Raw genomic sequence first — 144,179 nt, 5'->3', positions numbered from 1 at the left:
CATTTTCTTCCACCGTAGTTGCGAAGCGATTTGAAGCCTACAAATATTTTCAGAAAGTTAGTAGACATTGCTTAAATAAATTAAATATGAAACACATTAACTATGAGGAACAACTGTATACCATGAATGAGGACCACAATCTGTCTAACACCTCCTTTGGGTACTCTTTCCATTGAGCAACTGGTCCTGGTAGATGTTGAAGAAGTGAATTCCTAATCTCCTGTACTACTTCTTGTGGCTCAAACCTCGTGCTGCACATGAATTGTTACATAGTAAATATCAATATAAAATATTTAAAAGATATGCAATAATTGAAAACAAAATACTTACGGTCGATTATCGATATACACTATTCGAATGAGTCTTCTTGTGCCAGCCTGAGAAGACCCTGTTTCTTGTGTTGGCTGTTGACTTGTGTGATCAACTGGTGTAGGTGGGTCGTGTACAGGCGCAACATCATCTGTAAAAAAGTACATTAGAAATTCTCAGAATGCGCATTTGAACTAATCAAGCATCCAATTAGTTATATGATATACCTATCACAGGAGCCCGTGAAGATGAAGGCTGAGCCTGGCTACTACTGGATGAGCGACCACTATAACCTCCATGAACCATATTCTAACAAATAACATATGTCATACAATACATTCAAATAATTCACATCAAATATGACAATACATTCAAGTCATTCACATCAAGCATTGCAATGCATTCAAATCATTCGCATCAAGTATTACAATGCATTCAAATAATTCAAATCATTCACATCAAGTATTGCACTAATTCAAATCATTCGTTGCATAAATTATAATACATTCAAATAATTGAAATCATTCACATCAAGTATTACAATGCATTTGAATCATTCGTATCAAGTATTACAATACATTTAAATAAATTTTTTAATCATTCACACCAAGTATTGCAATACAACTCACATCAAGTACTTCAATGCATTTAAATAGAGGTTTGTAGTATAAGATTTTGCTCACTAGCTTGAGAATTCTTCCTCATCACTAGTTTGACTTTCTTCTTCTTCTTCTTCTTCATTGTTTGCCCATCCACTTGGTACATCATTTGGATCACATTCCTCTATGAATGTTTCATCGGCCAATGGAGATATGACATGCATATCATGCGCAACATCGTGACCATAAGCGAAATCATAGACATCATCTGATTGATAGTAATCGCTGTCTTCAACTAACTCATCTTCCTGTAACTGATCATACTCGGGGTATAGTTTGGATTTCACCTTGCAAACTGCCCACCATTCATTTTTATCTGACTTTTTTATACTCGGATATGAAGTATAATAAACTTGTTGAGCTTGCGAGGCTAATATGAATGGTTCATATGTTCCAAACCTGGATTTATGATTCACCTCCACAATGCCTAAAGCTTTGTCGAGTCTTGTTGCAGTTGGATCAAACCAATGACACTTGAATATCGTAACCCTTTATTCATGCCTAAGTAAGTCAACTCCATTATTTCCTCTATAACACCGTAGTAATCATGTTCATTTTCACCGTAGCTGCTACCCTTGACACACACGCCACTATTTATCGTTGATTTGTTTATACCATAGTCTTTTGTATGGAGTCGATAACCATTTACGATATACCCATTGTAGCATTGCACAACTTTGGTCGGACCATTTTCTAAATCACATATTCCTTGATCTTTAACATCACCATGGAGAACCTACGCACAGACATAAACAATGATTATGATCACGATCAATTAAGTAACTTAGTGTTGTTTATAAGTACAAAATTTATGTTAGCTTCTTTACCAACTGTTTCAACCACTCCACAAGCTTAGTTTCACATTCTTTTTGTACTTCTGCATCAGTGAGATGTGAAACTTCGCTTTGAAACTCCAGATCAAATCGTCTGCAAACCACAAATACTTATATTACCGAGCCATGTATCCACATATAGAACATAAAAGGATTTATAATTGAGTTGCATATACATATACTTACTCGATGTATGGGTCGATCGCTGAGCAATTAAAAAGAATATAGATGTGTGCTGCATCTTGCTCTCGATCTGTCAATAGCCTTGATCGGCAACTACCAAATGCATGCCCAAGTGGTTGAAATATCGACAGCTTGTCAGCTACAGTTACTTGTTCTCCATCATCGTTACGGGGCGGGCATGTGTAACGTGTTGGAATATGAGGTTCGAAGTACATAGATGAGAAATTTGAAATCTCTTCTAAAGTGTACGCCTCACAAATAGAGCCTTCTACTCTGGCTTTATTACGAACCTTTTTTTTTAGGTCGAACATGCATCTGACAATAATATACATTTCAAATTTTAAATATCTGTCATTAAAGAGACAAATATAAAAAAGCATATACCTTTCAAATGGGTACATCCATCGATATTGCACAGGGCCACCAACCCTTAGTTCATATGGCAGATGTATGATCAAATGTTCCATAACATCGAAAAATGTTGGCGGAAATATATTTTCTAGCAGACAAACAGTGGTGATGACAGAGTCCTCGAGATTCTTTACATCTTATACAATGACCTCCGATGCGCACAATGTTCTAAAAAATCCGCTCAACTCAGACAATACCCCCCATATAGGTTTGTCTAACATATCATGGAATGCTAGGGGTATCAATCGTTGCATAAAGATATGACAATCATGGCTCTTCAACCCATATAACTGTCCATCGTCAATCTTCATAGCCCGAGCAATGTTAGAGACATATCCATCTGGAAATCTCAGTTGTCTCAACCATTGACATACATGTTTTATTTGATCAGGTTCGAGCACGTACTTCGCCTTTGGTTTCAGTACTTTGCTATTATACTCTTTGAGTTCCAATTCTGGTCTTTTACATATTAATTTTAAATCCATACGGGCCTTCGGATTATCCTTCGTTTTTCCTTTAATATTCATTACTGTATTGAACACATTATCAAACACATTTTTCTCTACATGCATCACATCCAAATTATGTCGTATCAATAGGGTCGGCCAATACGGTAGTTCCCAAAAAATAGTTTTTTTTCGTCCAATTATGATACTTCCCAAATCCACGGAAGGGTGTAGGACTGCGGGCATCTGTTAATACATCTGGAAAGTATCGCAATCTTCTTAGAATCTCTATGCCGGACAATCTTGAGGATGGACCTTCCGTTTCAGTTGTGCCTGCTTTAAATGCATTCTTTTGACGTCGGAACGGATGATCGCTGGGTAGAAATCGACGATGGCACTCAAACCAGCAAGGCTTCCTTCCATGCCTCAATCTAAAAGCTTTGAAATCCTCCATGCAGTACAGACAAGCCAACCTCCCATGTGTGCTCTAACCAGATAACATACCATATGCAGGGAAGTCACTGATTGTCCATAGAACAACGACCTTCATGTTGAAATTTTGTTTTTTGTGGGCATCATACGTGGTAACACCGTCATCCCACAGTACTTTTAGTTCATCAATCAATGGCCTTAGATATACATCAAGATTTTGGCCAGGTGAGGTCGGACCGGGGATCAACAGAGACAAGAAAAGATTTGGACGTTTTATACACAAGCTTGGTGGAAGGTTATATGGAGTTACAAATACTGGCCAACATGAGTATGGAGTTGATCTACCCCCAAATGGATTGAATCCATCTGTACATAGACCGAGTCTAACATTTCACACTTCCATTGCGAAGTTATGATGAGTACGATCAAAGTGCATCCAAGCTTCAGCGTCAACAGGATGCGTGATCTTGTTTTCATCGTGTCGAACTTTATTTGCATGCCATCTCATGTGTTTAGCTGTCCTTGAAGACATATACAATCGCTGCAATCTAGGAGTGATAGGAAAGTAGCAGAGCGACTTGTATGAAACTTCCTTTGATCTTGTGCTACCATTGCCTCTTGTCTTTGGCTTGAACCGAGGATGCCCACATGACGGACATGATATGTTGTTTTTCTGATCCTTGAAATACAACATGCAGTGATTTGAACAAGCATCAATCTTTTTGTAACCCATACCTAGAGCGTTGACCATAACTTTCGCACGATAGAAATTTTGTGGCAATTTCTCATCTTTGGGCAACATACTCTTCACAATCATGCACAAACGGTCAAAACATGATTGACTCAAATTATACTCGGACTTCAAATTCATTAGTTGAAGAACTGCAGACAAGATAGTGTGACTCTCACAACCGTTCCAAAGTGGCTCATCAGCATCTCTAAGTAAATCATAAAATCTACTAGCTGTATCGTTTGGTGATTCTTCATCTACGACAGTTCTTACATCACTAGAACTCATAGCAGAACCCAGTTCTGTTCCTGCGACATCAAATATCAAATCCGTATATGGATTATCGTGCACCACATTCACCCGTGCATCAAAATTGTTTCTAAATTCTTCTCCATGAAACATCCAGTTCTGATAATCACTCACAAAACCCTTCCTGTTTAGGTGATGTCTAACGCTATGAGGTTCTACAAATCGATTATTCTTATAAATCTTGCAGGGACACCTAATCTGACCTGTAGGATCCACTGTACTGACACTTGTCGTTGCAAATTTAATAAAACTATCAACACCATCCATATATTCATGCGATAACTCATTGTCCACTATCCTACGATACATCCATTCACGGTTTGCAGTCATTCTGTCGTATGGTGTTACGAATAGTATCCTAACGAATTAAAAGAAAACAATCAGAATGCTACGATGAAGAAAATATCAAATTTATCAAGCAATATACTATGTCAAACAATAACAAAAATTTTGATGCATGCATTGATAACTTAATATTTTCATGTGCAAACTATTAATGACACGATACAATCATTTGAAGCATGCTTTTATTATAAAATTTCACATGGAAGTCAAAATCAAATTGAAAGTAACTACATGCAAGCATGGATACAATTACATCAAACATTGCAATACATCGTAATCATTCATATCAAACAAATGGCAAACATGTACCTGCAACAAACACACTTCAATATCTCACTAACTACTACCATGCTTAGCATGGACTCCATACTCCAAAAATAAGAACACTTCCATATTCATACATTAAAATCATGCTCAGCATGATCTCCAAACTCCAACAAAGCAACCCTAAATATCAACAACTAAGTGAGTGTGTGAACAATAAAGTGTTACATCTAATAAATTAAATAACATGTGATACACTTGCATCACTTACTCACCATGGGTATTTACCCGATTTGCATTGTTTTTGTCACTTACTTACCACAGGTGGCTGAGAACGAGCTGGTTCCGTTGAAAAATCTGCACAAAAAAATGCAGTTTTAAAAAAATGTCGCCACAAAAAAAGGAAGCTGTTCCGGCAAGGGGTCGACTCCCCTGCTGTTCCGGTAGAGGGTCGACCCCCTTACGGAACATAGGGGGTTAATTGACCCCCAGCCTTTCCGCCAGTGAGTCGACCCCCTGCCAAAAACGCAAGGGGTTAACCCCCTGCCTGTTCCGACATGGGGTTAACCCCCTGCCGGAAAGACAGGGGGGGTCGACCCCCTGCCGGAAATGCAAGGGGTTAACCCTCTGCCTGTTCCGGCATGGGGTTAACCCCCTGCCTGTTCCGGCATGGGGTTAACCCCCTGTCGGAAAGGCAGGGGGTCGACCCCCCATGCCGAAAACGCAGGGGTTAAACCCCTGCGTTTCTGGCACGGCAGGGGGTTAAACCCCATGCCTTTTCGGCAGAGGGTCGACCCCCCATGCCCGAAAGGCAGGGGGTTTAACCCCTGCTTGAAACGCGTAGCGAGGGCGGGCGAACCTGTCTCCGGCGGGGCGACGGCTCGGGCGGAACGCGGGGCGACAGGCGGCGGGGCTGCGTAGGGAGGGCGGGAGAGAGGAAACAGAAAAAGAGGGAAAAGGGTTCTGATCAGATTTACGCGAAAATTAGCGACGGCTTGGCGACAAATATATTCCGTCGCTAAGCTGGCGTAAATATATACAACTCCTTAGCGACGGAATATGTCCGTCGCTAACAGCGTCGCTAAGTAGCGATGGAAAAATGCCGTCGCCCAATCCGTCGTTAACCGCAGCATGTTGTTGCGACAAAAATGGTCCGTCGCTAAGCCGTCGCTACGTTGCGACGACTTAGCGACAGACCATTTTCCATCGCTACATCTGTGAATATCATGAAACTTAGCGACGGTTTAGTGACGCTCGCTAAGCCGTCGCTAATTGGCGACAGAAAAATGTCATCGCTACTATCCGTCGCTAATTGACATTTTTCTTGTAGTGCCCGCACCATATGCTCACCGGCTGCAGCCACAAGGAAAAGGCCTAGGTCTGGACCGACTGGTCCAGACCCACAAATGGACTGATCTATCTTGAGCAGGGTCTAGGCCAAATGTCCAGACCCAAACCGTGGCACAACTGCCACTAACGAAAGGGCGCAGGCCCACGACCTGCACCCATCTGCGGTCTGAAATGCTGCAACCAGGCTGCAACACTAAGTTGGTACAAAAACGTGAAGCCCTTAACCGAAACTTGGTTCAATTAGGGGCCTCTAACAGATCTGGACCATGTCTGGTCCAGATCATGTTAGGCTATCCGAACATCCCAGCCACCCGAAATGGGTGTTGGGTCAAGTGCACCAAAACTGGAATGGAGATAGAGAGAGACGTCCCATCAAACCAACGTGGGACAGACCTTTGACAGGTCTGGACCACATGCTGTCCAGACAATGTCAGGCCAGGAGCAAACCGACCCACACCCACCCGATTTAGTGGGTTCGGCCATGGTTCACGCTGCACCACAAGGAAGAAGAAGAAGAAGACGCCCCGGGCTGGAAGCGGTCTGGTCAACTGCTGCTGGACACGTCCAGCAGCCTGGACAAGTTCCCATGAACAGAAAAATAAAAGAATAAGAACCGAGCAGAAAATGGAAAAATAAAAGGCCATGGCCTTCATGGCCGACCAACTAAAAAATGCAAGGCCAAAACAAAAAGGGGGAGCCGGGCCTCTCAAACATGGCTCGGTCTGCTTAACCTAAGCTAGCAGCACCCAACATGGGTGAACCTGACTAGGTGGGTTTGCTGAGCTTAGGCCAAAGCAGTGCCTCCTTGCCAACCGAAACCTTGTAGCCAATACCCAAACTTGTTGCATAGCTGGGCCGAACCATGGCTGCCCCGACCTCAGCAACAAAAAGGAAAGTGTAGCAAAGCAAAGAAAATGCAGAAAATAATGAATGGCCTCAACCGTTGTAGCTACTTGGTTAATCAAAGAAAAAACCAATTTGTGATAGTATGCTTAACCTAAAACCTTATTTACAATGCATGCAAGCTTGCTCAAAACAATCGACAATGTGGAACCAAGACGAAAACCAATTTACAATGCATGTAAGCATACTTGTTAGATCCACAAATCTGAAAATAGAACATGTAATAGTAGCTCATGAAAACCACAAGAATCGTGTAGGGACTTAATCAATCGAAACCACACATGGTAGGTGAAAAGATGTCTCACCTTCGAGGCTTTACAATGGAGGAAGATGTGCTGCTCACGGTTTTGGACTTTCATCTAGGCACCCCCCTACACACACTCTCGCATTTTAGAGATAGAAGATAGAGAAAGAGCATCCTAGAAAAATCATCCAAGAGAGAAATGCTCCCCTTTCTCTCTCTTAATTCCTTAAGTATGTAGGGTTTTAGAAAAGGGACGGTTGGGATTAAAGCTAATGAGATGGAGGGCTGGGGTGCTCCACGCCCCCCCATAGCATGCCCACGCCCAATGCATGTTCCCCTTTTGAAATTTCTAACTTTTCTTTAAAAAACACCATTGAAATATGCCTTTAAAGTTTCTAAAATTTACAAAGAGGTGCCCTTAGGTGCCGCCCCCTATGCCCAACTGACTTTAGGCATTTGAAAAGGTTAAAAAATATTACTAAAAAGCCATGGGGAGCCAGCCCCATGCTCCCTTTTATGAAAAGTTGTCCCTCATGATGAGCTTCAAGCCTCATCATGAGGCCTTGAGACTAGAGAATGGCCAATCATGGCTCTCTTTTCTCAAGCCATGCAATTTTTTGCAAAAACGCCATCCATCTGGTCAACTACTGACCAGATGGTCCACCATAGACAAAAACGTCCACTAGAGGGGTCGCCCAATGGGTTTGGGTCTCCTCTAGCCGATTCGGATCCAAATCCAAGACTGCCAAATGCAATACTTTTAAAATAATGCTTATGTAAATATTTTAAACCAAAATTTGACTTCAACAAATCAATTAGTTATTTTCAACACCTTAATTAACATGAAATGCTCGATGCTTCTTTAGAAAATTTCTCTTCGTTTGCAAGAATTAAGCATATTATGACTCGCGTACAATCATTGAGCAAATCTCGTAATTTACATGCACTGACAAGGTTTTTACGTCGTATAAATCCCAAATTCGAGGACAAACTACATGAATATATTATAGATTAACCCTCAAAATTTCAAAGGTTAATTCGTCCAGAATTAGGCTCTTCTTACTCATATATTGAACTTACGCGATTTTCGGGTCGCGCGCACAAAGCTAAAACACAAGGCATGATCAAGTTATATTAACATATATGCTAAAGCCTCATAAACCCATGAAAGCATACAATTCAATATCAAGGCAAACAGTAAATTCCTCATAAAATTCGCGGGTCTTACATCCTACCCTCCTCAAAAGGGATTTCGTCCGCGAAATCACAAAACAACAACAACAAAATAGTCAGATCTCATCTGACGAAGCCTAATCGGCCACAACTAAGTCTCTCGCAGACTTCCTCGGACAAAACTTGGCAATATGCCTGGGTTGTCCACACTTGAAACACTTTCCATCGTAACGAGGACAAACTCCAAAAGCATGATCTTCGTCGCATCATCGACACTTCCGCTGGACATTCGATCGCTGGGATCGCCTTCACTGGAAGTTTTGAGATACTTTCTGACGCTTCCGCTTTCTAGTAGGTGGCGAGGACTCCACCCTACTAGGATTCTTCTTGGTCATAATCGCAAAAACTTGAGTCTGCTGCTCGGCTTGGTCTTCATCCAATAGAGTAGCTACCTTAATAGCTTCTTTGAGCGACTTTGGCTTGTAAGTGAACACTTTGGTTCTCAAAGTAGGCCTCAAACCTCGAGTGAAATTCATTGCTCGATCATTCTCCGCAACGTAAACATTCGGACAGTATCGTTCCAAACAACGAAACTTCGTGATATAGTCTGACAAGGTCATCGTTCCTTGTTGCAAGTCCAGAAATTCTTGCATTCTCTTACTGCGCTCATGCTTCGGAAAATACGCAGAGTTAAAAACTTCGACAAATTCATCCCACGTAACATTCATGTCTTTGAATCTGACCGAAGAGACAGTGTCCCACCACTTCTCAGCATGGTCTTTCAAACGATAAGTACCAAAATTCACCTTCTGTTCCTCTAGGACATCCAAAACACGAAAAATACGTTCTATCTCACATATCCATGACTCAACAGCTTTAGGGTCTGTCTTACCCATAAAAGTAGGAGGATCTAACTCCATGAATTGCTTATACGTAATCATACTCATTTTATGCCCACCTTGGGCTACGTGCTAAGGATTCACACCCATCTGTTGGATCACAACCACCTGCTGTTGCACAACCTCTGCAAGGTTGTTCACAGTGCCCAAAATATCGTTGCATCTTGTCTTCCAAGTCATCTATCATGAAAAAAGACACGACAATCAATTGATAGATCTGACAACCATGCTCACGAAATGATAATCACAGCAATCAAACAAAAATCATAAGCAGACAACACATAATTCAGACAAAAGCCACATAACAACTCAATCGTGCAGCAACAACACGACAAATAAGCACGTCCCACGAACAGACTCAAGCGACACAATACAAGGGCGCTATCGCTAGAAAATCACCATTCCAGCCGACAAACGTTAGAGAATCACCACTCTAATACAACAAAACACTAGAGTCATCATTACATGACATCGTCAATCATAACATCGTCACATGATATCATCAATCGTAACATCGTTAGGGAATCACCACCCTAGCGGCATCATTAGAGAATCACCACTCTAACGGCATCATCAGAGAATCACCACTCCAGTAGCATCATTAGAAAATCACCATCCTAATGGCATCGTTAGCGAATCACCATGCTAACGGCATTGCCAGCGAATCACCACGCCGACGACATTGCTGGAGAATCACCACTCCAACAACATCATTAGGAAATCACTATCCTAATGGCATCGTTAGCGAATCACCACGCTAATGGCATCGCTGAAGCGTCGCCACTCCAACGGTATCACTGGAGAATCACCACTCCAATGACCTTCATTAGAGAATCATCACTCTAATGGCATCGCTAGAGAATCACCACCCTAGCGGCATTGCTGAAGCGTCACCACTCCAACGATATCACTGAAGAATCACCACTCAAATGACCTTCATTAGAGAATCACCACTCTAATGGCATCGCTAGAGAATCACCACCCTAGCGACATTACTAAAGAATCACCACTCCAGTAGCGTCATTAGGAAATCATCATCCTAATGGCATCATCAGAGAATCACCAACCTGATGGCATCGTTGGCGAATCACTATGCTAACGGCATTGCTGAAGAATCACCACTTCAACAACATCATTAGGAAATCACCATCCTTATGGCATTGTCAGAGAATCACCACCCTCACGACATCGTTAGCGAATCACCACGCTAACGGTCATTGCTGGAGAGCTACTCCATCCAACGGCATAGTTGGCGCTACCAGGAATCACCTCCTGAGCCAACACACCATAATCCTCCAGACTGTGGGGGGGGAAACAAAAATTCCTGCAACGCTCTCTCGCGAGCAACAACACCCATAAGATTGGTGTTAAACTATCCCCAGATCACGACCCTCTCAGGAGTCAGATGCCATCACCGGCAACACAAACGCAGCATGCCAAGCCCGTAACAATAGATACGTTCTCATCACCAAGAACGATTGGGGAAAACAATAGTATCTGCCAATGGGATACGCAAAGACTCAACTGGCACAGACAAGGCTTCAACCTTCTGTCCAAAAGAAATCACCTCAAGCAAGACACCCTTCGCCAAAGACAGGGTTATGAACAATTCCAACAAAGTTGGAAAAGAGGGAAACATCCACTCCGAGCCTCACACGCCGATTCTTATCGAAGCCATCTCGTCTTCAACACGATAAGGCTAAAACTTCGATAATCGCTATGATATGTCAATCGTCTCCACCACACAACATGGAACAAGAAGGGCGAACTACACAAGTAGTCCCCTAAGTCTCAGTTGAAAATCTCCAACTCTCACAGGAGTCGACTCGGATCAGCTTGGGAAACTAGATCCACAAGCGCGAACGAACCCTTAGGTTCTGACAATCGATGTCTTAAGCCCAATATACGAGGTTTAAACACTAAACTGTGTCTTGCATCGGAAGATACCCAAAAAACACAAATATTATCTAAACATGCAGAACAAGCAATTAAACACCAGAAATACAATTCTACAAGACTAGGCATACTTACAGTGCGATGGTCGATGCGTGCAGAGACTTGGACCACACTTCTGTAACTCTTTTTAAAACACTGGTCTGATACCAATTGCGACGCCTCCAGAAATTCTTGACTTGAAAATCCTTTAAAATCCTTTGGATTTTTGGGTAAACTTTTTTTTTTTGAAAACAATTGCGCAAGTGCGGAAGAAACCAAAAAGGAAACAAGAGGTGAACTCTGAGCGGGTCGTAGGGGTGAAACAATAGTGAAAGAAACAACTTTTATTATTTACAAATTACAAATCATACAACCAATCCATTTACAAAAACACTGCCAAGATCCTTGAAGGTACAAAAGTGTGGGTTCACGTCCGCTGCCGCACATCGAACTCCATCACATGCCTAAGCAAACACCTGTATCCCCATAAAATGGGGCCAATACTCTTTGGAGCTGGTGAGACAAACCAAACACGATAACCCATGTGTGGAAAACGAAGCAGAGCTATATATAACCTACATAGCATGCTTAATTACAACAACTGTGCAGTTAAAACATGAGCAGATATAATAAGCAGTAATAAAACTACACATGGAGCAATAAATGATAACTACTATCATTAACATGGTATGCATCAAGGAACATAATCAAACACACTTCGTATCATTTGTAACAGGGTATGCATTACAGAACATAACTAATTAATGTAATAACACCAAAGAGCATGTGATGCAGAACAGATAAGTATCGTGATCTGTGCATAGTTACAAGTGGACAAGTATGTGCATCGTGCCGTAAGTACGAGAACTAGCCAAGTGACGATACAAATCATTGCACGTCATGGTGAGACAGTGAGCAACATTTTGCCACGGATGGCAGCTCTAGAAACCCAATCAAGAGGCGAGCAAAAGCATATAAAACATGTATCTTTAACATGAGCGAGCTCATCCTGCGAAGTGGGGCCATCACTTGCACCCGAACTCGCCAAGGAGTTCCAAAGATCACTTAAGTCTCGTAAGACCATATTCCCAAACATGTATCTTGCTAATCCCTTCATACTTAGGGAAAAATACATTCAACTGCCAATGTGATTTGTACATCTAAATCACACAAATACGAGTATGTGTTTGCATTCATTATGCGTGCTAGCTTCGTGCTAAAGTGTGCACAACTACGTTACATAACACCATCATGATACATTTAAATAATTAAGTTATAAAGTGCCAAGGTGTCAAATACATATGACAAGAGTGGTGCCATCATTGAAATATTTCGTTCGACAGGCGCCATACATTCTCAATTCCACACAAACCTTATTTTATAAAAAGGCATTAAACAAGGCATCATTTGCAAACATTTTACGCTCTATAAAAAGACGGCCATACCCACAATGCGGGTTAATCAGTACTACACCATTTGACGATTTTTACCATTTCATTTCACACACATAAGTACGTATGCATATCTATAATTGCTTTGAACAATTTTGTGGTTTTTGTCTATGCCATGGTAAGTCCACAATTGAGAAATTGACGGATCATTTGAAACCCACATCATAGGCACTTATGCAGCCCCATGGGCTGCAGTCTAGAGTTGCTAACGAAGCAAGGAGCGTGGCGAAATGGAAAGAACGGCTGGGCTGGAGCTGTCAAAACAGACCCACACCCGATCGGTGCCATGGAGCACCACATGCACACAACAGTCCCGACTTGGGCAATGCTGCCGAACCGAAGCGCGGGCAACAGACTTTGGTGTCACACAACGTCTAAGTATCCCTGTTGTAAGGGACGAAACAAAGAACCCACACCATATGCTCACCGGCTGCAGCCACAAGGAAAAGGCCCAGGTCTTGACCGACTGGTCCAGACCCACAAACAGACTGCTCTATCTTGAGCAGGGTCTGGACCAAATGTCCAGACCCAAACCGTGGCACAACTGCCACTAACGAAAGGGTGCAGGCCCACGGCCTGCACCCATCTGCGGTCTGAAATGCTGCAGCCAGGCTGCAGCATCCCCAAACAGCACCAGCACTAAGCTGGCACAAAAACGTGAAGCCCTTAACCAAAACTTGGTTCGGTTAGGGGCCTCTAACCGATCTGGACCATGTCTGGTCCAGATCATGTTAGGCTATCCGAACATCCAAGCCACCCGAAATGGGTGCTGGGTCAAGTGCGCCAAAACTGGAATGAAGATAGAGAGAGACGTCCCATCAAACTAACATGGGACAAACCTTTGATAGGTCTGGACCATATGCGGTCAAGACCATGTCAGGCCAGGGGCAAACCGACCCACACCCACCCGGTTTAGTGGGTTCGGCCACGGTTCACGCCGCACCACAAGGAAGAAGAAGAAAAAGACGCCCCGGGCTGGAAGCGGCCTGGTCACCTGCTGCTGGACACGTCCAGCAGCCTGGACAAGTTCCCACGAACAGAAAAATAAAATAATAAGAACCGAGCAGAAAATGGAAAAATAAAAGGCCATGGCCTTCATGGTCGGCCAACTCAGAAACGCAAGGCCAAAACAAAAAGGGGGAGCTGGGCCTCTCAAACATGGATCGACCTGCTTAACCTAAGCCAGCAACACCCAACAAGGGTGAACCCGAATAGGTGGGTTTGCTGGGCTTAGGCCAAAGCACTGCCTCCTTGCCAACCGAAACCTTGTAGCCAATACCCAAACTCGTTGCATAGCTGGGCCGAACCATGGCTGCCCCGACCTCAGCAACAAAGAGGAAAGTGTAGCAAAGCAAAGAAAATGCAGAAAATATTGAATGGCCTCAACCGTTGCAGCTACTTGGTTAATCAAATGAAAAAAACAATTTGTGATAGTATGCTCAACCTAAAACCTTATTTACAATGCATGCAAGCTTGCTTAAAACAATTGACAATGTGGAACCAAGATGAAAACCAGTTTACAATGCATGCAAGCATACTTGTTAGATCCACAAATCTGAAAATAGAACATGTAATAGTAGCTCATGAAAACCGCAAGAATCATGTAGGGACTTAATCAATCGAAACCACACATGGTAGGTGAAAAAATGTCTCACCTTTACAATGGAGGAAGAGGTGCTACTCACGGTTTTGGAGTTTCAGCTAGGCACCCACACACACACACTCTCATGTTTTAGAGATAGAGGAGAGAAAGAGAGCTTCCTAGAAAAATCATCCAAGAGAGAAATGCTCCCCTTTCTCTGTCTTATTTCCTTAAGTATGTTGGGTTTTAGAAAAGTGACGGTTGGGATTGAAGCTAATGAGATGGAGGGCTGGGGTGCTCCACGCCCCCCCATAGCATGCCCACGCCCAATGCATGTTCCCCTTTTGATATTTATAACTTTTCTTTCAAAAATGCCATTGAAACATGCCTTTAAAGTTTCTAAAATTTACAAAGAGGTGCCCTTAGGTGCCGCCCCCTATGCCCAACCGACTTTTGGCATTTGAAAAGGTTTAAAAATATTACTAAAAAGCCTTGGGGAGCCAGCCCCATGCTCCCTTTTATAAAAAGTCGCCCCTCATGATGAGCTTCAAGCCTCATTATGAGGCCTTGAGACTAGAGAATGGCCAATCATGGCCCTCTTTTCTCAAGCCATGTAGATTTTTGCAAAAACACCACCGAGTTGGTCAACTACTGACCAACTGGTCCACCATAGACAAAAACATCCACTAGAGGGGTCGCCCAATGGCTTTGGTGCGACGCCCCCAGATTTTCGGACTTGAAAATCCTTTGAAATCCTTTGGATTTCTGGTAAACTTTTTTTTTTAAAAAAAAAGCGCAAGTGAGGAAGAAACCACAACAAGGAGAAACAAGCGGTGAACTCTGGGGCGGGGCCGCAGGGGTGAAACAACAGTTAATTGAAACAACTTTTATTAAATACTTTTTACAAAATGTATAATTCTTTTCCCTTATATAAAACCAACAACTGCCAGGATCCAGCAAGTGCCATAAGTGTGGGTTCAGATTCCGCTTCAACACATCGACCCGCAGCTTGTTTCCCTTTACATTGCCGCGCGTCGTGGGCTGTTTGGCATGCTCCGGACTGCAGCCCATGGGGTTGTATGTGTGTTCGCAGCATGGGGTCCAATACCCCCAATAACGTTATGGATTGTTTAGTGAGCTCCGGACTGCATCCCATGGGGCTGCACATGTGTTTGCGAAACGGGTCCAATTGACCCGATAATTCCAAGGATCGAACATGTCACACATGAGCACACATTCCAAAAGAAGTTATACAATATGGATTTTTGTACGCATTATAAAATGGTAAAATTTACCGATGAGATGTTGTATTGGACTTAGCCCTTCTTGCACGCGCGTTCGCCTTCGTAAAAGAACACAATGTTTTGGCTTTGGTTGACCAGCTGGTCCAGGTTTGACCAGCTGGGTGGCACTTTTGAAAAGATTTGCATGGTTTTTGAAAAGGAGGCCACTATTGGCCATTGCTTTTATCAAAAACCTCATGATGAAGCATTATGAGGGGTGACTTTTTATAAAAAAGAGCATGGGGCTGGCGCCCCATGGTATTTTTGTAATGTTTTTAAAACAATTCAAATACTAAAAGTCGTGTGGCTGGCTTGGGCGGCAGCCAAGGGGCAGCCCATGTAAATTTTGTAAGTTATAAAGGCTTTTTGAAACTCCTTTTAATGGCATCATTGAAAAACCTTTTCAAAAGTTTTAAAAGATAGACATGCATTGGGTGAGGGCTGACTATGGGGGGGGGGGCACCCCAGCCGTCCATCACTCCTCTTTAAACCTTAGCCATCCATATCTTTAAGCCCTAGCTACTTAAGCCTTGAAGAGAGAGAAAGAAGGGACCCTTGGGCGATTTTTTTGGGTGGAGCTTCTCTCTCCCCCTTCCTTCTCTAAAACCGTGAGTGAGGTGAGAGAGATTGTGTGTTGGTGAACCTAGTTTCAGCCCCAACCGTGGACACCACCTCCTCCATTTCCTCCATTGTAAAGCCGCGAAGGTGAGATTCTCCAACACTTCCAATGTGTGTAAAACCGTGAGTTTTCCTTTTTCCATTTGTGGGTGTCATTTTGAATAAGTTTTACATGTTCTTGTATTTTCTTAAGTCCCCCATTTTCGCATATCATGATGTGTGTTTTTGCTTAAGAGCATGTCAATTTTAGCATCACATATGTCGTTTGGTTTGAACAAGTTTGCATCCATTACAAGTTGGGTTTCGGTTGAGCTTGCCATAATATGTTGGTTTTTTCTTCCTCATGCAACTTAGTAGTTGTTTGCTTGGAATATTTCAGTTTTTGCATGGTTTCTGCAATTTTATAAGTTGATAGATTTCGTGAGCAATGGTGATGGGTGGATTGTAAGAAAATGTTTCATGCCTTTGCGTTCCTCCCTTGGATGTTTTCAGTTTCGTTCTTGTAGGGTTTGATTCGATATAGCCAAGGGGTTTTCTTTACAAGGCAATGCTCGGTTGGCTAGGAAGTCTTAGACCGACCCTCTTTGACCAGCCGCCATGCTCAGCTTGGGTCGACCCTATTGGGTTCGGGCGATGCCAGCCCAAGGTAGGTCGGGCTGAGCCCTATCCTTGTTTAGCCCTTTGCATTTTTTTTCTGTTGGGCGTCCAGAAATGTCTGGACGCTATGTTGCATCTCGGGTGACCCCCAGGCCGACAACGACGGGTCAGCCTGGGCGCCCTTCATTTTCTTCATTCTCGGTTGGCGTGGCCCTTAGCCGAGCCCACCAGCTTGAGCTTATGTGGGTCATGCAGCCTCTGGCCTGACATGATCTGCACCGAATGTGGTCCAGACCTGTCAAAGGCCGGCCCCAGGTTCATTCAGTTTGGGCGGCAGCCCCTCACGCGCCTCCAGTTTGGGCATTCGGCCCTTGCTGCAACTGCAGCTGGATGCAGGCAGCAGGCCTGCACCCCATCTCTTTTGCGATGCTAGCTGAATCCAGCTGGGTCTGGACTCATGGTCTAGACCGTGCTCAAGTTTGAGCACACCAGGGATAGCATAGATGTTGTCCTTCTTCGGTTCGGTCCCTGCACCATGGGACAACATGTCATGTTGTCTTCACCTTTTTGCCGACTCCGCAGTGCTGCCCCAAACCGGGCCTGCACGTGTTCGCTTGGTGCCCCATGGCACTGTTGTGGCTGGTAAGAGTGCCAGCCTATTCTGGACAGCTGCAACCCAGCCGTGGTTTCTTTCAGTTTTGCCACGCTCCTTGTCTCGTTAGCAACACCGGACTGCAGCCCATGGGGCTGCATAAGTGCCTATGACACGGGTTCCAAATGACCCGGCAATTTCATGATTTTGGATGTATTATGACATAGAAAAAACAACGCAATGGTCCAAAGCAAATAAAATATCGCGCACGTAATTATGTTTTCGCAATGTAATAGTAAGAACCAATGGCGCTTTGTCCTATGCAAATTTACGTTAAATGGTTATGTATGCGCACTAAATGACAAACCCACCAATAGGAGTAATGTGCTGCCTCGCCGTGTGTGTGTGTTTGCTTGAATAGAACTTAAAATGTTGCAAGTAACGCCTTTTTGAATGCCTTCAAAATAAGGTTTTGGCATAATTGAGGAACCTATGGCGTATGACAAAAGAGACAAATGAATATGGATCTTCCCTTGTCTTACAAGGTACGATGCAGATTATATACTTATTTAAGAGTGTTAACTCTTGTTTGCGGCATGGTTCTTGATGGTTTTTGGAGTGGCATGTACACGGCCACACACGCTTAGGCACAAAAGCGTTTGTACAATGAATGTAATTACATGTTGTTGCTCGTGAAACTTGAATGTACATATTACATTGGCATTTAAATGTAGTTCCCTAAGTCCATAGAGATTCTTGAGATACATGTTTGAGATCGCAGTCTTTTGAGACTTGTGCGACATTTAGAACTCCTTGGCGAGTTCGGGTGCGGGTAATGGCCCCACTTCGTGAGATGAGCTTGCTTTTGGTTGAATTACATGGTTTGTGAACTTTGACACAACTTGAGTCAAGCTTTACCGTGACAAATGCTTCTAACTGTCTCATCATAATGTGCAATGTTTTGTATCATCACTTAGCTAGTTCTTGCACTTATGGCACGTTGCACATACTTGTCCACTTGTATTTGTGCACGATTCACAATGACACCTCTATTGCACATCACAGTCTTTTATATTTATACCTTAGAAATTTTATGTTCCTTGATGCTTACCTTACTAATTGTTATAAATTGCTCATGCCTTATCTGATTGCATTGATTCACGCTAGTTACATTCTCTTGTAGATCCATGTGTAGATTTGTACACCTTCTTATGATGTAACTGTTCAATTAGTTGAGCATGCTATGTGTTCTCGTTAAACTGTGCTTTCGATTTCCACATATGGTATATCGTGTTGGCTTGTCTCACCAGCTCGAAAGAGTACTGACCCCGTTTTATGGGGATACAGGTGTTGCTTAGCTGTGCGATGGAGCTCGATGTACTGTAGCGGACTCTGAACCCACACTTCTGGCATTTGTTGGATCCTGGCAGATGTTGTTTTGTATAAGGGATTAGTTGTACAATTTTGTAAAATGATTAATAAAAGTTGTTTCAATTAACTGTTGTTTCACTCCTGCGACCCGCCCCGGAGTTTGCCGCTTGTTTTCCTTTTTGGTTTCTTCCGCACTTGCGCACTTGTTTTAAAAAAAAAAAGTTAAACCAAAAATCCAAAGGATTTTCAAGGATTTTACCAGTCGAGAAATTTGAGAGCGCCGCATTTGGTATCAAAGCAGCGTTTTAAAAGAGATAAATAAGTGTGGTTCAAGTCTCTGCACGCATCAGCCCACAGCTTGTTTCCCTTTGCTTTGCCGCGTGTCGTGGGCTGTTTGGCAAGCTCTGGACTGCAGCCCATGGGGCTGCATGTGTGTTCGCTGTACGGGGTCCAATACTCCCAATAACGTTATGGATTGTTTAGTGAGCTCCAAACTGCATCCCATGGGGCTGCACGTGTGTTTGCGGAACAGGTCCAATTGACCCGATAATTCCAAGGATCGAACATGTCACACATGAGCACATGTTCCAAAAGAAGTTATAAAATATGGATTTTTGTACGCATTATAAAATGTTAAAAATTACCGAGGAGATGTTGTATTGGACTTAGCCCTTCTTGCACGCGCGCCTGCCATCGTAAAAGAACACAATGTTTTGGCTTTGGTTGACCAACTGGTCCAGGTTTGACATGCTGGGTGGCACTTTTGAAAAGATTTGCATGGTTTTTAAAAAGGAGGACACTATTGGCCATTGCTTTTATCAAAAACCTCATGATGAAGCATTATGAGGGGTGACTTTTTATAAAAAGGAGCATGGGGATGGCGCCCCATGGTATTTTTGTAATGTTTTTAAAACAATTCAAATACTAAAAGTCGTGTGGCTGGCTTGGGCGGCAGCCAAGGGGTAGCCCATGTAAATTTTGTAAGTTATAAAGGCTTTTTGAAACTCCTTTTAATGGCATCATTGAAAAACCTTTTCAAAAGTTTTAAAAGATGGACATGCATTGAGTGAGGGCTGACTATGGGGGGGGGGGGGGGGGTGGAGCACCCCAGCCGTCCATCACTCCTCTTTAAACCTTAGCCATCCATAACTTTAAGCCCTAGCTACTTAAGCCTTGAAGAGAGAGAAAGAAGGGACCCTTGGGCGATTTTTTTGGGTGGAGCTTCTCTCTCCCCCTTCCATCTCTAAAACCGTGAGTGAGGTGAGAGAGATTATGTGTTGGTGAACCTAGTTTCAGCCCCAACCGTGGACACCACCTCCTCCATTTCCTCCATTGTAAAGCCGCTAAGGTGAGATTCTCCAGCACCTCCAACGTGTGCAAAATCGTGAGTTTTCCTTTTTCCATTTGTGGGTGTCGTTTTGAATAAGTTTTACATGTTCTTGTATTTTCTTAAGTCCCCCATTTTCGCATATCATGATGTGGGTTTTTGCTTAAGAAAATGTCCGTTTTAGCATCATGTATGTCGTTTGGTTTGAGCAAGTTGGCATCCATTACAAGTTAGGTTTCGGTTGAACTTGCCATAATGTGTTGGTTTTTCCTTCCTCATGCAACTTAGTAGTTGTTTGCTTGGAATATTTCAGTTTTTGCATGGTTTCCGCATTTTGATAAGTTGATAGATTTCGTGAGCAATGGTGATGGGTGGATTGTAAGAAAATGTTTCATGCCTTTGTGTTCCTCCCTTGGATGTTTTCAGTTTCGTTTTTGTAGGGTATGATTCAATATAGCCAAGGGGTTTTCTTTACAAGTCAATGCTCGGTTGGCTAGGAAGCCTTAGACCAACCCTCTTTGACCAGCCGCGATGCCCATCTTGGGTCGACCCTCTTGGGTTTGGGCGATGCCGGCCTGGGGTAGGTTGGGCTGAGCCCTATCCTTGTTTAGCCCTTTGCATTTTTTTTCTGTTGGGCGTCCAGAAATGTCTGGACGCTATGTTGCATCTCGGGTGACCCCCAAGCCGACCGCGACGGGTCAGCCTGAGTGCCCTTCATTTTCTTCATTCTCGGTTGGCGTGGCCCTTAGCCGAGCCCACCAGCTTGAGCTGGTGTGGGTCAGGCAGCCTCTGGCCTGACATGGTCTGGACCAAATGTGGTCCAGACCTGTCAAAGGCCGGCCCCAGGTTCATTCAGTTTGGGCGGCAGCCCCTCATGCGCCTCTAGTTTGAGCATCCGGCCGTTGCTGCAACTGCAGCGATTCGGCTGCAGCTGGGTGCAGGTAGTAGGCCTGCACCCCTTCTCTTTTGCAATGCTGGCTGAAACCAGCTGAGTCTGGACTCACGGTCCAGACCGTGCTCAAGTTCGAGCACACCCGAGACAACATAGATATTGTCCTTCTTCGGTTCGGCCTCTGCACCATGGGACAGCATGTCATGCTGTCTTCACCTATTTGCCGACTCTGCAGTGCTGCCCCAAACCGGGTCTGCACGTGTTCGCTTGGTGCCCCACGTCACTGTTGTGGCTGGTAAGAGTGCCAGCCTATTCTGGACAGCTGCAGCCCAGCCGTGGTTTCTTTCAGTTTCGCCATGCTCCTTGTCTCGTTAGCAACGCCGTACTGCAGCCCATGAGGCTGCATAAGTGCCTATGACACGGGTTCCAAATGACCCTGCAATTCCATGATTTTGGACGTATTATGACATAGCAAAACCACGCAATGGTCCATAGCAAATAAAATATCGCGCACGTAATTATGTTTTCGCAATGTAATAGTAAGAACCAATGGCGCTTTGTCCTATGCAAAATTACGTTAAATGGTTATTTATGCGCACTAAATGACAAACCCACCAATAGGAGTAATGTGCTGCTGTTTTCATCGCAAAATTTTTATCTTTTGCAAATCAAATTGACCTTTGAAAAAGATTTTTGAAAATAACTCGCCTCCGTTTTAAAATGCGGGAAAATTCCGTAGAATGGGACTCGCCTGTCGGTACGAGGTTCAACCGTTCCTGCCACCTTTAACAGGGGTAATTGAACCAAGGATCAATCTACTGCTCTGCTCTATTCAACTTGTCTAAATCATATTCTAATTTCTAAATGCACATAGAATCAGGCATGTGCTATGAATTTTCAGAAAATGCACATTTGAAAACATGATGTTTGCTTTGAATGATTGAAATATTCAGAAAATGTAAATCTTGAAAATGATATCACATGGAAAATCGTGAATTAGGACTTGAAAGATATTTCTGAGGAAAGCAAAAATCGATTTTTGGGGAAATCTTGAGATTTTATGAAAATCAATTCTGAGAAAACTTGGTTTTTTTGAATTCCAACTTTGAACTTGAAAATATAACTTGTAATTTCAAAATTTGAACTTGAGAAACACTTGAAATATACTTTGAAATTCAATGTCTTTGGGAAAATCGATTTTGCTATAAGACTTGGGATATTTTGAGAAAATGAATTTCTTTGAATTGGAATTTGAATTGGAATTGGCAAATGCATGAAATGAATGAATATGATTTTGAGGAATTGAGAAATACTTTTTGTATTTTTGAGAAATGCAGTGCATTTTGAAGTTAGCCTAAGAGTGTAGGCTGAATGTGGCTAATGTGAAGATTATAAATCTGAGTATCATTCATATTCTGACTATGGCCATAAATACAAATTCCACCAAGTTTATAAACTTCATAGAAGCTAGTGCATGTGCCATTCGTGTAGACCATGGTGAATTTGTAAAAATATGCATGAATCATCATCCATCACACATTAACATTATAAAAAAACTATATGCAATGCTGCCTAAGCTAAGCAGGAAATGTAAATTCTTATTCCAAAGTTTAATTACAAGTTACATCACTATTGAAATTTAAATACATGAAAAATAAAGTCTTCAATGTACCTGCAAAACTAGAAAACTTGGTTAATGAAAATATGTTGGCTTTTCTAGATTTATCTAGCAATATCAGGAAATTGTTAGATTTTGCTAGATATAAGCCTTTTCCATGATTCCCTTAAATCAAAACTAATAAAATATGAAATAACATTGAATAAATATGAAAGAGAAAATATGAAATTTCGAAATTGGGGTCCAAATGACCAAAATACCCTTAATAACAAGACTATGGCCTTGAAATTAGGGTTTTTAGAAAGATATTTTGATAAAATGCAAATTTTGAAATTTGAATGGAATAAACTCAAACCAAATAGGCTATGACATGATTAAAAATATGAAATTAGGGTTAAGGATTTCGAAATTTAGGTCAAATGACCAAATTGCCCCCGATAGCAAGACTATGGCCTTGAAATCAGGGTTTTCTGAAATAGATTTTGGTAAAAACTTAGGTTTTATGCACTAAATGAAATAAAATGAGCATCAAATTAAACCTAAAGCATCCTAATATGATTATGAACATGATTAAACCCTAAAAATATATGCTTATGCAAGAAAATCCAATAATATCACAAAAACTGTGATTTTAGCAGTGTTTTTGGATCTTTCAGGAACCCGGTTTTGCAATTTGCTTAATTCAGCCATCAAATGGATTCCAAAATCCATAAAAATTGGTACCTGCACTTTTTATAACCCTAATGTCGAATTGGAATCATAAAAATAAATTTTTTGACATTAAATTAATCCGAAAATTGCATTAAACCCTAAAAATATGCTATTTTTGACCTAATTCACCAACCAGTTTCAATCCAAGACCTGAACCAGGGGTCAAATCTCCATGGAAATTTATGAAATTTTATATATACTAACTAGGAAGAAAAACAGAGATTTCCCAATTTACAGATCGGAAAAACCATCTTTGGTTAGGGAGAAACCCTTCCGGCAATCTGAGCTAAAATATATCACTTTTAACAGGGATTAAAACGGCTACTTCAGATTGAAAATACAGACATAAATAACAAAACTAAACAAAAATCTCTGAAATTTTAGTGGTGAACAGTAGAGAGAAAAATAACAATACTCACTTTTTACAGATCTAAAATCGGATCTGTGGTTTGGGATTTATGAATAACACAAGTCTGATTAGGGTTTTGGTAAACCCTAACGAGCTTTAACTTTAAAAACAGATTCTCTGAAAGGGTAAAAATACTAAACAGTAATAAAACATTCTGAAAATTTTACAGTAGACATATCTATTCAATGTGAATCCATAGCACTTTACAGATCTAAAATCAGATATAAGATGAGAGAAATATCATCACAGCAAGTTACCTTCTTGATTTTAACCACGATTTTAAAGCTTTAAAAACCCGATTTGATGTCTGATTTTTTTGACAGGGTTCCCGAGATTTAAAACCTCTGATTTTTCTACAGTAACTCAATAACTCATGCATGCATCACATATAAAAAAATCAGAAATAAACAATGAGAACTTCAATCCGAAATAACATTATCTTACTGTTCTAAACCTAGAACACACAGAAATTTAAGAAACTTGACAAACCATGCATTAACTAATGTAAATAAATAAAATAAACCATAAAACCGTAAATAAAACTTATTTCTATGCTATAGAACGTAAAACAAACATAAATAAACCATGAAAATAAAATAAAAACAGGGAATCAATGGCTGAAATTTGATATCACCTTTAAAACATAGATTTAACCCATTAAAAAGGGTAAATCATATATTTTATTGGTTAATAATGTAAAGAATCATATTAAAATCAATTCTATTGGATTAAAATCTCTGTAAATCATCCAAAACAGGGTTAGATCACCTTCTTGGGTCGTTCTTGCTGATTCTTGATGGTTCTTGAGGTTGAATCCATGGTTTAATCCATGAAGAGGATGGTACCAATGGCTAAATCATGTTTAAAACAATGAAAAACATTAAATAAAAACTAAAAATTAGAGAAAATAGTTACCTTGAGGTTGCTGCAATGGAGGAAGAGCTGGAGAGGAGAGAGAAGCTCCAAGAAGTTCTAAGAGGAGAGATGGAAAAATCGTCCCCCCTATGGGGGCCTTTTATAACAATTTTTTAGGTTTTAAAAATTAGCAATTTTGAAATTTTTGGACTTCTAAAGGGGGGGGGGGGGCGATTTTTGGGTGGAGTTACCTATATGCCCTTGGCCTAAATTATCCTAATTAATCCCTAATTAACCCCTAGATTTTCCTAAAAAATCCCCAAATGTAATGCCACTTGGCATTTTCTCACATTGGGTTTTTAAAACACCTTTAAAAACCTTTAAAAACACTAGTTTTAAAAACTAACCTTCAAAAATGAGTTTTTCAAAATGGTTTTGACTCTTCTAAACCTCTAACACTAACCAAGACATCAACTAACCCTAGTCTAGCCCTGACTGACTCGAATATGGCGCCACCCCGAGTGGGCCCTACTTGAGTTTTTCAAAAAAAACAATTTTTAAAGTTGAAATTGAAGGAGTTTTCAAAAGGATTTTCAAAAGTAATTTTAAAATTAGGTTTTTTGAAATGACATAGGGTCCTAACTAGGTTAGAACTCCTCTAGATATGATGCCAACTGAGTGGGCCCACATCGAGTTTTGGAAATTTTGAAATAAACACTGAAAATGGCTTTAAAAAAAGGGTTAAAATCGACATTTAAAATTCAAGATCTTTGAAAATAGGGTCTCAAGCGAACTGAAACTCCGAGTTAGAGTCCTGAACTCTTAGGACTTTGAGATTTTAGATTTTAAAAGAATTTTCAAAAGATTTTATCAAGAAATGATGAAATACGTCAGAAAACACAGTCAGGGTTAGACTCCTAACTCAACCGAACTCTAAAATAGAATCCTGAACTAACTGGACTATGTAAAATGACCTAAATTTTGAAAATAATCGAAAAAGACTGAAAATGGAAGTAAAACAGACTTAAAAACAGACTCCTGACTGGATTAGGACTCTGAGACAGAGTCCTGATCGGACTGAAACTTTCAAAAATTTGAGAAATTTGATGAATAGAGGAATTCAGAAGCGACACCACCTCAATGGGTCTCATCTGTGAATTGAAATCGATTAAAATGTGAATTTGAAATGAATCCAGATTGTTTCCTTGAGAAAATATTTCGAAATATAAAGTCCTGGGGTTGGAAAATGACAGAGTATTGAATAAAAACCCAGGTTTTGAAATTGATTTTGAAATAAAAGCTTTAAAATTCAAATCTGGATTGAATGTTTCTAAAGCTGGAGTGTTGGATCTCGAAAATGAGATGTAATGACATGTAATGACATGCAATGATCTGTAATGACTTATGAAATGGACAAACACTGGATGAAGGTAAAAATTTGGAGTGTTTACAGATGCCCCTCTTTGCTGCTAAGCCGGTTGAAAGCCGAGCTTAGTGGCAAAGAAAACACACCAAATTTGGACTATAAAAATGCCCTAGTTAGATGAATCTGACTGGGTATGAAAGAGTTAGTTCAAAGGATGATGATAGATATGAAATGAAGAATAAGGAGAAAATTTTATTTCGAAAAAAAAAGGTGAGATTTAGGTTTTGCCCTTAACCTGGATGGGACAGAAAATACCTCGTATGGAACGAAGCTCAGGCTTAACCCTTAACCTGAAAGGGGACGATACCTCGTGGAAAAACGAGGCTCATGCTTAACCCTTAACCTGAAAGGGGACAATACCTCGTGGAAAAACGAGGCTCAGGCTTAACCCTTAACCTAAAAGGGGACGATACCTCATGGAAAAATGAGGCTCAGGCTTAACCCTTAACCTGAAAGGGGACGATACCTCGTGGAAAAACGAGGCTCAGGCTTAACCCTTAACCTGAAAGGGGACGATACCTTGTGGAAAAACGATGCTCAGGCTTAACCCTTAACCTGAAAGGGGACGATACCTCATGGAAAAACGAGGCTCAGGCTTAACCCTTGACCTGAAAGGGGACGATACCTCGTGGAAAAACGAGGCTCAAGCTTAACCCTTAACCTGAAAGGGGACGATACCTCGTGGAAAAACGAGGCTCAGGCTTAACCCTTGACCTGAAAGGGGACGATATCTCGTGGAAAAACGAGGCTCAGGCTTAACCCTTAACCTGAAAGGGGACGATATACGGAGTCCTCGAATGAAGAAACCATGATGGGACCTTCGAATTTTGCACAATAAATCCGAGAGGGGTTTGCAAAAGGAGGAAAGGGGGTTCCCTAAAGCTTGAAAAGGGATTGATCTTGGACGTCTCATTGCTAAGACTGAATGGCTTTTAAGACAGATGCCTTTTGCGGAAAATTCAGGTTTAACCCTTAACCTGAACGAGAACTGTCTATGGTGGGACAGTGGGGAGCACAGGGAAGTGTGCGAATCTGAGAGCCCAGGCACTCAGATCAAAACAAGAAGGGAAGGATCTTGGACAACTCCCATCATCCGATCCTAAAAGGGATAACAACAATGCCTGGATACATCAAAATAAACATCAAGTTCTCACTTCATGTCAGGATAACTTAAAAAGATTGCCAATAAGATAAAAAAATTGTAGTTGATTCGAGAATGATAAACACATATATATATGAATAATATTCCCTCTTGTCTATCTAAAATATTACCTCTGACTGGACTTAACTCCGTAGAATCAAGATTCGAATTCGACTATCATTGCCATTGACTTTCTCTCAAGGAAGCTATCAATTTCCTTGATATGGGAGGAAAAGAATATATTCTTGATATTACGATAGCTATTGGTGAAAGAATATTGATAAAAGAATTTCACAAAATTAAAGAAGATTCTTGATAGATTCGGCAGTCTGATATCCTGGGATTCTCTTCTCATGATGATCTTTCTGCACTCTCTTTTTGACAGAATTGAAGCTTTCTTAGATTTTTCGGGAATTACATCATCCTTCATTTTGGAGATGTCCTGACTTTTCTCTCTTTTATTTTTTTTTTTGGAAGGGTACGTCACAAACTCCTTCATCTCAGAGATGTTCCGATCCTTCTTCTCTATCAGGGATTATATTGACGGTTATTAGCTCTTTGGTTGGAAGTCTCTTGATGATAGCGGAAATTAAATATCTTTTAGGGTTTGTCGGTAGGCTCATCACACTCGCCTTCATCTCGACGGTGATCTGAACTTTCCCTGGAAGGATCCGTCACAAACTCCGCCATCTTGGAGATGATCTAAATCTTCTTTGGCCCAGGGGGTCGACTCGCTTAATTCGCCTTCATCTTGACGACAATTGAGAGATCCCTTTTGCAGATATTTAATTGCAGCTTAGGTGATTGAGGAGATATGGAGATTGAGTGGATTTTTTTGTATCACCCAGGATATTTCGACTGCTTTATTTTTCAAGAAAGGTCTTTAAAAATGTGTCATTGACTGCGATCAATATCAATCACTTATGGCTTTGCAACAACATTGAATTCTCTTTGCTGGCCATATCGAGGATTTATTCTTCATCCTTTTGGTTGGCCAATAGAAAGATTTTGAATTTTGAATCCTTTTTCGCAAAAGCTTTGTCACTTTGGAAGTAATACTGAAGGTATTCTTAGGTACAATTTTATGCGATAAAGATTTTGAAATCAACAACTATTTTCTATGGCAAATTGGCAAAATATTCTTGGAATCCTTGGTGAAGGAAATCATTTGAGATCTATATGACACATCCGTGGCTAGATTCTCCTCTCCTTTCCCCAAAGGAGAGGCTCAGGCTTGACCCTTACCTGAACGGGTAACAAAAGATACTCCTCTCTTCCCTGAAGAGGAGGTGTTTGCAAAACGAACTTTCGAAGAGAAATAGAGTTTTCGTCAAAACTCCCTATTTCTAGGCTTCTCTTATGGAAAGGGGGCCGCTAACAAAGATTGAAAGGATATCATAGAGGAACGAGTCCATCACACTCTCCCTGGAAAAAGGGTCCTCGACGACGGGGTGGCCTAACAAAAGACATTTAGGGTTACAAGGAGGACGAGCTTCCGTCAAAACTCTCCCTAGAAAAAGGATTCCTTGTGTGACAATAAAGATTATTTTGCAAACTGTTCGTGAATCATGAGTCCCTTCAAACTCTCCCTAGAAAAAGGGGTTCAACGAACGAACAATAAAGACATGCGAAAAGAAACGAGCTCCCTCGAACTCTCTCTGGAAAAAGGATCCCTCGCAAGAGAAAAACTTGGCGATTGATTTTGATAGCTTTTGATAACTCAAAGAACTGCTTGATAATACGAATGACTAGAGGTCTTGACAAAATCGGCAACCCGAATGTCAGATTAACAGAATGGCACGACCCAAGGGTCTGATACAGATTGTTTGGTTCGCAGGTCTAAGGATTGAGCCTGAATCTCAATGTGAGAGTTATGTTGCGACCAGTATGAAGACCGAACTTTGACAAAGTACCAATACGAGCACTGTATTTTAAAAGATTACCAGTACGAGCACTGGATTTTTAAAGGATACCAGTACGAGCACTGAACTTTAAAAGGCTACCAGTACGAGCACTGGATTTTAAAAGGTTATCAGTACGAGCACTGAATTTTAAAAGATTACTGGTACGAGCACTGGGTTTTTAAAAGATTACCAGTATGAGCACTGTTTTTTTTTAAAAGATTACCAGTACGAGCACTGGGTTTTTAAAAGATTACCAGTACGAGCACTGGGTTTTAAAGATTACCAGTACGAGCACTGGGTTTTAAAGATTACCAGTACGAGCACTGGGTTTTTAAAAGATTACCAGTACGAGCACTGGGTTTTTAAAAGATTACCAGTACGAGCACTGGGTTTTGAAGGGTCATCAATTGGCGATGACTTGGACGACTTGTCGGGGTCTCAGGATTTATCCCTTATCCTGAATGGGAATATCAATGCAAATTGATGCAGATGAATGCGTGCAAATGCAAATAGATGCAACTGAGTGCACATGCGTGCAAAATGAGAGATTTATTAGATCCTGCCTGCACACAAATTGTTTTGGATAAAAGGCAACTTTAACAAGAATGCCCCAGTATATTCTGGGGAAGAGAGACATTTTGACCAAAGAATAATTGATCATTTATTGAGGGGAATTTTTGAAGAATACAAAAGATAGAATGGAGATTTTCTAGGTATAGAATTTCTTCAGATGTCGAGCATTAATGGGGTCGGATAGTTCTACCCCGTCTGCATTAATCAGACGATATGAATTACGGGGCAACGCTTCTTTCACCACGTAGAGGCCTTCCCAGTTTGGTGACCATTTGCCACGTGGGTGATGCTTGAGATAAGCCGTTGATCTAAGGACCAAGTCATTAACTTGGAATCTCCTTTCGACGACTGACTTGGCATATTGCCTTGCTATCCTCTGACGATAAGACTGAGCGTGTTCTGCTGCTTTGAGTCTTTTTTCATTGAGTAAATCTAACTGTACCAATCTCTGTTGCTGATACTGATCGAGTGGTAGCTCTAAAAGAGATGCGAACTTAAGGGCGGGTTTTTGAACATGAAGAGGTAACACCACCTCAGTCCCATAAATAAGTTCTGAAGGAGTCGCATTGGTTGGGGTTCGAATGGTAGTTCGATATGCCCAAAGTGCATCATGAATTTTCTCGTGCCAATCACGACCCGTCTCAACGGTTCTTTCTGAGATGCGAATCAAACTTTTATTGGTTGCTTCTGCCTGACCATTTCCTTGTGGATAATAAGGAGCTGAAAAATGATGATGAATTTTGAATTTTGAACAAAAGATCTTCATTCTCTCATTCTTGAAATGAGTACCATTATCTGACACGATGTCGTGCGATATACCGAAACGACAAAGAATGTTCTTATGAATGAACGAGACTACATGTCGACCTTCCACTGTACGCAGAGTGACGGCTTCAACCCATTTGGTGAAATATTCTATTGCGGCAAGGAAATATTTATGACCACTAGAAGCTGAAGGAGAGATGGGTCCTACGACGTCGAAGGCCCACATAGAAAATGGCCATGGAGACACGACTGATTGCAAGTACGTGGCTGACGCATGAATGGAAGGTGCATGTATCTGACACTGAACGCACTTCTTCACAAAACGATAGCAGTCTTGCTGCATGGTTCTCCAATAGTATCCTGCCCGAATGATTTGTTTAACAAGAGTTTGGTAGCCGACATCACCACCGTAAATACCTTCATGCGCTTCTCGTATGATTTCTTTGGCTTCTTCTTCGTCTAAGCACCTGGAATACTCAGAACTGAACCCACGACGATAAAGAACATTGGCAAGGATAAAATAGTGGGCGGACATATGCTGAATTGCTTTTTGCTCCTTCTTTGATAGTTCTGGTGGAAGCTCACCAGTTTCAATAAAATTTTTAATATCTTGGTACCAAGGCTTCTTTTTCTGTTCCGCCTGGTTGACTTGCATTACCGGAACGAAGGTAGGTTGGTCAAGTCTACCGATTTCAAAGGAGCGACAAGATTCTCCATTTCTGAAAGACATAATGGAGCCCAGGCTGGCCAAACCATCAGCTATTTGATTAAACTCTCTTTTGATGTGGAAAAGCTGAAATTCATCGAAATTGTTGATAAGGGATAAAACGATCTTTTGGTAAGGGAACAACTTCTGATCTTTTACCTGCCATTCAGCTTTGACTTGGCTGACGATGAGCAATGAATCGCCGAAAGCGTGTACCCTCTGAACATTGAAGTCTTGCAAAATTCTCATACCTTGTATTAAAGCTTCATATTCAGCCATATTATGGGTACATTGAAAATCCAGTTTCAGAGAAAAGGGGATCATCTCTTTCTTTGGTGTGATCAGCAAGATTCCGACTCCTATGCCGGCCATGTTTTTGGATCCGTCGAAAAACAGATTCCAAACTGGGGATTGTTGAACATTACAGATCCGCTCATCGGGAAAGCTATCCTCGATTCTAACATCTTCTGCTAAAGGAAAATCTGCCAATTGGTCTGCAATTGCTTGACCTTTGATAGTCTGCTGAGAAACATACCCCAGATCATACTGCATTAACAGGACTTGCCACTTAGCAATCCGTCTACTAAGAAATGGTTGTTCGAGAATATACTTGAGAGGATTAAGTTTTGAGAGAATCTTGACTTCTGATGCTAACAAGTAATGTCTCAGCTTCTGACACATCCATACCAGTGCTAGGCATGTCTTCTCTATTTGAGAATATTTCTTCTCGTAGTCAATAAAAGTCTTGCTTACATAGTAAATGGCATGTTCAACCAAACTGCCTTCTTCATATTGTGCCAAGAATCCGCCACAAGCGGCTTGGTTAACTGAAACATATAGCAAGAGAGGCTTTCCCAATTCTGGTGGCTTCAGAACTGACAAATTAAGAAGATATTTCTTGATACGCTCAAACGATTGCTGACACTCTGGTCCCCACTCAAATTTCACTCATTTTCTGAGTAGATGATTGAAAGGTTCACATCTCATGGCAAGGTTGGATATGAATCTCCGAATTGATTGCATACGTCCCTGAAGACTACGCAATTCCTTAAGAGTAGTTGGAGGTGGCATGTCAATGATGGCCTTTGCTTTAGCGGGATCCATTTCTATCCCCTTTTTCCTGACCAAGAAGCCTAGCAATTTGCCTGATTCAACCCCGAAGACACATTTCTGAGGATTGAGTCTCAGCTTATAAAGAATAAGCCGCTTGAAGACTTGACTTAAGGCATCGATATGATCTTCTTCTTCTTTGGATTTGACCAGGATGTCATCAACATATGCATCCATAGTCTTATGCATTTGATCATGGAAAATGGCAGCCATTGCACGCTGATAGGTTGCCCCAGCATTTTTGAGCCCAAACGGCATGACTGTATAACAGAAAGTGCCCCATGGCGTGGTGAAGGATGTTTTGGATTGGTCACGAGCGGCTAACTTGATCTGATTATATCTGGAGTATCCGTCCATGAAGGAAAACATGGCATGCCCGACCATGCTATCGAGTAGGAGGTCAATATTTGGGAGGGGATAGTCATCTTTCGGAGTAGCTTTATTGAGATCGCGAAAGTCGATACAAATTTGCACTTTGCCATTTTTCTTGGGAACTGCAACGATATTCGCCAACCAGTCCGGATAATCTATTGCTCGAATGAATCCTGCTTTAAGCAAGTCCTCAAGTCCTTCCTTGACCTGTTGCTCGATTCGAGGATCCATTTTCCTTAACTTCTGTTTAACAGGTTTCGCATCAGGCTTCAGAACGAGTCGATGTTCCACCAATTTAGGATCTAAACCGGGCATATCTTCATAAGTCCATGCGAATACTTCTTGGTGCTGCTTGAGAAAGTCAATGAGCCTTTCCTTCTCATCTATACTTAGGCTGTTCCCGATCTTGAGAATTTTCGGACTATCTTCTGAACCAATATTGATGTCCTCAGTCGGATCCTGGACTAGGGTCGATGGTTCATCTTGTTTCTGAATCGCTGCAAATTCTGGCAACTCTGGAAGCGACGAATCGAATTCTGCCATTTCTTCTGACTGCTTTGTGACCTTACTGTCTCCTGCTCTTGCTCGAACCCGATATATCTTTGCCGGTTTCGATAGGATTGAAGGATTAATGACTAACCTTTTTATCGGTTGAGAAGACATTCTGAAATTTTGAAAAGGAATAGCTTTTAGAGAAAGCTCCTTTACTATGACATAAATTGCATGGGAATAAAAAAGATAAGAACAAATGAATTTTGAAGACAAATTGCAGAGGAATAAGAGAAAGATGACATCCAGATAGACGAGAAAATTGATAACTTTATTAAAGACTTGAAATGAAATAAGGACATTTAAAAATGAACTGAAATGGGACATTGTCCCTACAAACTGCAAAAATCAAATGAATGGAATAGAAAAGACAGATGGTAGAAGATTTTTAATGGATCCCTTTAATGAAGACAATATTTTTGTGAGATCTTTTGCCCATGAATCCTAGTCCTGCCCTGCGCGGATGATGATCAGGGATCACTGGCTCTAGCCGGCCATCTCCGTTCTTGCCCAATCCTTTGAAAGGCTGATAACCATGTTTCAGTAACAGGTCAAATCCTTTCTTGGTCCTAACAAACTGCGGGAAAAGAGGATGGTCCTTGAAAGTACTGTAATCGAGACGACCTCCAATCTTAAAGAAATGTGGTCCTTGCCATTGGACCATTGCTGCGGTGTGATTTGTCTCTGATGTTGCTCCTAACTTTAGCATTTCAAGGCTTTCACTGAGAACAATTTCTTCACTTTCTCTAATGCTAGGGATATCAGCATTATAAGTTGGCCTAGGGATCATAGGCTGAGGTAGCCTCTCTTCAGGATCTTCCCCCAAAACAGTAGTTATCATGCCACCTTTAGACCACTTGATGCACTGATGCAGAGTGGATGGCACGGCGTTGGCATTATGAATCCATGTTCTTCCCAGTAGAAGATTATACGTTGGCGGCACGTTAACGACATGGAAAAGCACTGTATGAACAGAGTAGTTGATAAATATTTCCAAAAAGATCTTTCCCTTTGCTGTCTGTCCATGATTATCAAACCCATAAATGGTGATCGGATCCGGTGTATACTCTTCTTCTTTTATACCCAGAGCCTTGGCAGTCATCTCAGGACAAATGTTGAGGCTACTGCCTCCATCTACAAGCACGTGGGGCACAGTCATTCCCCGGGTTCGCACCACAATGTACAAGGCATTGTTATGAAATGCGTGAGGTTTTGGCAAATCCTTATCTGAGAAGGTTATGGGAGCATTGGTCATGGCTTGATTAACGATCTGAGCCATGTCTTCAGGTGTGGTGTCTGGCTTGACCTTGATCTTTCGCAGTAAATCGTCCAGGACTTGCTGATGCTTAGGAGAGGCACGTGCCAACTCAAGGATAGGGATATTAGAGAGGGCAGTGATTGTTCTTTGTACCGTGTCGACCTTTTCTTCTGGTTTTCTTCCTTTTTCCGAAGTAGATTTGACAAGGCTCTTGGGTAACCAGGGCATTCTTTTGGCTACCTCTGGAGATACTCCAGCGGGTTCTCTCGAAACTTTCAGCTTACTGAATGCTGAAACGAGGTCCATCTTTTGAGAACCGGACTGGGCCTTATACAACACTAATACCTGATGCTGCACCTTGATATCACTGCTAGGGCATGGTCGGATATGATCTTGTGGCTGAAAGGGATGATCAGATATCATTGCTGTTGAGTGCTGCAAGAAAGGCTGTTTTAGAATCTCCATTTTCTCATCTTTAGCCCCTTCTACTAACAGATTTTTGTCAATATAATCTTGTATGATGTTTTTGAGAACGAAACAGTTCTCGGTATCATGTCCCACAGTTTGGTGGAATTTGCAGAATCTGTCCTTCATTTTTCCCATAACCACTGGCGGGTCAGCTACCCTTGGAAGCTTAATCATATCACTGCCGAGCATATATTCTAATACTGTCTCGAGGGACTGGTCTAGAGGAGTAAACTTGCGGTTATAACTCCATCCTTCCCGCTTCGGCTTTTCTTGTGGTCTTGATCTTTGTTCGAGGGTCTGCTGTGGCTGCTTATCATATTGAATAATCGACTTGCCTTTCTGATCACTTTTGTTGGGATTTGACCCTCCTGAAGCATAACTATGATTTTTTCCATTTCCTTTGTTCTGATTCTTGTTGTTACTGGCAGAGTAGGTAAAATGGGATTTCTTCTTTGATTCTTGTTGACTGTTATTCTTTGTAAACATAAAACCTTCATAAGACCCGTTCTCCATACTCAACTCGAGCCATTCGGCTCGTTCTGTTAGTTCTATGAAGCTCTTCGATGGAGATGTAGAAATTAGTCCCCTCAGGGGTTGCGAGAAGTTGCTCAGGATCAAAGATAGTGCGTGTCTTTCTGCTATTGGCCCGCACATCTTATTGCAAGCGGATCTCCATCTATGAATGAAATCCCTGGCCTTCTCGTTTTCCTTCTGCCTCAGACTGCAGAGATGACTGAGAGTCGGGAGTGCTTCAGCATTGAATAGAAAGCGCTCAATAAATAAATTGACCACTTTGTCGAATTCTTTCAGTTCTATCGGATTAATGTGCTCCGAGTACCACTTTGCTGCGACACCTTCCAAATTGCGAGGGAAGCAGAGAAATAAGGCATGATTGTTCCTCTTGAACCTGGAACATTCTGCGAAGAATAGGGCGAGATGCGCTTTTGGATCGCCCGAACCATCAAACTTGATAAATTTCTTGGGGAGATTATTAAGATCATCATCCCCATCCAGTCCATCATAGAAGTCTTCGCTGGTGAAGACTTTCTTGCCCTTGTCGCGGGCTTGCAGATCCTTAACCATCTTCATCACATCTTTCAGTTGTGACTGCGTAGGGTCGTCAACAGACTGATTCTTGGATTTGTAGGCCGACCCCTGCCCCTGAGTCGACCTTCTGAATTCATACTTATTTTCACATTCCTTGTCAGCATCGTCAGCTGATTCTGACTCATCAGATATTTCCTCGTGCCGACTCTGCTTTTTGCTGATCTTCACATTCTTGACGACCTTACCCTTATCTTTCTGTTTGGTCTGAATTTGCTCAGTACTGGCCTCAGCTTGCTCTGCCAGCATCTTGGTCATCATTTTTTTGAACATGACGTACATTTGGGAATCGATGCCATCATCCTCCTGCTGACCCTGACTCTGAATTGATCGAGGTGAGTCCATCTCTTCTTCTGAAGCTACTGAATACGCGACGCCTTCAACTGATCGGCTTTCTTTCTGGATCTTGTATCAACGATCGGGTATCGCAAATGTTCTCTTGGATATTGCTGATGCTCTCTGCAGGGCAGAACTGATGGTTAGGCTTCTGAAGGAAATTTGGTTTGGAGGAAAATATTCATTGAGAATTTTGGTAGACAATTGAAATAATATCCCATTACTAGGGATTGAGTCATCGCTGGGATTACGACAATTGTGTTGCTATTCTTTGCAGGATAAACAACTGAAAATATGCCTTGTTACCTAGGCGAGGTCGTCAAACCAATGTAAAATAAAGGAATTTTTATTGAGAGGAAAAACATGATTTTATCAATAATACACTTGACAGAGGGGAGGGGGACAGACAATTTTCCACCACTCCAGATAATCAGAAGATACACGAGGACCAGGAAAAATAGTAAGACTGACAAAGGAATCTCAGCCATGTCTGGCAGAATGGTATGCTCCGGACCACTGATCTGATGCGAGATCGAATTCTGGCAGAACCCCGGCTAGTGGACGAATCTCTATGCGCTTCTGCCTCTGAGAGAACTGCTTGACACACCGCTCTGGATGATAGTATGCGCAGAAGAATAGGCCAAGTAGCCTGAATCGCTTGCCATAAGCATAAGTGTATCTGGGAGGTGATTCCTGACGATCAAAGTAGTCCCATACTACTTCTTCCTCCTAAAGGTTGTTGATCAAGAACCGGTATCGCGCAACTGGAAGAAGCTCCTCTCCATTGTATCTGAATGAACTGGCTCGGGCGGGCACATGCCGGAGGAACCAAGACTGCAAGGTATAGGTGCACCCTTCGACTAGAATGGATTCTCCGAGTGTGAAATGGGTCAACCCTCGATATAGGAAAGCGAGTGCGGCCATGGCTATTGAGAGGTGGCTGGTCTGTCGACTTCCCCATCTCCTTAGAAGCTGGACTATTCTGATATCCATGTAATTCCGTCCATCGGGAAAGAAAGCTAATCCCACCGTGCACAGAACCATCGCGTGCTGAATTCTCTCTCGAGCTGCTCTGGACAACGAGCTGACTTCTGCAAATGTTCCATACTGTTTGTAGATTTCGAGCAGGTCCACATATTCGTTTCCATCCTCCTCTATCAATGACCAAGACTTGCGTCCTGTCATGCGAGCTAAAGCATCCTTAGGGTCCAGACCCTTAACATTAATCAGAAACTGTTTCTCCAATGGATCTCCAGGCTGACCGGCTGGCTCGGGCAATCCCATAATCTCTGAAAATTCATCCATCAGTACTGTCATCTCGCCCCACGGGAACCAGAAGGTAGAAGTGCTCGGATTCCACCGCTCTGCTAGTGCATGGATCAAGTTGTCGTTGACTGTCTGCTTTCCCACTGCGGACGCCAGTTCTAACCCACAATCGTCCAAATGGTCCGAAAACATACGATAGAAGTTTTTGAGCCATGAATAGTACCACCGGGGAAAGAAGGATCCGGTGCTGAGGACTCGATGTTCGGGAAGACTTTGTCGCACCTCATAGGAGATGTGACCCTCGGGGAAGACTGAATCAAGCTGACTAGATGCCATCGGACTATAAAACATGGAAATTGGAATAAGACTTGGAAAATACATGAATTTTGAGGAAAATGCAGGCAGGATAAAAATAAAGCAGGAAATTCGAGATCCAGAAGACAGGAAAGATGGGAAATCACCTGGAGTTTTGAAGAAAATAGAGGAATTTCATAAAAATCGTCCAGGGTTTTAATATTTCATAAAATGGAGTATTTGAAAATCGTCCAAGGTTTAAAACATGGACAGTACATGGACATAGATTGGGGACTTTTGAAAAATCGTCCAGTATTTTAGAAAATTGGGAAAATATGGAAAATAAAAGGAAATGACTATAACATATTCAATCACATTCTGCATAAACAAGTATGCACATACAACATTCCCTAAAAGCTGACTCTAGATGCACACATTTTGAAATGGCTGTAGGACCTTAATCCTAACTCTAAGGTTCAGATCAACTGTATCCAATTCAGTTATGCCTATATACTCAAGCCAAGGCTCGATGTACGTGGCATAAAATCAATTCCTCCGGTTTTAGGTTCAAGTTTTCCAACATCCTTGAGCACCTGCCAATATACGTTGGACTATGGCCCTTGGTACGTGGCAGGGGGGTTTTCACCCAAATAGGTGGCCCAGTTGTGAGGCTCTGTCCCGAACTATGGTTCTGGAAGAGAGCCCAGCAACGTGAAGACCGGGACAATATAGGTAGGGTGATTTTTGAAATATGAGCACATGCAAGAAAACAGAGGGCTCTAAGTCCTAAAGAGATAGAATTTTGAAATATTTGAAGAAGCAAACATTGTTTTCATACAATTCCTAAATTGAGGAGTGTTGTATTAGACCTAAGTCTATGTGAGCATGAATAATTCTCCTCAATATGGTCCTACCAAACCATACCTAGTCTATATGCATTCCATGTCAGCTGGGTTCAAGTCTAGGCTCCTAGGTTCACATGATATCATAAAGCAAAGCTGACATTCCATGGAAATCGATTTTGACAATTTGAACTAAGTAGAGCATTAGATTGATCAGGCGAAGACAGGTCCCATCACGGTCGCCAAACCTGTTTTCATCGCAAAATTTTTATCTTTTGCAAATCAAATTGACCTTTGAAAAAGATTTTTGAAAATAACTCGCCTCCGTTTTAAAATGCGGGAAAATTCCGTAGAATGGGACTCGCCTGTCGGTACGAGGTTCAACCGTTCCTGCCACCTTTAACAGGGGTAATTGAACCAAGGATCAATCTACTGCTCTGCTCTATTCAACTTGTCTAAATCATATTCTAATTTCTAAATGCACATAGAATCAGGCATGTGCTATGAATTTTCAGAAAATGCACATTTGAAAACATGATGTTTGCTTTGAATGATTGAAATATTCAGAAAATGTAAATCTTGGAAATGATATCACATGGAAAATCGTGAATTAGGACTTGAAAGATATTTCTAAGGAAAGCAAAAATCGATTTTTGGGGAAATCTTGAGATTTTATGAAAATCAATTCTGAGAAAACTTGGTTTTTTTGAATTCCAACTTTGAACTTGAAAATATAACTTGTAATTTCAAAATTTGAACTTGAGAAACACTTGAAATATACTTTGAAATTCAATGTCTTTGGGAAAATCGATTTTGCTATAAGACTTGGGATATTTTGAGAAAATGAATTTCTTTGAATTGGAATTTGAATTGGAATTGGCAAATGCATGAAATGAATGAATATGATTTTGAGGAATTGAGAAATACTTTTTGTATTTTTGAGAAATGCAGTGCATTTTGAAGTTAGCCTAAGAGTGTAGGCTGAATGTGGCTAATGTGAAGATTATAAATCTGAGTATCATTCATATTCTGACTATGGCCATAAATACAAATTCCACCAAGTTTATAAACTTCATAGAAGCTAGTGCATGTGCCATTCGTGTAGACCATGGTGAATTTGTAAAAATATGCATGAATCATCATCCATCACACATTAACATTATAAAAAAACTATATGCAATGCTGCCTAAGCTAAGCAGGAAATGTAAATTCTTATTCCAAAGTTTAATTACAAGTTACATCACTATTGAAATTTAAATACATGAAAAATAAAGTCTTCAATGTACCTGCAAAACTAGAAAACTTGGTTAATGAAAATATGTTGGCTTTTCTAGATTTATCTAGCAATATCAGGAAATTGTTGGATTTTGCTAGATATAAGCCTTTTCCATGATTCCCTTAAATCAAAACTAATAAAATATGAAATAACATTGAATAAATATGAAAGAGAAAATATGAAATTTCGAAATTGGGGTCCAAATGACCAAAATACCCTTAATAACAAGACTATGGCCTTGAAATTAGGGTTTTTAGAAAGATATTTTGATAAAATGCAAATTTTGAAATTTGAATGGAATAAACTCAAAACAAATAGGCTATGACATGATTAAAAATATGAAATTAGGGTTAAGGATTTCGAAATTTAGGTCAAATGACCAAATTGCCCCCGATAGCAAGACTATGGCCTTGAAATCAGGGTTTTCTGAAATAGATTTTGGTAAAAACTTAGGTTTTATGCACTAAATGAAATAAAATGAGCATCAAATTAAACCTAAAGCATCCTAATATGATTATGAACATGATTAAACCCTAAAAATATATGCTTATGCAAGAAAATCCAATAATATCACAAAAACTGTGATTTTAGCAGTGTTTTTGGATCTTTCAGGAACCCGGTTTTGCAATTTGCTTAATTCAGCCATCAAATGGATTCCAAAATCCATAAAAATTGGTACCTGCACTTTTTATAACCCTAATGTCGAATTGGAATCATAAAAATAAATTTTTTGACATTAAATTAATCCGAAAATTGCATTAAACCCTAAAAATATGCTATTTTTGACCTAATTCACCAACCAGTTTCAATCCAAGACCTGAACCAGGGGTCAAATCTCCATGGAAATTTATGAAATTTTATATATACTAACTAGGAAGAAAAACAGAGATTTCCCAATTTACAGATCGGAAAAACCATCTTTGGTTAGGGAGAAACCCTTCCGGCAATCTGAGCTAAAATATATCACTTTTAACAGGGATTAAAACGGCTACTTCAGATTGAAAATACAGACATAAATAACAAAACTAAACAAAAATCTCTGAAATTTTAGTGGTGAACAGTAGAGAGAAAAATAACAATACTCACTTTTTACAGATCTAAAATCGGATCTGTGGTTTGGGATTTATGAATAACACAAGTCTGATTAGGGTTTTGGTAAACCCTAACGAGCTTTAACTTTAAAAACAGATTCTCTGAAAGGGTAAAAATACTAAACAGTAATAAAACATTTTGAAAATTTCACAGTAGACATATCTATTCAATGTGAATCCATAGCACTTTACAGATCTAAAATCGGATATAAGATGAGAGAAATATCATCACAGCAAGTTACCTTCTTGATTTTAACCACGATTTTAAAGCTTTAAAAACCCGATTTGATGTCTGATTTTTTTGACAGGGTTCCCGAGATTTAAAACCTCTGATTTTTCTACAGTAACTCAATAACTCATGCATGCATCACATATAAAAAAATCAGAAATAAACAATGAGAACTTCAATCCAAAATAACATTATCTTTACTGTTCTAAACCTAGAACACACAGAAATTTAAGAAACTTGACAAGCCATGCATTAACTAATGTAAATAAATAAAATAAACCATAAAATCGTAAATAAAACTTATTTCTATGCTATAGAACGTAAAACAAACATAAATAAACCATGAAAATAAAATAAAAACAGGTGAAATTCCACTAGAGGGGGTGTGAATAGTGAAATTTGTTTATGATCGATAAAATAAAATAATTAAGCAATAAGGCACAACACATAAAACACAGAAGTTATACTGGTTCGGTCAATATCCAGAGCTACATCCAGTCCCCAAGCAAACCACTTGAGATTTCCACTATAACATCCGAGTCACCGGATAAATAGTACAACACCCTCTTCCCAAGAGGTCTTCTTCTCTCAACAGAGAAGGGGCACACCCTCTTCCCAAGAGGTCTTCTTCTCTCAACAGAGAAGGGCAACACCCTCTTTCACAGAGGTCTACTTCTTTAAACAAAGAAGGAATACAGTGAACAACAGAGTTACAATACTTCCTATAGAACCTTCAGAATGATATGAATGCACGAATGAAGGATTCTAAGAATGTTCTGTTTGTCACTCAGAGGATACTCTTTGTCAAAGAGCTGGACTTGACTTTTACTCTTTTCTTTCTTTTTCTTTTTCTTTTTCTCTTTCTTTTTCAAGGCTCTCTTTTCAAATCACGAATAGAAATTTTTCTCTTTGTAAGCTCACACGTCTATTCCATTCCCTGTTTGAATAGTTTATTTGAGTGCGTTTATATAACTTTTAAAAAGTAGTCGTTACATTTTGGAATTGTAACTTTTTGAGATGTGAAATGTTATGTCATTTCAAAAATATCTTTTAGAGAAGATCGAGAATGCCTTTTTCCATAAGAGTAAAATAGAGGGTACACTAGTCGTTGTATTGTTTTAGGTAATACATATTTTATGTAAAAAGTCTATTTCTTACAATAGTACATTGAACATTGGGTTGTAGTTTTGTCTTTATTCTAATTAATGATTTGAGGTACATTAGTACTTCTTTGCTTTAAATGAGTGTAAGTACTATGAGTGTTTTGAGATATTTATTTATACATAGTCATGTCAAGTGTTTTCTTTATATTGTGTTTTTCAAAGTCTCCAGAGAGAATAAGGACCAAAAGAAGGTCGACATTCTTTGAGAAGGATATTAACAAGGATTTGTTACAGAAGGCATTTAATGCTTTGTAGAGAGAATGATGACTTCAAGTAAGTCGACATTCTATGGTTATGAAAAAAGGTAACTAGAGTCCTTTTTAAAACATATTTTATTTGTTTTTCTTATGTGTAGCCGATTTATATTTTTGTCTTCTTCTTGTATTAAGAAACATTTCATTAAAGAAGATAACTAAAGTCTTTTCAAAAACATATTTTATTTGTTTTCTCCATGTAGTCGATGTTATGTTTTTGTCTTTTTCCTACATTCCTTTTTTCATGTTGTCTTGTATATAGTGTAAGGTACAATGACAAAATGTCTTTTTCATAAAAGGTTGTAAGAAGGTACAATTATTATATGACAAAATATCTTTTTCATAAAAGGTTGTAAGAAGGTACACTTATTGGTTTTCAAAAAGGAGCTTTTTGAAACTATCGTATACTTTTATGATATAGTGTTTATGAATGAGTATGTAATATGCAATATGCAAGTTCCTGAAGGTTCTGTTACATATGACTCTAAAGAAGAAAAAAATCTTCATCTTGAGGAAGCCGATTTCTTCATTTGAACTTTAGGAAAGCATGGCTCATCAAGCTTTTTCTTCAAGGAGTATGATTGCACCATAGTTGTACTTGAACAAGAAGTCTCCATCCTTATTGGGTGAGATATCCTTGCATCAAATACTCGTTAGATTTAAGGCAAAACATATTCAGTGATAATATAACATTATTTCAAGAGAACATATTTATCATATTATATAAAATCAAATGAGACAGTGTATCATATTATGTGACATCAAAACCGAGTTTCTCAACATTCTCCCCCTTTTTGATGATGACAAAATATGCTCCCCCTGTCAAAAAGACATTATGCATAGAAATAATAATATGATAAAAAAGTGAAATAATGTTTAAAGAGAGAATATTTCTCCAATAATGGAGACAGGTTTTCTCCCCCTTTGTCATGGACAAAAAGGAGGGATCAGAGTAAAAAAATATTACAGACCGAGAGTATAAAAGTAATTTAAAAGTTATTACAGATAAAAAATGAGTTTATCTCGAAGGTGGAGAAGGTGAATGTGGTCGGTTGGCACGATTCCGCTTGCGAGTCTGCTGCAACAGGGCTTGATTACGAAGGATTCGATCCTGAGTTTACTCGATATCCATCATAGCAGAAAAGTAATTGAAGGAGGATATTGGATCTGCTTCATCAGAGCCGGGCATGTGCAGGGACCTTAGATTGAAGGTGGTACCATCGAGGACGTGAGAGGGACGGAGGATGACTTCGTTGTGAAGTGGTACTTGGAAGTATTTGAAAATGGGAGTTACGAAACACCCAAAAAGAAGAGGCTCAAATTTCTGATAACGAATAAAGAGGTCGAAAAGAATGGATGACCAATTTATCGGAAGAGAAGAAAGGATTGCGTAGATAAGAAGAGAGATTTTTCAAGGAACTAATCCCTGGCGGGGACGCTTGGGATAGATGTTGTGGAGAAGAATCTGGGCAAGTAGCTGAGCATGAGGTTGGAGATTCCTCATGTGCCACGGAAGTTGGTAGCAGTTGGTGCAGAGAAGTATTTTTCGAAGTACCGATCGGTCGATTGGTACTATGGTGTTAAGGTCGGTACCGGTGGAAGGTAGGTTTAGAATTCTATTTAGGTCGGCAGCATCGAAAATCATCAGCTGTCCTCGGACTTTGCTGGTGATTGAGGTTTGTTCATGATCAGTAGAGAAGTTGGTATAAAACAGTCAGACTAGTTCGGGATAATAGGCAGCTGGGGATGAAGATCCTATGAGAGGTTTGAGTTTAGGGAGATAGGTGTCTAAGTCGAAGAACATGAAGTCGTCAAAATTGATCAATTTTCCTTCATGAATGGGGCGAGAACAGAGTGAGTTGTAGTTGTGAAATAAATCAGGATACCTTAGATCGGCGGAGGTGATCACATTGGTAGAGGAGGAAGCCATTTTCGAGTGTCTTGAAAATGAAGCACTAGGAGAGAAAGGAGCGAGAACCGAGAGAAAGTTTGTATAAGGATAGAATAGTTCGAATGGAATGGTAAGAGATGAACCATTTGATTAAATAGAAGGAAGAAAATAATTGTTGATATGAAATGAATGACATTGGAAGTGAGTAATTTTTAGATTTTAGTCAAATAAGGAAATCCGTGAGTAGTAAGTTAAGAGACTTGTGAATGACAAATCAAACCAATGTTTGAGGATAGTGTATTATATTAGATTGAGGAGGACATAGTTATTGAAAAATATAGATTTTACTATAGATGAGTTTATCGACTAGTGAGGGAAACCATTAATAGAGTATGGGGTGTCATGTTGAATAAAAAATGATTGATCTTGAAAATAATGGCCTAATAAAACAAACAACTTGTTACTCTATGTGGAGGGATTCTAAATTCGTGAATGTAGATAAAAAGATGATGTGGATATCTAGAGATGAGAGAAAGATGATAAAGGACAATATTTACTTGATTTAGATATGACATAAAGTAAAGTTAGAATAAAGGTTTGATTGGAGACAAGACTTTAAAGGTTCTCGATTTTAGAGGGATATACAATAAGAGAGAAGCAAGGTCACGGATGGAAAGAAAGGTCATAGGGTGATCATGTTATGTGTACTTTGAAAGATATGACATTTTAAAGAAAAGAGTGCCTTTTTTTTTTTTTTAAAAGAAATGTTTCATGATTAATATTTGTAATTTTTATGAGTATTCGTGGATATGAGAAGGACTAGTGGTAAGAGAAATGATGAGACAAGAAGGAGAAAGAGTTAAAAATATATAAGAATTGAAATAAGAATAGACATGTAGGAGTCGGATTCAAAAAAGTATAATAAAAAATGTATTCGAGAGATGAAATGAGGAGACAAAGAAATATTTATGAATGAAGAGTAATAAATGTGAGTTGTCATAGAGAGAAGTGAGATGACATATGTGGATTTTTGTGAAGGATAAAGAAGTAATAAAAAGATTGATGAAAGACATGAAGTTATGATTGATATGAATTATTATTTATATTCTTAAAGAAACTCGACAAGGTCAAGTTTTAAACAAGAGTTGACAAGAATGGAGGCTTAATTTGTATACGAAAGAGATGATAATAGATAGTTTGTAGGGCTATGATATAACAGATGATATAGTAAAAAAAATAATTTACGTGAGAATATAGCAACTAGATCTTTTTAAAGGAACTAAATAGTCATTCGAGTTTAACTAATGAAGAGTATGAGTTCTCATAAACTAAGTAGGACCATTTATCGTAAGAAAAGTTTTTATAAAAGGACAAAAAATAATAAAGGAGTTGAGTGATGTGAACATTGTTATGATGGCTTTTAATATAATTAGTTCTTATGGATATGAGAGAAAGGAGATAGGACAAGGAGTTATAAAGGATGTGTACTTGAAAGATGACAAGTTAAATGACATAAAGAATGAGTCTTATAAGAAAACGTGAATATAGAAACTTAGTTTGACTGACTAAAATCGATAAGAAGGAAAGCAATTTAAAATAAAATTTAAACAAGACTTATAAGAAGTATTATAATAAGTGTGATTAATTTATAAGTCACTTAGTTTGCATATTCCTAGTTCTCTTCTTATTCGTGTGAAGTCTTCATGTTTTAATGGTTTAGTGAATATGTCTGCTAACTGTTGATTAGTGGGTATGAATTCTAATTTAATTATGTTGTTTAAGACTTGTTCTCTTAAGAAGTGGTGTCTTATTTGAATGTGCTTAGTTCGTGAGTGTAAAATAGGATTCTTAGATAGGTTTATCGCACTCGTATTATCACAGAAAATAGTTGTATTTTCAAAATTTAAACCAAAATCTTTTAAAGTTTGTTTCATCCAGATGACTTGAGTACAAGCTAGGCTAGCAGCAATGTATTCGGCTTCAGTAGTTGATAATGATACACAGTTTTGTTTCTTACTGAACCATGATACTAGTGAGTGCCCTAGCATGTGACATGTTCCACTTGTGCTTTTTCTGTCAGATTTACTTCCAGCAAAGTCAGCATCGCTGTATGAGATTAGATCAAAAGTAGAGGATTTTGAATAGAATAATCCAAAATCAACTGTGTCTTTTAAATATCTCATTATTCTTTTTACAGCTTTAAGATGTGATTCTTTTGGATTTGACTGAAATCTAGCACACAAGCAAACACTAAACATTATATCTGGACGGCTAGCAGTTAAATAAAGAAGTGATCCTATCATACCTCGGTATACCTTTGTATCAACAGACTTACCATCTTCATCTTTGTCCAATACAGTAGTAGTGCTCATAGGAGTAGATTTTGAAGCAGTTGAGTTCATGTTGAACCTCTTCAGAAGTTCACGAGCATACTTAGATTGATTGATGAAAACTCCATCCTTGGTTTGCTTAATATGCAGTCCAAGAAAGTAGGTGAGTTCTCCCATCATACTCATTTCGAATTCATTCTGCATGGACTTAGAAAAATCTTCACAGAGAGTGTTGTTAGAAGATCCAAAGATGATGTCGTCGACATAAATTTGAACAATTAGGGTATGATTATTCACTACTTTGACAAATAGTGTAGAATCTACTTTGCCAACAGAAAAACCAGTTTTTAATAAAAAGGTTTTAAGTCTTTCGTACTAAGCACGAGGTGCTTGTTTTAAACCATATAAAGCACGTTTGAGTTTAAAAACATGATCTGGGTATTGTTCATTTTCAAATCCTGGAGGTTGTTTTACATAGACTTCTTCATTTATAAAACCATTTAAGAAAGCACTTTTAACATCCATTTGAAATACTTTGAAATCCATATAGCTTGCATATGCTAAGAGCATTCTAATAGATTCAAGTCTAGCAACAGGAGCACATGTTTCATCAAAGTCAATACCTTCCTCCTGGTTGTATCCTTGAGCTACTAGTCTGGCCTTGTTTCTTATAACATTACCTGTTTCGTCTAGCTTGTTTCTGAAGATCCATCTTGTCCCAACGATTGGATGATCCTTTGGTCTAGGTACAAGATCCCAAACGTCATTTCTTTGGAATTGATTCAGTTCTTCAGTTATGGCTAGCATCCAGAACTCATCAATGATGGCTTCATCAATCTTCTTTGGTTCAAGTTGAGAAATGAATGCCATGTTTGCAATCCGTTCTAGCTGAGCTCTAGTTTGAACCCCCTTTGTTAGTTCTCCCAAAATCTGCTTTTGAGGATGATCTTTGATATCGACAAAGGTTCTTTGGAGATCATCTTCATTAGACTTAGCTGTGTTATCTAAAAATAAATCTGTACTTTCAACATCATCATCATTAGTTTGTATATGAACAGATTGATCAATAGATTCACAAAAACTAACATGCATAGATTCTTCAATGGTATTATGACTCTTATTGAAAACTCTGTATGCTTTACTATGACTTGAATATCCTAAGAATATGCCTTCAACAGATTTAGCATCAAACTTATCCAGGCTATCTTTTGTGTTTAGGATAAAGCATTTACATCCAAAGACTTTGAAATAGTCTATTCTTGGAGTTCTGTCATAGAATAGTTCATAGGGAGTTTTATTTAATAAGGGTCTAATGAGAACTCTATTTGTTATGTAGCATGCAGTATTAACAGCTTCTGCCCAAAAAGATTTTGCAAGATTATTGTGTTGGAGCATAGTCCTGGCAGATTCTTGAAGGGTTCTATTCTTTCTTTCTACTACACCATTTTGAGGTGCAGCTCTAGGAAAGGCAAAGTTATGAGAAATACCATGCAAGTTACAAAAAATTTCGAAGAGTTCATTTTCAAATTCTCCTCCATGGTCACTACGGATTTTAACAATAGAACAAGATTTTTCGTTTTGTAATTTGTTACAAAAGATTTCAAACTGACAAAACGTGTCACTTTTGTTTTTCAAAAATATTACCCAAGTAAATCTTGAGTAATCATCTACAATGACAAAAGCATATCTATTATGATTAAGGCTAGCTACCCTAGAAGGACCAAAAAGGTCCAGGTGGAGAAGCTCTAAAGGTCTTTTACTTGAAATGACATTTTTTGATTTGAAAGAAGATTTTGACAATTTTCCTAATTGACATGCATCACAAAAATAATCCTTTTTAAAAGATATGTTGGGTAACCCACGTACTAACTTATCTTTAGCTAGTTTAGACATGTATTTAGAATTGACATGGCCCATTCTCATGTGCCATAGATGTTGAGTGTCATTATTAGCTATGAGGCAATGTTCTGTGATGTTTTCTAGGTATAGTTCATATATATTATTCTTTCTTATACCTTTTAAGATGATGTTTTCATTGGTGTCAGCTATGAGGCATGCATCATGATTAAAGCTAACATTATAACCTGTGTCACACATTTGACTGATACTTAGTAGGTTATGTTTTAAGCCTTTAACAAGGAGAACGTCTTTGATAAGAGGTTTGTCTATGTTACCAATATTTCCAATACCAATTATCAAACCTTTGTTGTTATCTCCAAAGGTGACGGTTCCTCCTTCTTTATGATGAAGAACAGCAAAAAGGTCTGGATGTCCTGTCATGTGCTTTGAACATCGACTATCTAGTATCCATCTGTTCTTCTTCTTTGGAGCCTGCAAAACATTAAGTAAATCTCCTTTTTGGTACCCAATCGGGTCCTTTTTTGTTAGACTTTGGAACCCATATCCATTTGAATTTGGGTTTGTCTATCTCTTTAGAGGAGTTAAAAAGATTATCATTATAATATTCCTTATTTGGTTCAGATGAACTTTTCACAAACGTGGTCTTTTGATTTATACAAGAAAGTTTTTTGAAATGAGAATAGCCAATACCATTCTTGTAAAAAGAGACCTTCTGAGAGGATAAGAGTTTATCCAAGTTCTCTTTACCTTTAGTAAACTTGAAAACCGTTTTCATGAGGTTCTCAGTTTTACTTTTTAGCTCTGAAATTTCTACTTGCATATTTTTAGTTTTGGAGCTAGTAGAAGAAATTTCAGATATAAGCATAAGATTTTTCTTTTTCAACTCGGAATTTTCACTGCTGAGTTTTTCATTCTCTTGAGAAAGCTTTAAATTTTCAGATTTTAAAACTTTATTTTTGAAACTTAATTTTCTAGATTCTTCAAATAATTCTTGAAAAGCATCTAGAAGTTCTTCAAAGGAAAAATTAGAGATTTCACTTACCGAACTTTCATTTGCCATGAAGCACATATTTGCAGTTTCGGCTTCATCATCACTTGACTCTTCACTAGTGGATGGTTCTGAATCATCCCATTGAGCATGCAGAGCCTTTTTCTTGAAGAACCTCTTCTTTGGTTCCTCAGTTTTGGAATTTCTTTTGAGAAGGGGACAGTCACGTTTTAAGTGGCCTGGCTTATTACACTGAAAGCACATGGGATCTTCTTTAAGATCTTTTCTTTCCTTGTGCCTGTTTGGAAGCCGGTTCCTTCTCATGAAGCGCTGGAATTTTCTGGTAAGTAGCGCAATTTCTGATTCTTTATCTGAGTCTTCATTCTCAGATAGGGCTGGGAAAGCTAGAGTTTTCTTTACTGGTTGCTCTTCTTCCCTTCTTTCTTTCATGTGGACTTCATAGGCCATAAGATTGCCTATTAAGTCGTCCAATGTAAGTTTAGATAAATCTTGAGCTTCTTCAATAGCAGTAGTCTTTTTCTCCCAATCAGTTGTGAGAGATCTCAAGATTTTCTTCACCTTTTCAGTCTGGGAATATGTTACACCCAGAGATTTCAGATCATTGGTGATGTTGGTGAATCTGGTAAACATCTCTCTGATGGGTTCATCTTTGTTCATTTTGAACAACTCATATTTTCTAACAAGAGATGATATTTTGGCTTCTTTAACTTTGTTGGTTCCTTCATGAATAACCTCCAAAGAATGCCAAATGTCATATGCAGATTCACATATAGATATTCTGTTGAATTCATTCTGATCAATGGCACAATATAAGGCATTCATAGCCTTTGCATTTAGGTTTGCCATTTTCTTTTCTTCATCAGACCATAAGTTATAGTCTGCGGATGAAGATGTGTATGGATGCTCAACAATTTTCCATACAGCAAAGTCTATGGATTTGAGAAAGATAGCCATTCTGCACTTCCAATATCCATAGTTGGAGCCATTGAAGAAAGGAGGACGAGATGCGTGTTGACCTTCAATATCACGAGCATAAGAGGTAGATGCCATTTGTGCTGGAAGACTTGTTACGTCGAAACCAGCAAACCTGCTCTGATACCAAATGAAATTCCACTAGAGGGGGGGGGTGAATAGTGAAATTTGTTTATGATCGATAAAATAAAATAATTAAGCAATAAGGCACAACACATAAAACACAGAAGTTATACTGGTTCGGTCAATATCCAGACCTACATCCAGTCCCCAAGCAAACCACTTGAGATTTCCACTATAACATCCGAGTCACTGGATAAATAGTACAACACCCTCTTCCCAAGAGGTCTTCTTCTCTCAACAGAGAAGGGGCACACCCTCTTCCCAAGAGGTCTTCTTCTCTCAACAGAGAAGGGCAACACCCTCTTTCACAGAGGTCTACTTCTTTAAACAAAGAAGGAATACAGTGAACAACAGAGTTACAATACTTCCTATAGAACCTTCAGAATGATATGAATGCACGAATAAAGGATTCTAAGAATGCTCTGTTTGTCACTCAGAGGATACTCTTTGTCAAAGAGCTGGACTTGACTTTTTCTCTTTTCTTTCTTTTTCTTTTTCTCTTTCTTTTTCAAGGCTCTCTTTTCAAATCACGAATAGAAATTTTTCTCTTTGTAAGCTCACACGTCTATTCCATTCCCTGTTTGAATAGTTTATTTGAGTGTGTTTATATAGCTTTTAAAAAGTAGTCGTTACATTTTGGAATTGTAACTTTTTGAGATGTGAAATGTTATGTCATTTCAAAAATATCTTTTAGAGAAGATCGAGAATGCCTTTTTCCATAAGAGTAAAATAGAGGGTACACTAGTCGTTGTATTGTTTTAGGTAATACATATTTTATGTAAAAAGTCTATTTCTTACAATAGTACATTGAACATTGGGTTGTAGTTTTGTCTTTATTCTAATTAATGATTTGAGGTACATTAGTACTTCTTTGCTTTAAATGAGTGTAAGTACTATGAGTGTTTTGAGATATTTATTTGTACATAGTCATGTCAAGTGTTTTCTTTATGTTGTGTTTTTCAAAGTCTCCAGAGAGAATAAGGACCAAAAGAAGGTCGACATTCTTTGAGAAGGATATTAACAAGGATTTGTTACAGAAGGCATTTAATGCTTTGTAGAGAGAATGATGACTTCAAGTAAGTCGACATTCTATGGTTATGAAAAAAGGTAACTAGAGTCCTTTTTAAAGCATATTTTATTTGTTTTTCTTATGTGTAGCCGATTTATATTTTTGTTTTCTTCTTGTATTAAGAAACATTTCATTAAAGAAGATAACTAAAGTCTTTTCAAAAACATATTTTATTTGTTTTCTCCATGTAGTCGATGTTATATTTTTGTCTTTTTCCTACATTCCTTTTTTCATGTTGTCTTGTATATAGTGTAAGGTACAATGACAAAATGTCTTTTTCATAAAAGGTTGTAAGAAGGTACAATTATTATATCACAAAATATCTTTTTCATAAAAGGTTGTAAGAAGGTACACTTATTGGTTTTCAAAAAGGAGCTTTTTGAAACTATCGTATACTTTTATGATATAGTGTTTATGAATGAGTATGTAATATGCAATATGCAAGTTCCTGAAGGTTCTGTTACATATGACTCTAAAGAAGAAAAAAATCTTCATCTTGAGGAAGCCGATTTCTTCATTTGAACTTTAGGAAAGCATGGCTCATCAAGCTTTTTCTTCAAGGAGTATGATTGCACCATAGTTGTACTTAAACAAGAAGTCTCCATCCTTATTGGGTGAGATATCCTTGCATCAAATACTCGTTAGATTTAAGGCAAAACATATTCAGTCATAATATAACATTATTTCAAGAGAACATATTTATCATATTATATAAAATCAAATGAGACAGTGTATCATATTATGTGACATCAAAACCGAGTTTCTCAATAACAGGGAATCAATGGCTGGAATTTGATATCACCTTTAAAACATAGATTTAACCCATTAAAAAGGGTAAATCATATATTTTATTGGTTAATAATGTAAAGAATCATATTAAAATCAATTCTAATGGATTAAAATCTCTGTAAATCATCCAAAACAGGGTTAGATCACCTTCTTGGGTCGTTCTTGCTGATTCTTGATGGTTCTTGAGGTTGAATCCATGGTTTAATCCATGAAGAGGATGGTACCAATGGCTAAATCATGTTTAAAACAATGAAAAACATTAAATAAAAACTAAAAATTAGAGAAAATAGTTACCTTGAGGTTGCTGCAATGGAGGAAGGGCTGGAGAGGAGAGAGAAGCTCCAAGAAGTTCCAAGAGGAGAGATGGAAAAATCGTCCCCCCTATGGGGGCCTTTTATAACAATTTTTTAGGTTTTAAAAATTAGCAATTTTGAAATTTTTGGACTTCTAAAGGGGGGGGGGGCGATTTTTGGGTGGAGTTACCTATATGCCCTTGGCCTAAATTATCCTAATTAATCCCTAATTAACCCCTAGATTTTCCTAAAAAATCCCCAAATGTAATGCCACTTGGCATTTTCTCACATTGGGTTTTTAAAACACCTTTAAAAACCTTTAAAAACACTAGTTTTAAAAACTAACCTTCAAAAATGAGTTTTTCAAAATGGTTTTGACTCTTCTAAACCTCTAACACTAACCAAGACATCAACTAACCCTAGTCTAGCCCTGACTGACTCGAATATGGTGCCACCCCGAGTGGGCCCTACTTGAGTTTTTCAAAAAAAACGATTTTAAAACTTGAAATTGAAGGAGTTTTCAAAAGGATTTTCAAAAGTAATTTTAAAATTAGGATTTTTGAAATGGCATAGGGATCCTAACTAGGTTAGAACTCCTCTAGATATGATGCCAACTGAGTGGGCCCACATCGAGTTTTGGAAATTTTGAAATAAACACTGAAAATGGCTTAAAAAAAGGGTTAAAATCGACATTTGAAATTCAAGATCTTTGAAAATAGGGTCTCAAGCGAACTGAAACTCCGAGTTAGAGTCCTGAACTCTTAGGACTTTGAGATTTTAGATTTTAAAAGAATTTTCAAAAGATTTTATCAAGAAATGATGAAATACGTCAGAAAACACAGTCAGGATTAGACTCCTAACTCAACCGAACTCTAAAATAGAATCCTGAACTAACTGGACTATGTAAAATGACCTAAATTTTGAAAATAATCGAAAAAGACTGAAAATGGAAGTAAAACAGACTTAAAAACAGACTCCTGACTGGATTAGGACTCTGAGACAGAGTCCTGATCAGACTGAAACTTTCAAAAATTTGAGAAATTTGATGAATAGAGGAATTCAGAAGCGACACCACCTCAATGGGTCTCATCTGTGAATTGAAATCGATTAAAATGTGAATTTGAAATGAATCCAGATTGTTTCCTTGAGAAAATATTTCGAAATATAAAGTCCTGGGGTTGGAAAATGACAGAGTATTGAATAAAAACCCAGGTTTTGAAATTGATTTTGAAATAAAAGCTTTAAAATTCAAATCTGGATTGAATGTTTCTAAAGCTGGAGTGCTGGATCTCGAAAATGAGATGTAATGACATGTAATGACATGCAATGATCTGTAATGACTTATGAAATGGACAAACACTGGATGAAGGTAAAAATTTGGGGTGTTTACAGCTGCCTCGTCGTGTGGGTGTGCTTGCTTGAATAGAACATAAAATGTTGCAAGTAACGCCTTTTTGAATTCCTTCAAAATAAGGTTTTGGCATAATTGAGGAACCTATGACGTAGGACAAAAGAGATAAATGAATATGGATCTTCCCTTGTCTTACAAGGTACGATGCAGATTATATGCTTATTTAAGAGTGTTAACTCTTGTTTGCGGCGTGGTTCTTGATGGTTTTTGGAGTGGCATGTACACAACCACACACGCTTAGGCACAAAAGCGATTATACAATGAATGTAATTACATGTTGTTGCTCGTGAAACTTAAATGTACAGATTACATTGGCATTTAAATGTAGTTCCTTAAGTGCGTAGGGATTCTCGAGATACATGTTTGAGATCGCAGTCTTTTGAGATTTGTGTGACATTTGGAACTCTTTGACGAGTTCGGGTGCGGGTAATGGCCCCACTTTGCGAGATGAGCTCGCTTTTGGTTGAATTACATGGTTTATGAACTTTGGCACAACTTGAGTCACACTTTACCGTGGCAAATGCTTCTAACTGTCTCATCATAATGTGCAATGTTTTGTATCGTCACTTAGCTAGTCCTTGCACTTATGGCACGTTGCACATACTTATACACTTGTATTTGTGCACGATTCACGACGACACCTCTGTTGCACATCACAGACTTTTGTATTATTACATTAGAAATTTTATGTTCCTTGATGCATACCTTACTAATTGTTATAAATTGCTCATGCCTTATCTAATTGCATTGATTCATGCTAGTTACATTCTCTTGTAGATCCATGTGTAGATTTGTACACCTTCTTATGATGTAACTGTTCAATTAGTTGAGCATGCTATGTGTTCTTGTTAAACTGTGCTTTCGATTTCCACATATGGTATATCATGTTGGCTTGTCTCACCAGCTCGAAAGAGTACGGATTTTACAAGTCGGAAAATCTGGGGGCGTCACATTTGGTATCAGAGCAGTGTTTTAAAAGAGATAAAGAAGTGTGGTTCAAGTCTCTGCACGCATCAGCCCGCAGCTTGTTTCCCTTTGCTTTGTCGCGCGTCATGGGCTGTTTGGCAAGCTCCGGACTGCAGCCCATGGGGCTGCATGTGTGTTCGCAGCACGGGGTCCAATACCCCCAATAACGTTATGGATTGTTTAGTGAGCTCCGGACTGCAGCCCATGGGGCTGCACGTGTTTTTGCGGAACGAGTCCAATTGACCCGATAATTCCAAGGATCGAACATGTCACACATGAGCACACGTTCCAAAAGAAGTTATACAATATGGCTTTTTGTACGCATTATAAAATGGTAAAATTTACCGATGAGATGTTGTATTGGACTTAGCCCTTCTTGCACGCACGTTCGCCTTCGTTAAAGAACACAATGTTTTGGCTTTGGTTGACCAGTTGGTCCAGGTTTCACCAGCTGGGTGGCACTTTTGAAAAGATTTGCATGGTTTTTGAAAAGGAGGCCACTATTGGCCATTGCTTTTATCAAAAACCTCATGATGAAGCATTATGAGGGGCGACTGTTTATAAAAAAGAGCATGGGGCTGGCGCCCCATGGTATTTTTGTAATGTTTTAAAACAATTCAAATACTAAAAGTCGTGTGGCTGGCTTGGGCGGCAACCAACGGGCAGCCCATGTAAATTTTGTAAGTTATAAAGGCTTTTTGAAACTCCTTTTAATGGCATCATTGAAAAACCTTTTCAAAAGTTTTAAAAGATGGACATGCATTGGGTGAGGGTTGGCTAGGGGGGGGGGGGGCGTGGAGCACCCCAGCTGTTCATCACTCCTCTTTAAACCTTAGCCATCCATATCTTTAAGCCCTAGCTACTTAAGCCTTGAAGAGAGAGAAAGAAGGGACCCTTGGGCGATTTTTTTGGGTGAAGCTTCTTTCTCCCCCTTCCTTCTCCAAAACCGTGAGTGAGGTGAGAGAGATTGTGTGTGGGTGAACCTAGTTCCAGCCCCAACCGTGGACACCCCCTCCTCCATTTCCTCCATTGTAAAGCCGCGAAGGTGAGATTCTCCAACACCTCCAATGTGTGTAAAACCGTGAGTTTTCTTTTTTCCATTTGTGGGTGTCGTTTTAAATAAGTTTTACATGTTCTTGTATTTTCTTAAGTCCCCCATTTTCGCATATCATGATGTGGGTTTTTGCTTAAGAACATGTCGGTTTTAGCATCACGTATGTCGTTTGGTTTGAGCAAGTTTGCATCCATTACAAGTTGGGTTTCGGTTGAGCTTGCCATAATGTGTTGGTTTTTCCTTCCTCATGCAACTTAGTAGTTGTTTGCTTGGAATATTTCAGTTTTTGCATGGTTTCCACATTTTTATAAGTTGATAGATTTCGTGAGCAATGGTGATGAGTGGATTGTAAGAAAATGCTTCATGCCTTTGCGTTCCTCCCTTGGATGTTTTCAGTTTCGTTCTTGTAGGGTTTGATTCGATATAGCCAAGGGGTTTTCTTTACAAGGCAATGCTCGGTTGGCTAGGAAGCCTTGGACCGACCCTCTTTGACTAGCCGCCATGCCCAGCTTGGGTCGACCCTCTTGGGTTCGGGCGATGCCGGCCCGGGGTAGGTCTGGCTGAGCCCTATCCTTGTTTAGCCCTTTGCATTTTTTTTTCTATTGGGCATCCAGAACTGTCTGGATGCTATGTTGCATCTCGGGTGAACCCCAGTCCGACCACGACGGGTCAGCCTAAGCGCCCTTTGTTTTCTTCAATCTCGATTGACGTGGCCCTTAGCCGAGCCCACCAGCTTGAGCTAGTGTGGGTCAGGCAGCCTCTGGCCTGACATGGTCTGGACCGAATGTGCTCCAGACCTGTCAAAGGCCGGCCCTAGGTTCATTCAGTTTGGGCGGCAGCCCCTCACGCGGCTCCTGTTTGGGCATTCGGCCCTTGCTGCAGCTGCAGCGATTCGGCTGCAGCTGGGTGCAGGCAGTAGGCCTGCACCCCTTCTCTTTTGCAATGCTGGCTGAAGCCAGCTGGGTCTGGACTCACGGTTCAGACCGTGCTCAAGTTCGAGCACACCCGGGACAACATAGATGCTGTCCTTCTTCGGTTCGGTCCCTGCACCATGGGATAGCATGTCATGCTGTCTTCACGTATTTGCCGACTCCGTAGTGCTGCCCCAAACCGGGCCTGCACGTGTTCGCTTGGTGCCCCACGACACTGTTGTGGCTGGTAAGAGTGCCAGCCTATTCTGGACAGCTGCAGCCCAGCCGTGGTTTCTTTCAGTTTCGCCACGCTCCTTGTCTCGTTAGCAACGCCGTACTGCAGCCCATGAGGCTGCATAAGTGCCTATGACACGGGTTCCAAATGACCCGGCAATTTCATGATTTTGGACGTATTATGACATAGACAAAACCATGCAATGGTCCAAAGCAAATAAAATATCGCGCACGTAATTATGTTTTTGGAATGTAATAGTAAGAACCAATGGCGCTTTGTTCTATGCAAATTTACGTTAAATGGTTATGTATGCGCACTTAATGACAAACCCACCAATAGGAGTAATGTGTTGCCTCGCCGTGTGGGTGTGTTTGCTTGAATAGAATGTAAAATGTTGCAAGTAACACCTTTTTGAATGCCTTCAAAATAAGGTTTTGGCGTAATTGAGGAACCTATGACGTAGGACAAAAGAGATAAATGAATATGGATCTTCCCTTGTCTTACAAGGTACAATGCAAATTCTATACTTATTTAAGAGTGTTAACTCTTGTTTGCGGCGTGGTTCTTGATGGTTTTTGGTGTGGCATGTACACGGCCACACACGCTTAGGCACAAAAGCGATTGTACAATGAATGTAATTACATGTTGTTGCTCGTGAAACTTGAATGTACATATTACATTGGCATTTAAATGTAGTTCCCTAAGTGCGTAGGGATTCTTGAGATACATGTTTGAGATCACAGTCTTTTGAGACTTGTGCGACATTTGGAACTCCTTGGCGAGTTCGGGTGCGGGTAATGGCCTCACTTCGCGAGATGAGCTCGCTTTTGGTTGAATTACATGGTTTATGAACTTTGGCACAACATGAGTCACGGTTTACCGTGGAAAATGCTTCTAACTGTCTCATCATAATGTGCAATGTTTTGTATCGTCACTTAGCTAGTCCTTGCACTTATGACACGTTGCACATACTTGTCCACTTGTATTTGTGCATGATTCACGATGACACCTCTGTTGCACATCACAAACTTTTCTATTATTACATTAGAAACTTTATGTTCCTTGATGCATACCTTACTAATTGTTATAAATTGCTCATGCCTTATCTAATTGCATTGATTCACGCTAGTTACATTCTCTTGTAGATCCATGTGTAGATTTGTACACCTTCTTATGATGTAACTGTTCAATTAGTTGAGCATGATATGTGTTCTTGTTAAATTGTGCTTTCGATTTCCACATATGGTATATCGTGTTGGCTTGCCTCACTAGCTCGAAAGAGTATTGACCCCGTTTTATAGGGATACAGGTGTTGCTTAGGCGTGCGATGAAGCTCGATGTACTACAGCGGACTCTGAACCCACACTTCTGGCATTTGTTGGATCCTGACAGATGTTGTTTTGTATAAGGGATTAGTTGTACAATTTTGTAAAATGATTACTAAAAGTTGTTTCAATTAACTGTTGTTTCACTCCTGCGACCCGCCCCGGAGTTCGCCACTTGTTTTCCTTTTTGGTTTCTTCCGCACTTACGCACTTGTTTAAAAAAGAAGAAGAAAAGTTTACCCAAAAATCCAAAGGATTTTCAAGGATTTTACAAGTCGGGAAATCTGGGGGCGTCGCATTTGGGCCTCTTCTAGCAGATCCGGATCTAAATCCAAGATCGCCAAATGCAATACTTTTAAAATAATGCTTATTTAAATATTTTAAACCAAAATTTGACTTCAACAAATCAAATAGTTATTTTCAACACCTTAATTAACATGGAATGCTCGATGCTTCTTTAGAAAATTTCTCTTCGTTTGCAAGAATTAAGCGTATTATGACTCGCGTACAATCGTTGAACAAATCTCGTAATTCACATATACTGACAGAGTTTTTTCGTCGTATAGATCCCAAATTTAGGGACAAACTACATGAATATATTATAGATTAACCCTCAAAATTTCAAAGGTTAATCCGCCTAGAATTAGGCTCTTCTTACTCATACATTGAACTTACACAATTTTTGGGTCGCGCGCACAAAGCTAAAACACAAGGCATGATCAAGTTATATTAACATACGTGCTAAAGCCTCATAAACCCATGAAAGCATATAATTCAATATCAAGACAAACAGTAAATTCCTCAAAAAATTCACGGGTCTTACAGAATCTCCTTGTTGAAAATGAAAAAGACACCAGTCAGGCATACTGACCGAGCTTTGTCTCGATCATTCATGGAACTGACAATGCCAATGCTTTCCCATTTCTCATTTTACTTTTGTCATTTTGAAGGGATGATGTAATCCCATTTTTCTTTCCTTGATTTTTCATTCTTCCTTCAATGCATCAATAAAACTATCAACTTCTCTCATAGTTGGCACCATCTCCTTTATATATTGTCGCTCTTTCTCTTTTTTTGCAATATATCTTTTTGCGAGGGAGTAACCTCTTTTAGAGTGCCTCCTGAATTGATCAAGAAGTCTGTTACTTTGTTACCCTTAGAGAGCGTTCGCCAAATACCAATTATTTATCCTTCTGTTCAATGTTTTATTCTCTAGTTACACTAAGGCATTTTTTTTTTGAAAATTTATCCTTATTTCCAAATGTCCTGTATGTAGGTAGGATCAAACAAAATCTTTCACCATCTATTTGCATTCGTTTACATTCATTTGCATTCATTTACATCTATTTGCATTCTTTTGCATCCATCTTCATTAATTTGCATCAAATTTATTTACCCATTCAGGATAAGGGACAAATTCTGAGACCCCGACGGTTGTTCAAGTCATCGTGAGGTTGAAGACTGAAAATCTCCCATCACAATCGACGGGTATCTTTTTTAAAAATCCAGTGTTTGTGCGGGTACTTTTTCCAAAAATTCGGTGTTCGTACTGGTATTTTTTAAAAAATTCGATGTTCATACTAGTACTTTTTCAAATCCAGTGTTCGTGCTGGTACCTTTTTCAAAATCCAGTGTTCATGCTGGTACCTTTTTAAAATTCAGTGTTTGTGCTGGTACCTTTTCAAAATCCAGTGTTTGTGCTGGTACTTTTTCAAAATTCAGTGTTCGTGCTGGTACTTTTTCAAAATCCAGTGTTCGTGCTGGTACTTTTTCAAAATCCAGTACTCGTATGGGTACTTTTCTAAAATCCAGTGTTCATGCTGGTACTCTTTCAAAACTCAGTGTTCGTGCTGATACTTCTTCAAAATCCGGTTCTCATACTGGTCACTCTTTCAAAATTCAGTCTAAACACTAGTCTCACATTAGGGTTCAGGCGCAATGCCAATCTTCAGATCTACGAACCAATCAATCTTTATCAGACCTTCGGGTCACTCAAGCCTATCAAACCGACCTCCGGGTCACTCAAGCCTATCAAACCGACCTCCGGGTCACCAATTTCATTAGTAAGACCTCTGGGTCACTCAATTTTTATCAATCATTTTTTTTATCAATAAATTTTTTCATCAATCGATTTTTATCAATCAAGTGTTATCAATCAGACCTCTAGGTTGCCCATTTCATCAATTTTGTCAGTTAGACCTCTGGTCATCAATTTTTATCAAGCAAACCTTCAGGTTATCAATTCTATCAAAATCATTATTTTCCAACCTTTGGGTTGCATCCGTCAATCATGGTCATCCAAGATTTGACCTTTGTGTCGAACTCGTTTGCTAATTGGCTCTAAATCAATTATCAATCATTTTCTTGCGAGGAACCCTTTTTCCAAGGAGAGTTCGAGGGAGCTCGTTCTTTTCGCATGCAATCTTTGTTGGTTCGTTGAACCCCTTTTTAGGGATAGTTTGAAGGGACTCTTGTTTCGCAAACAGTTTGCAAAGCATTTTTTTATTATCACACAAGGAACCCTGTTTCTAGAGAGAGCTTCGACAGAAGCTCATTCTCCTTGTGGCCCTCTAATATTTTTTTTGTTAGGCCATCCCGTCATCGAGGGCCCTTTTCCAGGGAGAGTGTGATGAACTCGCTCCTCTATGATATTTTTCTCGATCTTTATTATTGACCACCTTTTCATAAGAGAAGCCTATAGTTAAGAAGTTTTGACGAAAACTTTATTTCTCTTCAAAAGTTTGTTTTGCAAACACCTCATCTTCTGGGAAGAGATGAGTATTTCTTATTACCCGTTCAGGTAAGGGTCAAGCCTGAGTCTCTCCTTTGGGGCAAGGAGAGGAGAATTTTGAAAGTGCACTAGGATCAAGGCAACGAGCACTAGAGGGGGGGGGGGGGGGGTGAATAGTGCTTTTAAAATTTTCTGCGGAATATAGAATGATTTTGCAAATCTCAAAGCAAACACACAAAGAACACAAGATTTTATCCTGGTCCGGTCTAACCCGACCTACATCTAGTCCCCAAGCAAAACCTGCTTGAGATTATCCACTATCAATCTTGTAAACTACAAGATCACACAAACCATAACTGGTCCCACTTTCAGTAACAACCCTACTAAAAGCAAACAACTCCTTTAAACCAAGGAGTCCTTCTTTTTACAGAAAAGAAATAACAACTTACAATATAACCTATGAGCCTTCCTTTTGAATGCAAATGAGATGCAATTGGCTTTTGAGGTTGTTGAAACACTCTACTCACGAATTCACTATCTCTCAAAGTGATTTGAGTGAAAAACTGAAGTGAAAATATCACGTGAGTGAGAAAACAAATACTTGAATGAATAGGAGTGAAAAGCAATAAGTAAATGATTTAAATCGATTGAATTCTTGTTGTTTTTTAGTGTACAATGCACTTATATTTATAGTTAAAGTTTTCCATACGTTGAGGGTATGAAAGGGTGTCAAAACTGTCCATTTCAAACGATCAAAACATTTGAAAAATGAAAAGACACGCCATTTTGAAGTTTCAAGAAAACGGCAAAATTAGTCGACTGAAACATCAGTTAGTCGACTAATAGTTAGTTATTAGTAGACTGACAGTTATCGTCGGTCGACTGATCTGTTAATCGAGCTATTTGAAAATCTGAACATTTGAAACTTAGTCGACTTGAGAAAAGTTAGTCGACTGATAATATCATCAGTAGACTGAAAAATCTTTTAGTCGACTGCTGCTAAAATCTTCTGAAAAACAAACATTCTGTTCGGTCGACTGATAAAAAGCATTAGTCGACTGCTGCTAAATTTTCAGAAAACACATGTTCTGTTCAGTCGACTGATAAAACCATTAGTCGACTGTTGCTATTTTTTCCAGAAAACATACATTCTGTCCAGTCGACTGATAAAATCTTCGGTCGACTAATTTGACAAAAATGATTTTTTTTTAGAAAATATGGCGCGAAAGGATTAGTCGACTGGTAAGTCTATTGGTCGACTAATAAACATGAAAATTTAAGAAAAGAGTTTTCTAAAAAGATTTTCATGAGGGTTCTTTTTAGAAAAGTTTTTCTAAAGACTTTTAAGGTGAAATGCAACCTAAATATGCACTCTAAGTAAGGCTCTTACAAGAATCTAAGACTTTTAATGAATTAAACATTTGCACACTAGTCTTCAAAGATTCTTCACTGGATTCTTCAATTTCTTCATAGTCTTAGCTGAAATGCAGTTGATTCCACTTGCTCATCATCAAAACCTTGTACTTGAAGTATCATGTATGGCTTCATTGTCGTAACAATCTCCCCCTTTTTGATGATGACAAACTTAATCAAAGATGAAGCATTTAGATGCATAGATGAAGATTTTACTCCCTCTATCAATATGCTACAAAATATTAAAAGTTAGCACATTTAAAGCACATATATCACATATTGATTGGTTTGCATTTCCATTCATCATTTCTTCATGCATTTAGATATACATTCATTCAAAGCTTTTTTTTTTCTCTTAATTTTGCATTTTTCATGCAAGATCTCCTGTAATGTAATTGCTATCATCTTTTTCTCCCCCTTTGTCAGAATCAAAAAGAGTAAGGGCAGAAATAGCATAAGCAAAATAGAGATACAAGTTTAGAATATTACAACCCATAAAGTATGAAAGTTTAGACAACAAAGATCAGAAAAGAGAGTTTAGCAAATCCTTAATGGCAGTTACATCCTTCTGAATTGAAGCAAGTTGTTGAGTCACATCTTCACGAAAAGTGTGTTGATGCAGCTCCAAAGCTTTCAGTCTCTGCATAACTTCATTATGGTCTTGATTTGTCGAAAATTTCTTTCTTTTTGCATGAGATGAAGGTGTCGCAGAAGGTGAAGGTTCAGAAATAGATGGTTCATTAGGATCAGATGGTTCAGTTTGATCAACATTTAAAGGAGGCAGATATTTAATTTTCATTCTTTTAAAAATTGTTTGATCAAAGAACTCTTTTTGCTCAATGTATTTTTCATTTGTTAAAGGAACTTTGAAATGTCTAAAAATACGGGTTAAAAGACAACCATAAGGAAGAAATGGTTTTTGTTTCCACAAGTTTGTAAAATACACATTTGCCTAGTTGACAGAAATATTTCCAAATAAAACATAAAGAGCCGTAGATAGATTTGTGGAATAATAATCAAAAGAACCAGTTTTGGGTAGAACATTATGGGCAAGGATTCGTCCAGCAATGCGTGCACGAGTTTGAAGATTAGTGTTTTTGAAAGAAGGGCAGTGAGGTGCTCCTGGAAGAAGAATTTGTTAAAAAACTCTTTCATCATTCAATTCAATAGTGTTGAAAAGAGTGTCTGAAGGTGGAATTTCAAGAATTTCTCTAAGTAATTTCGAATCAAACTCGATTTCAACATCACGAATAAGAGAGGACAAAACTCCAGTTTCATGATCCATTTGTAAATTCGTGTAAAACAAGTGAATAAGAAAAGGATAGTGAAGGGTATCTGCACAAGCATAAAAAAGATGTGAAATACCAGGAAATAATTCTCTTATTTTGTAACGAGAAAACAAGTGAAATAGAACATTTCGGCCTGGTAAAATAGGTAGTGCAGAAATTGATCCAAAAGTATCATAGAGAAGAGGATTGCGAAGTAATCTTAGTGAAAAACCATGTCTTGAAGTAGGTGTAGGAGGAGGAGAACCTAAACCTTTTGCAGATGCAGACTTCGTACGAGGCATGGTAAAAAAATAGAGTTACCAAAAACAATGACGACTTCCAAATGATTTCCGGCAGAAGTAGAACGCTGTCCGGCGATGTGAAACAGAACCAGAGGAGGATACAATGGCTGACAGTGAGTGAGAAGTCGTCCACAAGGGGATTCCGGCAATGCACTGTCACACAAGAGGGTTCCAGCGTGTTTTAAAGATGCGCCAGTTACTGCAGGAGGATTCCGGCGTTTCAAGATCACGGCCAGAAGATTCCGGCGTCTCCTTGTCACGGCAAGAAAATCCCGGTGAAGATGGAATCGAACGACACTCCGAGGGTTTTTCGGAAGAGAGAGAGGCAAAAGAGGGGTTTTCGGTTTAAGGGTTTCATTTTTTTTAAAGAAAAAAACGAAAAGGTACGAAGTGAAACGATGCCCAAAAAAAAACGGTTTTTAAAACAAATCCAAGCGGTGTCGAGTCCCTTCATTTAAATTTTTTTTTTTTTAAAAATTTAGTCAACTAAAACTTTATCGGTCGACTAAAAAGTGTGACTTATTCTAAAAATATCATCAGTCGACTAGAAATATATCGGTCGACTAGAAATATATCGGTCGACTAATATGGTGCGATACATTTTAAAACACCAGTCGACTAGAATTTTATCGGTCGACTAATATAGTGCGATTTTGAGATTTTGTTCAAAAATCAACATTTTTTTATAAATCCAAAAACGAGCAAATACCTAGTTCTCTCCTAATTCTCATAAAATCTTCATTTTTAAGAGGTTTAGTGAAGATATCGGCATGTTGTTTTTTAGTGGAAATAAAATTTAACGAAATATCTCCTTTTAACACATGATCTCTTAAAAAATGATGTCTAACTTCAATATGCTTAGTTCTTGAGTGCTGAATAGGATTTTTCGAAAGATTTATAGCACTAGTGTTATCACAATAAATAGTTGTTGTGGAGTAATTTAAACCAAAATCTTTTAAGGTCTGTTTCATCCAAAGTACTTGTGAACATGCTAAACTAGCCGCTATATATTCTGCTTCAGTTGTTGAGAGTGATACTGAATTTTGCTTTTTACTAAACCAAGAGACTAAGGAATTTCCTAAGAAATGACAAGTTCCACTAGTACTCTTGCGATCAGATTTACTTCCTGCAAAATCTGCATCACTATATGAAACTAAATCAAAGGAAGATGATTTTGGGTAAAACAAACTGAAATCTGAAGTATCTTTCAAATAACGAAGAATTTGTTTTACTGCAGTTAAATGAGATTCCTTTGGATTAGTCTTGAAATCTTGCACACATACAAACACTAAACATAATATCAGGTCGACTAGCAGTTAAGTATAATAGAGATCCGATCATACCTCTGTAGAGCTTAGTATCTACACTTTTACCATTTTCATCTTTATCAAGAGAAGTACTTGTACTCATAGGATTCCTTCTTGATTTCGATGAGTCCATCCCAAATCTCTTGAGAAGTTCTTTTGTATACTTAGCCTGATTGATGAAGATTCCTTCTTCAGTTTGCTTTATTTGAAGTCCAAGGAAGTAGTTTAATTCGCCCATCAAGCTCATTTCAAACTCTTCCTGCATAGCCTTAGCAAATTCTTTACAAAGAGAATCATTAGTAGAACCAAATATTATGTCATCAACATAAATTTGCACAATAAGAATATCTGAATTAAGATTTTTAATAAATAAAGTGGAGTCTACCCGACCAATGGAAAAACCAGATTGTTCTAGAAAATTTCGTAGTCTTTCATACCACGCTCTTGGTGCTTGTTTGAGTCCATACAAAGCTCTTTTCAATTTGTAGACTTTTTCTGGATATTTCTCATTTTCAAAGCCTGGAGGTTGCTCTACATAAACTTCTTCATTGATGTGTCCATTTAAGAATGCACTCTTAACATCAATTTGATATAACTTGAAGTTCATGTAACTAGCAAATGCAAGCATCATTCGAATTGACTCTAATCGAGCCACTGGTGCATAGGTTTCATCAAAATCTATGCCTTCTTCTTGATTATAACCTTGTGCCACTAGCCTTGCTTTGTTACGAATGACTTCACCATTTTCATCCAGCTTATTTCGGAAGACCCATCTTGTTCTAATTATCGGATGATCTTTTGGTCTATCAACTAGATCCCAAACATCATTCCTAGTAAATTGGTTAAGTTCTTCAGACATGGCCAAAAGCCAAAATTCATCAACACAAGCCTCATTGATATTCTTTGGTTCTAATTTAGATATGAAAGCAACATTTGCATTATATTTTTCTAACTGCCTTCTAGTTTGGACACCACTCTTTATTTCACCAATAACTTGTTCATGTGGATGATTAGGAACTTCTTTCCAAACCGGTTGAAGAGGAATATTTTCTTGAGAAGTACTCTCTATCAAGGGTTCTTCTTGAAGTATTGCTTCTTCTTCTTCGCTTAGAGGTATAACCTGCTCACAATTCTCATCAAATGCAACATGTAAAGATTCTTCAATACAGGATGTTCTTTTATTGAAAATACGATATGCTTTACTTCTAGAAGAATATCCAAGAAATATTGATTCATCTGATTTTGAATCAAACTTATCAAGATTATCTTTGGTATTTAACAAGAAACATTTACTACCAAAAATTTTGAAATATGAGATCTTTGGTATACGATCATAATACAATTCAAAACATGTTTTATGTAAAATTGGTCGAATAAGAACACGGTTTAGAACATAACATGCTGTATTAATTGCTTCAGCCCAAAAGTATTTTGGTAAATTTTTATCTTGAAGCATGGTTCTAGCACATTCTTGCAAAGTTCTATTCTTTCTTTCAACAACTCCATTTTGTGGAGCCGCTCTAAGAAAAGCAAAGTTGTGAGATATACCATGTAAATCACAAAACTTTAGAAAAGATTCATTTTCAAATTCACCACCATGATCACTACGAATTTTAATAATGGATGTAGATTTTTCATTTGTAATTCTTCTACAAAGTTTAAAAAATTCTGAAAAAGCATCATTTTTGCTTTTTAGAAAAATCACCCATGTAAATCGAGAATAATCATCTACTATAACAAAAGCATACTTGCTACCATTCAAACTTTGAATTCTAGATGGTCCAAATAGATCTAAATGCAAAAGTTCAAGAGGACGTTTTGTTGAAACTATATCTTTAGCTTTAAAAGAACTCTTGATTTGTTTACCTCTTTGACAAGCATCACATAAGTGATCCTTTTTATATGGTATTCTAGGTAGGCCTCTTACAAGATCATTCTTGGATAATTTTGAAATAATTTTAAAGTTAACATGTCCAAGTCTCTTGTGCCATCACCATTGAATTTCATTTGAAACAATAAGACATTTTTCATTAAAAGAGAGTAATTCATCTAGATATAGTTCATACACATTGTTTCTTCTTTTACCTTTAAAAATGATCTTTTTAGATTGAAAATCAGAAATTAAGCATAAATCATTTTCAAAAGAAACATGAAAACCTTTATCACATAATTGACTGATAGATATTAAATTATGCATTAAACCATCTACTAAAAGAACATTTTCTATCAAGGGAAATTTTGGATTACCAATATTACCAATACCTATCACTTTTCCCTTGTTATTGTCACCAAAGATGACGGTTCCTCCATCCTTATTTTGGAGGGTGGAAAATAACTCCGGCCTTCCAGTCATATGTTTGGAACAGCCGCTGTCCAATATCCATTTGCTCCTTATGTTGTGTACCTACAACAAAATCAGAAAACAGAGCATTTGACCCCTTTCTATTTTCGGGTCCATGAGAGTTAGTCTTAGGAACCCATATCCATTTGGATTTTGGTTTCCTTTGATAATAAATATTCTTTCTATAAAAGAATTTAGAATAAACATGTCTAGATGCATTTCTATTAGAACTAGAAAGTTTAGTTTTATGAACAAAAGGTTGAGAATAATGTCTTTGATTTTTCACCACATAGTTTGGTCTATTTTGAGTATCAAAGAAGCTATATCCCAATCCGGTTATTAACCGAGCATCTTTGAGAACCAAGAAGTTTTTCTAGATTCTTTTGACCATTTGTGAATTTGGTCACTATAGAAAGAAGATCATTTGACTTTTCTTTAAGACTAGATATTTCTTTTTGTAAGAGATTGGTTCTAACTCCAATTTCTTTTATCTCAAGTGCTTGGCAAGAATTTTCCTTCTTGAGATCTTCTATTTCTTAAAGTAACACTTTATTTTGAGAGTCAAGAGTTAAATTTTCAGTTTTTAACTCTTTATTTTTAGAACTAAGACTCTTAAATTTAGCATATAAATCATTAAATGCTTCAAATAACTCATCATAGTCAAATTGACTTACCGAATCTTCTTGTGCTACAAAACACATGTTGACGACTTCTTCATTTGATTCTTCATCGGAAGAGGAGTCACTATCATCCCAACATGCTTGAAATGCCTTTTTCTTCTTGAATTGGTCCTTGGGCTTGATTTTGAGAAGAGGACAATCTTTCTTGATATGTCCTGCCTTTTTGCAGTTAAAGCACTTTACTTCATTGGGAATGGAAGAATCTGCTTTCTTTGCCTTTCTTTGAAATCTTCCCTTTTTGATGAATCTTCTGAATTGCCTTGTGATGAGGGCAATATCTTCATTTTCATCTTCTTCTGAATTTTCTGAGTCAGAAGTAGCCTTAAAAGCAAGAGATTTCTTCTTAGGCTCTTCTTCTTGTCTGTCTTGAAGTTGGACCTCATATGCCATTAGGTTACCAACTAAGTCTTCAAGAGTGAGAGTATTGAGATAATTTGCTTCTTCAATAGCAGTGGTTTTTCTTTCCCATTCAGGAGTTAAACACCTTAGAATCTTTCTGACGAAATCCACTTGTGAATATTCTTTTCCAAGGGATTTCAAAGTATTAGTTATATCGGTCATTCTAGTTACCATGTTCGATATAGATTCATTTTGCTTCATTTTGAACAATTCAAATTTATGAACTAAAGAAGCAATTTTAGATTCCTTTACCTTTGACGTACCTTCGTGAGTTACTAGAAGAGTATACCAAATTTCATTTGCTGTAGAGCATTGAGAGATGCGATTGAATTCTACCTTGTCAACGCCACAATATAATGCATTCATGGCTTTGGCATTTAGTGAAGCAGTCTTCTTTTCATCATCGGTCCATCGACTGAAATCAGTTGATGAAGTTTGGTACTTTTCTGAAACAACTCTCCAGATATCGAGATCCATGGATTGCAAGAATATTGTCATTCTTACTTTCCAGTATCCATAGTTTGTTCCGTCGAAGAGAGGAGGACGAACAGAGGAGCTTCCTTCTTTGTGCTGAGATGTTGTAGTTGCCATGCTAGATGATGGTCAAATCAAAGTAATAGCAAACCTGCGCTCTGATACCAAATGAAAGTGCAATAGGATCGAGGCAACGAGCACTAGAGGGGGGGGGGTGAATAGTGCTTTTAAAATTTTCTGCGGAATATAGAATGATTTTGCAAATCTCAAAGCAAACACACAAAGAACACAAGATTTTATCCTGGTTCGGTCTAACCCGACCTACATCCAGTCCTCATGCAAAACCCGCTTGAGATTATCCACTATCAACCTTGTAAACTACAAGATCACACAGACCATAACTGGTCCCACTTTCAGTAACAACCCTACTAAAAGCAAACAACTCCTTTAAACCAAGGAGTCCTTCTTTTTACAGAAAAGAAATAACAACTTACAATATAACCTATGAGCCTTCCTTTTGAATGCAAATGAGATGCAATTGGCTTTTGAGGTTGTTGAAACACTCTACTCACGAATTCACTATCTCTCAAAGTGATTTGAGTGAAAAACTGAAGTGAAAATATCACGTGAGTGAGAAAACAAATACTTGAATGAATATGAGTGAAAAGCAATAAGTAAATGATTTAAATCGATTGAATTCTTGTTGTTTTTTAGTGTACAATGCACTTATATTTATAGTTAAAGTTTTCCATACGTTGAGGGTATGAAAGGGTGTCAAAACTGTCCATTTCAAACGATCAAAACATTTGAAAAATGAAAAGACACGCCATTTTGAAGTTTCAGGAAAACGACAAAATTAGTCGACTGAAACATCAGTTAGTCGACTAATAGTTAGTTATTAGTAGACTGACAGTTATCTTCGGTCGACTGATCTGTTAATCGAGCTGTTTGAAAATCTGAACATTTGAAACTTAGTCGACTTGAGAAAAGTTAGTCGACTGATAATATCATCAGTAGACTGAAAAATCTTTTAGTCGACTGCTGCTAAAATCTTCTGAAAAACAAACATTTTGTTCGGTCGACTGATAAAAAGCATTAGTCGACTGCTGCTAAATTTTCAGAAAACACATGTTCTGTTCAGTCGACTGATAAAACCATTAGTCGACTGCTGCTAATTTTTCCAGAAAACATACATTCTGTTCAGTCGACTGATAAAATCTTCGATCGACTAATTTGACAAAAATGATTTTTTTTTAGAAAATATGGCGCGAAAGGATTAGTCGACTGGTAAGTCTATTGGTCGACTAATAAACATGAAAATTTAAGAAAAGAGTTTTCTAAAAAGATTTTCATGAGGGTTCTTTTTAGAAAAGTTTTTCTAAAGACTTTTAAGGTGAAATGCAACCTAAATATGCACTCTAAGTAAGGCTCTTACAAGAATCTAAGACTTTTAATAAATTAAACATTTGCACACTAGTCTTCAAAGATTCTTCACTGAATTCTTCAATTTCTTCATAGCCTTAGCTGAAATGCAGTTGATTCCACTTGCTCATCATCAAAACCTTGTACTTGAAGTATCATGTATGGCTTCATTGTCGTAACAAATTTAGCCACAGATATGTCATTTAGACCTTAAGCGATTTCTTTCACCAAGGATTTTAAGAATATTTTGCCTTTTTGTTATCAAAACAGTTGTTGATCTCAAAATCTTTATTGCATAAATTTTACCTCATACTACCTTCAGTATTCCCTCTAAAAGGACAAAGCTTTTGCGAGGAAAGAAGAAAATTCAAGTTTTTTTCTGTTGGTCAACCAAAAGGATGAAGACAAAATCCTCGATATGATCGGTAAAGGAAAATTCAATGATGTTGAAAAGTCATAAATAAATCGGTATTGATCATAGATATGGCACATTTCTAAAGATTATTCTTCTAGTAATAAGGCAGTGAAAATATTCTGGGCGATATAAAAGAATTCACTAAATCTCAATTTCAATATATCTCTCCAATCAATCAAGCTACAATCATCTATCTGCAAAAGGGATCTCTCAATCATTGTCGAGTTGAAGACTGATGGATGAGTTAGACCCCTGGGGCCAAAGAAGATTCAGATCATCTCCAAGTTGAAGGAGTATGTGACGTATCCTTCTAGGAAAAGTTTAAAACAACGCCAAGTTGAAGGCTGATGCGATGAACCTTCCGCAAATCTCTAAAAGATATTTGATCACTATCATAAAGATATTTTGAATCCAATGAGACAATATTATCAATATAACTCCTGGGACCAAAGAAGACTCGAATCATCTCTGAGTTGAAGGAGCATGTGATGTCCTTCCAGGGAAAATTAAAACATCACCAAGATGAAGGCTGATGTGATGAAATTTTTGCCAAATCTCAAGAGAACTTACTTTTTAAGTCTCAAAAGAGTGCAAAAGATTATCAAGAGATTTCAATCAAAGAGACAATATTATCAATATATTTTTGGGACTAAAGAAGATTCAGATTATCTCCAAGTTGAAAGAGCATGTGACGTGTTCTTCTAGAGAAAATCAAAACATTACCGAGTTGAAGGTTGATGTGATGAGATTCTCGCCAAACCCCAAGAAAGTTCAATCCCTATGTCTCAAGAGAGTGCAAAAAGATCATCATGGGTAAACCCTAGATATCAAACTACCAAAATTGTCAAGAATCCTCTTTATTTAGGTGAAATTCTTTTATTAATATCCTTTTCATAAATCGCTAAGAACATTTTTCCTTTCTTTTTCATATCAAAGAAATAGATAGCTTCCTTGAAGAAACTCAATAGCAATAATTTGAACTTGATTCTGGATTCTATAGAGTTAGCCCAATTAGATGTAATACTCTAGGTAGAAGAGGGAATATCTTTCAAACAAATGTGCTTACATTTCAATTATGTTGAATCAACTACAATTTTTATCTTATTGTCAATATTTTCTAGCTATTCTGATATGAAGCAACATCTCGATGTTTATCTTGACACGTCCTGACGTCACTTTATGCCTTCTTTATAGAGTCTCCTTAGTCGTCTTTCACATTGTTGAAAGATTCACCTCATCTTCTCTCTAAAAGGATGGCCTTAGTCGTCTTTCGCGTTGTCGAAAGATTCACCTCACCTTTTCTCCGAAAGGATAGCATTAGTTGTCTTTCGCGTTGTTGAAAGATTCACCTCACCTACTCTCCGAAAGGATAACCTTAGTCGTCTTTCGCATTGTTGAAAGATTCGCCTCACTCTGCTCCTCTGGATAACCTCATTCGTCTTTCGCGTTGTCAAAAGAATCACCCTGCTCTTCCACATCACCTTATTCGTCTTTCGCATTGTCGAAAGAATTGCCTCACATTGCCTTATCCGTCTTTCACATTGTCAAAAGAATTGCCTCATATTGCCTTATTCATCTTTTCATCTTTCGTGTTGTCAAAAGAATCACCCTTGCCCCTCTTTGAGAGAGTTGCCTTATTCATCTTTTGCACTAATGAAAAATTTACCTTATACTTTTTTGAATGAATTGCCTTATTCATCTTTTGAGATGCCTCCTGCAATCTGATTTTCCTTACCTTTTACAAACCCTCCCGGACTTATTGTGCAAAATCCGAAGGTTCCATCATGGTTTCTTCTTTTAATGATTTCATTTTTTTCCCGTTCAGGGTAAGGGTTAAACCTGAATTATTTCGACAAAAGGTCATCAGTCTTAAAAGCCATTTAGCCTCAGCAATAAGACACCCAAGATCATACCCTTTTTAAGCTTTAGGGATCCCCATTTTCTTCCTTTCGCAAGCTCCTCTCAGATTTGTTCTGCGAAATCCGAAGGTTCCATCATGGTTTCTTCTTTTGAGGATTCTATTTTTTTTCCTGTTCAGGGTAAGGGTTAAACATGAATTATTTTTGTGAAAGGTCATCTGTTTTAAAAGCCATTCAGTCTCAACAATGAGGCGCCCAAGATCAATCCCTTTTCAAGCTATAGGGAACCTTATTTTATTCCTTTTGCAAACCCCTCTTAGATTTATTATGTAAAATCTGAAGGTCCCATCATGGTTTCTCCTTTTGAGAATTCCATCTTTTCCCATTCAGGTAAAGGGTCAAGCCTGAACCTTGTTCTTCTACGAGGTATTTTTTGTCCCATCCAGGTTAAGGGCTAAGCCTGAGTCTCATTCCGATGAGGTGAATTTTCTTCTTCATTCTCCATGACATATCTACCATTATCACCAAAGCCAATTCTTTCACACCTAGTCAGATTCTTCTAACTGAGGCATTTTTATAGCCTAAATTTGGCATGTTTTTCTTTGCCATTAAGTTTGGCTCTCAACTGGCTTAGTAGCAAAGAGGGGCACCTGTAAACTCCCCAAATTTTCCACCTTCACTCATAAACTCTTTCCCCTTGCCACTGGGATCTACTGTCGAAAGCTTTCAAGGAACCAGCTTGTAAGACCCATAAATTTTCAGATGATTTCTGAATAAAATTCACGAGGCATTTACCGATAAAAATAACATTTTCTCAGAATGCAAAACAAATCAATTCCTGTAAACCAGTTATACTTAAGATATTCGTCGCTTTGCGAATATATGCTCAAACACTCTAGAGGTCATAATTTCCTACCTGAACGAAATCAAGAGATTTCTACGAGCCAACTTTCTTAGTTACGTCGATACGAAGGGAATGACGTACTCAGAATTTTTTGGAAAAAAATCACTGAAAACTCAACTTTTTTGTGGGACCCGCAAAAATATTTGTGGGACCCACAAAAATATTCCTCAAAAAATATTTTAGAATGTTCTGGAATATTCCTGAGATATTTTCAGAACCTTCTAGGGAATATCCCATGGAATATTCCTTTTGGATAAGATCAAACAATTAGATAGATAAGATCAACCTAGATTTCTGAAAAAGCCAAAGGGCAAAAGAGTCAAAAGGGTTGCTTAGGGGCTAAGCAACCTTTCCTATAAATAAAGGAGAGCCCCCTTTGAAAAAATTGCCCCCCTTCTTGCCTCCTCTTTCTTTCTCCTAAACCTTCCCTACCTAGCCCACTTGGTTTGAGCCAGCCTGACTTGGCCTGAGCCTGCCTGATCTGGTCCTAGCCTGCCTGACTTGGTCCTAGCTCACCTGACCTGGTCCAAACCCAGTTGACTTGACTTGAACCTAGTTGGGTTTGAAGTCAAAGTCAAAGTCCTTTTTGGTCTAGATTCTGGTTTGATTTTCTGAACTCAAACTTAGCCTACTTGGGCTAAGACCAAACCTGCTAAACCCAGTTGACTTGGACCGAACCCAGTTTGGTTCAAACCACTTAGGTTGAGCAGCTTGACCTGCTTTACCTCTTTCTCAGCTAGGTCGACCTCATCTAACCTAGTCTGACCTCTTGACGGAAAGATCGAAGCTTGTTCGAAGTGTTGGAGCGTTTGGGGGTCGTTTGTTCCGCAACTTGAAGTAAGTTCGCTTCGTTGATTCATCTCTCTCAAGTATTTGCTTGTTTGTATATAGTATATACTTTCTGAAGTAATATCTGATCATAGTTCTTGATTGAGCCCTTTAGGACACTTCGGTGTTCACCCACTCGCCTCGTAACTATCATCGGATATATATGTTCAATTACGCAGTATATGCGTTCTTAAAAATGGTATCTCACCATAGTTCTTGGTTGAGCTCTTCAAAACACTTCGGTGTTCACCCGCTCGCCTCGTAACTATTGTTGGATGCAGATCTTGGTGTATATCGTCTGGATCGGGCTGCCGCGTCTTATATCGCCAAGGCTGTGTACTTAACCATTCGACGTCGCATCGTATGATGCCAAGGCTCCCTGTTTTCTACAATTTTTGATTAATGCACCTCCGATTATGCATTTACTTACACCATTGCGTTGAATGACGCCAAGGCTCTTGCTTTCTGCAAATATATATGTAAAATATTTCATTCAGTTACACACCCTAAACAATAGTATATGCATTTTCTTTATGCCGCCGCTGTATAAAGCACAGACTTCTGCTTATACTACATATATGGCACGTAAATGAGTGTTAAAATGAAGATCAACCCCAAATCGCCAATGCGATTCCCTTACCGCTCCTCGTTCAAGATTCTGCTTGACGAATGAAGCTCCTATTGAAAAGGCTTCACTTTTTGGCAAAATGCTCTTTTCGTAAATACTAAGTCATTTACGTATGGTCTGGCTATGGCCCAGAGTTTCCAACAACCTTGATGGATGCAATGTATGCACAACGGTGCACATCCATTTCCCAAGCTAAGCGTACCGATTTCTCGCCAAAGAGAGGAGATGCCGCTGAAATGGATAAAAGAAACACACGCTTTCTCCGTCAAAGAGAGAAAGTGCTGTTGAAATTTTTGAAGAAGCTAAGAATAGCTCAAAAAGAACGTAGCATGATGCTTCGTCATATAGCGAAGTGCTACCTAGTTCATGGAATACTTTCTACAACGTAGAAAGGTTCGTCGCACCACTGCCAATAGAGCAGGGGAGGTGCTGACAAAATGGTTGGCAGAAGAGCTACTGAAACCGATTAAACGACATAATGATGTCCGTTATTGGAACGATGCCAGAATGACTCATCTCCCAAATACCTGTAAAGGCACCTTGCTCGTAAGGGTCGCTGAGCCAGAGTAGAGGTTGCGCCTTGACTAGGTTTGGACTCGTTGCGTAAAAATATGCCGAGCAGTCGATCTATTTAGATCGAGTCATATGCATGCTCATTGAGAACGGTTACACAACCAAACTCGTAAGGGTCGCAGAAACAGAGTGTGTTGTTTTCACTCAAAAGAGGTGTGATGCTCATGATGGCCGCAGTGCCGAGAGCAGTGTTCAACATGCATATGAATAAGACTTAAGGTCGCATATACCCCGCGGTTGAAAATCGTGTTAGGGGTATCCCCCTCAGTTGATGACTGTGTTGGGTCAGATTGAATGGGGTCGGGTACATACTCCCATAGTGCTAAGCCACGGGCTGCCTAAATGGCATGCAAATATCTGTCCAAGTAATTGTAAGACTAGCAGACCCCTTCAGGAATTATGCTCACTATGGAATGACAGTGATGGTACAACCTTGAGTGACATGTATTTTACTTTGGACCTGATAGAGTCCACAATGGCCTCAATCACTCATGGGTTTTGGGGTCGTGGTTATCCTTAAGATCTAAGTTTTGAACCCAACTTCTGCAAGTAGAGGATTCATCCGAATATGGCCCTAGTAGGGTTCTCCCAGTTGAAACACACTGCCCTACTATGAATAGAGTCAAGAAGCCTCTGAGGTATCTAAAATACATAGAATAATCAACCCCCAGAACGTCGAGTTGATGCCCGGATAATTGCTTCGCCTGCGTACCAAGGGTGGAAGAGGTTAATTATCGAAACAATGCATTAGCTTTAGGTTCAACAATACTTGAATGTATGAGTGAATGAACGTTGTTGAGTCAGTCCTGCATAACCTTTATGAATGTGTCATGATTGGTATACGACTGGACCGACTGGGCAAAGACCCGTGATGTATCCGCACGACTAAGCGAAGCTCGAAGAGCTGTCCTTAGATGCGTGGGATATGGATGTGCCAAGTATGAAGACTTAAGCTAGACATCCCTTTGAGACCCGAAAGAGGTCAAGGCTAAGTCATGGAGACTTGAGCATATGTTCAACTCATAGCTCTGAGGAGGCTCTTGCGATATACGCTAAGTCATAGAGGCTTGAGAGTCGTTATTGCGAACTGCGACTCTGAGTGGTCAACGCATTTACTTGAGTTGAATGGATATGTGATTGCTTGCTTACCAGACCATCAGTGGTTCTGACCTCGTTTAATAGGGATTTCAGGTGTTGAACCTGCGTTGCGATATGCGGAGCAAGGCTGCATCAAATTCCAGGGTTTCTCTAGACAGAGTTGTATTGATTCCTTTTATTGAACCTATACTGCTTTCCCAAGTAGTGGTGTTGTAATAAACATATGGTTTTCGATAAAATAGAACACTTAGGTGGTAAAATGAGTTGCTTGGCACATACCTGTAATGTGGTTTTCGATAAAATAAACATATGGTGTTGTAATAAACATGTGGTTTCAATGAGTTGCTTGGCCACATATCTGTAATGTGCTCAGAGTTTTCTAAAACTGACGACTCATTATCGTCTAATTCCGCTGCTAAAATCTTCTCTAAGTTCCGCTGCAAAGAAAAAAAAAAGAAATTCATGAAAATTTTAACTTAGCTTTGTTTTGGAAATCTGGGGCATTAGAGAATTGGTATCAGAGCATGTATTTGAAAAACCTGGTTCAAGATCCGTCGTGTTTTCGGTATCGCACTGTAAGTATAAATTTTATATTTTTGTTCTGATTTGGGTGCATCTTTGTATAGATGGCAACTCACGAGGATACTGCTATCGTTCCGAGATCATGCACGATGAGTGGGTATGCCCGTATGAAGTCCAAGACTGCCAATATTGTGGCGAATATGAGCATTCTGCCAACGAATGCCAAAGAAAATATACTGCCGATATGGGTCGGCGGGGATCGCTTGGTCTTAGGTGAAATTCCACTAGAGGGGGGGGGGTGAATAGTAAAATACGATAAAGATCGATAAAATAAAATAAAATGTAATAAGGCACAACACATAAAACACAAAATTTATACTGGTTCGGTCAATTTCCAGACCTACATCCAGTCCCCAAGCAAACCACTTGAGCTTTCCACTATAACATCCGAGTTATCGGATAAATAGTACAACACCCTCTTCCTCAGAGGTCTTCTTCTCTCAACAGAGAAGGGGCACACCCTCTTCCACAGAGGTCTTCTTCTCCCAATAGAGAAGGGGAACACCCTCTTTCACAGAGGTCTTCTTCTCTCAACAGAGAAGGACAACACCCTCTTTCTCAGAGGTTTACTTCTTTCAACAAAGAAGGAAAATAGTGAACAACAGAAAGTTACAATACTTCCTATAGAACCTTCAGAATGATATGAATGCACGAATGAAGGATTCTCAGAATGTTCTGTTCTTTTCACTCAGAAGATACTCTTTGTCAAAGAGCTTTTCTTGACTTTTTCTCTTTCTTTTCTTTTTCTTTTTCAAGGCTCTCTTTCAAATATCGAATAGGATTTTTTCTCATTGTAAGCTCACATGTCCATGTGAAATAAGTAATTTGTTTGTGTTTATATAGCCTTAGAAAAATAGTTGTTGCCTTTTTGAAATGATAGTCTTTTTGGGATGTGAGATGTCAAGTCATTTCAAAAAACATCTTTATGGTATTTCAAAAAGTCTTCTTTCCATAAAAGTAGTATATGAGGTACACTAGTCGTTCTAAAATTTTAGGTATTATATAGTTTATGTAAAAAGTCTTTTTCTTACAATAGTACATTGAACGTTGGATGTGTAAGCTATTATGTAGTTTTGTCTCTATTCTAATTAATGATTTGTAGTACTTAAGTATTTTATTTAGAGATTGTCACTTCTTTACTTAAATGAGTGTAAGTACAATAAATGCTTTGAGATCTTTATTTGTAAATAGTCATATCATAAATTTGCTTTATGATGTGCTTTTCAATGTCTACAGAGAGAATGAAGACTCTAAGCAAGTCGACATTCTTGAGTGGGATTAAACTAGTTATTTAAAAGGATCTTTAGAGGAGGTATTTAATGTTTTACAAAGAGAATGATGACTTTAAGTAAGTCGACATTCTTGAGTTGTAAAAAGGTAACTAAAGTCTTTTCAAAACATATTATATTTGTTTTTCTTTGTATAGCCGATTTCTATGTTTTGTCTTTTTCTTACTTATTACTTTTCAAGTTGTCTTGTACATGATAGAAGGTACAATTATTACTTTTTGAAATCATGAGCTAATATATCATGTCAAAATACCTTTTTCATAAAGGTTTGTAAGAAGGTACAATTATTGGTTTTCAAAAAGGAGCTTTTTGAAACTATCGTATACTTTTATGAAATATAGCTTTTGAGAATGAGTGACTTTTATGTAATATGCAATATGCATGCTTCTGAAGGTTCTGTTACATATGACTCTAAAGAAGAAAAAAAGTCTTCATCTTGAGGAAGCCGATCTCTTTGAATGATCTTTAAGAACGCATGGCTCAACAAGCTTTTTCTTCAAGAAGTATGATTTCATTACGGTTGCATTTGAACAGGAGGTCTCCATCCCTTTATGATGAGATATCCTTGCATCAAATACTCGTTAGATACATGGCAAAGCATATTCAGTCATAATATAACATTTTTCAAGAAGACATATTATCATATCATATTAAATCAAATATGACAGTGTATCATATTGTGTGTCATCAAAATATATTTTCTCAACATTCTCCCCCTTTTTGATGATGACAAAATATGCTCCCTCTGTCAAGAAGATATTATGCATAGTAATAATGATATCATAAAAAAGATTGAAAAATGTCAAATAGTATTTTTCTCCTATTGGAGGAGACAGGTTTTTCTCCCCCTTTGTCATGGACAAAAAGGAGGGGATCAAAGTAATCAGAGTTATTACAGACCAAAACGAATAAATAGTTAAAGTTATTACAGACCAAAATAATGTAAAGTTATTACATTCCAAAAAAATTTTACTCTGAAGGTGGAGATGATTGATGTGTTCGGGCGTCGAGATCCTACTGGAGGGTTTGTAAGGATTGCTGCATCGATGCTTGATTTCGATGTATAAGATCCTGAGTTTGCTGGACATCCATGATCGCAGAGAAGTAATCAAAGTCGGATGGAGGATCTTCTATATCAGAGCCGGTATTGGCAGGGTGCAGGGACCTTGGATTGAAGGAAGTTGCATTGAGAGTCTGTGAGGGAAAGCAGATAACTTCATTTTGAAGCGAGACTTTAAAGTATTTTAGAATGGAAGTTATCAAACACCCAAAAGGAAGACGCTGGAATTTTTGAAAGCAGGCAAAGTTGTGGAAGATGAAGTTGGACCAGTTTATCGGAGTAGAGCTGAAAATTGCGTAGAGGAGGAGAGAGATTTTTCTTGGGACTAATCCCTTGCGTGGAAGCTTGGGATAGATATTGTGGAGAAGAATTTGGGCAAGCAGTTGAGCGTGAGGTTTGAGATTGCTCATGTGCTAGGGAAGGTGTGTGAAGTGGGTAGAGAGAAGAATCTTTCGAAGTACCGAGCGGTCGAGTGGTACTATGTTAGTTAGATCTGTGCCGGCGGAAGGAAGGTTGAGAATGTTGCCTAGTGAGGAAGCGTCAAAGATAATCAGCTGGCCTCAGACTTTGCTAATAATGGTGGTTTGGTCATGATCAGAGGAAAGATTTGTATAGAATAGTCAGACAAGTTCAGGATAGTAGGTGGCTTGGGATGAGGATCCTATTAGATGTTTAAGTTCCGAGAAAGAGCTTTCAAGATTAAATGAAGAAAAGTCTTCATAGTGAACTAGGTTACCTTCGTGAATAGGAAGTGAACAAATGTGGCGGTGATGGTGAATTAGATCTGGATACCTTAGATCGGCGGCGGTGATCTCATTGTTTGAAGAGGAAGCCATTTTCAAAGGCTTTGAGAGAGTAGAAAACTGAAAACAAAGTGCTTGAAGAGGATGATGGCTAGTATGAGGATAAAGAGGTGCGAGTGAGTGGTGAGGGATGAACCAATCTAATAAACAAAAGGAAGAAAATAATTGTGATATGAAGTGAATGACATTTGAAGTGAATGATTTTTAGATTATAGTTGAATGAAGAAATTCGTGAGTTGTGGATTGAGAAGCTTGTGAATGATAAATCAAATCAAATTTTGGAAGATAGTGTATTATATTAGTGTAAATGACAAGAAGGACATAGTTTTGAATAACTTTTCTATAAAGAGAAAAACTTTTCTATGGGAGAGGTTATCGAATTGTGAGATGTGTCATGTATTGAGTATGGAGTGTCCTATTGGACTTCACGTGTGATGAATGAATAAAGTCAAGAAGGTGAATACTCTAAAGATTTTCGTGAAGTGAAGAGATGTAAGAATAGTTATGGAGTGAATGCAATAATGGCCTAATAAAACAAGCAACTTTTTATACAAAATTTTACTTTCTGAGAAAGCATTCTAAATACGTGAAGAATGAGATGTGAATAAGACAAACAAGGACATATGAGTGAGAAGCAATAATTTCTTATTTAAGAAGTATTTTTATTGGTATGCGTGGAAGGAGTGTGAATAGTCATAATGAAGGGTGATACGAATTTGTAGAGAGATAAGAGTGGTCATAAAGAACAACAAACACTTGATGTATGACATAAAGTAAAGATATGATTGATATGAGTTTATGTTTTGCTTAAAAAAAAAGATAAAGTTTAAGAGGTCAAGGGTCACGGATGGAGTCTCACTTCGTATGAGAGAGAGAGACAGAGAAAGAAAAGAGTGGTACTAGTAGTACTTATGAGAATAAAAAAATGAAGGACAAGTTTTTAATAACTTTTCTATAAAAGGTGTAAAGGATGAAAGGACGATAATAGATTGTACTTAGGATATGATATAACAGATGATGTAGTAAGATTTTACGTGAAATATGACAGCTTGATTTTGAAAAAGGTGGTGAAGAAAACACTCCATTTATTTAACATAAAGTTTAGTGAAGTGTCTTAATAGGAGGAAAGGAAGTCATGAAAAGGGATATATCACTTGAAAAAAATAACATAAGTGAGGAACACAATATCTTGTTGAATCTCGGATAGCTTATCGTAAGAGAGGTTTTCACATGAAGACAAAAGTGATAAAAGGTGTTGTGAGATGAGTGATGTGAACAGAGTCATGATAGCTTTACTTAATATTAATTTTTCTTATGGATATGAGTGAAAAGGAAATAGGACAAGGAGTTATTATTGATGTGTACTTGAAAGATGACAAGTTGAAAGACATAAAGAATGTGTCATGATGAATGTGTTTTTATGAGTGTTTAGAGTATACGTGAATATAGTTTGACTTTGAATAGTGAAAAAAATACATATATAAAAAACATCGATAAGAAGAAAAATAAGATTTTAATAGAACTCATAAGAAGTTTTAGTCTTAATAAATGTGATTAATTATAAGTCACTTAGTTTGCATATTCCTAATTCTTTTCTAATTCGTATAAAGTCTTCATGTTTCAAAGGTTTAGTGAAGATGTCTGCTAATTGTTGATTAGTGGGTATGAATTCGAGTTTAATTATGTTGTTTAAGACTTGTTCTCTTAAGAAGTGGTGTCTTATTTGAATATGCTTAGTTCGTGAGTATAAAATAAGATTTTTAGATAGGTTTATAGCACTAGTATTATCACAGAAAATGGTTGTATTTTCAAAATTTAAACCGAAGTCTTTTAAAGTTTGTTTCATCCAGATGAGTTGAGTGCATGCTAGGCTAGCAACTATGTATTCAACTTCAGTAGTAGATAAGGATACACAGTTTTGTTTCTTACTGAACCATGAAACTAGTGAGTGCCCTAGCATATGACATGTTCCGCTTGTGCTTTTTCTGTCAGATTTACTTCCAGCAAAGTCAGCATCGCTGTATGAGATTAGATTAAATGTAGAAGATTTTGAATAAAATAATCCAAAATCGACTGTCTTTTAAATATCTCATTATTCTTTTTACAGCTTTAAGATGTGATTCTTTTGGATTTGACTGAAATCTAGCACACAAGCAAACACTGAACATAATATCTGGACGGCTAGCAGTTAAATAGAGTAGTGATCCTATCATACCTCGGTATACCTTTGTGTCTACAGACTTACCATCTTCATCTTTGTCCAAAACAGTAGTTGTGCTCATAGGAGTATTCTTTGAAGCAATTGAGTTCATGTTGAACCTCTTTAGAAGTTCATGAGCATACTTGGGTTGATTGATGAAAACTCCATCCTTGGTTTTCTTAATATGCAGTCCAAGATAGTAGGTGAGTTCTCCCATCATACTCATTTCAAATTCTTTCTGCATGGACTTAGAGAAATCTTCACAGAGAGTGTTGTTAGTAGATCCAAAGATGATATCGTCCACATAAATTTGAACAATAAGGGTATGATTTTTCACTATTTTCACAAATAGAGTAGAGTCTGCTTTGCCTATAGAAAAACTAGTTTTTAATAAAAAAGTTTTTAGTCTATCATACCAAGCACGAGGTGCTTGTTTCAATCCGTATAAAGCACGTTTTAGTTTAAAAACATGATCTAGATATTGTTCATTTTCAAAACCTGGAGGTTGTTTTACATAAATTTCTTCATTTATAAAGCCATTTAGAAATGCACTTTTAACATCCATTTGATATAGTTTAAAATCCATATAGCTTGCATATGCTAACAACATTCTAATAGATTCAAGTCTAGCAAGAGGAGCAAATGTTTCATCAAAGTCAATACCTTCCTCCTGGTTGTATCCTTGAGCTACTAGTCTTGCCTTGTTTCTTATAACATTACCTGTTTCATCTAGCTTGTTTTTGAAGATCCATCTTGTCCCAATGATCTGATGATCCTTTGGTCTTGGTACAAGATCCCAAACATCATTTCTTTGGAATTGATTCAGTTCTTCAGTCATGGCTAGCATCCAGAACTCATCGATGATGGCTTCATCAATCTTCTTTGGTTCAAGTTGAGAAATGAATGCCATGTTTGCAATCCGTTCCAGTTGAGCTCTAGTTTGGACTCCCTTTGTCAGGTCTCCCAAAATCTGCTTTTGAGGATGATCTCTGATTTCAACAAATGTTCTTTGATGATCATCTTCATTAGATTTAGCTGTGTTATCTAGGAACAAATCTGTACTTTCAATATCATCATCGTTAGTTTGCTTAAGAACAAATTGATCAATAGATTCACAAAAACTGACATGCATAGATTCTTCAATAGTATATAAACTCTTATTAAAAACTCTGTATGCTTTACTATGACTTGAATATCCTAAGAATATGCCTTCAACAGATTTAGCATCAAATTTATCCAGGCTATCTTTTGTGTTAAGGATAAAGCACTTACACCCAAAGACTTTAAAATAGTCTATTCTTGGAGTTCTGTCATAGAATAATTCATAGGGAGTTTTATTTAATAAGGGTCTGATAAGAACTCTATTTGTTATATAGCATGCAGTATTAACAACTTCTGCCCAAAAAGATTTAGCAAGATTATTATGTTAGAGCATAGTTCTAGCAGATTCCTGTAGGATTCTATTCTTTCTTTCTACTACACCATTTTGAGGTGCAGCTCTAGGAAAGGCAAAGTTATGAGAAATACCATACAAGTTATAAAAATTTACAAACAGTTCATTATCAAATTCTTCTCTATGGTCACTACGGATTTTTACAATAGAACAAGATTTTTCATTTTGTAATTTTTTACATAAAATCTCAAATTGACAAAACATATCACTTTTGTTTTTCAAAAATATTACCCAAGTAAATCTTGAGTAATCATCTATAATGACAAAAGCATATTTATTATGATTAAGACTAGCTACTCTAGAAGGACCAAAAAGATCCAGGTGGAGAAGCTCTAAGAGTCTTTTACTTGAAATGATATTTTTTGATTTGAAAGATGATTTTGATAGTTTTCCTAGTTGACATGCCCTATTCTCATGTGCCATAAATGTTGAGTGTCATTATTAGCTATAAGGCAATGTTCAGTAATGTTTTCTAGGTATAATTCATATATATTATTTCTTCTTATACCTTTTAAAATGATGTTTTCGTTGGTGTCTGCTATAAGGCATGCATCATGATTAAAGCTAACATTATAACCTGTGTCACACATTTGACTAATACTCAGAAGGTTATGTTTTAAGCCTTCAACAAGAAGAACGTCTTTGATCAGAGGTTTATCAATATTACCAATATTACCACTACCAATTATCAAACCTTTGTTGTTATCTCCAAAGGTGACAGTTCCTCCTTCTTTATGATGAAGAACAACAAAAAGATCTAGATGTCCTGTCATGTGTTTTGAACATCCACTGTCTAATATCCATCTGTTCTTCTTCTTTGGAGCCTGTAAAACATTAAGTAAAACTTCTTTTTGGTACCCAGTCGGGTCCCTTTTTGTTAGACTTTGAAACCCATATCCATTTTGATTTGGGTTTGTCTACAACTTTAGAGGAGTTCAAGGAATTAAAAATATAATACTCCTTTTTAGGTTCAGAAGAACCTTTGACAAAAATGGTCTTTTGATTCATACAAGAGGATATGTTGAAATGAGAGTAGCCAATACCATTTTTGTAGTAAGAGACTTTTTGAGAGGATAGAAGTTTATCCAGGTTCTCTTTTCCTTTAGTAAACTTGAAAACCGTTTTCATAAGGTTCGCAGTTTTACTTTTTAATTCTGAAATTTCTACTTGCAGATTTTTAGTCTTGGAGCTAGTAGAGGAGATTTCAGAAGTAATCAAAAAAATTTTCTTTTGTAACTCAGAATTTTCAATACTGAGTTTTTCATTTTTCAGCATAAGCTCTAGATTTTCAGATTTCAAATGTTTATTTTTGAGAATCGTTTTTCTCGATTCTTCAAAAAGTTCCTGAAAAGCATTTTGAAGTTCTTCAAAGGGGAAATCAAGGGATTCACTTACAGAGCTTTCTGCCATGAAGCACATGTTGGCGGTTTCTGCTTCATCATCACTTGACTCTTCACTTGTGGATGGTTCTGAATCATCCCATTGAGCATGCAGAGCCTTTTTCTTGAAGAACCTCCTTTTTGGTTCCTCAGTCTTGGATTTTCTTTTGAGAAGAGGACAGTCACGTCTCAAGTGACCTGGCTTATTACACTGATAGCACATGGAGTCTTCCTTAGGGTCTTTTCTTTCCTTGTGCTTATTTGGAAGCCGGTTCTTTCTCATAAAGCGCTGAAATTTTCTGGTGAGTAGCACAATTTCAGATTCTTTTTCTGAGTCCTCATTCTCAGAAAGAGCTGGGAAGGCCAGAGTTTTCTTTAAAGGTTGTTCCTCTTCCCTTCTTTCTTTCATATGGACTTCATAGGCCATAAGATTGCCTATTAAGTCGTCCAGGGTAAGCTTGGATAAATCTTGAGCTTCTTCAATAGCAGTAGTCTTTTTCTCCCAATCAGTTGTGAGAGATCTCAAGATTTTCTTCACCTTATCTGTCTGGGAATGAGTTACACTCAGAGATTTCAGATCGCTGGTGATGTTGGTGAATCTAGTAAACATCTCTGTGATGGGTTCATCTTTGTTCATTTTGAACAACTCATATTTTCTGACAAGAGATGAGATTTTGGCTTCTTTCACTTTGTTGGTTCCTTCATGAATAACCTCCAAAGAATGCCAAATATCATAAGCAGTTTCACAAATAGATATTCTATTGAATTCATTTTGATCAATGGCACAATATAAGGCATTCATAGCCTTTGCATTTAAATTTGCCATTTTCTTTTCTTCATCTGACCATAAGCTATAGTCTGCGGATGGAGATGTGTATGGATGCTCAACAATTTTCCATACAGCAAAATCTATGGACTTGAGAAATATATCCATTCTGCATTTCCAGTATCCATAGTTGGAGCCGTTGAAGAAAGGAGGACGAGATGCGTGTTGACCTTCAATATCACGAGCATAAGAGGTAGATGCCATTTGTGCTGGAAGACTTGTTATGTCGAAACCAGCAAACCTGCTCTGATACCAAATGAAATTCCACTAGAGGGGGGGGGGAGTGAATAGTGAAATACGATAAAGATCGATAAAATAAAATAAAATGGAATAAGGCACAACACATAAAACACAGAATTTATACTGGTTCGGTCAATTTCCGGACCTACATCCAGTCCCCAAGCAAACCACTTGAGCTTTCCACTATAACATCCGAGTTACCGGATAAATAGTACAACACCCTCTTCCTCAGAGGTCTTCTTCTCTCAACAGAGAAGGGGCACACCCTCTTCCACAGAGGTCTTCTTCTCTCAATAGAGAATGGGAACACCCTCTTTCACAGAGATCTTCTTCTCTCAACAGAGAAGGACAACACCCTCTTTCTCAGAGGTTTACTTCTTTCAACAAAGAAGGAAAATAGTGAACAACAGAAAGTTACAATACTTCCTATAGAACCTTCAGAATGATATGAATGCACGAATGAAGGATTCTCAGAATGTTCTGTTCTTTTCACTCAGAAGATACTCTTTGTCAAAGAGCTTTTCTTGACTTTTTCTCTTTCTTTTCTTTTTCTTTTTCAAGGCTCTCTTTCAAATATCGAATAGGATTTTTTCTCATTGTAAGCTCACATGTCCATGTGAAATAAGTAATTTGTTTGTGTTTATATAGCCTTAGAAAAATAGTTGTTGCCTTTTTGAAATGATAGTCTTTTTGGGATGTGAGATGTCAAGTCATTTCAAAAAACATCTTTATGGTATTTCAAAAAGTCTTCTTTCCATAAAAGTAGTATATGAGGTACACTAGTCGTTCTAAAATTTTAGGTATTATATAGTTTATGTAAAAAGTCTTTTTCTTACAATAGTACATTGAACGTTGGATGTGTAAGCTATTATGTAGTTTTGTCTCTATTCTAATTAATGATTTGTAGTACTTAAGTATTTTATTTAGAGATTGTCACTTCTTTACTTAAATGAGTGTAAGTACAATAAATGCTTTGAGATCTTTATTTGTAAATAGTCATATCATAAATTTGCTTTATGATGTGCTTTTCAATGTCTACAGAGAGAATGAAGACTCTAAGCAAGTCGACATTCTTGAGTGGGATTAAACTAGTTATTTAAAAGGATCTTTAGAGGAGGTATTTAATGTTTTACAAAGAGAATGATGACTTTAAGTAAGTCGACATTCTTGAGTTGTAAAAAGGTAACTAAAGTCTTTTCAAAACATATTATATTTGTTTTTCTTTGTATAGCCGATTTCTATGTTTTGTCTTTTTCTTACTTATTACTTTTCAAGTTGTCTTGTACATGATAGAAGGTACAATTATTACTTTTTGAAATCATGAGCTAATATATCATGTCAAAATACCTTTTTCATAAAGGTTTGTAAGAAGGTACAATTATTGGTTTTCAAAAAGGAGCTTTTTGAAACTATCGTATACTTTTATGAAATATAGCTTTTGAGAATGAGTGACTTTTATGTAATATGCAATATGCATGCTTCTGAAGGTTCTGTTACATATGACTCTAAAGAAGAAAAAAAGTCTTCATCTTGAGGAAGCCGATCTCTTTGAATGATCTTTAAGAACGCATGGCTCAACAAGCTTTTTCTTCAAGAAGTATGATTTCATTACGGTTGCATTTGAACAGGAGGTCTCCATCCCTTTATGATGAGATATCCTTGCATCAAATACTCGTTAGATACATGGCAAAGCATATTCAGTCATAATATAACATTTTTCAAGAAGACATATTATCATATCATATTAAATCAAATATGACAGTGTATCATATTGTGTGTCATCAAAATATATTTTCTCAACATTAGGGACGAGACCTCGCGTGTTAGTGGATCACATCATACAAGTGTTGGAAGTAGCCATACCCCATCGAGTTCAGATGAACTACCACATCTAGTGGAATTTGACTTGAACTTCAGTGAGGGATGCAACAACTCCTTCTATAACCCCATTATGATTTCAGATTCTCCAAGTCATAGTGCTATTATATGGGGAAAAGGAGCGGCTTCACAAACACCGAGCCTGAATGGCCAGGAAGTGGGATACAACTACTATTATCCCGTTATGATCTCAAACTCCTCGAGTCATGACAATATAAAGTGGGAAAGTGGACCGACATCATTGATCTATCCACATGATTCGCTTGAGAGTGCGGAAGTGCCGCCCAAGCCAACTCTTGTTTTTCCTAAACCAAGGCAGTGTGGCAGTCGACACTATTATGGGTTATTTTCGTCGAAAAAGAAGTCCAGTTCTTAAGAAACTGGTTGTGTTTTGGAGTCAATAGACTCATGTACATAGTTTCTCGCCGCCAATGTCTGCCAGTGTGGCATGACGATTATACATAATGGCGATGCTTGTGTGATGGAATGTATATAAGTAAATAAAGTTTTTGTAAGACCCACTATTTTTATGAAGAATTTTAATTGATATATATTCTATTGTTGGGAAATTTCTTGTTTCGGCACGAGCATTGCTCGTAAATCTGGCATATATTGCTTTCTGAGGTTTTGAATCGTGTAGATTTGCTCTACGAGGTGATTTAGAGCAAATCATGAGGAATCAAACCTCAATACTTGTAGATTAGATTTATATTATATTTATTTGGGTTCGCTCCGAATTTGGAGCCTAAACGAGAAAAATATCTTGTTATTTCATGTATTTTGGCGAAAAAGGGTATTTCAATAATTATGAGTCATATCGAGGCCCAATTTCATTGGAATTGGGGAATTAAATATACATTACTATAATTTAGACTTTAATTCATGAAATGTAATTTAAAAATTTAGTTTAATTTAATCATGTCCATTTAAATATCAATTGAATTGGGTTTTTATAAAGTAAATTACAAAATCTATAAAACCTTGAAGTGGGTTTTCAAAAAATATTTTAAATAGGGTTGGTTTTGGGCATTAAAGAAGATGATTGGCATGGGCCCCACATCATCTCATGTCATTTTGAGGATTTATGAAAAAAGATTTACAAAAAAACTCTTTTCAAAAAGGTAATTTTGAAAAGTTTGCAAAATTAGAGCCTTGAGGGCTTCATAGGGGATTTTGAAAGGTTAGTGGGCTCAGCCCACATTTTAAGGAGGTAGGCTGGGCGTCCTTATTGGGTAGCCCCTACCATTTTCAAAAAAATAATGGTTTCAAAATAAATAAATAAATAAGAGAAATCATTTTTTTAAAGCACGGTTGACCTTGGCCTTGAGAGGTCAAGGCCAACCACTCCCCTTGAATCAAGGGGAGTGGTTGGGGCCACCCTTGACCCCCTTTGTAGACTTAGGACTAGGGTGGGGCGTGGGAGAGGGAGACCACCCATCTCCCCTCCTTCACTGCCCACCATCCATCTTGTCCTTCTTTTTAAGTGAAGGAAGAGGGGAGAGAGAGGGTCGACACCCTCTCTCCTCTTCCTCTCTTCCTCAGCTCTTCTCTCCTCCCTCCCTCACGTTTCAAGGTGGTCACTCCCTTCCAGCTGAACCAACCCAGCACCAAGGTGAGTTTTTCTTCCATGTTTTTCCATTTTTTGGGATAAAGCTTTCAGTTTTTTATTTATGCTTTCGGTTTCGGGCATGGGCCCAAACCGTTCCTTTGCACACCTGGTGCAATAGACTCGTGGGTGGGTGAAAGCCACAAAATGCTAGGGAAACCTTTTGTTTTCCCATTTCATGTTGTTTCTAACTATGGCACTAAATGTAAGTTCAAATTATTTTTTTCTTTGCATTGTTGTTCTCTCCTTAAGGCTAGTAGTGCCCTTTTTGAAGGGCTGGTTCTTAGGTTGCTGGGCTGGGGCCTTCCATGGCCAGCCCAGGCCTTTTGGTGGGCAGCTAGGCCCACGACCCTCTTGAGCGTTGCTGCTACATGAGGAGCACAACCCTAGACTGACCATGGGCGGGTCAGTCTGGGCTGATGGTGGGCGCCCCCTTGGCGAGGGGGATGTGAGGGTTGCTACAGCAGCCCTCTTTGAGCCAGTTGGCTCAGAGCCACGGAGGACCCAGACCCACCTGGGGGTCCACCATTGGGTGGGGTTGTTTCCCCCTCCCCTCTCCAGGTGGTGGTGCCATCTAAGCAAACCGGGTGCCTTGAGCACCCGGGTTCTGTTTGGCGCACCCACTTGGTGGGGCACCGGTCAACCAGTGACCTGGTCTGACCCAGAAACTGAGCCAGACCAGGTGGTACAGACCCATGGTCTGTAACCCCCCCCCCCCTTTTTGCTTGTGGCTGTAGAGCAACTCTCTGAGGCCGGGTGCTCAAAGCACCAGGGCTTGTTGCTGGGCGCACCTATTTGATGGCGCGCTGGCCTCATTGTGGGCCTGGTCTAGACCCATGGCTGGGTTAGACCAGGTGTAGCCTTCCCCCAGCAACCCCAGTTGCTGGGTTGACCAGGCTGAGTCTGGACCCACAAGGTCCAGACCTTATTCTTGGTGTGGCGCTACCTAGTTCGGGGTGGACGCCCCACCACCTTAGGCGCCCCTTTTGGGCTGGCATGCACCCAACTGGTGCCTTGGTCTGGACCCGCTTTTAAGTCAGACTAGGGGCACCTGTGGGGCACACCCCCATGTGCCCCTGCCCCCTTTAAGTCGGCTGGGCCTGGACCAATAGGGTCCAGGCCAAGTTCGTGGGCTTGACCCACCTAGCTGGGCGTTTGGGTTAGCCACACCCCAAGAGGTGTAGGCTAAAGCCCAATACCCTGGTCCGAACCCACTAGGTTAATACCAGGGGTTTTTCGTGACCCAGCTGAGTCTAGTCACTTCCGGACCAGACCTCGCTTGGGGTCTTGGCTTGGCCCGTTTGGGAACTTGGTTAGCCTAGCCTCCTTTTGGGCGCTCTAGGCTTAGTCGGGTGTTAGCACACCCAAGAAAGCCTAGTGCTGGTTGTGGCCAGTGTGGTTGTCAGCCCCACTTGGCCTACCACTGGGGCACGGACCAAGGATGGCAGGGCCCCAGTAACTCAGCTATATGATCAGCCCCCCGAGCTTTGGTTTCCTCGTTGGCGCCAAATCGGCACCGGGTGCTAAGATACCCGACAACCTTGTCGCCACTTAGGCCGCCTCTTGTTGGACTTCGGCACTGGATTCAGACTACTTGTGGGCTTCGACAAGGTTGGCACGACCCCATTGAGTTTCCAAGGGAACTCACCTGTGGTGGCGATCGCCCTTCCGTGCCGCTAACCGTCAGACAAAGTTTAGCCTTGAAGTGAAGTCTTATCGCTTGCAAGCAACGTGAGTTGCAGTTTTAAGTCATGGTTGTTCATTCCCCCGCTGCCCCATCGGGATGGCAAGATGGTGGAGCTTGCGACCAGTGACGCGACAAACGCTTGCATACGTTCATCCGTTTCATCGAACTTTTCTGACCGATAGTCTTGTCTGTGCCCTGATATGCAGACAGAGCGCAGATGCGCTTTGGAAATTGGTAATGTGATTTCCATCTAGATGAACTCTGGTTGAGTCTCGCTCTCGACACTCGTAAATGTCGAACTGGTGACAATCCTTCTTGAAAGCCTTCACTGCGCGAGATTCACCACGATACGATAGTTGGAGCACGTGTATTTGGAAAATACGTAGTCTAGACTCCGGATGCTCCTCACATATACAATAACTACTGTATATGCATTTTGAGCCTTGTGCCGCTCAGAATTGTGGTTTGTGTCACTTTACCTGCTTGTTGACATATCGTTGCTCACAACACGATACTTGTGCGAGATTATATCTTTGTGGTTTTTCCTGTTTCGCACATGCACGTTGGCACATCCTGACATGTATGTCACTAGCCTGGTTGTAGAGTGTCTTCTTATTTGGCTTTCATTCCTATATCAATGGATATATGACGCACCAGTGGCGTGCTTTGCACTCGACGTGACATACATTTGAAAAGAACTGAAAACACTGTAGGGTTCAACACTTCTGAACTGTTGAGGTTTTGGGACTCGGTTGGAGTCTACTGGCAATGGCCCGAGTTCGTGAGAGTGTGCTCACGCATTTGTGTCACCCTAGTCATAAAATGAAAATGGTATATTATCGTTTTCACAGGCGATGTGCTCATGGTGGCCGTGTGAGGCTGAGCATGTGAATGGGCTGGCCAAGTCCTCGTTTGCGTACCCCACGGGGACCACGAGACACGACTACCTTGAGAGGAGGTATGACTTGAAGTCTGAGCCTAAATAAGATAAACCTGCCGCGCTCCATTCACAATTTGGTCACCCAGGGAGAGGGTGAATGGTACAACCCCGAGTGACGTGTCATTGTTACGACCTTTTCTTTTGAGGAGCCGATGTGCCCTCTGACCTCCAGTCACTCGGAGTTAGGGAGGTCAAGGTTGCCCTCTACAGGGGACCTTTGCTACTGCAGTAGTACGGATTGCAATCCTTTGCCCCTACGAAAGGTTTCTCCTAGTCGTGTGCTGCCCACAGGTGGTTTTCTTGGTGTGTAACATCCCCAGCTACCATATTAGAAATTGAATAACAGACACCGGGTGCATGTCTCACAGAACTCGAGGGTTTTCCTTCGCGTACCCGAAGGAGGTAAGAAGAAGAACATAAAGACTAACCAAACAGACTAACGTACTGTAGTTGTTACTCTAGCACAGTTTATACTTTTGTTCAGAGTCTACACTTTGTTGGTTAGTTCCTGCTCTGTTACTCTAGTTGTTGCACTGTTACTTACTTTGTAGTTTTACAGTCTTGTGGCACGTGCACCTACCTGACACACACTTGTACTTTTATTTAAATGTTTCTAACTGTTCCATCATGCTAGTTATAGTCTGGTACTTAGCACACTTGTAGCATGTTGCTTACCCTCTGCTTTTCCATAAAAATGATAATGTATGAATGGTTTGTCTCACCAACTCGCAAGAGTACTGACCCTGTTTTATGGGGATACAGGTGATGAGTAGACGCAACGCGATGTGACGACACACAGCAAGAGCCTTGAGACCCACACTTTGCAGCAAATCCTGGCTTCTTCTGGTTTTGGGGTTTGATGGTTTTTTCCTCCCCTTTTGAGAGACTGTTGTTTTTTGTACCCAGTCTCCTTTTGTAATTTTGTAAACATTATGGTAATGAAATGTACTTTGTTTTGACTCGTTGTTTGATTTTCTTACTATGGCTCGCTCAGACTTGCGGCCTTTGTTTTACCCCGGTTTCCCTTCGGTACTTTCGCTGGTTGTTTCAAACTATATGTCTTTCAAAAAAAAATTTACTCAAAAACCAAAGGTTTTTACAAGGTCGGGGTTTGGGGCGTCACAGAGATTGGTATCAGAGTCGTAGTTTTAAGTATGGTCCAAGATTTCTGCGTGCATCGTCCATCGCACTGTAAGTATGTTCGGAATAATTGCTTTCATTGTTTCTTAATGATGTGGTATTTAGTTTTGCATGCTTTATTAGTTATATAACTTCTTAGATGCCTGCTGATTCGAGGAATGAGTGAATGCTCAGAGCTTTTATTGACTTGATCCGAGGCATAGAGGCCCTCGATCAAGCAGTTCAACAGATTGTGCGGAGTGCCCGGATACTTGCACATCCGACACCTCCTTGTGGGAGATGTGACTAGTATCACGCGGGACAGATTTGTCCTCGTGCTTTGAGCGTATGCCCCTACTGTGGTCTCAAAGGGCATATTGAGATTGAGTGTCAGCGTAAGTTGGGCGATGAACTCGTGATGGGTAACGCTGGGACCGAAGAGAAGGGGGCTTCTGAGGGCGGTCAGGCACAGTCAGCGGTTGACCCAGTGAGAGATGCACAGGTTGCACCAGGATCTCCTGAGTACATGCCAGCATCCTACTCTCGATTAGTTTCTCCCGAGTACACGCCAGCTTCACCTTCGTGGTCTCAGGCAGTGAGTCCTTCTGAGTACACACCATCTTCTCCTTCTCGTCCGATGCAGAGACGATACGGGAATCAGAACATCTACCACAACTACTACACTCGTAGGCAGCGATGATTGTGGCTGTTCAGATATGAACATGTGTGGTTGAAACACTAACTCAGTGTTTATTTGTTGGACTTGTTTTGTTTTTGCGTTGTTGCAGAGATTTACGTGTTGTGACCCTGTTGTAGAAGGATAATTTTGGCTTGTACTGAATATATGTATGCTTTCCTTATTTCATGAAATGAAATTCTGTTTGACTAGTCTCTTTTCTCATACGAGTCTGTTTTTTTAGATGACTTGGCGCGAGCGTTGCGATCGTATCATGGATACCCTGAACAACTGTTATCATTGCAAAATTTTTAACTTTTTGCGAGTCAAACTGACCTTTGAAAAAGATTTTGAAAATAACTCACCTCCGTTTTAAAATGCGGAATAATTCCAAAGAATGGGACTCGCCTGTCGGTACGAGGTTCAACCGTTCCTGACGCCTTTACCAGGGGTAATTGAACCAAGGATCAATTGTGTGCTTAGCTTTGCTCAACTTATCTAAATCATGTTTTATTTCCTAAATGCACAAAGAATCAGGCATGTGCTATGAATTTTCTAAAAATGCATATTTGAAAACATGATGTTTGCTTTAAATATTGGAATACTTGGAATATAAACTCTTTGAAAATCATGAATCATGATTGAGATACTGTTTTTAAGAAAATGAAAATCGATTTCTGAAGAAATATAAGGATTTTGTGAAAATCGATTTTGAGAAATGTGAAATAGCTTTGAAAAACTTGATTTCATTGAATTCAAACTTTGAAATTGAAAATATAACTTAGAAAATCGAATTTGGAACTCGGGAAATACTTGAAATATCATTGGCAAATCCATATTTTGAGAAAATCGATTTTTGAATAAGACTTAGAAAAATTTGAGAAAACTGATTTCTCTGAATTGAAATTGAAATTTGTAAATGCATGAATTGAATGAATATGGATTTGAAATACTTGATTTTGAGGAATTGAGAAAATCCTTTTTTTATTTTTGAGAAATGCAGTGCATTTTGAAGTTAGCCCAAGAGTGTAGGCTGAATGTGGCTAATACGAAGATTACAAATCTGGGTATCATTCGTATTCTGACTATGGCCATAAATACAAATTCCACCAAGTTTGTCAACTCCATAAGAGCTAGTGCACGTGCCATTCGTGTAGACCATAGTGAATTTATGAAAATATGCATGAATGATACATTCATCAGACATTTAATATTTGCAGAATTAAACTATATGCAATGCAATCCTAGTCTAAGTTGAAATTTAAATTATTATTCCAAATATTACATTTAATTTACATAACTAATTGAATTTAAATGACTGAAAATAAAGTCTTCAATGTCCCTGCAAAACTAGAAAAACTGGTTAATGAAAATATCTTGGCTTTTCTAGGTTTATCCAGTAATATCTAGAAATTACTGGATTTTGCTAGATATAAACCTTTTCCATGATTCCCTTAAATACAAATTGATAAAATATGAAATAAGATTGAATAAATATGAAAGATAAGATATGAAATTTCAAAATTGGGTTTAAAATGACCAAAATACCCCTGATAGCAAGACTATGGCCTTGAAATCAAGGTTTTCAGAAAGATATTTTGAAAAATATAACTTTTGAAATGCAAATAATGACAAATTGAACTAAGTAAGATATGACATGATTAAAAATATAAAAATTAGGGTTTTAGAATTTCGAAATTGAGGTCAAATTACCAAATTGCCCCCGATAGCAAGACTATGGCCTTGAAATCAGGGTTTTCTGAAATAGATTTTGATAAAACTTGGGATTTATGATGGAACTAAACACAAAATCAAACATGAAACATCCTAACATGATTATAAACATGAAAAAACCCTAAAAACATGCACTTATACACGAAAATCAAGAAATATCACAAAAATTGTGATTTTGGCAGTGTTTTTGGATCTTTCAGGTACCCTGTTTTGCAATTTGATCTATTCAAACATCAAATGAATTCTAAATTTCATAAAAATTGGCACATACACTTATTATTACCCTAAAATCAGATTGGAATTGTAAAAATATTTTTTTGATATTATTTTAATCCGAAAATTGCATTAACAACCTAAAATAAGCTATTTTTAACCTAGGTCACAAACCAGTTTCAGAGTTAGACCCGAATCAAAGGTCAATCCTCCATGAAAACTTTTGAATTTTTAGAGAAATAAACTAAAAAAAAACAGAGATTTCCCAATTTACAGATTGGAAAAACATCTCCGGTTAGGGAGAAACCCTTCCGACAATCTGAACTAGAATCTAACAAACCTAACAGGGGTTAAAACAGATACTTCAGATTGAAAATACAGAAATAAATGGCAATCTTAATAAAAAATCTCTAAAATTTTAGAAGTAAACAGTAGACAAAAAAATAACAATACTCACTTTTTAAAGATCATGAATCGGATCTGTGGTTTGGGATCTATGAATAACACAAGTCTGATTAGGGTTTTGGTAAACACTAACGAGTTTTAAATTTAAAATCACACTTTCTGTCAGAGAAAAAATACTGAACAGATATAAAAAAATCTCAAAATTTCACAGTAGATAGACCTAATCACTATGCATCCATGGCATTTTACCGATCTCAAATCAGATATAAGATGAGAAAAATATCATAACAGCAAGTTACCTTTCTGATTTTAACAACGATTTTAAAGTTTTAAAAACCCGATTTGATGTCTGATTTTTCTGACAGGGTTCCCGAATCCCAAAATATTTTATTTTTTTACAGTAGTTCAATTACATATGCATGTATCACATATAAAAAAATCAGACATTAACAGTAGGTATTTCGGTCCGAAATAGCATGCTCTTTTCTGTTCTAAACTAAAAACACACACAGAAATCTAAGAAACTTGAGAAATCATGCATTAACTAATGAAAAACAATAAAACAAACACTAAAACAGTGAAATAAAAATTATTTCTATGCTGGAAAACATGTAATAAACATGAATAAACAAATAAATAAATAAAATACAGGGAATCAATGGCTGGAATTTGATGTTACCTTTAAAAGCATGGATTTAACCCATTAAAAGGGTAAATCACAAGTTTTATTGGTTAATAATGTAATGGACAATGCTAAAATTGATTCTAATGAATTAGAATCCCTGTAAACACCCTGAAACAGAGTTAGATCACTTTTTTGAACCTCTCATGAGGTTCTTGGACTTGAATCCATGGTTTAATCCATGGAATAGATGGTATTAATGGCTAAAATTGATTTAAAACTATTAAACACATTAAATAAGAGCTAAAAAGTAATGAAAAACAATTATCTTGAGGTTGCTGCAATGGAGGAAGGCTGGAGAGGAGAGAGAGGCTCCAAGAATTGCTCAAGAGGTGGCTGGGAAAATCGACCCCCTATGGGTCTCAATTTATAGAAACTTTTTAGGTTTTAAAAATTAACAATTTTGAAATTTTAGGACTCTTCTAAAGGGGGGGCGATTTTTGTAGAGGATTACCTAACTACCTCTAGCCTAAATTATCCTAATTAATACCTAATTAACCCCTAGCTAAACCTAAAAAATCCCCAAATGTGATGCCACTTGGCATTTTCCACATTTGGGTTTTTAAAGTCCTTTAAAAACCTTTAAAAACACTAGTTTTAAAATTCAAACTTCAAAATGAGTTTTTAAAATAACTTTTGACTCTTCTAAACCTCTAACACTAACCAAGACACTGACTAACCCTAGTCTAGCCCTGACTTACTCGAATATGGCGCCACCCCGAGTGGGCCCTACTTGAGTTTTTCAAAAAGTGATTTTAAAACTTGAAATTGAGACAGTTTTCAAAAGATTTTCAAAAGCAAACTTGAAATTAAAATTTCTGAAATGGCATAGAGTTCCAACTGGATCAGGACTCCTCTGGATATGGTTCCAACTGAGTGGGCTCACATCGATTTTTTGAAATCTTTGAAATAACACTGAAAATAGCTTTGAAAAGGGGTTAAAATCAATAGTTGAAATTCAAGATTTTTAAAAACAGAGTCTCAAGCGAACTGGAACTCCAGGTTAGAGTCCTGAACTCTTAGAACTCTAAGATTTTGGATTTTAAAAGCCAAGTGAAAGAATTTTTAAAAGAATTTATCAGAAAATGGAGAAATAAGTCAGAAAATACTGTCAGGGTTAGACTTCTAACTCAATCAGGACTCTGAAATAGAGTCCTGAACTAACTGGACTTTATAAAATGACCTAATTTTTTTTAAACAAATGGAAATAAATAAAAAATGGAGTAAAAACAAAGTTCAAAACAGACTCCTGACTGGACTAGGACTCCGGGACAGAGTCCTGATCGGACTAAAACTCTAGATTTTTTTTGGTATTTTTCTGAAAAACAGACGAAAGAACTTGTAAAAACAATGTCAACAATAACAAGTATTAAAATAGATCAGAGTTCTGATTCAACTGAGACTCTGAAGACAGAGTCCTAATTGAACTAGGACTCTCCAATTTTTGGATTTTCTGAGAGATCAAATGAGAGGATTTTGAAAAACAAGTGAAAACATGATGAAATTTAAGTTTTGGTTCAGAGTCCTGATCTAATTAGGACTCTGAGAAAGAGTTCTAATTCAATCAGAACTCTAAGATTTTTGGTTTTTCTGGTAAGCAAAATGATGATTTTTAAGCAAAGCTTTTGAAAACCAGTGAAAATGAAGTGAGAACATCAATTTTGGATAGAGTCCTACTTCGATCAGGACTCTATGGTAGAGTCCTGATTTGATCAGGACTCTCAGATAAAATCTCAGAATTTTGAAATTCTTTGATAAAAGTGTAATAGTTTTGGTAGATTAAAATATTTTTGAAAGATTCTCTCAAAATTGAAATTAGGATCAGAGTCCTGATCCAACTAGGACTCTCTGAACAGAGTCCTGTTTTGACTGGAACTCTGAGTTTCTGACTCATTTTGAAGGATTTTGAAAGATTTGATTGGAGAAGATAAAATAGCTGTAAAAGATTAGAGTCCCAATCCAATTGAAACTCTAAAGAAGAGTCCTGATCCGACTAGACTCTTGAAGAAGAGTCCTGATCCAACTAGGACTCTGAGATTTTGCCCAAAACAGAAGATTTTAAAAGGTTTTCTTCAAAAACAGGTAAAAAGGTAGTGAAAAGTAGAGTTCTGATCCGACTGGACTCTGAAAAAGAGTTCTGATCCAACTAGGACTCTGAAATTTTTGGAGATTTTTGACAAGTAAAGGAATCCAGAAGCGACACCACCTAAATGGGTCTCATCTGAGAATTGAAATTAATTGTAATTGAGTTTGAAATGAATCCAGATTGTTTTCTGAGAAAATATTTCAAAATATAAAGTCCTGGGGTTGGAAAATGACAGAATGTTGAGTAAAAACCCAGGTTTTGAAATTGATTTTTGAAAAAAAAAGTTTTAAAACTCAAATCTGGATTAAATATTTTAAAAACAGGAGTGTTGGATCTCGAAAATGAGATGTAATGACATGCAATGCCATGCAATGCAGTGAAATGACATGTCAAATGGATGAAATGATATTGCGATGATATATGAACTGTAAACACTAGATGAGGGTGAAAATTTGGGGTGTTTACAGATGCCCCTCTTTGCTACTAAGCCGAGCTTAGTGGCAAAGAAAACACACCAAATTTGGACAATAAAAATGCCCCAGTTAGATGAATCTGACTGGTTTTGAAGGAATTAATCCAAGTAATGACGATAGATATGAAATGAAGAATAAGAAGAAAATTTTACTTCAAAAAAAAGTGAGATTCTGGTTTTGCCCTTGACCTGGATGGGACAGAAAATACCTCGTGTAGAAACGAAGCTTAGGTTTGACCCTTAACCTGATCGGAAAATGAAATACCTCATCAAAATGAAGCTTAGGTTTGTACCCTTATCCTAACCGGGAAATGAAATACCTCATCAAAGGAGGCTCAGGTTTGTACCCTTAACCTGATCGGGCAATGAAATACCTCATCAAAGTTGGCTCAGGTTTGTACCCTTAACCTGATTGGGCAATGAAATACCTCATCAAAGGAGGCTCAGGTTTGTACCCTTAACCTGATCAGGCAATGAAATACCTCATCAAAGGAGGCTCAGGTTTGTACCCTTAACCTGATCGGGCAATGAAATACCTCATCAAAGGAGGCTCAGGTTTGTACCCTTATCCTGATTGGGCAATGACATACCTCATCAAAGGAGGCTCAGGTTTATACCCTTATCCTGACCGGGCAGAAATGAACGGAATCGTCGAAAGAAGAGGCCGTGATGGAACCTTCAAATTTTGCACAATAAATCCGATAGGGGTTTTGCAAAAGGATGGAATTGGGGTCCCTAAAGCTTGAAAAGGGATTTGATTTTGGGCGCCTCATTGCTGAGACTAAATAACTTTTGAAATTGCCTTTTGCTAAAATTGGTGGCTTAACCTCAAGCCGAAATTGGATTGTCTATGGTGGGACAGTGGGGACACAGGGAAGTGTGCAAATCTGAGAGCCCGTGCACTCAGACTATACCAAAGAAGGGAAGGAATCTTAAAAACTCCCGTTATCAACTCCTAAAAGGGATGGTGTCAGGATGCGCCAAAGATGAACCTCAAGCTCTCACTTTATGCCATGATGGCTAGGAAATATTGTCAAAATATTGAAAATTATTGTTGATTCAAAATAATTGAAAGTGATGCATATTGTTTTGAAAATATTCCCTCTTTTCTACCTGAAGTATTACCTCTGACTGGGCTTAACTCCGTAGAATCAAGATTCGAATTCAAATTGCTTGTGATTGGCTTTCTTTCAAGGAAGCTATCAATTTTCTTGATATGAGCAGAAAAGAGAGTATTCTTGATATTGCGAGAGCTATTGGTGAAAGAATATTGCTAATAGAATTTCACAAAATTAAAGAAGATTCTTGATAGATTCGTCAGTCTTATATCCTGGGATTCTTTTCTCAAAATGGTCTTTCTGCCTGTACTCTTTTTTTTTTCGACAGAATTGGGTCTTTTGGCTTTTTGGGGAATTCATTACATCATCCTTCATTTTGGAGATGTCCTAGCTTTTTCTCTCTTTTTAGAAGGGTACATCACAAACTCCTTCATCTTGGAGATGTTCTGATTCTTCTTTGCCTCAGGGATTATATTGACGGTTATTGGCTCATGGGCGGGAAATCTCTTGATGATAGCAGAAATTAAATATTCTTTAGGGTTTGTCGAGAGGCTCATCACACTCGCCTTCATCTCGACGGTGATCTGAACTTTCCCTGGAAGGATCCGTCACAAACTCCGTAATCTTGGAGATGATTCAAATCTTCTTTGGCCCCAGGGGTCGACTCGCCTAATTCACCTTCATCTTGACGACAGTTGAGAGATCCCTTTTGCAGATATTTAATTGCAGCTTAGGTGATTGAGGAGATATAGGGACTGAGTGGATTTTTTTGTGTCACCCAGGATATTTCGACTGCTTTATTTTTCAAGAATGGTCTTTAAAAATGTGCCATTGACTGCGATCAATATCAATCACTCATGGCTTTGCAACAACCTTGAATATTCTTTGTTGGCCATATCGCGGATTTATTCTTCATCCTTTTGGTTGGCCAATAGAAAGATTTTGAACTTTGAATCCTTTTTCGCGAAAGCTTTGTCCTTTTGGAAGTAATACTGAGGGTATTCTGAGGTAATAATTTTGTGTAATAAAGATTTTTGAAATCAACAAATGATTGATGACAAATTGGCAAAATTTTCTTGAAATCCCTTATGAAAGCGAGCATTTGAGGCACAACGCAACACATCTATGACAAGAATTCTCTTCTCCTTTCTCCAAAGGAGAAGATTTAGAATTTGGAATTAGAAATTACTCCTCTTTTCCCTGAAGAGGAGGTGTTTGCAAAATGAACTTTCGAAGAGAAATTAAGCTTTCGTCAAAACTTCCTAACATTAGGCTTCTCTTATGGAAAGGGGGCCAGTATTGGTGAGGTCAGTGAATTGGTCATGAAGAAGCGAGTTCATCACACTCTCCCTGAAAAGAGGGTCCTTCACGATGAAATGGCCTAGTCCGAAATTATGGTCACAAGGAAAGCAAACTTCCGTCGAAGCTCTCCCTGAACTATGGGTTCCTTGTATGAAATTGGAATTTTGTTTTGCAAACGGTTCACAAAGACACGAGTTCCTTCAAACTCACCCTGAAAAGGGGCTAAGTGAACAAATTGGATAGCATGCTAAAAGAACGAGCTCCCTCGAACTCTCCCTATACAAAGGGTCTCTCACAAGAGAAATTTATTGGAATTGGTATTGGATGACCAAAAGGTCAAAATTTGGAAGTTGGAATTTTGAATTTTTGAAATTTGAATTTTGATATTTGAAATTAGAAATTGGAAGTTTGGAATTTGGAATTTTTGAAATTTGAATTTTGATATTTGAAACTAGAAATTGGAAGTTTGGAATTTGGAAATTGATATTCAGAAATTGGGAATTGATTGACCTAGAGGTTGAAATTGGAAATTTGAAATTTGGATTATGAAATTTGGTATTTGAAATTGGAAGTTGGGCATTTGGAAATTGGAAATTTGAAAGTTTAAAATTTGAAATTCGAAATTGGAAATTGATTGACCTAAAGGTCGAAATTGGAAATTTGAAATTTGAAGTTTGAAATTTGAAATTTGAAATTTGAAATTTGAAATTTGAAATTTGAAATTGGATGACCTGGAGGTCAAAATTGTGAATTGGTTTACTGGGAACGTCATGGATTCTGTAGGGATTCAGCCTAAGAACGACATTGCTTCAGTTGAGAACGACATTGATTCATTGGGAACGACATGGGTTCTGTAGGGATTCAGCCTAAGAATGACATTGGTTCAATTGAGAATGACATTGGTTCACTGGGAACGACATACGAACTATCAATTCCGTAGAGATTTAACCTAAGGATCATAGTTTAAGGAGAAATGATTCCAACTTGTGAGCTTTAAATGGACCAGGTGCTAAACTGGGTTTTTGAGGGAAGATTCGAACCAGAATTCAACTCTTCAAGGGAAAACTAGATGAATTGGATTTTGAAAGACGATTCGAGTCGGAACTCGTATCTTCTAGACCAACTCGCAGAATAGTTTGAGTAGAAGTTCAAACTTTTAAAGGAAAGCTAGGCGGATTGGATTTGGAAGAAAATTCAAGTCGGAACTCTAATTTTCTAGACCAACTCTGAAGGAAAAGAAAACTCGGGTCGGATCCCAAATCTTTGAAGGAAAACTAAATCCATTGTGGAAGGAAAATAAATTCGAGTCGGAACCCGAATCCCAAATAAAAACTAGATCAACTTGGAAGGAAAGAAAATTCGAGTCGAAACTCGAAGGAAAACTAGGTTAACTAGAAGGAAAGAAGACTTGAGTCGGAACTCTAATCCCAAAGGAAAACTAAACCGGTTAGAAAGAAAGGAAATTCGAGTCGGAACTCGAATCCCGGAGGAAAACTAGATCAATTAGAAGGAAAAAAAATTCGAGTCGGAACTCGAATCCCGAAGGAAAACTAAACCGGTTAGAAGGAAAGGAAATTCGAGTCGGAACTCGAATCCCGGAGGAAAAGTAGATCAACTAGAAGGAAAGAAGATTCAAGTCGGAACTCAAATCCCAAAGGAAAAGTAGATCAATGTGGACACTGAATCTTAAGGTGTACCAGTGCAAACACCGGATTTCGAAAATGTACCAATACAGGCATTGTGTTTTAAAAAATTACCAGTATAAATACTAGGTTTTGGAAGATTACCAGTATGAGCACTGGATTTTAAAAAGATTGCCAGTACGAGCACTAGATTTTTAGAAGGTTATCGATTGACGATGGCTCAGACGACTTGCCGGGTCTCAGGATTTTATCCCTTATCCTGAATGGGAAGTTCGATGCAAATGCAAATTGATGCAGATGAATGCAGGTGAATGCAAATGAATGCATGCAAATGTGAATGAATGTAAATGGGTGCACATGCGTGCGAAATGAAAGATTTGTTTATCCTGCCTGCATATAGATGAAAACAAAATTTTTAAAAATGCCCCAGTGTAACTGGGAAAAGAGAATCTTGATTATTATTCGAAGAAAATTTTGGAGGAATTACAAAGAATAGGACATGATTTAAGTATAGAATTTTTTCAAATGCCGAGTATTGATGGGATATGGTAATTCCACTCCATCGGCATTGATGAGCCGATATGAATTGCGGGGTAATGCCTCTTTGACAACATAAGGACCTTCCCAATTTGGTGACCACTTGCCACCTGGGCGGTGCTTGAGATAAGCTGTTGATCTGAGCACTAGATCATTGACTCGAAATTTTCTTTCAATGACAGATTTTGCATATTGTCTGGCTATCCTTTGACGATACGATTGAGCGTGCTCTGCTGCTCTGAGCCTTTTCTCATCTAGCAAATCAAGTTGCACTAGCCGCTGTTGCTGATATTGATCAAGAGGTAATTCTAGAAGTGATGCAAATTTCAGAGTAGGTTTCTGAACATGTAGAGGCAGTACTACTTCAGTTCCGTAGACAAGTTCTGACGGAGTAGCATTAGTTGGAGTTTGAATGGTGGTTCTATACGCCCACAACGCATCATGAATCTTTTCATGCCAGTCACGGCCTGTTTCTAAGGTTCGCTCCAGAATTCGAATCAGAATCTTATTGGTGGCCTCTGCTTGACCATTTCCTTGAGGATAATAAGGAGCGGAGAAATGATGATGAATTCTGAACTTTGAGCAAAATGTCCTCATTCTCTCATTCTTGAAATGACTGCCATTGTCTGACACAATATCATGCGGTATGCCGAAACAACAAAGGATATTCTTGTGAATGAAAGAGACCACGTGTCGACCCTCTACTGTGCGTAGAGTGACTGCTTCTAACCATTTAGTAAAATATTCTGTTGCGGCAAGAAAATACTTGTGACCATTTGAGGCAGACAGAGTGATGGGACCTACGACATTGAAAGCCCACATGGAGAACGACCATGGAGAGGCAACAAATTGTAAATATGTCGCTGGCGCATGAATAGAAGGTGCATGCATCTGACATTGAACACACTTCTTTACAAAACGATAGCAATCTTGTTGCATGGTCCTCCAGTAATATCCTGCTCGGATGATTTGTTTGACAAGAGTTTGATAGCCAACATGACCACTGCAAATGCCTTCGTGCGCTTCTTGCACAACTTCTTTGGCTTCGTCTTCGTCCAAACATCTGGAATATTCAGAACTGAATCCACGACGATAAAGGACATCGGCAAGAATAAAATATCGAGCGGACATGCGTTGAATTGCTCAGTGCTCTTTCTTTGAGAATTCTGGAGGAAATTCTTCAGTTTTAATAAAATTCTTGATGTCATGATACCAGGGCTTCTTCTTTTGCTCAGCCTGGTTTATCTGCTCTACTGGGATGGAAGCAGGTTTATCAAGTCTACCAATTTCAAAGGAACGACAAGATTCTTCGCTCTTGAAAGACATGATGGATCCCAGATTGGCTAATCTGTCTGCAACTTGATTGAAGTCTCTCTTAATATAGAAAAGTTGGAATTCTTCGAATTTGTCAGCGAGAGCTGAGACGATCTTTTGATAAGGAAGTAATTTCTGATCCTTCACTTGCCATTCGGCTAGGACTTGATTAACGACGAGCAAAGAGTCGGCATAAGCATGCACTCTTTTGACATTGAAGTCCTGTAGAATTTTCAGACCTTGTATCAAAGCTTCATACTCGTTCATATTATGCGTGCACTGAAAATCCAGTTTGAGAGAAAAGGGGATCATCTCCTTCTCTGGTGTGATTAGCAGAATTCCGATTCCTATGCCTGCCATATTCTTGGAACCGTCAAAGAATAAGTTCCAAATTGAGGAGTGTTGAATATTGTAGATCCGCTCATCGGGGAAATCATCATCAGCTTTAACATCCTCTACCAAAGGAAAATCTGCCAATTGATCTGCAATTGCTTGGCCTTTGATAGATTGTTGGGAGACATACTCCAGATCATATTGCATCAATAAGACTTGCCATTTAGCAATTCGTCCGCTGAGAAATGGTTGCTCTAGAATGTATTTGAGAGGATTTAATTTGGATAGAATCTTGACTTCAGATGCCAGTAGATAGTGTCTCAATTTCTGACACATCCAAACCAGAGCTAGACATGTCTTCTCTATTTGAGAGTATTTCTTCTCATAATCAATGAAGGTTTTGCTCACATAGTAAATGGCATGCTCTATCAGATTGCCTTCTTTGTATTGCGCCAAGAATCCGCCGCAAGCAACTTGATTAACTGAAATATATAGCAATAGGGGCTTCCCCAATTCTGGTGACTTTAGAATAGGAGGATTGAGAAGATATTTCTTGATACGATCGAATGATTGCTGGCATTCTGGTCCCCATTCAAACCTCACTCCTTTTCTGAGCAAATGATTGAAAGGCTCACATCTCATGGCCAAATTAGAAATAAATCGCCGAATTGATTGCATGCGTCCCTGAAGGCTACGCAATTCTTTGAGATTAGTCGGAGGCGGCATGTCAATGATAGCCTTGGCCTTAGCGGGATCCATCTCTATCCCCTTTTTGTTGACCAAGAAGCCTAGCAACTTGCCGGATTCGACTCCAAAACACATTTTTGTGGATTGAGTCTTAGCTTGTAAAGAATAAGTCGCTTGAAGACTTGATTGAGAGCTTCGATGTGATCTTCCTCTTCTTTGGATTTCACCAGAATATCATCGACATATGCATCCATGATTTTATGCATCTGGTCATAGAAAATGACGGCCATAGCACGCTGATAAGTGGCTCCAGCATTCTTAAGCCCAAAAGGCATAACCGTATAACAGAAAGTACCCCAAGGAGTGGTGAAGGATGTTTTAGATTGGTCACGAGCGGCCAACTTGATCTGATGATATCCGGAATATCCGCCCATAAAGGAAAACATAGCATGTGCAGCTGTGCTGTCAACTAGGAGATCAATATTTGGGAGTGGATAGTCATCCTTCAGAGTGGCTTTATTGAGATCAAGGAAGTCGATACATATTCGAACTTTACCATTTTTCTTGGGAACTGCTACGATATTTGCCAGCTAGTCCGGATAATCAATTGCTCGAATGAATCCTGCTTTAAGCAGATCCTCAAGTCCTTCCTTGACCTGTTGCTCGATTCGAGGATCCATTTTTCTTAACTTCTGCTTAACTGGTTTCGCATCAGGTTTCAAAATGAGGTGATGTTCTACTAATTTAGGATCTAAACCTGGCATATCCTCATAAGTCCATGCGAATTCTTCTTCATGATGCTTGAGAAAATTAGTGAGCCTTTCTTTCTCTCCCGGATTCAAACCGCTGCCAATCTTGAGAATTCTAGAATCATCTTCTGATCCGATATTGATGTCCTCAGTCGGGTCCTGAACTAAGGATGATGGCTCGTCTTGTTTCTGAGCTGATGCAAATTCTGGTAATTCTTGAAGAACTGAATCAAACTCTATGGATTCTTCTAACTGTTTTGTAGTCTGACTGCATTCTGTTCTTATTCTGACCTGATGAATTACTGCTGATTTCGAACAGGCATTTGGATTAAGGATGAGCTTCTTGATAGATCGAGAAGACATTCTGAAAATTGGAGAGTAAATTAATTCAGGGAAATCGCCCATCATAAAAAAATTGCTTTTATTGAGAAGATAATTAGAAAAATAAGAGATCAAAGTAACGACAATTTTGCAAAGATTTGATAATGAGAAGTAAAGAGACAAATGGCATCCAGATAGATAAAGGAAACTTGCAACTTTATTGAAAGATAGAATTGATCAAAATGACAATGATGAAAATGGAATGGGATATCATCCCAAATGTGGAAATAAAAGAATAGAAAAGACAAGCAAATGCCCTTAGTGCATTCCTTCAGAGATGACCGCTGTATTATGAGGGGAAATGGTTGCTTTCTCTGCAAGGTAGAACTGATGATTAGGCTTTTGAAGGAAATTTGGTTGGCGGAAAAAATTTGTTGCAAATTTTGGTAGACAATTGAAATAATATCCAATTACTAGGGATTGAGTCGTCGCTGGAATTATGACAATTGCGCTGCTATTCTTTGTAAAATAAACAACTGAAAATATGCCTTGTTACATAGGCGAGGTCGTCAAACCAAGGTGAAATGAAGATTAAATGAATTTTATTGAAAATATGATTTTAATAATACACTTGACAAAGGGGAGGGGGAGAGACAATTTTTCACCACTCCTGATAATCAGAGGACACTCGAGGACCAGAAAAAATAGTAAGAGTAACAAAGGAATCCCAGCCATGTCTGGCAGAATGGTATGCTTCGAACCACTGATCTGATGTGAGATTGAACTCTGGCAAGACCCCTGATAGTGGGCGAATCTCTACGTGCTTTTGTCTTTGAGAGAACTGCCTGACACACCGCTCTGGATGGTAGTATGCGCAGAAGAATGGGCCAAGTAGTCTGAACCGCTTGCCGTATGCATAAGTATATCTGGGAGATGATTCCTGACGATCAAAGTAGTCCCATATGACTTCTTCCTCCTGAAGGTTATCGATCAAGAACCGGTATCGCGCAACTGGAAGAAGCTTTTCACCATTGTATCTGAATGAACTGGCTCGGGCTAGCACATACCGGAGGAACCAAGATTGCAGGGCATAGGTACATCCTTCGACTAGAATCAATTCTCCAAGTGTGAAACGAGTCAACCCTCGGTATAGAAAGGCGAGTGCGGCCATGGTAATGGAGAGGCGGCTGGTCTGTTGACTTCCCCACCTTCGCAGAAGTTGAACTATCCTGATATCCATGTAATTTCGTCCATCTGGAAAGAGAGCGAGTCCCACAGTGCATAAGACCATCGCATGCTGGATTCTCTCTCGAGCTGTCCTGGACAACGAGCTGACTTCCACAAATGCCCCATACTGTCTGTAGATTTCGAGCAGGTCCACATATTCGTTTCCATTCTCCTCGATCAATGGCCAAGACTTGCATCCTGTCATGCGAGCTAAAGCGTCTCGAGGGTCCAAACCCTTGACATTAATCAAAAACTGCTTCTCCAATGGATCTCCAGGCTCACCGGCTGGCTCGGGCAATCCCATGATTTCTGAAAATTCATCTATCAGCACTGTCATCTCGCCCCATGGGAACTAGAAAGTAGAAGTGCTCGGATTCCACCGTTCTGCTAGTGCATGGATCAAATTGCCGCTGACTGTCTGCTTTCCCACTGCGGACGCCAGTTCTAATCCACAATCGTCCAAGTGGTCCGGAAACATACGAGAGAAGTTCTTGAACCATGAATAGTACCACCGGAGAAAAAAGGATCTGGTGCTGAGGACTCGATGCTCGGGAAGGCTTTGTCGCACCTCGTAGGAGATGTGACCCTCAGGGAAGACTGAATCAAGCTGACTGGATGCCATCTGGCTGGAAAACACGGAAAATTGGAATAAGACTTTGGAAAATATAGAGATTTTGAAAAAAAATGCAGGCAGGATAAAATGAAGTAGGAATTTGAGATCCAAAAGAGAGAAAGGATGAAAAATCACCTGGAGTTTTGAAGTAAATTAAGGGAAATTTGGAAAATCGTCCAGGGTTTGATGAAATATGAAGAAATGCTTCATAAAATGAAGTATTTGAGAAATCGTCCAAGATTTAAAACATGGACAATATATGGAAATAGATTGGGGATTTCTGAAAAATCGTCCAGTATTTTAGAAAATTGGGAAAATATGGAAAATAAAAAGGAAATGACTATAACACATTCTGCACAAACAAGTATGCACATACAACATTCCCTAAAAGCTGACTCTAGATGCACAAGTTTTGAAATAGCTGTAGGACCTTAATCCTAACTCTAAGGTTCAGATCATCTGTGTCCAATCATGCTATGCCTATATACTCAAGCCAAGGCTCGATGTACGTGGCATAAAATCAATTTCTCTGGTTCTAGGTTCAAGTTTTCCAACATCCTTGAGCACCTGCCGATATACGTTGGACTATGGCCCTTGGTACGTGGCAGGGAGGTTTTCACCCAAATAAGTGGCCCAGTTGTGAGGCTCTGTCCCGAACTATGGTTCTGGAAGAAAGCCCAGCAACGTGAAGACCGGGACAATATAGGTAGGGTGATTTTTGAAATATGAACACATGCAATCAAATCAGAAGGCCCTAAAACCTAAATAGATAGAGATTTTGAAAAATTTGAAGAAGCAAACATTGTTTTCAATCAAACCTAGATTGAGGAGGGTTGTATTAGACCTAAGTCTATGTGAGCATGAAAATTTCCTCCTCAATATGGTCCTACCAAACCATACTTAGTCTATATGAGATCCATGTCAGCTGGGTTCAAGTCTAGGCTCCTAGTTTCACATGATATTATGAAATAAAAGTTGACATTCCATGGAACACAATTTTGACAATTTGAACTAAGTCAAGTGCACAATTGATCAAGCAAAGACAGGTCCCATCTCAGTCGCCAAACCTGTTATCATCGCAAAATTTTTAACTTTTTGCGAGTCAAACTGACCTTTAAAAAAGATTTTGAAAATAACTCGCCTCCGTTTTAAAATGCGGGATAATTTCGAAGAATGAGACTCGTCTGTCGGTACGAGGTTCAACCGTTCCTGGCGCCTTTACCAGGGGTAATTGAACCAAGGATCAATTGTGTGCTTAGCTTTGCTCAACTTATCTAAATCATGTTTTATTTCCTAAATGCACAAAGAATCAGGCATGTGCTATGAATTTTCTAAAAATGCATATTTGAAAACATGATGTTTGCTTTAAATATTGGAATACTTGGAATATAAACTCTTTGAAAATCGTGAATCATGATTGAGATACTGTTTTTAAGAAAATGAAAATCGATTTCTGAAGAAATATAAGGATTTTGTGAAAATCGATTTTGAGAAATGTGAAATAGCTTTGAAAAACTTGATTTTATTGAATTCAAACTTTAAAATTGAAAATATAACTTAGAAAATTGAATTTGTAACTTGGGAAATACTTGAAATATCATTGGCAAATCCATATTTTGAGAAAATCGATTTTTGAATAAGACTTAGAAAAATTTGAGAAAACTGATTTCTCTGAATTGAAATTGAAATTTGTAAATGCATGAATTGAATGAATATGGATTTGAAATACTTGATTTTGAGGAATTGAGGAAATCCTTTTTGTATTTTTGAGAAATGCAATGCATTTTGAAGTTAGCCCAAGAGTGTAGGCTGAATGTGGCTAATACGAAGATTACAAATTTGGGTATCATTCGTATTCTGACTATGGCCATAAATACAAATTCCACCAAGTTTGTCAACTCCATAAGAGCTAGTGCACATGCCATTCGTGTAGACCATAGTGAATTTATGAAAATGTGCATGAATGATACATTCATCAGACATTTAATATTTGCAGAATTAAACTATATGCAATGCAATCCTAGTCTAAGTTGAAATTTAAATTATTATTTCAAATATTACATTTAATTTACATAACTAATTGAATTTAAATGACTGAAAATAAAGTCTTCAATGTCTCTGCAAAACTAGAAAAATTGGTTAATGAAAATATCTTGGCTTTTCTAGGTTTATCCAGTAATATCTAGAAATTACTGGATTTTGCTAGATATAAGCCTTTTCCATGATTCCCTTAAATAAAAATTGATAAAATATGAAATAAGATTGAATAAATATGAAAGATAAGATATGAAATTTCGAAATTGGGTTTAAAATGACCAAAATACCCCTGATAGCAAGACTATGGCCTTGAAATCAGGGTTTTCAGAAAGATATTTTGAAAAATGTAACTTTTGAAATGCAAATAATGACAAATTGAACTAAGTAAGATATGACATGATTAAAAATATGAAAATTAGGGTTTTAGAATTTCGAAATTGAGGTCAAATGACCAAATTGCCCCCGATAGCAAGACTATGGCCTTGAAATCAAGGTTTTCTGAAATAGATTTTGATAAAACTTGAGATTTATGATGGAACTAAACACAAAATCAAACATGAAACATCCTAACATGATTATAAACATGAAAAAACCCTAAAAACATGCACTTATACACAAAAATCAAGAAATATCACAAAAATTGTGATTTTGGCAGTGTTTTTGGATCTTTCAGGTACCCTATTTTGCAATTTGATCTATTCAAACATCAAATGAATTCTAAATTTTATAAAATTGGCACAGACACTTATTATCACCCTAAAATCAGATTGGAATTGTAAAAATATTTTTTTTGATATTATTTTAATCCAAAAATTGAATTAACAACTTAAAATAAGCTATTTTTAACCTAGGTCACAAACCAGTTTCAGAGTTAGTCCCGAATCAGGGGTCAATCCTCCATGAAAACTTTTGAATTTTTACATAAATAAACTAGAAATAAAAACAAAGATTTCCTAATTTACAGATGGGAAAAAACATCTTCGGTTAGGGAAAAACCTTTCCGACAATCTGAACTAGAATCTAACAAACCTAACAGGGGTTAAAACAACTACTTCAGATTGAAAATACAGAAATAAATGAAAACCTTAATAACAAATCTCTGACATTTTATCAGTGAATAGTATACAGAAAAATAACAATACTCACTTTTTACAGATCATGAATCGGATCTGTGGTTTGGGATCTATGAATAACACAAGTCTGATTAGGGTTTTGGTAAACCCTAACGAGTTTTAAATTTAAAATCACACTTTCTGTTAGTGAAAAAATACTGAACAGATATAAAAAAATCTCCAAATTTCACAGTATATAGATCTAGTCACTATGAATCCATGGCACTTTACAGATCTCAAATCGAATATAAGATGAGAAAAATATCATAACAGCAAGTTACCTTTCTGATTTTAACAACGATTTTATAGTTTTAAAAACCCGATTTGATGTCTGATTTTTCTGACAGAGTTCCCGAATCCCAAAATCTCTGATTTTTTTACAGTAGTTTATTTACATATGCATGTATCACATATAAAAAAATCAGACATTAACAGTAAGTATTTCGGTCCGAAATAGCATGCTTTTTTCTGTTCTAAACAAAAAACACACAAAAATCTAACAAACTTGAGAAAACATGCATTAACTAATGAAAAACAATAAAATAAACACTAAAACAGTGAAATAAAAATCATTTCTATGCTGGAAAACGTGTAATAAACATGAATAAACAAATAAATAAATAAAATACAGGGAATCAGTTTCTGGAATTTGATGTTACCTTTAAAAGCATAGATTTAACCCATTAAAAGGGTAAATCACATGTTTTATTGGTTAATAATGTAAAGGACAATGCTAAAATTGATTCTAATGGATTACAATCCATATAAACACCATGAAACAGAGTTAGATCACTTTCTTGAACCTCTCTTGAGGTTCTTGGACTTGAATCAATGGTTTAATCCATGGAATAGATGGTATTAATGGCTAAAATTGATTTAAAACTATTAAACACATTAAATAAGAGCTAAAAATTAAGGAAAAACAATTACCTTGAGGTTGCTGCAATGGAGGAAGGCTGGAGATGAGAGAGAGAGGCTCCAAGAATTGCTCAAGAGGTGGCTGGGAAAATCGACCCCCTATGGGTCTCAATTTATAGAAACTTTTTAGGTTTTAAAAATTAACAATTTTGAAATTTTTGGACTCTTCTAAGGGGGGGCGATTTTTATAGAGGATTACCTAACTACCTCTAGCCTAAATTATCCTAATTAACCCCTAGCTAAACCTAAAAAATCCCCAAATGTGATGCCACTTGGCATTTTCCACATTTGGGTTTTTAAAGTCCTTTAAAAACCTTTAAAAACACTAGTTTTAAAATTCAAACTTCAAAATGAGTTTTTAAAATAACTTTTGACTCTTCTAAACCTCTAACACTAACCAAGACACTGACTAACCCTAGTCTAGCCCTGACTTACTCGAATATGGCGCCACCCCGAGTGGGCCCTACTTGAGTTTTTCAAAAAGTGATTTTAAAACTTGAAATTGAGACAGTTTTCAAAAGATTTTCAAAAGCAAACTTGAAATTAAAATTTCTGAAATGGCATAGAGTTCCAACTGGATCAGGACTCCTCTGGATATGGTTCCAACTGAGTGGGCTCACATCGATTTTTTGAAATCTTTGAAATAACACTGAAAATAGCTTTGAAAAGGGGTTAAAATCAATAGTTGAAATTCAAGATTTTTAAAAACAGAGTCTCAAGCGAACTGGAACTCCAGGTTAGAGTCCTGAACTCTTAGAACTCTAAGATTTTGGATTTTAAAAGCCAAGTGAAAGAATTTTTAAAAGAATTTATCAGAAAATGGAGAAATAAGTCAGAAAATACTGTCAGGGTTAGACTTCTAACTCAATCAGGACTCTGAAATAGAGTCCTGAACTAACTGGACTTTATAAAATGACCTAATTTTTTTTAAACAAATGGAAATAAATAAAAAATGGAGTAAAAACAAAGTTCAAAACAGACTCCTGACTGGACTAGGACTCCGAGACAGAGTCCTGATCGGACTAAAACTCTAGATTTTTTTTGGTATTTTTCTGAAAAACAGACGAAAGAACTTGTAAAAACAATGTCAACAATAACAAGTATTAAAATAGATCAGAGTTCTGATTCAACTGAGACTCTGAAGACAGAGTCCTAATTGAACTAGGACTCTCCAATTTTTGGATTTTCTGAGAGATCAAATGAGAGGATTTTGAAAAACAAGTGAAAACATGATGAAATTTAAGTTTTGGTTCAGAGTCCTGATCTAATTAGGACTCTGAGAAAGAGTTCTAATTCAATCAGAACTCTAAGATTTTTGGTTTTTCTGGTAAGCAAAATGATGATTTTTAAGCAAAGCTTTTGAAAACCAGTGAAAATGAAGTGAGAACATCAATTTTGGATAGAGTCCTACTTCGATCAGGACTCTATGGTAGAGTCCTGATTTGATCAGGACTCTCAGATAAAATCTCAGAATTTTGAAATTCTTTGATAAAAGTGTAATAGTTTTGGTAGATTAAAATATTTTTGAAAGATTCTCTCAAAATTGAAATTAGGATCAGAGTCCTGATCCAACTAGGACTCTCTGAACAGAGTCCTGTTTTGACTGGAACTCTGAGTTTCTGACTCATTTTGAAGGATTTTGAAAGATTTGATTGGAGAAGATAAAATAGCTGTAAAAGATTAGAGTCCCAATCCAATTGAAACTCTAAAGAAGAGTCCTGATCCGACTAGACTCTTGAAGAAGAGTCCTGATCCAACTAGGACTATGAGATTTTGCCCAAAACAGAAGATTTTAAAAGGTTTTCTTCAAAAACAGGTAAAAAGGTAATGAAAAGTAGAGTTCTGATCCGACTGGACTCTGAAAAAGAGTTCTGATCCAACTAGAACTCTGAAATTTTTGAAGATTTTTTACAAGTAAAGGAATCCAGAAGCGACACCACCTAAATGGGTCTCATATGAGATTTGAAATCAATTGAAATTGAGTTTGAAATGAATCCAGATTGTTTTCTGAGAAAATATTTCAAAATATAAAGTCCTGGGGTTGGAAAATGACAGAATGTTGAGTAAAAACCCAGGTTTTGAAATTGATTTTTGAAAGAAAAAGTTTTAAAACTCAAATCTGGATTAAATATTTTAAAAACAGGAGTGCTAGATCTCGAAAATGAGATATAATGACATGCAATGCCATGCAATGCAGTGAAATGACATGTCAAATGGATGAAATGATATTGCGATGATATATGAAATGTAAACACTAGATGAGGGTGAAAATTTGGGATGTTTACAACAACCTGACAAAGGTTGTTGGCAAGATGGCCGAGGCCGTGCGTGCTATGGGGGAGAACATGCAAGCCTCTCAGGGATGAGAGACTCCGACTCCTACTCCACCATCAGCTCTAGTAGCAACAGCCGTACCTTACAAGCAGTTTATGGCCATGAACCCTCCATCCTTTGACAAGAAGTCTTCCCTTGAGGCAGCCAAGGACTGGATACAGGAGATCGAGCGGATTTTTCATGTGTTGTAGGTCAGTGATGACATAAAGGTAGACTTTGGCACATATCGGCTTCGAAAGGATGCCGAAAGGTGGTGGGTGACCACCTTGGTTGTCAAGTTCTCAGGCAGAGCAGTCACGTGGGAACAGTTCGTAGAGGTCTTCTACGCTGCCTACTTTCCGATCCATGAGCGCAGTCAGAATATGCAGGAATTCCTTGACCTTCAGCAAAGGAACTCTACCTTAGCAGACTACATCACGAAGTTCAAAAGCCTGGAGCGCTTCTGTCCGCATGTATACGTGACTGAGAAGGAACGATCGATAAAGTTCACTCGCGGTTTGAAGTTAGCCCTGCGTCTAAGAGTGTTCACGCGTGCTCCCTTGACTCTTGAGGAAGCCCTAGAGACGACTACACTTCTGGAACATGAATGGACAGAATCCCAAAAGACTTTGCAGTCTAAACGAAACCAGCAGCAGCAAGGCTAAAAGAGTTGGTCTAAGAAGCATTCATTTCAGCAGAATTTGGGTGAAAAAAAGTCCGCCTTGCCAGCAAAGAGGAACCGCAACAATAACAATCGTCAGCGACAGAATCGTCAGCCCCAGCAGCAGCAGAGACAGGTGGTGGCAACATCGGGTTGCCCAAAATGTCTATAAGACCCGCGAATTTTCTGAGGAATTTACTGTTTGCCTTGATATTGAATTGTATGCTTTCATGGGTTTATGAGGCTTTAACACGTATGTTAATATAACTTGATCATGCCTTGTGTTTTAGCTTTGTGTGCGCGACCCAAAAATCGTGTAAGTTCAATGTATGAGTAAGAAGAGCCTAATTCTAGACGAATTAACCTTTGAAATTTTGAGGGTTAATCTATAATATATTCATGTAGTTTGTCCCCGAATTTGGGATCTATACGACGTAAAAACTCCGTCAGTGCATGTGAATTACGAGATTTGCTCAACGATTATATGTGAGTCGTAATACGCTTAATTCTTGCAAACGAAGAGAAATTTTCTAAAGAAGCATCGAGCATTCCATGTTAATTAAGGTGTTGAAAATAAATAATAGATTTGTTGAAGTCAAATTTTGGTTTAAAATATTTAAATAAGCATTATTTTAAAAGTATTGCATTTGGCGATCTTGGATTTGGATCCGAATCGGCTAGAGGAGGCCCAAACCCATTGGGCGACCCCTCTAGTGGACGTTTTTGTCTATGATGGACTAGCTGGTCAGTAGTTGACCAGCTGGGTGACATCTTTGAAAGGTTTTGCATGGTTTTGAAAAAGAAGGCCACGATTGGCCATTGTTTCTTTTCAAAGCTCATGATGAAGCATAAGGCTTCATCATGAGGGGCACATTCCAACAAAAGGAGAGCATGGGGCTGGCTCCCCATGGTCTTTTTGTAATAAGCTTAAAGGTTTTCAAATAACGAAAATTGGTTGGATGGGCTGGGCGGCAAGCCATGGACAGCCCATGTAATTTCTACACACTATAATGGCATTTTATAAAACCCCTTAATGGCATTTTTGCAAACCTTTTTGAATGTTTTAAAAGGAAAGACATGCATTAGGCGTGGGCATGCTATGGGGGGGCGTGGAGCACCCCAGCCCTCCATCTCATTAGCTTCAATCCTAACCGTCCCTTTTCTAAAACCCTACATACTTAAGGAATTAAGAGAGAGAAAGGGGAGCATTTCTCTCTTGGACGATTTTTCTAGGAAGCTCTCTCTCTCTCTCCTCTATCTCTAAAACGTGAGTGTGTGTGTGTGTGGGTGCCTAACTGAAACTCCAAAACCGTGAGCAACACCTCTTCCTCCATTGTAAAGCCTCGAAGGTGAGACATCTTTTCACCTACCATGTGTGGTTTCGATTGATTAAGTCCCTACACGATTCTTGTGGTTTTCATGAGCTACTATTACATGTTCTATTTTCAGATTTGTGGATCTAACAAGTATGCTTGCATGCATTGTAAACTGGTTTTTGTCTTGGTTCCGCATTGTTGATTGTTTTGAGCAAGCTTGCATGCATTGTAAATAAGGTTTTAGGTTGAGCATACTATCACAAATCGGTTTTTCCTTTGATTAACCAAGTAGTTGCTACGGTTGAGGCCATTCATTATTTTTTGCATTTTCTTTGCTTTGCTACACTTTCCTCTTTGTTGCTGAGGTGGGGTCAACCATGGTTTGGCCCAACTATGCAACGAGTTTGGGTATTGGCTACAAGGTTTCGGTTGGCAAGGAGGCACCGCTTTGGCCTAAGCCCAACAAACCCACCTATTCGAGTTCACCCTTGTTGGGTGTTGCTGGCTTAAGTTAAGCAGGCCGAGCCATGTTTGAGAGGCCCGGCTCCCCCTTTTGTTTTGGCCTTGCATTTCTGAGTTGGCCGACCATGAAGGCCATGACCTTTTATTTTTTTTTCCATTTTCTGCTCGGTTCTTATTCTTTTATTTTTCTGTTCGTGGGAACTTGTCCAGGCTGCTGGACGTGTCCAGCAGCAGGTGACCAGACCGCTTCCATCCCGGGGCGTCTTCTTCTTCTTCTTCCTTGTGGTGTGGCGTGAACCGTGGCTGAACCCACTAAAACGGGTGGGTGTGGGTCAGTTTGCCCCTGACTTGACATGGTCTGGACCGCATGTCGTCCAGACCTGTCAAAGGTTTGTCCCACGTTGGTTTGATGGGACGTCTCTCTCTATCTCCATTCCAGTTTTGGGCACTTGACCCAGCACCCATTTCGAGTGGCTGGGATGTTCGGAAAGCCTAACATGATATGGACCATATATGGTCTAGATCTGTTAGACGCCCCTAACCAAACCAAGTTTCGGTTAAGGGCTTCACGTTTTTGTGCCAGCTTAGTGCTGGTGCTGCTTGGGGATGCTGCAGCCTGGCTGCAGCATTTCAGACCGCAGATGGGTGCAGGCCATGGGCCTGCGCCCTTTCGTTAGTGGCAGCTGTGCCACGGTTTGGGTCTGGACATTTGGTCCAGACCCTGCTCAAGATAGAGCAGTCTGTTTGTGGGTCTGGACCAGTTGGTCCAGACCTGGGCCTTTTCCTTGTGGCTGCAGCTGGTGAGCATATGGTGCAGGCTCTTTGTTTCGACCCTTACAACAGGGATACTTAGGCGCTGTGTGACATTAAAGTCTATTGTCCGCGCTTCGGTTCGGCAGCATTGCTCGAGCCGGGACTACTGTGTGCATGTGGTGCTCCATGGCACCGGTCGGGTGTGTGCGACGCCCCCAGAATTCTTGACTTGTAAAATCCTTTGAAATCCCTTGGATTTTTGGGTAAACTTTTTTTTTTTGAAAACCAATGCGCAAGTGCGGGAGTACTGAAAAGGAAAACAAGCGGCGAACCCCGGGGCGGGTCGCAAAAGTGAAACAACAAGGTTTTGAAACAACTTTTATTAACATTTACAAATTTACAAACGGTACAACCAATCCCTTTACAAAAACACTGCCAAGATCCTTGAAGGTTCAGAAGTGTGGGTTCACGTCCGCTGCCGCACATCGAGCTCCATCGCACACCTAAGTAAAGCACCTGTATCCCCATAAAACGGGGTCAGGCATCTTTCGAGCTGGTGAGACAAACCAATCACGATATACCATGTGTGGAAAACGAAGCAGATCTATTCATACAACACATAGCATTCTTATATACAATAATTGAACAATTACATCATAAGCAAGAGTACAAAGCTACACATGGAGATATAAATGATAACTACTATCATTAACATGGTATGCATCAAGGAACATAATCAAACATAATTCATATCATTTGTAACATGGTATGCATCACATAACATAAGCAATTAATGCAACAAAGGAGTATGTGATGTAGAACAGCTAAGTCACCGTGAATTGTGGATAAAAGCAGGTAGACATACATGTGCATCATGTCATAAGTACGAGAACTAGCCAAGTGACATTACAAAGCATTACACATTATGATGAGACAGTTAGAAACATTTTGCCACGGTAAAGCGTGACTCACAAGTGGTGTAAAAGTTCATAAACCATGTTTCTCAACCATAAGCGAGCTCATCTCGCTAAGTGGGTCCATCGCCCACAAACAACGCGCCAAGGAGTTCCAATTGTTGCATAAGTCTCATAAGACTGTAATTTCCATATGGGTGCCTCAAGCTCCCTTCGTACTTAGGGAAAACACATTTAATTTTGCCAAAGCTCCCTTCGTAAATGTATTAAATAAAAGTTGTTTCACTTCACTGTTGTTTTACCCCTGCGACCCACCCCAGAGTTCGTCGCTGGTTTCCTTTTGGTACTTCCACACTTGCGCATATGTTTAAAAATAAAAAATAAAAAAATTTACCCAAAAATCCAAAGGATTTTTAAAGGATTTTACAAGTTGGGAATTCTGGGGGCATCGCAGCGCCTGCTGAGATGTCCCTGGCGTGTTTCTTTGCTGATCATCTGCTTGCTTCTTCCTGCAATCCCTGATATAGTGACCCATCTTGCCATAGTAAAGGCATCCGCCCGTGTCACGTGGGCAGGGTCGTTCTGGATGATCGACAGTGCACTTCGGACAGCCCGTCACGGTGATCTGCCTCTGCAGCTGCTGGTACTGGCGCCGCTGTTGCTGATTCTGGGGTCATCAGTTTTGGTATTGTTGTTGGTTGGTGTTGTTGTTGTTGCTTCTATTCTTCTTTGAAGGGGGATGCAACTTCTTTCCACCCTGATTCCTCAGAAACTGACGCTTTCTAGGCCAACTCTTTTGGCCTTGATGTTGCTGCTGCTGTCCTCGGGATGCTGGTGCCTTTTGGGATTCCGTCCAATCGTGCTCTAGAAGGGAGGCTGTCTTGAGAGCCTCATCCACTGTCGTAGGTGCATGCGTATACACCTTCGTTCGCAGAACATGCTTTAAACCTCAAGCAAACTTCAGTGCTCGCTCCTCGATGGTGTACAAGTTAGGGCAGTATCTTTCCAGACTGCGGAAACGAGTGGCGTACTCCGCTAGTGTTGAACTTCCTTGTTGTAGATCGAGAAACTCTTGCATCTTCTTGCTCCTGTCGTGAGCTGGGAAATATGCAACATAGAAGGCCTCAACAAACTGCTCCTGGTTGTCGAACTTGATCTCCCAGGTGGTAGCCCTGTAAGACCCACAAATTTTGTAAGGAATTTACTGCTACATTAATATTGAAATGTATGCTTTCGTGTATTTATGAGAATATAGCACGTAATTTGATATGAATTGACTGTGCTTTGTATTTTGGCTTTGAGCATGCGACCTGAAAATCGCGTAGTTTCACTGTGTAAGTAAGAAGAGCCTAATTCTGGACGAATTAACCTTTGAAATTTAATAAGTTAATTTATAATGTATTTTTATAGCTTGTCCCCAAATTTGGTACCTATACGACGTAAAAACCTCATCAGTGCATGTGAATTACGAGTTTTCATCCACGATTGGACCCGAATCATAATATGCTTAATTCTTGCAAACAAAAGGCAATTTTCTCGAAATGCATTAAGCATTCCATATTAATTAAGGTTTTGAAAAGAACTAAATGAATTATTGGAATTAATTTATTGTTTTAATGCATTAAATAGGCATTGTTTTGAAACATCATGCATAGGCGATTTTGGATTTGGACCTGGATCACTAGGAGAGGACCCAAATCCATTAGGCGTCCTCCCTAGAGGACGGTTTTGAGCTTGGCTGACCAGCTGGTCAAAGGTAGACCCAGCTGGATGGCATACTTGAAAGATTTTGCATGGCTCTTGAAAAGAAGGTCATGATTGACCCTTGTTCTTTTCAAGAACTCATAATGAAGCATATAGCTTCATTATGAGGGGCGTTTTTCCCATAAAAGGAGCATGGGGCTGGCACCCCATGGTATTTTTGAAAGGTTTTTAAACTATATCAAATGCTAGAAACCGATTGGCTAGCCTTAGGGGCAGCACATGTAAATTTTGTAAGTTATAAAGGCTTTTTGAAACCCTTTTACAATGGCATTTTTGAAAAACTTTTTAAAAGTTTCAAATGCATGACATGCATTGGGTGTGGGCTGGCTATGGGGGAGGTGTGGAGCACCCCATCCCTCCATCTTACTTCTTTAGATCCTAGCCGTCCAATGCTTTTAACCTATGTACTTAAGGAAGTAAGAGAGAAAAAGAGCACCCTTGGGCGATTTTTTTTGGAGGAGCCTCTCTCTCCTGTCTTGCTCTTCCTCTCTTCTGCTCCTAGGCGTGTGGTGGTGAGTGTGAGTGAGCTTAGTTGCAGTTCCAGCCGTGGACACCACCATCTCCTTCTCCTCCATTGTAAAGCCTCGAAGGTGAGACACTCCTACAAAAACCCCATGAAGGTGGATTTCGTTTTAACATGATTACAATGCATTTTCTTTTGGTTGTTGCGAAATGTGGTAGTGAGTTTCCATTTGAAATCATTTGGGTTCTTTTTCATTGAAAATGTTTTGGGTTTTACCATTGAAATCATTTTGGGTTTTACTCATTTCTATCATTTTTCGTTGCATGCTTTGCATTGACCAAAATAGTGGTGAGACACCTTATCTTCTACACCTATTGTGGATTCGGTTGAGCAAGTTGGATGTGCTCTTGCATTATCGTGAACTACTTTTCGGTTGCATAATGGCTGGAAGCCATTTCACGTTCAAGCATTTTTGTATTGGCTGTTGACGCATATTGTTCATGTGGGTTGACTCATGCCAGCCAAGGCTTTGCCAAGACATTATTTTTCTTCTCACTCTGTTTTGGCTAGGATACCACGGTTCGACACAATCCCATCAGCTCGGCTTATGCGGGTTAGCCCCTTTTTGGGAGCTGCTGGTTTTGGCCAAATGGGTCTTGCCGTGACTAAATGCACATCAGACCTTTCCATTTCTTTTTCAGCTATTGTATTTTATGTTAGACTTTGGGCCACTATTTTTTTTTTTTTGAAAACCAAAAGCGCAAGTGCGGAAGAAACCAAAACAAGGAGAAAACAAGTGGCAAACTCTGAGGCGGGTCACAGGAGTGAAACAACAGTGAAAGAAACAACTTTTTATTAACATGTACAAAATGTAAAAATCATTCCCTTATACAAAACAAAAAACTGCCAAGATCTAGAAAAGGGTTCAAAAGTGTGGGTTCAGAAGGCGGAAGCCTTGTCTGTGCCAGTGAGCCTCTGCGTATCCCGTTGGCGGATACTGCTGATTTCCTCAGTCGTTCTTGATGATGAGAACGTAGCTATTGTTACGCGCTTAGTATGTTGAGTTTCGTCGCCGGTGAGGACATTTGACTCCTAAGAGGGTCGTGTTCTGGGGATAGTTAACACCGATCATCTGGGTGTTGTTGCTCATGAGAGAGCGTTGCAGGAATTTTTGTTTCCCCTACCATTGTCTGGAGGATGGTGGTGTGTCGGCTCAGGAGGTGATTCCTGATAGTGCCAACTGTGCCGCTGGATGGAGTAGCTCTTCAGCGATGCCGTTAGCGTGGCGATTTGTTAACGATGCCATTAGAGTGGTGATTCTCTAATGAAGGTAATTGGGGTGGTGATTCTCCAGTGATACCTTTGGAAGTGGCGACGCTTCAGCGATGCCGTTAGCATGGTGATTCGCTAATGATGCCATTAGGATGGCGATTTCCTAATGAGGTTGCTGGGATGGTGATTCTTCGGCAAGGCCGTCAGCATGATGATTCTCTGACGATGCCGTTAGCATGGTGATTCGCTAACGATGCCATTGTGATGGTGGTTTCCTAATGATGCTACTGGAGTAGTGATTCTTCAGTAACGCCATCAGGGTGGAGGTTCTCTGATGATGCCGTTAGAGTGGCGATTCTCTAACGGTGCTGCTAGGGTGGCGATTCCCTACCGATGATTTGAGTAATGATGACACTCTTGTTTGCTTGTGTTAAAATGGTGGTCCTCTAACGTTTGTCATCTAGAATAATGATTTTCTAGCGATAGCAGCCTTGTTTGGTGTCGCTTGCGTCGTTCGTGGAACGTGTTTGTTGTCGTGTTGTGTTGCACGATTGAATTGTGTTATGGTTTCTGTCTGGATTATAAGGTGTTGTATGCTTATGATTTTTGCATGATTGCTGCGATTATCATTTTCGCGAGCATGGTTGTCAGACCTGTCGATTGATTTTGTGTCTTTTTTGTCATGATAAATGACTTTGAAGACCAGATGTAATGACATTATGGGCACTGTAAGCAACCTTGCAGAGGTTGTGCAACAACAGGTAGTTGCGATGCAACAGATGGGTGAGAACCTTCAGCACGTAACCCAAGTTGTGCAGAACAGTAGTGCGGTTATGTATACGCGATTCATGGAGTTAGATCCTCCTGCTTTTATGAGTAAGACGGACCCGGAAGCCGCTGAGTCATGGTTACGTGAGATAGAATCTATTTTCCATGTTTTGGATGTCCCAGAGGAGAAGAAAGTGACTTTTGGTACTTATCGTTTGAAAGACCATGCTGAGAAGTGGTGGGACACTGTCTCTTCGGTCAGATTCAAGGATGCGACTATTACGTGAGAAGAATTCGTGGAAGTTTTTAACTCTATATATTTTCCGAAGCACGAGCGCAGTAAGAAGATGCAAGAATTTTTGAACTTGCAACAAGGAACGATGACTCTGTCAGATTATATCACGAAGTTTCGTTGTTTGGAACGATATTGTCTGAACATTTACGTCATGAACAATGATCGAGCAATGAAGTTCGCTCGTGGTTTGAGGCCTACTTTGAGAACCAAAGTGTTCACTAGCGGGCCGAAGTCGCTTGAAGAGGCTATTGAAGTAACTACGTTACTGGATGAAGACCAATTCGAGTCGCAGGCTCAAGTTTTTGAGATTACGATCGAGAAGAAACCTAGTAGGGTGGAGTCCTCGCTACCTACTAGGGAGCGGAAGCGTCATAAAGTGCAGCAGAAGCGCCAGCGAAAGCCATCCCAACGATTGGAAGTCCAGTGGAAATGTCGGTGATGTGACGAAGATCACACTCTTGGAACTTGTCCTCTCTTCGATGGCAAGTGTTTCAAGTGTGGACAACCTGGGCATATTGCCAAGTTTTGTCCTAAGAAGTCTATGAGAGACTTAGTTGTGGCCGAGTAGGCGCTATCAGGCGAGATCTGACCATTTTGTTGTTAATTGTTGTTTTGTGATTTCATGGACGAAATCCTTTTTAAGGAGGGTAGAATGTAAGACCCATGATTTTTTTGAGGAATTTACTGCTAAATTAATATTGATATGTATGCTTTCATGTGTTTATGAGAATATAACACGCAATTTGATATGAATTGACTATGCTTTGTATTTTGGCTTTGAGCGCGCGACTTGAAAATTGCGTAGTTTCACTGTGTAAGTAAGAAGAGCCTAATTCTAGACGAATTAACCTTTGAAATTTTAAGGGTTAATTTATAATATATTTTTATAGCTTGTCCCCGAATTTGGGACCTATACGACGTAAAAACCTTGTCAGTGCATGTGAATTACGAGTTTTGATCCACGATTGGACCCGAATCATAATACGCTTAATTCTTGCAAACAGAAGGAATTTTTCTCGAAATGCATTGAACATTCCATATTAATTAAGGTTTTGAAGAGAACTAAATGAATTATTAGAATTAATTTAGTGTTTTAATGCATTAAATAGGCATTGTTTTGAAACATCATGCATAGGCGATTTTGGATTTGGACCTGGATCACTAGGAGAGGACCCAAATCCATTAAGCATCCTCCCTAGAGGACGGTTTTGAGCTTGGTTGACCAGCTGGTCAAAGGTAGACCAGCTGGATGGCATACTTGAAAGATTTTGCATGGCTCTTGAAAAGAAGGCCATGATTAGCCCTTGTTCTTTTCTAGAACTCATAATGAAGCATAGAGCTTCATTATGAGGGGCGTTTTTCCCATTAAAGGAGCATGGGGCTGGCGTCCCATGGTATTTTTGAAAGGTTTTTAAACTAATTCAAATGCTAGAAAGCGATTGGCTTGCCTTAGGGGCAGCCCATGTAAATTTTGTAAGTTATAAAGGCTTTTTGAAACCCTTTTACAATGGCATTTTTGAAAAGCTTTTTAAAAGTTTCAAATGCATGACATACATTGGGTGTGGGCTGGCTATGGGGGAGGTGTGGAGCACCCCAGCCCTCCATCTTGCTTCTTTAGATCCTAGCCGTCCAATGCTTTTAACCCTATGTACTTAAGGAAGTAAGAAAGAGAAAGAGCACCCTTGGGCGATTTTTTTTGGAGGAGCCTCTCTCTCCTCTCTTGCTCTTCCTCTCTTCTTCTCCTAGGCGTGTGGTGGTGAGTGTGAGTGAGCTTAGTTGCAGCTCCAGCCGTGGACACCAACATCTCCTTCTCCTCCATTGTAAAGCCTCGAAGGTGAGACACTCCTACAGAAACCCCATGAAGGTGGATTTCGTTTTAGCATGATTACAATGCATTTTTTTTGGTTGTTGCGAAATGTGGTAGTGAGTTGCCATTTGAAATCATTTGGGTTCTTTTTCATTGAAAATGTTTTGGGTTTTACCATTGAAATCATTTTGGGTTTTACTCATTTCTATCATTTTTCGTTGCATGCTTTGCATTGAGCAAAATAGTGGTGAGACGCCTTATCTTCTACACCTATTGTGGATTCGGTTGAGCAAGTTGGATGTGCTCTTGCATTATCGTGAACTACTTTTCGGTTGCATAATGGCTGGAAGCCATTTCACGTTCAAGCATTTTTGTATTGGCTGTTGACGCATTTTGTTCATGTGGGTTGACTCATGCCAGCCAAGGCTTTGCCAAGACATTATTTTTCTTCTCTCTCCGTTTTGGCTAGGATACCACGGTTCAACATAAGCCCAGCAGCCCGGCTTATGCGGGTTAGCCCCTTTTTGGGTGCTGCTGGTTTTGGCCAAACGGGTCGAGCCGTGACTAAATGCACATCAGGCCTTTCCATTTCTTTTTCAGCTATTGTATTTTATGTTAGACTTTGGGCCATTGTTTTTTTTTTTTGAAAACCAAAAGCGCAAGTGCGGAAGAAACCAAAACAAGGAGAAAACAAGTGGCAAACTCTGAGGCGGGTCGCAGGAGTGAAACAACAGTGAAAGAAACTACTTTTTATTAACATTTACAAAATGTAAAAATCATTCCCTTATACAAAACCAAAAACTGCCAAGATCTAGAAAAGGGTTCAAAAGTGTGGGTTCAGAGTCCGTTGCGCACATCGAGCTCCATCGCACGCCTAAGTAAAGCACCTGTATCCCCATAAAACGGGGTCAGTACTCTTTCGAGCTGGTGAGACAAACCAAACACGATATATCATATGTGGAAATCGAAGCAAAGCAATTCATACAACACATGGCATGCTTAACTAATTGAACAGTTACATTAAAGCAAATGTACAAAGCTACACATGGTGCATTAAATGACAATTACTAACAGTATCATGGTATGCATCAAGGAACATAAAATTCTAATATAACAATACAAGGGACTGTGCTATGCAACCAGATGTGTCATCGTGAACTGTGCACAGATACAAGTGGAAAAGTATGTGCATAGCCATAAGTGCGAGAACTAGCTAAGTGGCGATACCAAAACATTGCACATTATGATGAGACAATCAGAAGCATTTTGCCATGGTAAAGCGTGACTCGCAAGCTGTGCCAAAGTTCAGAAACCATGATTCTCAACCATAAGCGAGCCCATCTCGCTAAGTGGATCCATCGCCCACAAACAGCTCGCCAAGGAGTTCCAAAGGTCTCACAAGACCAAAATCTCAAACAGGTATCTCGAGAATCCCTACGTACTTAGGGAAATACATGTAATTTTACCAAAGTGATACGTGCAATCAGAATATAACAAGCACTACCATGACTACGTTCGTTTGATGACATGCGCCTTAGGTTTTGTACTTATGTAAAACCTCATTTTATAAGAAGCATTAACAGGGCATTAATTGCATAAGCAGCCATACCAGCAACGAGGGTGAAACCACACAAATTGACAATGTACCATATCCGTGCCAACATAACTACGTATGCGTTTGCTTAACATATGACATAGGGTTCTTAATTACACAAACTCATTGGAAGAACTTGATAAGGAGTCATTTACACAAACTTTGTGTTCTATGCTAAAATGAACATATGCATAGAGATATCCATTCGCAATGCCCACATTGGTGGGTTGACAAAGCCAAAACATTGTGTTCTTTTACGAAGGTGAACGCACGTGCAAAAAGGGCTAAGTCCAATACAACATCTCATCGGTAAATTTTACCATTTTATAATGCATACAAAAATCCATATTTGTATATCTTCTTTTGGAACGTGTGCTCATGTGTGACATGTTCGATCCTTGGAATTATCGGGTCAATTGGACCCGTTCCGCAAACACACGTGCAACCCCATGGGCTGCAGTCCGGAGCTCACTAAACAATCCATAACGTTATTGGGGGTATTGGACCCTGTTTTATGGGGATACAGATGCTTTACTTAGGCGTGCGATGAAGCTCGATGTGCGTAGCGGACTCTGAACCCACCCTTTTCGAGATCTTGGCAGTTGTTGGTTTTGTATAAGGGAATGATTTGTACATTTTGTAAATATTAATAAAAAGTTATTTCTTTCACTGTTGTTTCACTCCTGCGACCCACCCCGGAGTTCGCCACTTGTTTTCTCCTTGTTTTGGTTTCTTCCACACTTGCGCTTTTGGTTTTCAAAAAAAAAAAATTTACACAAAATCCAAAGGGTTTTAAAGGATTTTCAAGTCGGGAAATCTGGGGGAATCACAGTTATGGTATCAAAGCAGTGTTTTAAAAAGCATTAAAGAAGTGTGGTTCAAGTCTTTGCACGCATCAGCCATCGCACTGTAAGTACTTCTAATTCAGTTTTTGTTGTTTAATGACTTGTTCTGCTTGACTTGATGATCTTGTGTGTTTTTCGGGTGTCGTCCGATGTGAGACCCCATTTCATGTTTAAGCCTTGTATTTTGGCTTAATGCATCGATTGTCAGAACCTAGAGGGTTCGTTCACGCTTGTGGATCTAGTTTCCCAAGCTGATTCGAGTCGACTCCTGTGAGAGTTGGAGATTTTCGACTGAGACCTAGGGGACTACTTGCGTAGTTCGCCCTTCTCTTTCCACATTGTGTGGTGGAGACGATTGATATGTCATAGAAATTATCGAGCTTTTAGCCTTATTGTGTTGAAGACGAGATGGCTTCGATGGGAATCATCGTGTGAGGCTCTGAGCAAGTGTTTTCCCTCTTTTCCAACTTCGTTGGAATTGTTCGTAACCCTGTCTTTGACGAAGGGTACCTTGCCAAATGTGATCCTTTTTTAACAGAAGGCGGAAGCCTTGTCTGTGCCAGTGAGCCTCTGCGTATCTCGTTGGCGGATACTGCTGATTTCCCCAGTCGTTCTTGATGATGAGAACATAGCTGTTGTTACGCGCTTAGTATGTTGCGTTTCGTCGCCGGTGAGGGCATTTGACTCCTGAGAGGGTCGTGTTCTGGGGATAGTTAACACCGATCATCTGGGTGTTGTTGCTCATGAGAGAGCGTTGCAGGAATTTTTGTTTCCCCTACCATTGTCTGGAGGATGGTGGTGTGTCGGCTCAAGATGTGATTCCTGATAGTGCCAACTGTGCCGCTGGATGGAGTAGCTCTTCAGCGATGCCGTTAGCGTGGCGATTCGTTAATGATGCCATTAGAGTGGTGATTCTCTAATGAAGGTAATTGGGGTGGTGATTCTCCAGTGATACCGTTGGAATTGGCGACGCTTCAGCGATGCCGTTAGCATGGTGATTCGCTAACGATGCCATTAGGATGGCGATTTCCTAATGAGGTTGCTGGGATGGTGATTCTTCAGCAAGGCCGTCAGCATGATGATTTTCTGACGATGCCGTTAGCATGGTGATTCGCTAACGATGCCATTGTGATGGTGGTTTCCTAATGATGCTACTGGAGTAGTGATTCTTCAGTAACGCCATCAGGGTGGAGGTTCTCTGATGATGCCGTTAGAGTGGCGATTCTCTAACGATGCTGCTAGGGTGGCGATTCCCTACCGATGATATGAGTAATGATGACTCTTGTGTTTGCTTGTGTTAAAATGGTGGTCCTCTAACGTTTGTCATCTAGAATAATGATTTTCTAGCGATAGCAGCCTTGTTTGGTGTCGCTTGCGTCGTTCGTGGAACGCGTTTGTTGTCGTGTTGTGTTGCACGATTGAATTGTGTTATGGTTTCTGTCTGGATCATAAGGTGTTGTATGCTTATGATTTTTGCATGATTGCTGCGATTATCATTTTCGCGAGCATGGTTGTCAGACCTGTCGATTGATTTTGTGTCTTTTTGTCATGATAAATGACTTGGAAGACCAGATGTAATGACATTATGGGCACTGTGAGCAACCTTGCAGAGGTTGTGCAACAACAGGTAGTTGCGATGCAACAGATGGGTGAGAACCTTCAGCACGTAGCCCAAGTTGTGCAGAACAGTAGTGCGGTTATGTATACGCGATTCATGGAGTTAGATCCTCCTGCTTTTATGAGTAAGACGGATCCGGAAGCCGCTGAGTCATGGTTACGTGAGATAGAATCTATTTTCCATGTTTTGGATGTCCCAGAGGAGAAGAAAGTGACTTTTGGTACTTATCGTTTGAAAGACCATGCTGAGAAGTGGTGGGACACTGTCTCTTCGGTCAGATTCAAGGATGCGACTATTACATGGGAAGAATTCTTCGAAGTTTTTAACTCTGCATATTTTCCGAAGCACGAGCGCAGTAAGAAGATGCAAGAATTTCTGGACTTGCAACAAGGAACGATGACTCTGTTAGATTATATCACGAAGTTTCGTTGTTTGGAATGATACTGTCCGAACGTTTACGTCGTGAACAATGATCGAGCAATGAAGTTCGCTCGTGGTTTGAGGCCTACTTTGAGAACCAAAGTGTTCAGTAGCGGACCGAAGTCGCTCAAAGAGGCTATTGAAGTAACTACGTTACTGGATGAAGACCAATTCGAGCCGCAGGCTCAAGTTTTTGCGATTACGACCGAGAAGAAACCTAGTAGAGTGGAGTCCTCGCTACCTACTAGGGAGCGGAAGCGTCATAAAGTGCAGCAGAAGCGCCATTGAAAGCGATCCCAACGATTGGTAGTCCAGTGGAAATGTCGGTGATGTGACGAAGATCACGCTCTTGGAACTTGTCCTCTCTTCGATGGCAAGTGTTTCAAGTGTGGACAACCTGGGCATATTGCCAAGTTTTGTCCTAAGAAGTCTATGAGAGACTTAGTTGTGGCCGAGTAGGCGCTGTCAGGCGAGATTTGACCATTTTGTTGTTAATTGTTGTTTTGTGATTTCATGGACGAAATCCTTTTTAAGGAGGGTAGAATGTAAGACCCACGAATATTTTGAGGAATTTACTGCTAAATTAATATTGATATGTATGCTTTCATGTGTTTATGAGAATATAACACGTAATTTGATATGAATTGACTGTGCTTTGTATTTTGGCTTTGAGCGCGCGACTTGAAAATTGTGTAGTTTCACTGTGTAAGTAAGAAGAGCCTAATTCTGGACGAATTAACCTTTGAAATTTTAAGGGTTAATTTATAATATATTTTTATAGCTTGTCCCCGAATTTGGAACCTATACGACGTAAAAACCTTGTCAGTGCATGTGAATTACGAGTTTTGATCCACGATTGGACCCGAATCATAATACGCTTAATTCTTGCAAACAGAAGGAATTTTTCTCGAAATGCATTGAACATTCCATATTAATTAAGGTTTTGAAGAGAACTAAATGAATTATTAGAATTAATTTAGTGTTTTAATGCATTAAGTAGGCATTGTTTTGAAACATCATGCATAGGCGATTTTGGATTTGGACCTGGATCACTAGGAGAGGACCCAAATCCATTAAGCATCCTCCCTAGAGGATGGTTTTGAGCTTGGTTGACCAGCTGGTCAAAGGTAGACCAGCTGGATGGCATACTTGAAAGATTTTGCATGGCTCTTGAAAAGAAGGCCATGATTGGCCCTTGTTCTTTTCTAGAACTCATAATGAAGCATAGAGCTTCATTATGAGGGGCGTTTTTCCCATAAAGGAGCATGGGGCTGGTGCCCCATGGTATTTTTGAAAGGTTTTTAAACTAATTCAAGTGCTAGAAAGCGATTGGCTAGCCTTAGGGGCATCCCAGGTAAATTTTGTAAGTTATAAAGGCTTTTTGAAACCCTTTTACAATGGCATTTTTGAAAAGCTTTTTAAAAGTTTCAAATGCATGACATACATTGGGTGTGGGCTGGCTATGGGGGAGGTGTGGAGCACCCCAGCCCTCCATCTTGCTTCTTTAGATCCTAGTCGTCCAATGCTTTTAACCCTATGTACTTAAGGAAGTAAGAGATAGAAAGATCACCCTTGGGCGATTTTTTTTGGAGGAGCCTCTCTCTCCTCTCTTGCTCTTCCTCTCTTCTTCTCCTAGGCGTGTGGTGGTGAGTGTGAGTGAGCTTAGTTGCAACTCCAGCCGTGGACACCACCATCTCCTTCTCCTCCATTGTAAAGCCTCGAAGGTGAGACACTCCTACAGAAACCCCATGAAGGTGGATTTCATTTTAGCATGCTTACAATGCATTTTCTTTTGGTTGTTGCGAAATGCGGTAGTGAGTTGTCATTTGAAATCATTTGGGTTCTTTTTCATTGAAAATGTTTTGGGTTTTTCCATTGAAATCATTTAGGGTTTTACTCATTTCTATCATTTTTCGTTGCATGCTTTGCATTGAGCAAAATAGTGGTGAGACACCTTATCTTCTACACCTATTGTGGATTCGATTGAGAAAGTTGGATGTGCTCTTGCATTATCGTGAACTACTTTTCGGTTGCACAATGGCTGGAAGCCATTTCACGTTCAAGCATTTTTCTATTGGCTGTTGACGCATTTTGTTCATGTGGGTTGACTCATGCCAGCCAAGGCTTTGCCAAGACATTATTTTTCTTCTCTCTCCATTTTGGCTATGAGACCACGGTTCGGCATAAGCCCAACAACCCGACTTATGCGGGTTAGCCTCTTTTTGGGTGCTGCTGGTTTTGGCCCAACGGGTCGAGTCGTGACTAAATGCACATCAGGCCTTTCCTTTTCTTTTTCAGCTATTGTATTTTCTGTTAGACTTTGGGCCATTGTTTTTACTTGTTTTTTTCTTGGTTGGACGGTCCAGACATGCTGGACGTGTCTAGCAGGGTTTAACCTAGACCGACCTCAGCATGGGCACCCCTTTCTTTCTCCCTCTCTTTTCGGTTCAGTTTGAGCTTTTGCCGAACCCACCAACTCGGGTTGGTGTGGGTTTGGTTTCCAGCCTCTGGCCTGACATGGTCTGGACCGAATGTGGTCCAGACCTATCAAAGGTCTGCATCTAGGTTGTTCGGTTTGGGCGTTAGCCCCTCACGCGCCTCCAGTTTGGGCATTCGGACCTTGCTGCAGCTACAACGATTCAGTTGCAGCTGGGTGCAGGCAGCTGGGCCTGCTCCCCCTTCCCTGCGATGCTGGCTGAAGCCAGCTGGGTCTGGACTCACGGTCTAGACCGTGCTCAAGTCTGAGCACACCCGGGACAACATAGATTGCTGTCCTTCTTCGGTTCGGTCCCCGCGCCTTGTGACAACATGTCATGCTGTCTTCACCTTTTTGCCGACTCCGCAGTGCTGCCCAAACCGGGTCTGCACGTGTTTGCTTGGTGCCCCATGGCACTGTTGTGGCTGGTAAGAGTGCCAGCCTATTCTGGACAACTCCAGCCCGCAACTTGTTTCCCTTCGCTTTTCCGCGCGTTGTGGGTTGTTTGGCAAGCTCCGGACTATAGCCCATGGGGCTGCATGTGTGTTCGCAGCATGGGGTCCAATACCGCAATAAAGTTATGGATATTCGACTCATTGTGTCAAATGGATTGTGCTCGTCGACCAAAGCAATTTTATATGTATATATTTTTTTCTCCCATTGTTGTGCAAATAATCATTATTTAGCAACCTCCGAGCTGCAGCAAAGGGGCTGCAAGTGTGTTTGGAGCGGGATCCAATATCCCAGCGAGTGCACTAAGTGTTTTGACTATTTACAGCTTGTGCGATGAATGTGCGTGGTCCGATGCAATTTATGTAAATAGGGTTATGATTTGCGCAATGATGTGATAACCCCTAAATATGGGTAATGTGTGTGCCTACCCTTGTGCATAGTGTTTCTTTGCATAGAACGCGAAAGGTCGCAATGATACCTTGTTAATGCCTTTTTGTAAAATGAGATTTTACGAAGTTAAGAGGCTGATGGCACCACTCTTGTCATATGTATTTGACACCTTGACACTTCATAACTTATTATTTAAACGTATCATGATGGTGTTACGTAATGTAGTTGTGCACATTTTAGCACAAAGTTAGCGCGCGTAATGAATGCAAACACATACTCGTATTTGTACGAAATGAATGTAATCGCTAACTCATATTAGTGAATTTTGAATGAATGTCATCGAATGAATGTAGTCATAGTCGTGCTCGTTGTAATTGTGGGTTGCACGAATGAATCACTTTGGCAATTTCATTGTAGTTCCCTAAGTGCGTAGGGATTCTTGAGATACATGTTTGAGATTGCAGTCTTTTGAGACTTGTGCGACATTTAGAACTCCTTGGCGAGTTGTTTGTGGGCAATGGCTCCACTTAGCGAGATGAACTCGCTTATGGTTGTAATACGTGGTTTATGAACGTTGACACAGCTTGTGAGTCACGCTTTACCGTGGCAAATGTTTCTAACTGTCTCATCATAATGTGCAATGTTTTGTATCATCACTTAGCTAGTTTGTGCACTTATGGCACGATGCACATACTTGTCCACTTGTACATGTGCACCGTTTACAATTACACCCCTGTTTGCACATCACAATCTATTGTACTGTTACCTTAGTAATTTATGTTCAGTGATGCATACCTTGTTACAAATGTTGATACATTGCTTACTTATGTTTCTTGATGCATACCATGTTATTGCTAGTAATTGTCGATACTGCTCCATGTGTAGTTTTATCACTGCTTTATGCATGCTCATATTGTAATTGCTTAATAATTGTAATTAAGCATGCTATGTATGTCATGAATAGCTTGTTTTCGATTTTCACACTTTGGTATATCGTGTTTTGGTTTGTCTCACCAGCTCGAAAGAGTACTGACCTGTTTTATGAGGATACAAGTGCTTTACTTAGGCGTGCGATAGAGCTCAATGTGCGCAGCGGACTCTGAACCCACACTTCTGAACCCTTTTCTAGATCTTGGCAGTTTTTGGTTTTGTATAAGGGAATGATTTGTACATTTTGTAAATGTTAATAAAAATCTGTTTCGTTCACTGTTGTTTCACTCCTGCGACCCGCCCCGGAGTTCGCCACTTGTTTTCTCCTTGTTTTGGTTTCTTCCGCACTTGCGCTTTTGGTTTAAAAAAAAAAAAAAGTTTACACAAAATCCAAAAGGTTTTAAAGGATTTTCAAGTCGGGAAATCTGGGGGCGTCGCAAGCCCACCACCTTTCAGCATCCTTTCAGAGACGTTATGTCCTGAAGTCAACCTTGCGATCGTCGCCCACCTGTAGGACATGAAAGATCCTCTCTATCTCTCGTATCCAATCTTCTGCTGCTTCTGGCGTCGCCTTTCCATCAAATGAAGGAGGATTCATGCTCATAAACTGTTTATACGGTACTACGACTGCAGGAACTTGGGCAGGAGTTCCCTAACCCTGGGCAACCTGCTGTATGTGCTCGCCCATGTTCCTCATCATCTCGGCCTGTCATTCAACTACCTCAGTAAGGTTGTTGAGCGTCTCCATGAGATCATCACATCGTGTACGCCAGGCCATCTAAATAAGCTAAATTACACATAAGCAACTGGGCAAGTACTCAAATGTAGAAAATTCATTTCATTAATAAGAAAATTGCATGCATTACAGAAACACCCTTCATCCAGACAGGGCTAACCAAAACATTGCTAACAACTAAAGCAAAAACTCAGAAATGAAACACTGACTCAGTGCTTCTAACAATATAACATAACATTCTCATGACTGACTAGTGTAAAAATCTCGGTAGTCCTTCTGACTTCCACAACGTCGCGGCCTGATACGGGGAGGAGAAACAGGAGTTCTCAATGACGTATCAGATATCTCCTGGACTTCCATCAGTACTGGCGGTACATGAGGTTTTGGCACGTACTCTGATGAAACAACATAAGGATACGATTCAGGAGAATACTGGGGAGAGTCCGGCGCTCCACGCCTGTCTCCATCCTGACTATTCACTTCAACTACCATGGGTTCAGTGACCGAAGACACATCATCGATGTCATTCGCATTGCTCTTCTAGAGTTCATCTCGCAGCTTCGTCTGACATTCTTCCTCGATATGCCCCCGAAGACTGCAATAGGGACAATCAGACAATTCACGGGGATAAATTTGTCCCGCGTGATCTACTAAACACCTGGCACAAGGAGGTGCCAACATATGCACACTACGTGCTAAGTGCTGCACAACTCCAGTCAAAACCTCCTCGCCTCGGGCCAAGTTCTGAAGAGCTTCCAAAATCTTCCCGTAACTTGGGTTTGTCGCCATCTAATCCACACACAGAACCAAACACACGATGCTAACTAAGAAGTAAGAAACTAGAAAATAAATAAAGTTTAATCATACTTACAGTGCGATGGACGATGCACGATGAAGCTTGGACCACACTTAAACACTACTCTGATACCAAGATCTATGGCGCCCCAAACCCCAACCTTGGAAAAACCATAGATTTTCTATGAATTTTTTTATTTTTTTTGAAAGGTTTTACTGAAAACAGCAAAAAACAAGGTGTAAGGAAGGTGGCAAAGCCGCGAGTCTGGATGACCACAGGTGAGTACAACAAAAGTAACTAACAGTGTAAATAAATGTACAATCACAAATATAAAAGGGGTATACAACCCAACAGTTTAAAAGTTACAAAATATAATAGTACAAAATCTCAAAAACAGAGAATGTATCCCAACCAAAACCTAAAACCACTGGGACAAGATCTGCAACTAAGTATGGGTCCCCAAGCCTCCACTGTGTGCCATCACATCAACACTATACATGTTCGTCACCTACATCCCCATAAAACGGGGTCACTCCTCTTGCGAGGTGGTAAAGAAACAACCACAATATATATCAATTCTATGAGGAAAAACAGGGAACATAAACAAGAACTAACAAGTGTAGGTGTCCGTGTCAGGTAAGGGCGTACGTGACAAGTGCTAGTCAAGTGAAGAAGTAACAAAACTAAAGTAACTGTAAGCAAGTAACTAAGAACAGTAACAGAACTGTAACAAGTACTGAACAAGTAAAGTAACTGAAATAACTACAATAAGTCAGCTGTGATTGGTTAGTCTTTAAGTTCTTCTTGTTACTCCTTCGGGTACGCGAATGAACCTCGCATTCTGTGAGACATGCACCCGACGTCTGTTATTCAAATTCTAGTGTGGTAACCGAGGATGCTACAGACCGAGTAAACCTCATGCGAGCAGCACACAGCTGAGAGAAACTCTCGCATAGGCAAGGATTGTAATCCATACTACTGCATTAGTGAGGTCCTAAAAAGGAAACCTCGACCTCCCTGACTCTGAGTGACTGGAAGCCAAAGGGCACTACAGCTCCTGTCAAAACACGTGTCGTAGTAATGACAAGTCACTTAGGGTTGTACCATCCACCCTCTCCAAGGTGAACCGTTTGTGAATGAGGCGAAGCAGGTTTATCTTTCTTAGGCTCATTATTCAGTCATACCCCTTAACGGGGATTTTATGCCTCGTGGTCCCCGTGGGGTACGCAAAACGAGGTCTTAGCCTACCCATTCACGTGCTCAGCCTCACGCGGCCAACAAGAGCACATCACTCATGAAAGCAATCACAACACCATATTATTTCTTTTCTAAATTAGGGTATAGTCACATGTGAGTTCACTCACAACAGAAGGGCCATTGCCCAGAGACTCCAACTGAGTCCAAAATACAAATCATGTTCATTCATACCCTATGGTGTTTAAGTGTAAGTTTCCGCCTTTCATTTCATGAAGTAAGTGCACCTTGTGCACTCACCAATGCCTCAAGCAATGTACCAGTCGAGGTACACACTACTCAATACAAGTGTCAGGATGTGCCACATGCAAAGTGTAATAATACCACATGCTTTCTATCATTTGCACAAATATAAGAAACATAGGCATTATACAATTTCATTTCTGAGAGACAAGAAAATGTGCAAGCGAGTATACAATTTCATACATAGAAAATTTCATCACTCAAGTAGTTGAAACTAACTCTTTAAGATTGACACTTTACATAACATGAGATCATTCTCGTAGGGAAGACTCATGATTTAGTATACTTATGTGTTGAGACCGAATTTAACAATATTCCCATACGTATGGGAATTACATTCGCATTTCAAGGTGGGTCGTCGCTCTTGTAGGAGAAAAGATGCAATCGCGACATGAAAGACCATCATACTTGATTTAACACACTTACGTGATACTGAGGGAATTCAGGATATTCCCAACTTATGGGAATAACATTAGCATTCCTATGGTGTGGGTGCCGCACCTAGGACCCGATACAACAATACTGAACAGTGTTCGAGACTTTTAACCGATGTAGACTCTATGTACGTGGAGTTTGCAATAGTGCTCATCCGCTCACTTCACTAGTCCGTTGAAACGGAAACCAAGGCGTAAGTGTTTTCCTTACTTAGTGCGACACACATATGTGTCAAAAGCGAAATCTGAAAATAACCCATCTAATGGGGATTACATTGGCTTTTCCATGGTTTGGGGTGCCGCGCCCGTGGACCCAAAATGAAACATTTGACAAGATGATTGTTACATAAACACTATGCAACTCATACCCAGTTCGGAGTGTAAATTATCTGTGGAAACACTTGGACAGAACACAAGAGTGCCACATGTCCATTCGGTCGCACTGAAACACTCAACTATTTGTATTAACTTATATATATATGTTACGAGTCTCACCTTTATCAACATATATATATATATATATATATATATATATATATACATATATACCTGTACACTTAATGATGCATATCCCCTATATGTATATATATATATACATATTTATATATATAAGATTGCCCGAAATAGGTGCATCTCAAGGCATGTGCGTGCATGCCAAACACCCTAACCAAATTGTGAAAGGGTGCGGGGCAAGACAATACACGAGTATGGACCAACTCAGGTCCGGCTAGGGGTAAGGTTTCGTGCTGGTCTTGAAAAAAAAACAAGTTGGCACTAGGGACAGCCGACTAGATGGGGTAACAAGGCTGCAGGGGTTACGACAATGGAATTGCGTACCCGCTGTCAAAGCGGGCCTACCTAAAAATGCAAGTCTGGTCCTTCGGACCAGACTGCTGGGTCCACTATGAGGTTCTCGTCCGACTCACAGTTCGGACCAGACTACCAAAGTGGCTCGGTTGGGACCGATTTTGTGGTGCCTCAAATCCCGACTTTGGAAAAACTAAGAAATTTCTTTAATTTTTTGTTTTGAAAGGTTTAAATAGAAACAACGGAAAGCAAGGTGCTGGAAAAACAACAAAGCCGCGAGTCTGGGCGGCCACCACAGGTAAGTGCAACAAACTAAAAACAATGTAACCAAAGTAGACAACAGTTTAAAATAAAATACAACCACCAGTGTGAAAAGGGCATACAGCCCAACAGTTTGAACATTTGCAAAAATGAAAGTACAAAAAAGTCCAAAATAGGGAATACATCTCAACAACACCCCAAACCCAAAAAGCACAGGATCTGCAGGTCAGTGTGTGGGTCCTCCGAGCCTCCACCGCGTATCATCGCATTCGCACTATAGCTGTTCGTCACCTACATCCCCATAAAACGGGGTCAAGCCTCTTGCGAGGTGGTGAAGAAACAACCACAGGCATAAACATATATCATATAAAAAATGAAAGCAGTAATAGAACTGACAAGTGTAAGTGCCTGTGTCAGGAAGGTGCGAACGTGACAAGTCCTAGTCAACTAGAAAGTAACAAGCTGAAGTAGCAGTAGAGTAAGTACTCAAAGCAGTAACAACTATAACAAGTGCTGAACGACAAAGTACCCAAGTAACAACTGAAGTAAGTAAGGTAATTGAAGTAAAGTCCACAAAACAAGTAAAGTAACAACTACTGTAACAAGTGTTGAACGACAAAGTAACCAAGTAACAACTGAAGTAAGTAAAGTAACTGAAGTAAAGTCCACAAAACAAGTAAAGTAACAACTACTGTAAGTTAGTTGATTGGTTAGTCTTTAAGTTCTTCTGATTACTCCTTCGGGTACGCGAAGGAAACCTCGCATTCTGTGAGACATGCACCCGACGTCTGTTATTCAATTTATAGTGTGGTAACCGGAGAAGCTACAGACCGAGTCAACCACATGCGAGCAGCGCACGGCTAGGAGAAAACACTCGCATAAGTAAGGATTGCAATCCATACTACTGCAGTAGTGAGGTCCTAGAAAGGCAATCTCGACCTCCCTGACTCTGAGTGACTGGAGGCCAAAGGACGCTACAACTCCTGTCAAAACACGTGTCGTAGTAACGACAAGTCATTCAGGGTTGTACCATCCACCCTCTCCCAAGGTGAACCATTTTTTGAATGGGGCGAAGCAGGTTTATCTTTGTTAGGCTCATGTTCATTCATACCTCACAACGAGGAATTTGCCTCGTGGTCCCTGCGGGGTACACAAAAATGAGGACTTGGCCTGCCCATTCACGTGCTCAGCCTCACGCAGCCAATGGAGCACACTGCTCGTGAAAGCAGTCACAACACCACATTATTTATTTCTTATTCAGGGTATATCACACAAGAGTCCATACACAACACAAGGGTCACTGCCCAAGGACTCCAACTGAGCCCACAACAAGTCATTTTTGTTTATTCATACCCTATGGTGTTAAATTTTTTAGTCTTTTCATTCTTGAGGTAAGTGCACGTGGTGCGCTTACCAATGCCTCAAGCAATGTACCTCCTCAGGGTACACACTACTCAGTAACAGTGTCAGGTTGTGTTAAGTGCAAAGTGTAAGAGTAATATAATCTTTCAGTCATTTTGCACAATAAAATAATCAGAGGCATTATGCAATTCTATCTCTGGAGGACAATTAAGTATGTAAGCAGGTAGGCAGTTTCATGTATGTGGTATTTTATCAATTCTCATTCTCAAAGGTTAAAAATAGAATTTATCTAAAGTCTCATCTTATGGGAATAACATTTGCATTCTCGAGGGTTTGAAATTGAACTTAACCAATCCTCCCGTCTAATGGGAATAACATTGGTTTTCCCAAGGTGGATCGTCACTCTTGCAGGGAAGGTGCAATTGTGACCCAAAAGATCATTACACGTGGTTCAACACACTTATGTGTTTATAGCAAGTTTGGGATATTCCGTCTTATCAAAATAACATTAGCTATTTCCACGGTATGGGTGTCGTGCCTGCGGACCCGAAACAAAGATATTTAAACACACTTGTGATATACACGACGTAGTCTCTAAGTACATGAATTAACAATAATGATCAATGCAAACCTTTCTAGTCTGCCGAATGTAAACCAAAGCATAAGGGTTTTCCTTATGCAACACGACACACACACATACGTGTCGAAGGTGATTACCTAAAAATAACCCACTCTGATGGGGATTACATTAGCATTACCACGGTTCGGGGTGTCGCGCCTGCGGACCCTAAACAAACCGTTGCCAACACGAACGTAGGTCAACAATATGTAGTTCATACCTAGTTCAGAGTGCGGAATCATCTAATGAAATATCTGGACGGGACACAGGAGTGTCGCAAGTCCATTCGGTCGTACTGAAATAATCACTTAAGTGTTTTAACATATATGTATATACTTATCTATACCTATGTGTATGTGTATTTAAATATGTTTCCCATTTCAATTGCACTCAATCAGGCTTGACCTTACATGTATATATATGTACACGTCGTACCAAAATACATATATATACACCTATATACATATATATATATATATATATATATATATATATATATATATATATATATATATATACATCAAACTCTATGAAACCCAAGGCATGCACTCTTATGCCAAAACCCTAACCGACTAACGAAAGGGTGTAAGGCAAGTCAAAGGCTAGCCCGAACCCACTATGGTTCGGTTCTAAGCAGGTACAAACTGGTTTTGATGGGGTGGAGTGTTAACAGACACAATAATGGCGTAACGGGCTGCAAGTGTGCCAATACGAGGATCCGCACACTTGCTGCCAAAGAGCTCCTATTAAAACGATGGTCTGGTCCTCCGGACCAGACTGTCATGCATAGCAACCAGATCTAGTCCGACTCATGGTTCAGACCAGATTGATAATGGGTTCGATTGGGGCTAAATCCAGCCCCCGTCAAAGGTAAACTGACTAACATAGTGCAAAGGGTGCGAAGGGTGGAACAAAGTGTCTGGTCCCTAGGACCAAACAACTGCTACAATGTGCTAAGGTCTGAACTTTTCAGTTCAGACCTGAGCACAAAGAGGCTCAGTTAAAAAGAATGACCCGGGGTGCCCAACATCAAGTTGGCTGGCACCCGACTCCAACTAGGTGGAGCCGCAGCTAGCACTAGGTGCTAGCTGGCTGCTAATGGGTTCAGGTCTGAACCACAGTTCAGACCTGCACCCACAAGGTGCTCGCGGGGTACCAAGGGTGCACAACACCCATGCGGTGCGCACCCAGCTCCAGCCAAGGAACGGCTGGGCTGGGCTCATGCGCACCCCAC

Source organism: Nuphar pumila, chromosome 10, assembly GCF_984573655.1.
Source record: "Nuphar pumila chromosome 10, dmNupPumi1.hap1.1, whole genome shotgun sequence".
Classification (NCBI taxonomy): domain Eukaryota; kingdom Viridiplantae; phylum Streptophyta; class Magnoliopsida; order Nymphaeales; family Nymphaeaceae; genus Nuphar; species Nuphar pumila.
The sequence above is the reverse complement of the archived record's forward strand: the minus strand, read 5'-3'. Positions refer to the sequence as shown.